The sequence below is a fragment of the Salvia splendens genome, chromosome 7 (assembly GCF_004379255.2).
Source record: "Salvia splendens isolate huo1 chromosome 7, SspV2, whole genome shotgun sequence".
Classification (NCBI taxonomy): domain Eukaryota; kingdom Viridiplantae; phylum Streptophyta; class Magnoliopsida; order Lamiales; family Lamiaceae; genus Salvia; species Salvia splendens.
In genome coordinates this window covers 1,551,748-1,673,643 of record NC_056038.1, presented here as the reverse complement: position 1 = coordinate 1,673,643, position 121,896 = coordinate 1,551,748, and the positions used below count along the sequence as shown (strand labels likewise).

Here is a 121,896-nt window from a genome sequence, read left to right as displayed (position 1 = left end):
AACCAAATTATTATAAATTCGTATCATCGTATGTACACGTTTTTATTACTGTGATCATAATCGATTGCATTATTTAGGAATTCATAATACTATTAAATGCACCTGCATGCATTAAGATAGAAATTTTATCAGGCATTTTTCTTTACTTAATTATTGTCATTTAGAAATCATAAAATTAATTAATAAATATCACCTGCAGTCTTAGTTTTGGCCTTTTGGGTATCTTAATAATTTCTTGCATTGATTAATGTCTTGAATACTTGCTATGATTTTCCTATGTGTTTTTTTTTACATTTTGAATAAGGATATATGCTTGAATTTAAATGGTTATTTTATTTTCCTATTCGGAAATTTATGTTGCTTCATTTACTCATTTTCTCTTTGTCCATTGCTATAACTCTTGCACTGTTGAAATTTTCATCTTTTTAATTTTCTTTTACCCTGTTATTTTCTAAATAAATAATCGACCAAGAAAGTTTATGTAAAAATATATTGTGTTGAAATGATTACATAAGCGAATTTTCACTTGGTTTAAAAATCAAGCCTTATATATGCTTTATTGCATTGATTTTCATTGAGAAAGGCGATGTTTGTCTTCAAAGCCAAGCAAATGTATAACCACAATAATCCCAAATATTTAGTCACCAAATATAACAACCTCAATTATGTTTAAATAATTTTATTTGGTGTGCTCCCACCCTTCTCGTTTCTCATTTCTCATTTCTCATTTTTTTCACTTGCATCTCATTCCCAATTCAACAAATGAATTATCTAATCTACGATTACAATATGACGTTTTATCATTGCCTAAAGTATGATGTCGTTTTGGACCGTTTAATTAATTATGCCAAAGCCAAAATCTTATAATAGTTGATAGTGAAATAAGAATAAATCAAAAAATTTAAATGCAAAACCAAAATAAATTAATTGTTAAATAATCTACATGCAAAATTAAAATTTGATGAAAGTAGGAATTTACAGGTAAATTAGTATGCTTTTCAAATAATGTAAATTATATACTCCAATAATCCATCTAAGATATATCCAGTACTCCACCATTAAGACACTGGTCAATTAATTAGTTGATTCATACTCCATCCTTTTCCCAGTACAATTGATGTAGTATTTCTTTTTAGACACTGGAATTTTGAAAATAATATTTATTGTGTACCATATTTATACTTACTAATTCTAAACAAAATGTTAAATGTTGATACAGCTTTTATTTACATTATTTGCTTCATACCATACTTACTAATTCTAGACAAGATATACTAGCTTGCATTTACTAAGTTAGGAGGTAACAAATGATATGATTGATAAAATATTGAGTAGCTTTTATTATTGACATATGTTAATAAGAATAAAGATAGGTAGTCATAACGTGACAAACCATAATAATACAAATTAGTAACAAAATAATATGATAATAAAATAAATAATCTTAATTGGTGTTCAAATCTATTGCTATGTTTTAATATTGTGGCATGCACGTCCCATTACATTTAAATTTAAATTTGAGTTTGAACGATTATATTTTAAATAAGAGGTATGTAAAGTTTGATAAAATTTTAAAGGCAAATTAACGTTTAAATCACGTCCGATTAGATATTTAGTAAGTGACTAAATTGTAGAAAGGTGTCACGCCCGATTAAATATTTGGTATTTATGGCAAGTGATTCTATATTCCAAATGGCAGGTTAATAATTACTACATTAACATATAATACTGTCGTTTTCGTTAGAGTACGCAACTAGAGATATGGAGCCTACAAAAAATCTTGATTCTTTGAAGCCATTGAAATTCAAGCTAGCATATGCCATGAAAAAGAGATAAAGTTTCACCATAAAATACATGAATTGGATATTCCATAACTCTACTATGTTTTCGACGAGGGTACAATTGCACAAGCCATTCAAATAGCAAACAGAGTACTGACCCATTATGATGAAAAACAATACTCCTACTATCAAAAAACAACAAAATTTATATATAAACAAGGTATTCATTTCCTTTTTATATCTTTTGTTCTTTGTTCTTTTTAATCTTAGCCCCACGATTTTGTCATCCGACGGTTAGATTGGTGCCACGTGTCATTTAATAATGCAGATTTTCCGTTGAATAATGCACACCGACTAATAATGCATCATTATAGTGTACTAATGCAGATTTTCAGTTGAATAATGCACACCGACTAATAATGCACCATTATAGTGTAATAATGCAGATCATCTGGACCGTTGATGAATGAGATCTAACGGCTCAAATTAAGAAAAATAAAGGATCTAAGGGATGAATAGGATAATAACGCTCCCCTAAACAAACGCAAACAAAATCTTACTAGATATAAACAAACTCAAATGCACTTTCTAAAACGTTACATATAAATTAGCAAAAAAATGAATTAAATCGAATTTGAAATTTTGGTTTCATTTCTTTGATTTTCGATTTAGTTCGGCTTAATTTTTACAACACACAAATTTTCAGCTAAATTAATTATAACACTCGAAAAAATGGTGATCTAGATTTATTTAATTGAATAATTTACCTACAAGGTAAAAGCCTAATGTTGAAAAGAAATCACAAGTAAATAATTGATAAGATTGGGGGAATCAAATCACAAGCAAATAATGGAGAAGATGTAGAATTAATTGTAAATTACCGAGAATATGATAATTAGAATTAGGGCGGATCATTCCTTATTTGTATAGTTTCTCCTTCTACATAGTCGGCTGTAAATCTTTGTGGAATGCAAGTTGAATAAAACTCGAACCATTTCAACATGGTATCAGAGCGGGTCGCCGACTGTGGGTCATATTTAACTGACCCAGCAGTATATCTGGGCTGAAACTGAAAAAAATGACTGACCCAGCAGTATAACTGAGCTGAAAATTTGGGCAGTGGTCCAACCGATCGAAAAAAAGATTGGGTCGATTGTCCGATCGATCATAAAAAAGTTCAACCCCTCCAAGATTCACCTTGAAGGGTTTGAGGGAGGGTGTTGGCAATTGAAACATAAAAATGAATATAATAATATCCCACATCGGTGTACATAAAAAGCTTAATCCACTATATAAGTCTCATGGGTCTCTACTCCTATAACCAATTGGTTTTAGAATGGAAACCATGGATTTCTATCTGTGTTCTCCTGCCTGCCGTGAGCGTCGGTAGCCTCCTGGTTGCCCGCTCCGGCCGTGGGAAACAGCCCTCCTCTGTTGTCGGTCATTCCGAAGGCTAGCTTCGCCTTGGCCTTTTGATTTTCGTCCCACCACTCTGGAAATCCGACGAGAAGGAAGCATGATTCCTTGGTGTGCTTGTGCTTTCCACAGTGTGAGCACCATAGCTTCGATTTATCCACCTTGAATGGCCGACAATTTTGGGGAGCTCCTGTCCCTGTTCGGTGTGGCGGTGGTCCACATCGCGGCTGATTCCGGGCCGCGAATCTAAGTTCGATCCCGCTGCCCGATGATGAGTTGATGTCGTTGGTTGCGCCGGCTGATTCGGTGGAGATTGCCGGCATGATCCTGAGTCGGGCGGTCTCCCTTTTTATCCAGCCGTACGCGACCTCGGCTGAGGGCCACGGTCGGTCTTTGAGGACTTCTCGCTTCATCTGATCATACCTCGGATGGAGTCCGGTTAGGAATTTGAACAGCCGTCGGGTTTCGACGTACTTTCGGAATTGTCTGATTCCTTTGTCACAACATGTGACGGGTTGTTCTTGGCACCGATCCACATCTATCCACGTTCCATGTAAGTGCCGACAATACGTTTCAAGGCTCTGTTCTCCTTGCTTAACGCTTTCTGCCTTTTCCTCCAGATCGAACAGTAGAAAAGGATCGGACATGCTTTCAAACGTCACGGCTAGGCTCTTCCATAAGGCCTCTGCCGTTTGGTGATGGGCAAAATCGATGACGATATCAGTTTCGATGTTGTCTAGAATCCACGAGAAAACGATTAAGTCAGTTTCCTCCCACTCCGTGTAACCAGCCGTTCCTTGTTCGGGCGGTGGCGGGTTGTCGTTGATGTGTCGGAGTGCCCTCCTACTCCCGATCTGAATTTTCATGAGTCGTGCCCATATCGAGTAATTGGTTCCATTGAGCTTCACGGCTACGGTAACATTCTTACTCACTCTCAGTTTGTGGTCGTCTGGGAGATTTGGTTTGGTTTCGGTTTCTTCGGCCATGACTTGATTTCTGCCTTAGGTCGGGAAAGGTTATTGGGCTATGATGATGTTTTTTCTGAGCCTTTGCTCGATGCCATGTTGAAATGGTTCGAGTTTTATTCAACTTGCATTCCACAAAGATTTACAGCAGACTATATAGAAGGAGAAGCTATACAAATAAGGAATGATCTGCCCTAATTCTAATTACCATATTCTCGGTAATTTACAATTAATTCCACACCTTCTCCATTATTTGCTTGTGATTTGATTCCCCTAATCTTATCAATTATTTACTTGTGATTTCTTTCCAACAACTACGGTGGCGAATAGCGTGATCGCGCCTCCAGAGGAGGTCTCCGCGAAGGAGTCCTTCACGTCGAACCACACCTCCGACTCCTTCAGCGCGTAGGAGGTGATGTTGTAGGTCTTCACGGCCATCGTGGCGTCGGGCTGCTTGAAGGCGATAAGCGCCTGGGAGCCGGCCATGCCGGTGGCGGTGGGGTTGAGGGCCCAGGATACCCAGCCGTCGGGCTTTGGAGGAGTGGCGGTGAAGGCGAGGGAGAGGGTGGATTGGCGGAATTGAAGTCCCAGTGGAGGAAGGAGTTGAGGGAGGGGAGGTCATTGCAGAAGGTGTAGCGCTTGTTGTTGGTGAAGGATTGCTTCGTGCACGTGGCGGATTGTGATTGGGAGGGCGGGATTAGGAGGAGGAGGAGGAGGAGAAGCGTGGTGAGGAGGGAAGGCGGAGGTGGCGACGCCATTTTAGTGAAGCTGAGACACAGAGAGAGAGATTTGGAGAGAAAAGATTGTGATTCTATTGTTTATTTAAATAGAATGAAAAGAGAAAATTTAATGTATACTAGTACTAATTAATGATTGTGAGTAGGAATCTATGTAATTTAAGTGAATGATTTGGTAAATTAAGAACTACTATAATTAGCCATGGATTTGGCTAGATTTTAACAATATTTATTAGTAATTATTTGTTGCGACTTTAATGGTGACAAATATTTAAGTTGTAAATTAGGTGATATAATGACATATTAAGCGTGCAATTTAGTGGAACATTATACTTTTTTAATCTTGGATGATTAGTGGAAAAAATCATTAATTGCAGTCAATTTCTGGCCATTTTCACAATTTTTGAAATTAACAGACTATATTTCATTTTGACATTTTCTAAAATTTGCAATTTGTACTGTATTAATTATGATTATTATTAATTATGATCCCAGGTTCCATTCCACCGAAAGTTTTTCTACATGTAGTAGAAAGTTGAAACTAACTTACTGCCCTTGTTGCTGGGCCGTAACAACACCATACAAATACCAATAGCTACCTGGAGTGCCTGCATAAAGCCTCCAGTTGTTGTTGGAGCATGGGATCAACCGAATCCACAGATGTAGAAGGTTGTTGGAGCTTGGAATCAACCGAATCAACAGATGTAGAAGCAACATCGGTGGAAGGCAACCTGGAAACAGGGGATATGGTGGAGGAGGGCCCAGGCGCATCAGTAGATCCCAGCAGAAAGGGTCGGCAGGCTTGAGGGACAGGGGAATATTGACTTATTAGAGGGCAGGGATCAGATTGGTTTACCTCTCTTCCTCCGGGAGTTAGTAGGTTTGGGGAAAATGGCGGTGTGGGGTGGAAATGCGGGCGAAGGAGAGGAAGCAAGCCGGGGCTTGACCGGGGATGAACAAGGTCCAGATACAGGCGGGGTAGCAACAACGGGACCGGAACAAGGCAGACAGTGATAGGAAAGTATGTCCGGCGCGGGAGCATACATCGGCGGGCGAGCAACTGTGTCGAACCTGCCTCCGAGGGGGAGCAACAGCACCGGTACCAGACTCCGGCGGGGGAGCGGCCAACGCCGAGGGAGCATCGGCACCAGAACCACCAGACGAAGAGTGCCGACGGGGATAATAAATTTTGAACCGTTCACGGACAACTGTCGTCGGGCAGGCAGGGCGGTCCTCGGCCGAAGATGGGGATTTCGCTGGAGGCGCGCATCCACCAGAGATGGAAAGGCAAGTACATACACCAGTAGTGGTACAGATCACACAGCCGGCCACGACAGAAGTGGTGCTGGAACCATGAACCGGTGGGGGAGCACACATCGGAACGTGAGCAACGGGACCTCCACCAGAGATCGAAAGGCAAGTACATACACCAGTAGTGGTGCAGGTCACACAACCGGACCCGACAGGAGTGGTGCCGGAACCATGAACCGGCGGGGGAGCACACATCGGAACGTGAGCAACGGGACCTCCACCAGAGATCGAAAGGCAAGTACATACACCAGTAGTGGTGCATGTCATACAACCGAACTCGACAGGAGTGGTGCTGGAACCATGAACCGACGGGGGAGCACACATTGGAACGTGAGCAACGGGACCTCCACCAGAGATCGAAAGGCAAGTACATACACCAGTAGTGGTGCAGGTCACACAACCGGACCCGACAGGAGTGGTGCCGGAACCATGAACCGGCGGAGGAGCACACATCGGAATGTGAGCAACGGGACCTCCACCAGAGATCGAAAGGCAAGTACATACACCAGTAGTGGTGCAGGTCATACAACCGGACCCGACAGGAGTGGTGCCGGAACCATGAACCGGCGGGGGAGCACACATCGGAACGTGAGCAACGGGACCTCCACCAGAGATCGAAAGGCAAGTACATACACCGGTAGTGGTGCAGGTCACACAACGGGACCCGACAGGAGTGGTGCCGGAACCATGAACCGGCGGGGGAGCACACATCGGAACTTGAGCAACGGGACCTCCAACAGAGATCGAAAGGCAAGTACATACACCGGTAGTGGTGCAGGTCACACAACCGGACCCGACAGGAGTGGTGCCGGAACCATGAACCGGCGGAGGAGCACACATCGGAACGTGAGCAACGGGACCTCCACCAGAGATCGAAAGGCAAGTACATACACCAGTAGTGGTGCAGGTCACACAACCGGACCCGACAGGAGTGGTTCCGGAACCAGGAACTGGCGAGGGAGAAGGGTTAGGAGGGTTGCCGGAACCAGGACCCGGTGAGGGAGCGGGCGACCGCCTTTTTCGGAAGATTGTCCGGCAACGCCATGACGGGAATCAAGAGAAGAATGCACAAAACGCGAAACATCTTCGCCATGGAAGAGAGCGAGAGAAATTTTGAAATTTGAAAGTTGAAAGTTGAAATTTGAAATTTTGAAATTTGAAAAGCCGGTTCAAATATTTAAATAAAAACAAAAATTGCTTTGTAACGTAAATTGGACAGCTCAGATTGTCAAAAGAAATTAAAAGAAACACAAATCCTACTGCTATTATTGATAATCCGGTAACACAAATCATACTGCTAAGATTGATAATCCGGTAAAAACAAGCGAAAAGAAACACATCCTACGGCTATTATTGATAATCCAGTACCACAAATCATACTGCTAAGATTGATAATCCAGTCAAAACAAGCGAAAAGAAACACATCCTACGGCTATTATTGATAATCCGGTAACACAAATCATACGGCTAAGATTGATAATCAGGTCAAAACAAGCGAAAAGAAACACATCCTACGGCTAAGATTGATAATCCGGTCAAAACAGCGAAAAGAAACACGATCATATCGGCCAATGGGAAATCATTAAGTCAACCAAAACAAAAATTAAAAAAAAAAATTCTTACCAATACAAATATTTTTAAAAATTCAAAAAAACAATATAATTACATTATAATTCAAAAAATGACCGTTAGATCTAACGGAAAAACTTTAAAAAAATTTAAAAATAATATTGATCTCCAATATCATCCTGGATGAAGAGACTGAATATCGGAGGCTGAATAGCATCCTAATTCAATATAGGATATGAAAGACTGAAAAGGTGGTTTAAGAAAAGAAGTACCGGCGGGGGAGCACACATCGGAACGTGAGCAACGGGACCTCCACCAGAGATCGAAAGGCAAGTACATACACCAGTAGTGGTGCAGGTCACACAACGGGACCCGACAGGAGTGGTGCCGGAACCATGAACCGGCGGGGGAGCACACATCGGAACTTGAGCAACGGGACCTCCACCAGAGATCGAAAGGCAGGTACATACACCGGTAGTGGTGCAGGTCACACAACCGGACCCGACAGGAGTGGTGCCGGAACCATGAACCGGCGGAGGAGCACACATCGGAACGTGAGCAACGGGACCTCCACCAGAGATCGAAAGGCAAGTACATACACCAGTAGTGGTGCAGGTCACACAACCGGACCCGACAGGAGTGGTTCCGGAACCAGGAACCGGCGAGGGAGAAGGGTTAGGAGGGTTGCCGGAACCAGGACCCGGCGAGGGAGCGGGCGGCCGCCTTTTTCGGAAGATTGTCCGGCAACGCCATGACGGGAATCAAGAGAAGAATGCACAAAACGCGAAACATCTTCGCCATGGAAGAGAGCGAGAGAAATTTTGAAATTTGAAAGTTGAAAGTTGAAATTTGAAATTTTGAAATTTGAAAAGCCGGTTCAAATATTTAAATAAAAACAAAAATTGCTTTGTAACATAAATTGGACAGCTCAGATTGTCAAAAGAAATTAAAAGAAACACAAATCCTACTGCTATTATTGATAATCCGGTAACACAAATCATACTGCTAAGATTGATAATCCGGTAAAAACAAGCGAAAAGAAACACATCCTACGGCTATTATTGATAATCCAGTACCACAAATCATACTGCTAAGATTGATAATCCGGTCAAAACAAGCGAAAAGAAACACATCCTACGGCTATTATTGATAATCCGGTAACACAAATCATACGGCTAAGATTGATAATCAGGTCAAAACAAGCGAAAAGAAACACATCCTACGGCTAAGATTGATAATCCGGTCAAAACAGCGAAAAGAAACACGATCATATCGGCCAATGGGAAATCATTAAGTCAACCAAAACAAAAATTAAAAAAAAAAATTCTTACCAATACAAATATTTTTAAAAATTCAAAAAAACAATATAATTACATTATAATTCAAAAAATGACCGTTAGATCTAACGGAAAAACTTTAAAAAAATTTAAAAATAATATTGATCTCCAATATCATCCTGGATGAGGAGACTGAATATCGGAGGCTGAATAGCATCCTAATTCAATATAGGATATGAAAGACTGAAAAGGTGGTTTAAGAAAAGAAGTACCGTTAGATCTAACGGAAAAACTTAAAAAAGGTTTAAAAATCATATTGATCTCCATTACCATTACCATCCTAATTCAGTATCGGATCCTGAATATTGGAGGATGAACAACATCCTAATTCAATAACGGAGTTTTGGGTATTAGAATTGTTGGTCCATGAGATGTACTTACTAATTTACATTGATCATTTGATGTTCATCCAACGGGCTTCAAGAAGGTAGTTAACTTATTTGCTTACAATGTTATTTATATACATGTTTTAATGAAATTAACTATCGTTTATAGGCTGGAGAGGAAAACGTTATTCCCCAAGAGATTTGAGGAAAATGACATCACACTGGATGATTCTGGATTGGACTTAGTTCTATATATTAGAATTGGAATTAAAATGTAATATTTCCCTATATCAACAGTGTATGAAATAGCTTTAGTGTCTGTTATTATAACTTTGGACTGTACAATACAATTTAGTTTTTTTAACGTAAAGTAAAGTTGTAGATATAAATTCATCATAATTTGACTACTCTTGCATATATATTAAATTAATAATACTTGGAATCTATAAAAAAATATATCTGTGAAGTTTATTTACACGTAAAAACATTTTTTTAAGTAAGTATTCAGAAATGAAAACAAGTTATTAATATGTTCAGTTTGTTTTAGGGAACATGTCTACCAAAATCTTCCCTGATCGTTCCTCGAATGGCCTAGGAGATATTAATGGACCCCCAAGTTGGTTGGTGCCACGATCAAGCAACTCCGAAGCGGAGCCAACAGAACAAGCTAGCGCCACCTCCGAGCAGGTCACGTCTGCTGTAGATCCTCCTCAGCCAACCACGCTTCAGTCCAATCCTCCTCTAGTGATATCTGAGGTAACTCCTGAACCAGAACCTGAAAGTACACCTATTATTTCTGACAATGCTGGCATAGATGAAGTCACTGCCATTGATGGAGACACTGGTCGATACATTATTCCCCAACGCAGCACTCGAGCAATTCCACCTAAAAGATACAGTCCGGAGAAGATCGGAGCTAAAAACAGGTACTCAATTGCAAATCTCGCTAAAGCTAATCTCACAGAAATGGCTAAGGCATTCACAACTGCCCTGTATGAAGAAGAAGAAGAGATACCTCAAACAGCAGAAGAGGCTATGCAGATAACTCATTGGAGGAAAGCAATGATGGTAGAAATGAATGCCCTGATGAAGAGCGAGACATGGGATGTATGTGCCAAGCCAGAAGGTGTGCGAGCGGTAGGATGCAGGTGGGTCTTTACCATCAAAAGGAGACCAGATGGATCAATTGAAAGATACAAGGCAAGATTGGTAGCAAATGGGTACACTCAAACTTATGGAGTCGATTATGCCGAAACATTCTCCCCAGTTGCAAAGATGAACACTATCCGAGTTCTATTCTCCATTGCAGCCAACAAGGAGTGGCCTCTACATCCGTTCGATGTTACTAACGCCTTCCTACATGGTGAACTCTCTAAACCAATCTATATGGAAGCCCCACCAAGTTTCTCTGAAGACTTCAAACGTGGACAAGTATGCAAACTCAAGAAGACGTTGTATGGATTGAAACAGTCACCTCGAGCATGGTTTGAGAGATTCACCGAAGTAATGAAGAAGTACGGGTATAAACAGAGTAACTCTGATCACACTCTGTTCTTGAAGAAGAAGGGAGAAAAGATCACCTGTCTGATCATTTATGTAGACGACATGATCCTCACCGGCGACGATGAGGAAGAAATCAAACAGTTGAGGCAGAACCTGTTTTCAGAATTTCAGATGAAAGATCTTGGACCACTGAAGTATTTTCTGGGAATAGAAGTACTAAGATCAAAAAAGGGAATTTTCATTAGCCAGAGAAAGTACGTCCTCGACTTGCTGGCTGAAACTGGAATGTTGGACTGTAAGCCAGCTGATACTCCTATGGTACAAAATCATGGGCTACAGATAGTAGAAGGAGCAGAGCCTACTTATCGCACAAGGTACCAACGCTTGGTTGGAAAGCTGATTTACTTGTCTCATACTAGACCTGACATCGCATATGAAGTGGGAGTAGTGAGTCAGTTTATGCACAAACCCCAAGAAGCTCATTGGGAAGCAACATTGCGGATTGTTCGATACCTGAAGGGAACTCCGGGACATGGAGTGATGTTTAAGTAGCATGGTCATATGGACATATATGGATTCACAGATGCTGATTGGGCTGGAAACCCAAATGATCGAAAGTCAACCGCATGATATTTCACATTTGTTGGAGGCAATTTAGTCACCTGGCGAAGTAAGAAACAAAAAGTGGTAGCCTTGTCGAGTGCTGAGGCAGAGTTTCGAGGAATCAAGAGTGGGTTGGCTGAGATCCTGTGGCTAAAAAAGCTAATGACCAAGTTGGAGTTGGTGCCCTCTGGACCCTGCAAACTATTTTGTGATATATTAGCATATCCGAGAACCCAGTACATCATGACCGGACAAAACATGTTGAAGTTGATCGACACTTCATCAAAGACAACATTGAAGCAAAGGTGGTGGAACTACCGTTTGTCAGATCAGAAGACCAGCTGGCTGATATTCTCACCAAAGTTGTGGACTCCAGAAGTTTCCATGAAGTACTGGGCAAGTTAAGTATGGACGACCTCCTTACTTAACTTGAGGGGGGGTGTTGGAAAGAAATCACAAGTAAATATATATAATAAGATTGGGGGAATCAAATCACAAGCAAATAATGGAGAAGATGTGGAATTAATTGTAAACTACCGAGAATATGGTAATTAGATTTAGGGCAGATCATTCCTTATTTGTATAGCTTCTCCTTCTATATAGCCGGCTGTAAATCTTTGTGGAATGCAAGTTGAATAAAACTCGAACCATTTCAACACCTAAAATAATTTAACAAGTGATAAATTATATAGCCGTATATTATTTTTTCGAATATTATTATGCAATTCTGAATTTTCTATTTTGATTTATCTTTTTGAATTTTCAAGTTTGGTTTTGTTCCAATTTTGACTTGGGTAGGCTCAACATTTTAGATAAAATAATTTTTTGATTTAGTTTGATTTTAAAATAAAAAATCGAACAAAAAACCGAATACTCACTCTCGTTATCAGTCTACTATAAATAAGTAGTACACAAACACATGCACACACAATCACTCATCTCTCCACACCAAAACTCTAATTCCCTCCACCATGTTCAACTTCGCCCCGGCCCCCTCCCCCGGCCCCGAACCATCGGACGCGGAAAAAGAGGCCAAGCTCAACAAACTCCGTCACCGGCGCCTGGCCACCACCCTCGGCCTCTTCCTCCTCCTCCTCTCCTTCGTCCTCGTCCTCTGGCTCCTCCTCCTCCCCTCCAAGCCCACCTTCACCCTCCAAGACGCAACCGTCTTCGCCTTCAACCTCTCGTCCGCCAACGCCCTAACCACCACCGCTCAGGTCACCCTCTCCGCCCGCAACTCCAACGGCCGCATCGGCATCTTCTACGACACCCTCGAGTTCTTCGCCGTCTACCGCGGCCAGCAGATCACCGCCCCCGCGCAACTCCCGCCGGCCTACCAGGGAAGAAAAGAGTCCGCCGTCTGGTCGCCGTTTCTGTACGGCGACGCCGTGGGGCTGGCGCCGGAGATCGGCGTGGCGCTCGGGCAGGACCTGGTTGCGGGGACGCCGACGGTTAATGTGATAGTTCGGAGCAAGATTAGGTGGAAGGTGGGGACGTTTGTTTCCGGCGGGTACCATTTGTATGTGAATTGCCCCGCGATTATGAACTCCGGCGGCCGGAGAAGCGGGATTGGCGGCGGTGAGGCGGCGATTACGTATCAGTTTTTTTTGGATTGTCGTGTTGATGTGTGAGGGTTTATGGACTCATTTTGTACTTTATTTTTAATTTAATTTCTTTTTTCGACGGCGGTTTTCATTTCTCGTCCCTTCCATCTCATACTTTCTTAATATAACTGCCTAAAAATGTGATGTCGTTTTGATTGATATCGATAGTTGTAAAATCATAACAAATAAATAGGTCTGATTGCAAAGTACGAAGAAATTAATAAGAAGCAGCAAAACACATCCATTTGTTACTTTGGCATAAAATGTAATGTTGTTTAATTTGATTGACATTAATTCGAAAGCGCAACGTAAATAAGTTACATTGTGTTATCACAAAAATCTTTGTTAGTTGTTAAAGCATAATAAACAAATAGTCTGGTTTGCAAAATAAAAATAAATTAATACTATTAACTTACAGGAGGATTTTCAAGCTACGATATAAAATCAAATTTTTTTAAAATTATGAAGTTTCAAACAAATTATCCTTTTGCCTTAAGTACTAGTATATAGTATGCTCTAGGAAATATTCAGTCCACCATTATGACATACCCATAAGAACTGCGTCAATTCATTGTTTGATTCATAACTTACTTACTAATTGTAGATAAAATGTAGTTATAGCTTTTATTTATTAAGTTAGGTAACGAATTGGTATGTATGATCATAGATAAAAAAATATATAGAAATAGCTTTTATTACCAGCCTATTAATAAGAAATTAAGAATATAGCTATATATGTAGTCTCAAGTCTGACTACATATATATGGTGTATATTGAAAGTGATTCCATATATCGAATGGCAGGTAACATTACTATATTAATATTGTTATTAGTTCACAACTAGAAATGGGCCCTACAAAAATTCTTGAATCTTGAAGCCTTTGAATTCAAGCATATGCCATGAAAAAGAGATAAAGTTTCACTATGAAATACTACATGAATTCGTATATTCCATATCCCACTTCATACTACTAATCCTAAATGCATTTAAGATGTATTCATCCAAAACCACAACTCTTGAGCCATGCAAATGGCTTACATACATAAGCAATTCACAACAAAAATACTTGGTTGTTTAGGTGTAATGAAAACAAGTTATTTTCTTTATAAGCAAACGCCATCTTTTAATTAACTTATCGGTAATGACGTTCACATGTGTTTTTCCAACTATCATATTTTATACAATTGCACGAAAAATCAAATATATTCAAATTTCATAATTATTCCAACTGAGTTCTAAAGTTTTAGTATAAAACATAATTTGATCAAATACCAAGCCTTTTCCAATAAGCACATAGTCTAAAAACACTTCAACTAACCTCAACTACCTCTAATAATTTGTAACCACAACGTCACTATAAATAACACATCTCATGCACATACAAATCTCTCATCTCCCCACTTTCAATCAAAACACATAAACCTCCAAACCAACTTCCACCACCACAACAACCGCCGCCGCCATGACGGCCAAGGACTGCGGCCATGAAGACGACGAGCGCAAGAAGCTCCACCGCCGCCTCCTCACCGCCTCCCTCGCCTTCCTCCTCCTCGTCCTCTTCCTCATCCTCCTCATCTTCCTCATCCTCCAGCCCTCCAAACCCGCCTTCCTCCTCCAAGACGCCACCGTCTTCGCCTTCAACCTCTCCACCGCCAACACCCTCACCACCACCATACAGGCATGGACCGATCTAACATATACTCCCTCCGTCCCGCACTACTCGCACTTATTTCCTTTTTGGGCGTCCCAAGTTACTTGCACTCTTTCCATTTTTAGTAAAAAATTTCACCTACAGCCGTCATTTTTGACTTTCCTATACACTCATTCCTTAATCTCCGAGCCAAAAAGGAAATGAGCGAGTAGCCCGGGACGGAGGGAGTACATAAATTATTTACTATATCAAATTTATTTATTTTAATTTCTTACTATTAATACTCTTAAATTTTCTTCACATATACATAAATTATTTACTACTATAAAATTTATTTGTTTAAATTTCATACTAATTTAAAACACTTCAAATTTTCCTATGCATACTTTTTGCCTCTCTCTCCGTATAAATTCTTGGCTCCGCCCCAGGTAACCCTTGCCGCCCGCAACTCCAACCAGCGGATCGGGATCTACTACGACCGCGTGGACGTCTACGCGGCCTACCACGGCCAGCAGATCACGCTCCCCACGCTCCTCCCGCCGACATACCAGGGCAACAAGGACTCCGCCGTGTGGTCGCCGTTTCTGTACGGCGACGCCGTGCCGGTGGCGCCGGAGCTCGGCGTGGCGCTCGGCCAGGACCAGATCGCCGGCACGCTCATGGTGAACATCAGAGTCCGAGGCAGGATTAGGTGGAAGGTGGGGACGTTTGTCTCCGGCGGGTACCATTTGTATGTGAATTGTCCGGCGTTTATAAACTCCGGCGGGCGGAGTGTCGGGATCGGCGGCGTCGGAGAGGTGGCGGTTAAGTATCAGTTGATTATGGGTTGCCATGTTGATGTGTGATACTAATTGTATCTTAATATTTTAATTTGAACTTGTTAAGAAAAATCATTAAATTTGAACTTGTTCGTAATTATTTCATAACATATTTTTTGGTGAAATTGTATACGAAACACGACAGTCGTAGAAACATCGTGGATATGATGTCCAATAATTTATCGATCGATTGTTATCAGATTATTTATCGAATGTTGATGTCCAATAATTTATCTATCTAGTCAATCAAGTAGATATGATGCATTTTTCAATCACTTTGATGATTAAATCTTCGATTAGAAGTATTCTATATATTGGTACGTAAAAAATAAAGTTAACCGTGGATAGTGTAAAGCCAAAGGAAAACAACGTTGAATGACTGATTGACATTTTTTATGTTTGTTGACATATCAAGAAAATATATCAATATTGAATATTTGATCCAAATTCCCTATTTCGATCTGTCCAAGAATTTTGTGGGGTAGAATGTGACACATTCGAAGCCTGAAAATATTAGAATGTGTGCAAATTGATGATTTCAATTTCGAGCATATTTTTAGGATCACGTTCAGAAAAAACATTGGAAATCGGAACTGTGAAGAGTATTGATCATATATGGTTATTAAATAAAGAGGATTAGTCATGATATGTGTGAGATTATTGCAAATTCAATTTAAGGATAGATGATAATTATCTATTTACAATTTAATCTTTTCAACTAAAATGTTTCTTGAGCTAATTATCATAAACAAAGAAAAGTTTGAAAAAACAAAATAATTTCAGAGTTTTCAGAACTCGAACTCCAAACCTATTTTTGTTAAAACTTGTGTGTCGGGATTATTTTTTAAGTAGAGAGTTTTTCAAACCAGATCTGAAATTACTCAAAAACTTGATCATCAAATTTTGGTTGCAAAAATATTGAATAAAAAAGTAAATAAATACTAGTACAATTATTTAATGTCAAATATCTCGAAATCGAGTTCATTCGAAAATTTCTGTTATTTAAAAAAAGTAGTGTGTTTTTCTTGAACTAAAATAATTTTGTCAAAAAGAAAATTTTGATCTAAAATAACTCCTCCACACGCCATAAAAATTTGCTAATGAGCTTCGGCAGAAAATTCAATTTCCTTAATCAATCGCAACACTCAAACTCGGAATTTCCGCCATTCTACTCTTGAATTTCGCCATCAAACTGAGCTCCTTCACCGCATCACCAATCTGTTCCACGCTGGAAATCGTATCGATCATCGCCGCGGCAACAGGTATTATTTGCAGAACATCGCTTTGATCTCCCCAAACACCCGATCTCAGCAGAGATTTTAGATTTCTCGACGCGATTTTTAGGTTTTCGATGTGTGGACTAGCTGATGATGGCTCCGTCATTGTTTCTATTGCCCATGCCAGCTCTTTCAATGCTTTTGTAGATTCTGTAAATGCCTCTTTGATTGTGCATTTGATTTCTTTTGGTGCCTGTAGTTGTGGCAAAAACAAAACAGTACAAGTATGTTATTTGAGTTAATTTGACGATCAATTTATGAATGAATGATGTACTGATTTGTGCATGTGCAGTTATGTGTTTATTGGTAACGGTAATTTTTGAGGTGTAGCATAGTAGAATGTAAAAAAAGAAATGTTTGAGATATACTTGAAATTTGGAGTTTAAGTAGCCGTTGATTGGTTCAAGTCGGGAGGCACACTGCCTTGTTAAGTTTCCAATTCTGAGGTATTGTTTCCATGGGTGGCGAAACATGAACTGACCATGCCCTGGCTCCCATCTGGCTAGATCGGCCTGCAAAGGGGACATCGCTATCAAAAAATGGAAGATTCGCAGTTAAAATGCGTGTAGTCTGAGAAGTTGTTTCATTCACCAAGGTTTCTTCCTTGACCTTTGAATCGACAATGATACTGTCTAGGTTGATGATAGATGGCTTTGTTATCTCTATCTCTGCATCACACGACGTTTTGAAACACTGATCCAGGTGTCCTGTGTTGAGAGTAATAACAGAGTGATCCTGTCAGGAATCAGTCCAAGAATGGACTATGATGGTGTCTGTATTGAGTGATGTAATATGGTGGAATACCTTCCAAGAAATTTCCAAGCTGGCTTATGTTTTGAGCCACGTATTTGTGAAGATCTTCACCGGCCCACATAGGGCGGAAGAGGATGCAGATGGCCAGGCTAGTTGATGCACCGATGACTGTGGTAACGAGCCTTGCTTGAGCCAAGTTTAGGACATTATTCATTCTAAGACCAGATATGGAAACCAGGATAAATGACAAGATGAATATAAGCACTCCATAGTCATATTTGGCCTTCACGTTGTGGAAGAATCGCACGAAAGTCATGGCTACAGCTGCAAAGGTACATGTTATATTAGTAATGGGATCAGGAACTTAAGGGGTTGTATCTTTCTTAATGAATTTTACCTTGTATGAATACAAATAGTCCAATCAGATACGGTTCGCTTCTCTTCCCAGTTAGGATGGCTAAGTGTTGAGCTCCAATAGCAAGAGCAGCAGCTGCTAAGGTTGCTAATCCTTGGTTCAAGCATTTTCCAATTGTTCCACCTGATACAACATATATGCATTAGCCGTTTAGGTTTTTTCCTAAGCCAAGTAGCATGTGACATTGCCTAATATTTTGGTCTGTGTTAGTATATTGGCTACGCTTTTGATATGTTTAATACATAGGGTTATGCTTTAGTTTAAGGAATATGCCAACATACCAACTGTGAATTCAAAGACAACCACCACGGTCATGACAGCCAAAATTGCAGATGCACCAAGGTTATCATACATAGGCTGGAGGTAGTACAACAATGATACTAATGTTACTGTAACTCCGACCTTGAGGGAATGAATCAATCTTCTTGGATCTTCCTCTGCTACCTTTATTGCTCGCCTAGCTACGTCACATAGTTTAGCTATGGGCTTAGATGGAATGTCTCTAAACCATAACCATCCCCTTTCGAGAATGCTCGGATTCTCTTGTTTTTCTGGCCCCGTCATTGTTGGCTAATGGATAATACTATAACTGGCTTTTCATGGAATGGAGATACGAAGCTGGCTCTGCAATGAGAGTGGTATGGATTGAATTACTTATATAGGAGCATAATGCATAAAGGAATATGACCATGTAAGAATTGGTTCATTTAGTGAAAAGATGAGGCTGCTTTAGCTAGATGATCGAAGTGGTGTTTCATAATTTTCCAATAAACAGCATCTGAAGGTTTCCATACTCATCAACCCTCCCATGTGGTGACTGGTGAGGTTTCCATACTCATCAACTCATCAGTCCTCCCCTTCCCCTGTGTCTCAAGATCAATACTAACTTCAGCATCTGAAGGTTTTTTCTGGCTTAACGCATCTAATTTTACTGAAAACTACACATCAAAAGTAGCGCATAGATGCTGATTTGTTATGAAAATGCTCCTTATCTGCTCAATCCCAAGTATAATCAGGACTCTGCCTTATGAGCCCTTGAAATAGAATATCTGCAGCTCCAACAGCAACACATCTTAAAAGTTTATCATGCATGTTGTTTTCAGTCATGCGTCATTCATTTCTCTTGCCCGATACATCTACTGTGTATCCTCTCCTCCAGATTACGTCTGAGTTTGAAATCAGTCTGCACCATTAGTTCCAGTTGTCATGCAGCAGCATCTAGCTCTTGTACTTGGAGAGATCATTTCAACTTTTCAAGAACCTGATTAGACCTTAAAGTTCAACATGCTTTATGTCTCTTGCCCTTCTCTAACCTTTATTATTTTTATGTTTTTTGTCATCTAGGACTGAGAAGAGCTCTGGAAAGTTGAAATGCGAAGAAATAAGAGCAGAAAACCATCTGTCTAACTTGTCAAGTAAGCACATAATTAAAGATGAATTTTGTGTTATTAGTGATAAGATATATGGTGGTGAACCTGATTCCTGCTTGGTCTATATTTGCCTTGCTGAAGTGCTAATAAACATATAAAATTCTTGCATAATGTCCAGTGTTTGAAATGATAAAAGAGCAGCTCTCCCTCCTCACTAGGGATGTCAATCGGGCCGGTCCACTAGGTTTCGGGCCAACCCTACTCGGGTTATGGGTCAATCGGGTGCGGGCTAATCGGGTTGAGATTTTTTCAGGTTATAAAAGTTCAACCCTAACCCTAAACGCTCGAGTTTCGGGCTGGCCCAGCGGGTTAATCAGGTTGCTACCGATAAAATTAACATGCGATCAATCCAATAAATAATGACGAAAATTAGTTATATTTATAAAATATAAATATTTAATTATGATAAATTTGAGATATATACTTAAACTCAAACACAAACATGATCAAATACTAATATTTGAGATTTGTGTAAAATAAAACATAAATTTAAATATTTTAAAGCATATTTTAAAACATGTTTTACAAATTTAAATATTTATTAATGAATTAGAAGTTTCTAATTTATTTATTTATTATTATATTAATAAAAAATTAATATATAATTTATATATTTAATATAAAATTGAATGTAATTTTTTTAGTTATCTATATTATAAAAATAATCAATGAAAGTGTCCAATTAGGAGTCAAACAAATAGAACAATAGAAATTTTATCGGGTTTTCGGGTCTGTCCCTAACGGGTTGCGGGTTAATCGGGTGCGGGCTAATCAGGTTGTAATTTTATTAGGCTAGAAATTTTCAACCCTAACCCTATAAATTTGGCGAGTTATTCAGGTCAGCCCACGGGTTGCGAGCTGCATTGATATCCCTACTTCTCACAATTTAAGGATTTAATGTCCTATAAATCATAAATGTCTGTCCCTTTCATGTATAATTAGACTGATCTTTAGGGTATTTGATGCAGTTAATTTCAGCAGATATAGTGCTCCTCTCACCCAATAACTTCTCTATATTGTGCATATTACTCCCTCCGTTCCCTCATAGTCGAGTTATTTTTCCATTTCGAGAAGTTCCCTCATAGTTGAGTCATTTCCAAATATAGTATTTTTTTCTCTTTTTTACTTTCCTCTCTCTTACTTTATTCTCTCTACTTTATTCACTTTTTACTTTATTCTCTCTTACTTTCCGCTTCAACTATGAAGGAACGGAAGGAGTATTTTATTTGATACGACGTTATGAAAACGTATTTATGACCCATCCAAGTCAAAATAAGCTGAGAGTAGAGAAATTAATTAGTAGTAATAAGCTGAGAGTACACTAAATTTGTTATTGTTGTTAGACAATTTATTAGTGCAAGGTTTCATTATGAGTGAATGTTATATCCTTGGTTTCTTCATTGATTTGAGCTCTTATTCTGGATCTGTTTATAAATCAATTTTTAGTAATTTTTCTATTTTATTGATAAAAGTAGTGCAAAAATCGAAACCTACCTAATGGTAACCCCTTAGAGCATCTCCAAGGAGGAGGGTATATAGAACATGTATCATATATTTACCTTCTTAAAAAGGAAATATACCCTTTTAAAAAGCAATAAACTCCAAAGGAAAAATGTGCTATATAGAAAGGAAAATTATTTTTCTAAATAAAAAAATAGTACAAAATGCCTTCCAAAACATAAAAGTATAATACCTTATCAAATACTTTTTCAATTGGAGAATGATTTTTTTTGAAAAGAAGACAAATATGACAGTTATAAGATTTTGCGTGTCTATCAATGGAGAGGTAAAAATACTTTTTCTAAAAGGTAAGTATAATACTTCTCAAATGTCTCTTTCCTTAGAGAATGATATTTAATTAAAAAATAAAGATAAATATGCTAATTATATGACTTTACCTCTCTATTTATCATCTCTATTTACCTCTTTCCTTAGAGATGCTTTTAGCTATGATTATCAATATATTTAAGTATGTGGATTTTTTCAATTTATTTTCCTTTTTTGCCGGGGTGGTCATGTGGAAAGCTCATGTTAGAGAAACGGCGGTTCTGGCTGCCATCCACGATCATGTTCAAAATAAATTTCAATTGTGTAAAATAGTACAAAATAAAAATTATGTAGGACAGGCTAATATTAGAACGCATTGGTGGAAATCGAATACAAATTCTACTACGAAACTCGCCAAGGGCGTTTGCCATGTCCAGCAGAAAATAACACCACCATGCAGCAGTTTACAACTGGCTAGGAGAAAACAAAGACATACTACTACTTTGTAAGCAAATGAATCCACAATTCTGACATAAACTAGAAAAGAAAAAAAAAAGTAAAGAAACACAGTTCCAGAATCCACACCTTGTCCCTAATCAACACAATCTCTCATGCTTAATACCAATATACACTAAGCAACAACCAAAAGCTCCAAACCAGTTTGATCTTTTCCCCCTCTCATCCATCCAATTAACTTAAAGCCAAGCCTCACGAAGTCTAGTAATCACCATTTTTGTATACACTACAATGCTACGAGTAGTTCTTGTTTCTTTGGAGCATCATTTTACCTACTGGTTTAGTCTTGGAAGAGAAAGCTAGCTCTGCTGCTGAGGTTTTTGTTTCTTTTGGAACATGTTAGTCATGGCGAAGCTTCTGGGTTGTCTGCTCGCTCTTAACACGTTCGGACCAGGTGTGGCCGTCACTGCAAGCTACGGGATCTAGCAGTCAAGGGAACTGGGGCTGCGTGGTGGAACTGCTGTGGTATTAGGGTGTTGTCGTTGTTGATGCCATTCGGTTGAGGTGTGCCTCCTTTTGAGCTTTGCTCCAAGAGACGGACTAATGAGATGAAGATTTCCATCCTCGTCACATCCCTATTCGCCTGTTAGAAAAGAGAAGTTGACAGGTTATTAAGGCGACTTCAAGAAAAACAGAATGGGCTTATATCCTTGGCTTGAAATACGAACCTCTACAGCAAATCGTGCCCAAATCTTGTCGTTCCGTGTCTCCATGACTCCCTTTAGGATGGTTAGGCCGAGTCCTCTGATGATGTCTGCTATTTCTAGAAACAGACCGCGTTCCTCACAGAGCATCTATTCGTGAGAAATGGAACAAATATATGAGTTCGTGATGTGTATAACTTCAAGCTTAGAACCAAGGACGGCTGTGTTACCTCAACTAGCATTTGTCGAGGCTGATTGAGATCCTCAACTATTATCGGGCAGACCATAGATTGTGAACCTACTTCATACGCCCACGTAGCTCCTCCTTCAAAGTTGTCTTTCAAAAGCAAACCTCCATCCTTGCTAATAATCTGAGACGTAAAAAGGCTGAAGAATGTAAATATTTTGCATACTCAATCCATGGGGGGAAAGAAATAGGTTGTCAACTTGAAAAGTTTGAAATAGCAGTTTGGACCTTAGACTCTCCAGTTTGCTTTAGCTTGTCTGCGTGTTTCGTGACACTTTGCAAGAAAAGCATGTGTTTGATGGTGCGTTCGAGTAAAGCATCAATGCTACACTGTTAGCAAAACAAAAGTGTTAATGCCACAAACACATCACAAAATCATTAAGATTTATACCCTCTACAGTGATAGTGTTTATTACCTTTGCCCCATTTGGCACGATTTCTCTAAGTTCCTTGACGCGATCTTGGATCATTTGGCGATCTTTTGGCCTAGGCCTCGGACTTTCTCCAGGTTTAAGACGCTTCCGGTTTGTTTTGCCCGTTTCATCCGGCTTCTTGGAATGTCCAGTGGACACACTGTTACTTGCCTTTGGTTTTTGATCCTTCTCCATCCATGAGCTTATCTGTGACCCGTAAATGGAACTTCCTTGGGAATATGATCTTGATTCTTCCTTGGAGTTGGAGGACCCATTTCTCAACGAGCAAGAACCCACTGCTCCTACCTTTGCCAGATATTTAGGGACACCAAACAATTCTCCCTTCAATTGGTCAGAGATCCCAAATCGGCCATAAGGAAGTGAACCACTGGGTGTGGAGGCACTGCTCATATTTGTTAACGTCGTTCTGCAGGAAACATTATCGTCCATGCTCTGCTTACTACAAGGTCGAGCCTTAGAAACCACGGCCTCCAAGAGATGGTCGGAGGGGAAAATCCCACTCTCTGAGTTTCCTTGGCTGGCAGAACATGCTTCTGAAGAAGCAAGGCTCTTCTTAGGTGGCAGATTACTTTTATTATCCCAATTTATGGCTGATGCATCACTCAAACTACTATTCCAGCAACTACTAAACAGTTTATTCTTGAAATCGGCCCCCAAAACATCGAACAAGTCATCCCCCCCTGATTCAGTTTGGACGCATACATCATTATAACTGGAGTTATTCACATAAGGAATCTGACCTCCAGAAATAAGCTCAGCCATATTTAGATGCTCAGCAAACTGAGGCAGAGGCATATCATGGCCGTGATTTGGATGCCGCGCCATCTCACCCTTGCAGTCGTTCAACTCACCCTGTCCGAACCCATTGTTCACGTGGTGAAGTCTGCTGTCGGAGCTATAAGCAAGCGAAGAATTAGATGTGAAACAGTCAACTGAATTAGAGTTGGAAGGCTCCACATTATGAAGCTTCTCATTCTTATGCAAACTGGCAACGGCTGATACTGGTTTACTGTTGCTCATGGCGCCATTGACTCCGACTGATGAGTGAATGACTGAACCATCAGAACAGTAAATCGAGCCCGAATTCGCAACTAGTGGCTGCAGGACCTCATTGGGGGCACTAAAATGGTCCTGGCTGCTGGTAGTGGACACCACCTTCTGCTCAGCGCCTCTTATTGTGCCGTAGTTAAAAGTAGGCAAGCTGCTCGAAAGCAAACCTAGAGCAGACCTCGGAGCGTGCAGAGGGGTATTTAGGTTCTTCCACATCTCGGGATTCGAAGGGATAACCTCAGCTTTTGCAACACCATTTGTGAATTGGTAGTTGTGGTGCCTAATCCCATCATGGTTTGAGTTTGAGGTTTCATGCGCGGTACCACTTGACTTGAGCCCGTATTGGATTTTTCCAGCCAAGGCGAACTGGTTCGGGTTCCCTGGGTAGTAGAAAGAGTCGAACGAGCATGCATTCGACTCGAGAGACAATCCTCCAGAAGTGAAATTCCCCACCGGAACCCCAATTCTTGGAGTGTCTTCTTTTGCTTCATAATTTGGTGATATTAGTGCACCAGATACATATCCTAGCTGAAGTATCAATGATTTTACATCATTGATAAACCCCAAATTCTCCATTATCTGATGAAAAAAGACTTTGATTTAGATCATATGATCCCTAATCGAAAACCATTGGAGCAATACGAGAATATGCAGCAGAACAACTTACAGCCATGGACGAACCAAACTGCACAACGCCATGGGGAAGAACCGGAATAACTGCTATTGTCTGATCAAGAAGAGAAACATGTATCAAGAACCCGATTTTGGTTATAAATTGGAAAAAGAAATCAAGAAACAGCTAAACATACTATTTTACCTGCATACCAGCTGAAAACCGTTGGCACACCTCTTTCACAACCTGCAAAAGGAGGTTCAAATATTCAGTATTTATTAACCTAAAACCCGCCGGAGCTTCAACAAGTGCTCGCCTTCTCCAATCAAATCAAGAAGGCGAGCACCATATCCCATATCATACCTCCGGTGGATGAGAGTCTCCGCAGTAATTCTCAGATAGGATCCACTGATGGCTTCCCGTAAACGCAACCCTTCCAACTAACCTGAGGTGAAAACCGCACAATGTTTAACTAAGGTTTAAAAGGAACTACTACATTTACACCATCAAGCACTAAATCAGGACTTTTACTAAGTATTTTTCAATGGCATTACCCTTCTCCTACAATATTAACATGGTTGTCCATCATCATCTTGTTCACAAGCAAATGCACCCTGTCCCCTGCTTCTGCAGAGATCCAAGAGGCGTTGTAGTCATCAAGAGCAGCAGCATCTGCATTCTCTTTCCCCGTCTGCCCGGAGCACGTTGCAGCCTCGTAGTAGCATTCTTCCCAAATCAAAAGCCTGTAAGAGCAAAGGTAAGTTCACTATCAACATTCTAACATTTTTACCACCAAAATATGTGAATTTGCTGCTTATGAAGAAGAGTACACAGATGCAGACAAGGGCAACATCAGAATCCAAGAAACTGGCTGTTGTTATAACATGAGAGAAGCTATCATCAACTAAAACAAAAACCTCTTTAATTTTTTACTGCAGTGAGATTCTACAAGACAATAGAACTAACCAACCAGAAAACTCCAAAATAACAGAAAATGAAAGTTATTGCACATCAGATCACACAGCAAGAAGAGAGAGGTGGAGGTGAGAGAGAGAGACACCCATATCTACTAAATCTGCTAAATGTCAAATCAAATCTTGATTACCAATTAACTAGCCAACTTTTACCAGACACAAAACAAATAATTGTGGATCAAACAAAACACAATCTTTTCAATTTAGTCAAGGGAAATGAAATCTTGTGGGAAAAAGGAGTTTATCTTGATGTACTCAGTTACTAGCATTTGGCTTATTCTTATTCAGGGAGAAAATGAAAGATCCATTATGTGAAAAAAAATAAAGATCTCTTTTTTTCTCTTCTTTTTTTCTCAATCCATTATCAGTAGTCCTCACAAAACTCCAAGAGGAAGAGAATCACAACACGCAACTGAACAAAAGCACAAATTAAGAATTCACTGAAAAATACATCAAAATTCCTCCATTTGGAATTTTTTTCATAAGAAAAATATAAAGAAACAACCGAAAAAAATGATTCACCAACTGTTGGAAAAAAGAACTCTTTATATTGATTATTAATCAAAAAGGGGGAAAAGGGGAAGAAAAAGATGTGATTTTTAACAAAACTTACTTGGGGTTTTGGCAGCCAATCTTCCAGAAAACAGCATAAGACCACTGATTAACTCCACAAAGAGTCTTCAAACCCTCTTTCAGCAAATACCCCATCGCAGCTGCTTTTAATTCCTTTAAATGGAGCAGTGCAAAAAGGTGCAGAAATTCTTCTTTTCCTTGTTTTTGTCTGTGTGTGTGTGTGTTTGGATGGAGATTCACTTAATGAATGTTGAGCTGTGTGTGAGGACAGAAGGTGTTTGTGATAATTCCTCACAGAAGGGGTGAAGAAAAAGGGATTCTTGATTTTTCAATCTCTCTACTTTAGCCTAACTTCCTCTGCAAGAGCCACGCCCAGCTTGTTTAGTTCTCAAACCACCACTCCTTTTCCTCTCTGGATCCAAGCTTTCAGCAATCACTCGCTCGCAGGCCATTTTAGAGAGAGAGGGAGGAGAGAAAGAGTAGAAGAATAAGAAGTATGAAGAGAGAGATAGAAGAAAAAGACTGTTCTTTTTCCCACTTCTAGACAAACAGAGAGAAACACTACACTATCCCACAAGCCTTAAGCTCACAGTTAACGGCAACGAAAACATTCTCCATTGCAAAATGCAGCTGAAAATGTTGATTTCTTGGATGGAATTTGGGTTTTAGGGAATAAAGATGGTGTTTCTTGAAGGAAAGGATGGATTTTTGCAGGAATGTTATGTCACTCTGAAGTGTGTGTGTTGAGTGTGTGAAAATTGGGAGCTTGAGTTTTTTTTGGTTATGTGATGGGGTCGAAGTGTGGAAGAATGATGGTTTTTATGTGATGCTTTTGCTTTCTCTCTCTCTCTTTCTTTTTCTATTTCTCTTTCCTTTTTGTCACAGCAGAGGAGGAGATGATGGGGGCAGTGTGCTAAAATGCGCCATTATGATTAACCAATGAGAGGTGGGTGATGGAAACAGGCCCTGAGTTTGGAGGGAATTGCCATGGTTGCCACTGGCTTTGGGGGGTGGGGATATTGGGGGTGGGTTTTTTGTCTGCTTTTTGTGTGTTTTTTTTTTCAACTAAATTCATGGGGAGGCAGTCAGAATTTTGTATCTGTATTTTGGAACTGTTGTGAAGAATCTTTGGAATTTTTGTTCAGTCAAAAATTGTCTTCTATTCAATATATTCGGTGATGCATTTGTGTGTTTTGGATTGTTTAAATGTGTTATAAAAAATAATTTAATTAGAGCTTTGTTTAATCCAGGAAACGAAATTTGAAGGACGGAAGTCGAAGGTAAATATATCTTGTGTGTTAAGATTTGTTATAGAGAAAATGAAATTAAATGACAAATAAATTTATGGATAAAGTCAAATAAATTGAACAAGAAAACGTGCACAAAATTTGAATCATGGCTCCACTCATATAAATGAAGCCAAGATGCTCTAAGCCCGAAGGTCAATTTCTTGAATTGGACAATTTTTTTAATAAGAAAAACACAGTTAAATTAAATCCAATAAATACAATGGCTGAGACAGTGAAATATTGTTTAAAAATTTAGGAATAAAATTTTAAGTAAAGCAATGAATTGGTTTTATATTGGTTTCTCGATTCAACGAGTTTTGGTATCGTACTTTTATAATTAGTTTCAATGTAAGAAAATAATTCAGCACCAGATAGTAAAACGTCAATTGGCAAATTGAGTCGCTATTTTTATAAGAACACTTAAATTTAGGTTTGAAACTAAGCTATAATAGATTTGATTACATTTTATTTGGAATGAAATTTAGCCAGCTTCACTAAATCATGGGATGGGGAAAAAGACCTTTTTCCCATAACTTGATTACATAGAATAATTAAACCATAAATCATAGTACGATAATTCCAACTCTGCCCCTTAGATTTAGATGTGAGGTCAGATTCAGAAGTAGAATTCAGAGATTCAGAAGTTGTACCCTCGAAAAAAGCTTTATTGCCCAATAGTGGAAGTTGCTGTCCCACCCCAAAATACCCAATATACCCTCCACTCTCTTTCTCTCTCTACAAAAAAAACACGAGTCTCTCTCCACCGCAGGATCTGTGTCGGGTCAGGACCACGGGCCCACTGGGCCCATGACGCTATTCTTTTGTCACTTCGTTTACTTTTTATTTTTTTATTTGGAAAATAATTATCTTTATTTTGCTTTTTTATTTTAATTATCAGGTTGGTAAACTAATTTTTAGAAAATTAAATAAATATGGGGAAGTCAACAGTCTTATGTTTTCTTAATTTTGATTCACACTTACTCTATTATTTTTGGTGATGGATTATTTTTAATTTTATGATTAGGTGTGTGTAAATTGACTTGCATGGTATATATAAGTAAATAGTTATAGTTGAACAAATCGTGCATTGATGCAGTTTATGTGTTCATTTAGTTGAGGGGATATGTATTCTTATTTAGTGAATTTATTGGAGGGTTTATATTAAAATTATTGTGTTTGGATTAGTTTAATCATGAGTAAGTAAATCATACTTACGTCATAACGACTGATTTGTTTTTATTAAAAAGGACTATTGAACTTTTGAGAAAATGAATTAATATTTTGAAGTATAAATAATTTACTTTTGCAATTTTTACGATGCGATGTGATTGTTGTTTTTTTAAAGGGGTTTTCAGTTCATGATAGAATTATGTATAAATGAAAGGCAATATGAATATTATATTTGATCAGTAAAAATATTCAAACTGCATAAACTATTTTTAAAATAGAATTTGCTTAAATGTTACTGAGTCATTGTAAAAACCGTAGCCAATTCAAAGTATAATAAAACCAATTCTGCTAGCAAATCAAGGGGGCATAAATAATTATAACTGGAATACTGTATATTGATAGAAACATGAAAATAAAATAACAAATCTGACTTGATTGTTTTTGTAATTGACAAAATTAATGATATCAATAATAATTATGAAGTGTTAGAATCAAAACTAAATGTGTAAAATAAAATGAAATAGATACTACTCTTAAATTATTAATCGTGGACTAGTTTAACATTTTTTTAATATTAAATCGTTTGAAAAAATCGTAATGAAATCAAAAACTGAATTAAAATTAAAAGTATGCAAACTATGATGAAATTAAATAAATTGATTAATTATACATATAATTTTTTTCACTGTATATATGTCGCTTTTTTATTTTATCATTATTAGGTTTCTCCACAATAATGATGGAGACTTCCAAGTGGCCCTTTTATGCCAAATGATTAGATGGGCCAAGAATTTTAATTCTTCATTTTAATAATTTTTATGCAATTTTTCCTTCTTTTTCTTTAAATGTTGAAGCACAAACAACTTCGTGCTCACTTAACTGATCCACAACATTATTTCTTGAAATTTAATGCTAAAAGGGTTTCTATTTTTGTTGCATAATTCACTTATAACCTATTTCCTAATCTTAATTAAGATGTAACTCTGTAAGTGGAAAAGATGCAACCTTTAGGAATTTTGAGGACTTTCCCTTCTTTTTCTATTTATGTTATTGTCAACTATGAAAAATCATCATATTTTTACAGATAGTTAGTTTGTTTTTATCTAGTTAAGTAGTGATATTATTTCATGATATTGATTTGTACAAGTGTAAAAAAAATCCATATACTATATACTATGACTATGTATATATGTGAGTGTGTGCTTACTATTGATAATGTCATGCTTACAACATGAATAAGCTAATTGCATGTGCTGACATGATTAATCGATTCTAGTAAAACTAATTTTTCATCAACAAAAAAATTGGGGACAACACTTAATTATTACTCACTTCCTTCTTTGTTTGGGCATAATTAAATTCCACAATAGTGACAAATTTTATAATGTCCCCTATTTTCTTGGGAGGTACAAAGCATATTTGCTTTGAGCCCCTAAACACCTATTTTCATCCTACTTATATTTCCAACCTAAATTCCCACACTTTATTGAGTCTTTGATATTTAATGTGCAAAACAATATTCTCTCTTTTTATATCTGGGAGTATGAATTATACTTTGTTCGTTAGAACTAGTTTTTTTTGCCATTTTAAAATCGTCCCAATTAACAGACTTTTTTTTATTTTTAGTGACAATAAGTTCATCCTCATTAATACAACTTATTTTCCAACAATAACCGAAATTCATGTCAGGTCAAAAATAACCGAAATTCATGTCAGATCAAAAAAAACCTATTAAGTTGCGACAAATGCATTATGTATCATCGATGAACACATTGTTATATTTTTCAAATAAATAAATTAAGTAGTGCTATTTAGTCATAACATATTCATTTTATGACTAAATATGGAGAAGATTATATATGTAAATTGCATTAGTGCACACTCATGTGGAGTATTATTTATGCAATTATATCAATATTAAATCACCAATATATCATCATTATGGTAGCATATTTTCATTTTATTTTTGTACATATGAATGGTCATAGGTGGTCCAATGACAATTCCATTTGTGTCCCCTTAAGGGTATGATATGTTTGCCTTTCCAAGGCTTTGTCATTGTGGCTTTTGGGCAACATTCATACAACGTTTTGTGTCTTTTCTCAATGCCCTATTTTTACATACTAAGACCAACCTAACTAGTAGAGTAGGCATCCCCACTACAAACACAAGAATATAATCTTAATTCATAAAATAATGAAGTAAAAGAGAACAAGAAATATGAAAGATTAAAAGAGTTTTTTTTTTGTCAATAAAATAAATGATTTACTTATCTTTAAATATCATAAAAAATATGCTACTATGACTTAATTATTATGGAACGAATTGAGAAACTACTTTGTAGACAATACTAAATTTTTAGTCTAGCTAAGTCGAGAACTAAAATCATTTGCTAATTATATGCATCTCTGCTAATATTGGTGCAACTATAAATATCTCTTCGGTTAATCTTATGCTATATTGTGAATATTTTTTCCATTATGATATGCATTACTTATGCTATGATAATTGATAAATATATGTGGGCGGTTGTAAAATGTTGAAATTTAAATATTACTCTTCTACTAACTTGTAGAGAGACAAATAGTAGATAGATAGTAGTACTCCAGTAAATTAAAATATCTGATGATAATGTTAATTATTTAAATCAATACTAACATCGAATTCTATAATTCTATTCTTTTGCTGTTCTTCATAGTACACCAGGTTAAATTACAGACTCTCTGACAGTGATTAGCTGACAAATCCAGTTTTTGTTTGCACTTTTTATTTCTTTTTCAATTGAAAGAATCTTAATATACATACGTAATAGTAAAATAAAATGTATTGTCATAGATAGGTGTGTCAAATAGTGATGCTTCTATTATACTTCTACTAAGACTGCATACAGGGAAGATATAACAATTTATTGTGAACAAAGATAGTAAAATATATTCCTATTGATAAATGATACGAATAAATGATAAGTAGTATATTCATATTTACAAACCTAAAAGTCACACTTTACTAGATTATTATGCCAATAAACTCTATTTTGGCCGATTCTACTGTGTATGCTGAGCACGTGTTGTGGTGGTGATTTAGGCTTCATTTAGTATTTTTCGTATAATTTAAGATAAATTAAATTTATTTATTTGCTTAATTTCTTTTTGGTTACTTATGTTTATTAGTTTCAAAACAATTAAATATATTTATTTGATTTTTGTATTTTTTATTTTAAATATACATTTTTATATATTTAATCATTAATTTTTTTGTTTAGAATTAAATTTGTATTTTATTTCTGATCTTTTAAATTCGAAAGATTTAAAAGATAATTAAACTTTTTAAGAGAAGACTCACTACGATTGATCTGTGTTGTCATGTGTGTGGTATGAGATAATGAATAGCAAAAATAGAATTCGATACGATTGTAGATGCTCTAAAACTTTGAACTCCCGGCTATGAATTTACATGCATATTCAATGGTTTATTTGAATATTCATGGAAAATAGTACATTCTCTCGATCAAAATAAAGAAAGTTTGGGGAGAAGGCATAAAAAGATGGAGCACTAGTTGGATGCACATGAGTTAGTGCACCTTTTTAAATTTCTTGCTATTTTTTATTTAACCTAACTGCAAAAATAAATCTATTTTTATTTACTTATTTTAATTTTGTATTCTTGGGAAGTCGTGTGAGTCTGTGAGATGCATATAATATAATATCCTATTATTCGACAGAGGTGATATATTTATCTATATTGTTTAATAAAACAAGATCAATTTTATGTTTGTTTTTTGTATATAATATTTCAAAACTTTTGAATTTATATGTAATGAAATAAACTCACATCCCACTCCCAGTCAACAGTGAAACAAGTTTTTCGTTAAATTTTGTTTATTTTATATTTTATTGACCCAAATCTAGAAAAAAGTACCATTTGATTTCTAACATGAATTAAATAAAAGAGGCTTTTTCTAACTGAAAAAAGTGAAGATTCTTGGTTGTTTCAAGTTTCTTCCTATTGGTGCAACAAAAGCTTCACACCATATTATATTTATATTTAGCTTATACTATTAATCACAACGTTTGTTAATGGTTTATTATTAAACTAATAACTAATTCAAACTTAATTACTTTTATATGTAACTCGTCATATAATTATTTAATAAAATATATGAATTACTCTAAGAAACCAAATAAAAATTAATTAGCGAGGTTAAACCATCTAATGTTCACAACTTCAAATGACGAATTTAAACTCCATTTATCATACCTACTACTCAATCATATATATAGTCACTGAAGATATCAACAATATTTATCTCTAAAAATATATCTATAGTAATTATATACTCCATCATAATTATCTTTAAAATTTATTTTAGTTCAAATTTATTTAAATTATTTAGGTAGTGGACCACCCAAAATATATTGCATTCACCTAAATTTCAAAAGAAAAAGATATGACGGAAAGGCATGAAAATATTTATTGGGTAACAATGAAGATTTGCCACAATGAGACAAAGGGCATGAGAATCTTGACTTAGGTGATACACACAATTTCATTTCAATTAATCCTCCAAAATCCGATTAGATTTTTGGTCACCTTTCCTTACCAATAGTTTTAACTTTTAAATTATATAATTCAAATTTTTTCTATGATATTTTATTATATGTAAATCGTATTTGGAGTTATTAATCTTATAAAAGATTCTCATAGACTTGAAGCATAGAAATAATGCTTGATTCTAAATTTGTTTTAAAATAATGATTGAAAATTTGGGAGGTGGAATGGTGAAAGAAGAAAAACCATGTGTGAATTCTAATTTTCCGGCTCATCTATTAAATTCATTCTTCTTTTAAAAGAGGGTTACTATTTGTAAATGATTGTTTGCAAAAAATAAATCCAACAAAATAATTATATTTTTGAGACATGAAAGGCCCACAAAAAAATGAGTAATGGAAATGGGCTTGGGGAGAGAGAGAGGATAATAAAGCCAGTAATTAATTTACATATGTAGTAATATAATATATTGATATGTTCAGATAAATAGTCATTTCGTATTTTTATTTTTTTGTGGAAGCTGATATCGTATAAATAGTCCTTGAAGTAATTTGTCTTCTTATAGAAGTCTTTTTCAATGAAGTTAGATTTTATGAAAGCTATTCAAGCGTTTCAAAAGAAAACATCAATTTAAAAGTTTATAAAAATAATATTATTCCAAAAACAGGAATGAAAACCGGCAAATATTTCTTTATCAAGAACCCCATTAGTCACTGATAAAATCTTTTAATTTGTTTATACTATAGTTTATTTTATTTTTTAAATGGAAACATCGTTCAATCTCAATGCAAAATTAACATGTCATAGTACTCTTACCATTCGAATCAGGGTTTGAGACCAAACATATTTCGATTCACTTGTGGGATCTGGGCAGACCGGGGGGAACCACAACGGCTCCTCTCTTCTCGAGAATCCGTACATCCCTTAGGCTATAATGTTGATTAGTTTTTCCATGTTGTGCTTTATTTGCCAAGAAAGGGCAATCACTAAATTCATGGTTGAGTTATAGGTGTACATAATAAAAGGGCAAAGTGTGGGAAAAAAGGGGTAAAATCTTCCATGATCATGAGACACTAAGATCTATGGCATTGACATTGCACAGTACTTTCTCTTCTTAAAAGAGAAGTTCATCTCTTTGTGTCACCTTTTTTCTCTTATATGAATAGATGTTTGGTTAGTGGGGTTACATTGTTTTATTGCTCAACAGCTGATAAAATGGCATCTCTAGATGCCAAATAATTATATATGTACTATTATGTATACATATCGAAAAAATGTATTATGTATATATAAAAATACTAACATTGACTTGTCACTTTGAGGACAATTAAGCAGTATAGGGAGTATTTCTTTTGTACAATGAATAAGACTATAATGTTAGAGATGGATGGTTAAACTACTCAGTTGTTTGCCCTAGAATCGGATCGTTGGCCATGGTTCCGAGTTTGATTCCAATTTTTTTGAACAGTAAATAGAGTGTTCGATTCAAAATTATTTTGAGCCTGTAATGGAACCACCGATTTTGGTTCTATTGCCGAAACCTTTCACGGGCCGATTTTGAGTCCACCTTTCTGTGGGATTAGAACTGACAATTTCCGGCCTGACGACATCACTATGTAATGTATTCCAATATATAAATTGAAATTCAGTTCGATGTTGGAATATCTTAAGAGCAACATAAAAGTTTTACTCATGTACAAAAGTATGTTCAACCATATTCTATAGTTAAACGAAGTAGTATTATTAAGATTCAGATTGGAATTTATATAAGTAATATAGTATTATTAAAATCGGATCTTTATCTTTTTCCTGATGAGACGATCTCATATGATTATTGTGGCATTGTTTTTTGTGAAGGTTTTAAATCTCGATACATGCATTTTTCATACATTCTTGAAATAGAATAATGTGTATAGTAATTTTTGTAGATAGTTATCCATATTGACCTAATATGGTTGAAGAATGATGGGAGTATGCCACCATGACTTGGGTAGGCCATGAGCCATAGCATGCCTTGGACCAAATCATGTAACATTACTTACCTTTGCCTTCTTTGCATCATACATGAGAGAGAAAGGGCAATCATAAATTATAGTATTCTTTTTTTACTTTGTTATCATATCATTATTTTCTTTTCTATTTTCCATTTTGTAAAAAAGTTGTTAAGTAGCTTTGGTAGGGTGCTTCTGCTAAACAACAAACATTCTATATTGGAAAGCACTCATTTTTCCTTATAACATTTCAATTTTGTTGTTATTACAAATAGTGTTTGATTTGGTATCAAATCCTACTTAAATAGATGCCACACATATATATCAATATATATCTAGATAATCAATAAATTTATGTACCAAATGCATAGACGACATGCACGTAGTTTGGATAAGATAGAATTAATTCTCTACGACTTGATGTCCAACAAGCTTCAATAATAGTAGTTCACATTTTTTTTCTTTATTTCCACGTGAATAATAAAGATGGCCTCATATTTTTTTGCATAAAATCTAAGTAAACATTGTACTTTTCGATAAGATTAAATTTATCCTCATTATTCTGTAAATCATATAATTCCATATGGTTTTTTTGAGCCTATTATCTTTGGACTCTTGCTCGCCTCTCGTGGCTCGATCATTTTCTTTCTTTCGTGGAATGTGCTATAGTTTCGGGGGATGAAATAGTATATTTTTTTCGCAATTAGGTCTTTCATGCCACTAATTAGACCATTCGATCGTCAGTTAATTCGTTCACTCCACCATCCAGACCATCCAATTAACGATTTTCTTGTTTGTTAGTAGTGGAAGATGTGAACATTTTGGTGGGCCAAAACAATCCGGTTAATGGGCCTTATCCAAATGAACAAGTGGATAAGGAATTTATGATTTTTGGTTGAAAAGTCTAGAATTGTAGGAAAATAATATATTGATGTGACAAATTTTGTTCATATCACATACATCATGTCCCTACTTCAATGGATCCTAGATAATTATTAGTGAAAATTGTAAACTTTTTTTGATCTCATACGTGCAATGAAAGACCGGTCCGTGCCATCAAAAGGTACTAAAAAAGTATAATTAGGGTAATGTTGAGACTTAGAAATCGTCTATCATTTTTTTTCTTCCATTTATGATGTAATAATTTAGAGTATATTTTAACCTAACTTTGTGTTCCATTTAGATAAGGCCCAATTTCTTAATAATTATGGGCCGTAGGCTTATTGAGCCCATTGCGCGCTTTTTCCCACCTTTGGCATTCAGCGCTCAAAAATTAGTAGTTTTATTTCGAAAATCTCATCACATTTCGATCCATTTTGCGATTGCAGCGGTGCAACTCTGAAGATCCGCCGTCTCCCTCCCCAAGGTGAATCATTACAATGAGCTTGCTTATTTGCATTTGGAAATTTTTATCTCTGTGTTTTTAGTTCGTTTTCCCACCTAATATACCTTTGTTTTAGGGATTTCAGTACTTATTTTACCCCCTTTTTAGGCGTTGTTGTCAAACTATAGCATTCATGTATTTTCCTTGCTGTAGATCTTGTTTTAGGCTTAACAAATTTGCTCAATTTAGCTTTGTCGAATTCGTTAGGGTTTTAATTTTTAAATTCAATTTTTTAATCTGAAGACTTTGTATACATGATTTGTACTTGATTTCTGCTAAATTTGTTATTAGCCACACCAAATTTACCAAATTAAAATAGGATTTGGAGACCTTAATTTTGATGCTGTGAATTACACTTTCAAGTGTGTTACTTTTGATCACATCAATATTTTGCTGCTGCTGCTCTGTATTCCTGTTTATTATGTTAATGATCAAGGGGTTATTACGTTGATCTAGGAAAACTGTTGAAATTCCAAAATGGGTGAAGGTATCGTCAAATATCTACCACCAGAAGTCATCGTAAATATCCTCTCAAGACTCCCCACTCGAGCAGCTGCGGTCTGCAAGTGTGTTTGTAAGCCATGGCTCGGTCTGCTCGCTACTCCTGAGTTTGTGAATCCCCATATGTCTAGATCAGTCCCGGGCCTTGCTGTTGAAACACACTCAAACTCGTTCGAAATCATTGAATTTGTGGATGAGCTTGGCCTCGACGTTGATGTGGAGCATCGCTGGGATGTGGCCTTCAACTTCGAACTCCCCTTTGATGAGCCAATCCATAGTTCAGCTACTGGTTTGATCTTTCTAAGAGGCATCGATCATGGTGATCTTATCCTGTGCAATCCGATCTCACGTGACTATATCAAGCTCCCTTCTCCTCGACAAACCACCTCAAATGATCAGCTTGTTTCTGAGAATTTTGGATTTGGAGTGAGCGGAATGACCAGCCAGTATAAGGTGGTTAGGGTTTTCGTTGAGAAACCACTACATGAGGAGTACGAAAATAATCCATTACCATTTGAGTGCCAATATGAGTGCCAAGTGTACACTGTTGGAACCGGATCTTGGAGAAAAATTCCTTCTGGTAGCCTGCACATGTTTTGTGAGGATCTTGGGGGGGTACTTCTGAACGGAAATCTCCATTGGATGGTAATAGATATAACCACAGGCTACTATGTTGAACGAATTTCTTGCCTTGATCTCGAAACAGAACTTTTTAGAACATTTTCTGTACCTCCTCCTTGTGGCATAGGTTCACGCGATTGTAAGACACCCTCTGTTTTGAGGGGCTGTCTCTGTGTAAGCCATATTACGGCTGATGGGGAGATTGTGATCTGGTTGATGAAGGAATATGGAGATGAGAAATCTTGGACGAAGGAAGTTTTTGTCGGCGAAGTTCTTAGAGGACTTAATGATGAACTTCATGTTGTCCGATCAGAGTTTTCGAAAATGGGGACATCTTGATGGAATGGGCAAGGGGCAGGACATTCTACTACTCGAACAAGACTCAAACTTTTGACTATGACGTCAAGTTTCGAGGGGATCATAGTTCTTACATCTCTACGACCATGTATGCCTCAAGCTTTGTCTCTCTCGAGAATTTTGGCATGGAGAATGTAAGCTCATTTTGAGCCGTGACTGTAGTTTGATGTCTGATGATGAAATGCATGAATGGTGAGGGAGGGATATGAAAGACAAACCTCTTCTTATATCATGCAATGGAACCTCTTTTGCAAAGACAACATTAGTATTTTCTTGGGTTTTATTTGTGATGAGGAGAGGAGTAGCTTTCTTGCTTTATTAGTTCTATTAAAGATTAACTGGTAATTGTGTATCTGATTTATCGTCCCTAGTTGTAGCCTTATAAATCAAAATTAATCGATCACTAAAATAACATCTTAAGGTTATTTTTAATTTATACCTTTTGCACCACTAACAACATATATTAGTCATTTTCTTTTTTTATTCCTTCTTATTTTATGTTTTGATAATTCTTGACAAAGAAACTCTTAGTTTATATCACAAACTAGATATTCACATAGATAAATCAATTTGATTATGTAATAAACTCCCATGCATCTACATTTCATTTAATAAAAGATTACAAACTTAAATGGGTTTGTTTCAATAGTCGTAATGTTTGAAACCGACCACCACACAACGATGCAACATTACTAATTTAACATAATTTTATACTCAATAACAATTTATAAAATAATATGAATCTTAACACAATCAAATAATACAAATTGGAGATAGAGATGCTACTATGAATTTAATGGAGACAATATAATTATATAAATAAGTATACCAAACATATGAATGGAAGTAATCAAGTAAATAAGGAAGAGCAATTTCATTTCTTTTCACATATGTTAAACTTATTATTTCTTCCATCCCAATTCAATTGTGAATCTTTAATGCAATCTATTTTATTTTATTTTATTTTCTCTTCTTCACTTAAATTATTAAATTTCATCGTCATAAAATTTCGAATCAATTTGTCTCAAGCACACAGACGACTGCAGCGGCGCCGCTCTCCAGTTCCGCCGTCTCCACCGCATTCCGAAATAAGGTGAATCATTACAATAAGCTTTCTTATTTCACATCTACAGTTTTCTATTTCTCTGTTTGTAGCTCTTAATATGCCTTTGTTATCGGGATTTCGCAGTAAATTGATGCTTATTTTACTCTTTTATCTACTTGTTGTAGATATTGCTTTATCGGTATCAAATTTGCTGAATATAGTCTTGTGAAATGCGTTAGGGCTTTAGACTTATATTCAATTTTGTTGTATTCCTGCATTTTGATGCTCTATAATATGGAGATTTTGTTGCTCAATTTTGTGTATATATAACCTAGAACCGTTTTTATATGGATTTGGGATTTGGCCTAATATCAGTTTTTGTGATATTATGATTTTGATGTTGTAAATAGCAGATTAATAATTTGATGTTGCTCTGTTTTACATTTTTTTTGTGTTAATGATCAAGGGGTTATTACACACCGAGAGAGGAAAACTACGGGTAATTCCAAAATGGGCGAAGATTTCTTCGAATATCTACCATCAGAAATCGTAGTAAATATCCTCTCAAGACTCCCCATTCAAGACGCTATGGCTTGCAAGTGTGTTTGTAAACCATGGCTTGTTCTTCTCGCTACCCCTGAGTTTGTGAATTCCCATCTTTCTATATCAGTCCCAGGCATTGCTGTTGAAACACACTCAAAGTCATTCTACGTCATGGAGATCGTGGATGAGCTATGCGATGAGGAGCATCGGTATACAGCCTTCAACTTCAAACTGCCCTTTGATGAGCCAATCCATAGTTCTGCTAATGGTTTGATCTTTCTAAGAGGCGTCGGTCGTGGTGATCTTATCCTGTGCAATCCAGTCACACGTGACTATATCAAGCTCCCTTCTCCTCGACAAACCACCTCAGAACATCAGCTTGTATATGAGAATATTGGATTTGGAGTGAGCAGAACGACTGGCCAATATAAGGTGGTCACTACATGAGGAGTACAAAAAACCACGACATGAGTACACAAATGAGTGCCAAGTATACACTGTTGGAACCGGAATGTGGAGAAATGTTCCCCTCGGTAGCCTACACCTTTTTCTTGACAAGCTTGGAGGGTTCCTTTTTAATGGAAATCTTCATTGGAGGGTAGTTGAGAAAATTGGAGATGACTTGATTGAATGGATTTTTTGCCTTGATCTTGAAACAGAACTTTTTAGCACCTTTGCTACAACACCCTATATCCATGGTGTAAGTCCCTACTATATTAAGACACCATGTGTTTTGAGGGATTGCCTCTGTTTGTGCTATAAAACTGGTACAAATGTTCGTGAGCTTGCAATTTGGTCGATGAAGGAATATGGGAATGAAAAATCTTGGACAATGGAAGTTTTGACCGGTCCAGCTTTCGGAGGATATTCTGTACTTCATGCTTGCCCGTTCAAAGTTTTCGAGAATGGTGACATCTTGCTGGAATGTGATAGGGAGAATCTATGCTGCTACTCCAACAAGACTAAAACTTACTATGACTTCTTTATTTGAGATTGTGATGAGTATATATCTACGACCATGTATACCCCAAGCTTTCTCACTCTGAAGAATTTTGTGATGGAGAATGTGAGCTCATTTTGAGCTGTGACTGCCATTTGATGTCTGCTGATGAAATACATGAATGGTGAGGGATGCTCTTACTAGTTAGTTTCTTTGGATTAGGCCTAAAAACCATTTAGTATTGTACTTTGCAGAAATTGTTGTTATGCATACCAAATTTACCAACTTACTTTTTGTGGAATGGATTAGGGATTAGGCCTAAATTCAAAATTGTAATATTAGGATTTGCATAATGAAGACTAACATTGATGTTGCTAGTTAGTATTTTCTTTCAGTTAAATAGTTTGGAGAAGGCAGTGGCGGAACTTACTGCTCGTCTGCTCTTTGGAAATGACTATTTGAGGAATTCTTTATTGAGTCATGGTTTTGATTTTAAAGAATTCCATAATTTTTTTAAAATAATAATATTGATTTATATATAAATTAAATTATTCAATTTAAATTTTAGGAGCATTCACTATAAAAAAAACTTTTAAAGTATTTTGAGGATGTAAATAACTGAGAAAAAATTACATATGTTGAAATTTTTTGAAAATATGTTTTTTTATAGTAGGAGACTAAGACTTCCATTTGTATCTTTGTGACACCAACGATGAAAACACTTTTTAAAGTTTGTGTGGTATTTTTAAAAAAATAAATTAACTTTTTTAATTGTATTAAAAATATCTTGGCCATTTTCTTATAGACATACAACTTATTTACACTTATTTTTATTCTTTTTAGATTTGAGTTCAACCTTAATACATGAAGTCATTTAATGGGAAAGCAATAGGCCTGCTTTTTCGGCCAGTTCCAGTTCTAACCCAACCGGTTGACCAATTAACCAGTTTCAAATTTTCATAAATCTTAGAATCGGAACTGGGACCGGAACTGACCTGTTCCGGTTCCGAATCGGAACCGATGTTTAATTTTAATCCGAATTTATTTATAATTTTAAATATTTCAATACTAATAAATAATAATCCAACATCGGGATATATAACAAATAATTCCTAAAAAATTCAAATAAATACACAAAAAATACAAACTAACAATACAACAATATTCATATATGGGTAAGAGTAATGCCAAGTGTAGTAGGTCGGACTAGGTTATGTTGGCAATTCTTTTATAAAAAAGGATTTCTAAAATTTAACAATTTTTTGAAAAGGAGTTTTAAAATTGAATTCCATTTTTCTTTTTTTTTTGCTAAATAAATATTCAATGGAATTTCTAATACTAATTGATCTTGTAGTGACCTTTTTGTTTAATATGGAACAATTAATGCAAACAGGTTAAAATTGTATATTAAATGAATTGTTACATAACTTTATTATAAATTTAAAATTCTATCATATGAAATGATATTGTATTTGTACATGTCTTCTGAAAATTAAAAACAAACTTATGATGTTCTACTCATAGTAGTTAGTTCATAAAAAATGGATTGGGGAAATAATTGTAGATTCAAAGCATCACGGTTTAAATATTTTAAATACTTCAGAAAACAGAGCTTGCAAATTTAACACTGTTTAAATCTTAAAATAAAACAATGTTTCAAATTATTTTATTTCAATTCAATATTAATTCAATTAAATTAGATTTATTAGTATATTTAATTATTAAAAAAATAAAATTGAAATGTAATTCAGTTCCCGATTAGGAACCGGTCGGTTCTGATTTTATATAAAAAGTTGGAGGTACCGGAACCGGTTTTCCGGTTCCCGGTTAACCGAGAACCCGGGAACCGTTGAAGCACCCCTAGAAAGCAATGTTGTTTGTCTTATCGAAATTTGCTTTAGCATTCATTTTTTGCAATCTTCTTCATTTCATTGAATTCCATAGGCAATTTTAAATTCGCATCAAAGTAAATAAATATTGGAGTATTCAAATGTGCATGACAATAAGTTGGAATACAATTTAACCACTAGTAATGTTGCAGACAAATTCTCGTTACTAATAGAAATACAATTCGATTAAAGCTACCACGAAACATATTTCTTCAAAGATGACTCAGAGTTATCGTGTGCCAAATAAATACCATCGCTCTTCACTGCAAACACATTTAAGGACCGAGTAATATTAGGATCTTCACTCTTGTAAACATCGAAAGCTAATTGCTTCGTACCCCACCAAAAGTGACAGAAGTATAGAGTAGAACCAAAAAAATTAGGGCAGAAGTTCCACTTAAAATCTTGACCTACAATAATATTGTGAAATCCTAAATCTTCATCGCCGGATGCACAGTGCAACCTCAAAGGTTTGGAATTTTTTGGGAGAAGATTCACGATACGAACCCAATTATCCTTACGTAGTTCCAAGTAGCATCCATGTGATGCAAATGGTTGCAAAATGATTGCTATTACAAAAACAAGTAAGTGAATCTTGAGCATGTTGAAATTGAGAGAGGGTGAGATAATTCAACAATTCACCTATTGATTTCATTATATAGACAAAAATAAATCATTTATTAATTTTTAACTATAATTTAAACACATATCTTAGATTCAGATAGTACAATTCTTGTTTCATATATATTCAATTAATTAATCAGATCAAGTATTAAATCTTAGAGGCAACGATCCATTAACGGTATAACCTTTTTGACCTTGAAATTATATTTTGGGTAGTCATACTACCTTTATATATTTTATTTTTCGTAATTATATATCAGGACTAATATGCCCTAATGTTATTTTTATGAACTTCTTTTCAAAATTCAGTTTCTTGCTTTTTGAATTGATTGTCATTGGATTTACTTGCTAATTTGTGGACTATGCAAATATTAAGTCAACTAATTTGTTTTTATTTTCTCTTTCCTTTTATCTTTATATTTTTATTTGTATACTCTGAAACTTTTTATATGCGTTCTTCTTAAGTTTCAAATTTTAAGAATTTTAAATAAAGTAAAATTTTAGAAAGTAAAAAAAAAATTAAGATCAAAATTATGAAAATTTTAAAATCAAAACCTTAAAAAAATGAATATCAAAATTGTGTTAGTAGTATTTTCAGTGATGAAGTAATAATATTGACTTAGTAACATCAAAATTTAATTTATTTTTCTTTAATACCTATTTTATGGCATTTTGCGCAAAAATTGTGACCATTTTTCGAATACGTCACATTTCGGCGACTGCGGCGGCGCCACTCTGAAGATCCGCCGTCTCCACTGCATTCCCCCCAAAAGGTGAATCATTACAGTCAGCTTTCTTATTTTAACACTCCATAGTTTTCAATCTCTCTGTTTCTAGCTACCATGCCTTTGTTTTTTGGATTTCGCAGTCAATTGATGCTTAATTTACCCATTTTTTTGGCGTTATTGTAAGAATGTAGTATTCATGTATTTTGATCTTGTAGATCTTGTTTTATACACAATTTTATATTCAATTTTGTAATCGTGTAATTAGGATTTGTAATTCTATACTCAATTTTTGCATATATATTAACCTAAAACCAATTTAGTAGTATAACATAGTATAACTTTGGTTTCTGCAAAATTTGTTATTAGCCTTAAGATTTTTTTTGCGAAATAGGGATTATGCCTAAAATTCAATTTTGTAATATTAGGATTTCGAAAATGGAGACATGCATTTTGATGCTGTAAATTACACTTGCAAGTGTGCTATTTTGATGTTGCTCTGTTTTCATTTTTTGGTAGTGATCAAGGGGTTATTACGCCTAGAGATGAAAACTGCTGATAATTCCAAAATGGATCAAGATTTCTTCGAATATCTACCATCAGAAATCGTAGTAAATATCCTCTCAAGACTCCCCACTCGAGCCGCTACAGTCTGCAAGTGTGTTTGTAAGCCATGGCTCGGTCTTCTCGCTACTCCTGAGTTTGTGAATTCCCATATTTCGAGATCAGTCCCCGGCATCGCTGTTGAAACACGCTCAAGGTCATACGACGTCATTGAGTTTGTGGATGAACTAGGCCTCAGCTTCGATGACGAGCATCGTACGAATGTAGCCTTCAACTTCGAACTCCCTTTTGATGAGCCAATGCATAGTTCAGCCAATGGTTTGATCTTTCTATATGGTGTCATTCATGAAGATCTTATCCTGTGCAATCCAATCACGCGTGACTATATCAAGCTCCCTTGTCCTCGACAAACCTCCCCAAAAGATCAGATTGACACAGAGACATTTGGATTTGGAGTGAGCAAGATGACTGGCCAATATAAGGTGGTTAGGCTTTTCAGTGAAAAACCACTCCATGAGGAGTACAAAATTGAGTGCCAAGTATACAATGTTGGAACCGGATCGTGGAGAAAAGTTCCCTCCGGTAGCATTGATAGCTCGCTAAGGTTATATGAAGACGTTCGAGGGGTACTTCTGAATGGAAATCTTCATTGGATGGTTGACAAAACAACAAATTTCTCTTGTAGATGGGTTCTTCGCTTTGATCTTGAAACATAAGTTTTTAGCGTCTTTTCTGCACCTCCTCCTATCGGTATAAATTTTGTCTTTGGTAAGTCACTCTGTGTTTTCAGGGATTGCCTCGGTTTAAGTGATTTTTCAACCGATGGGAGCATTTTAATCTGGTTTTTGGAGGAAGATAAGGGGCGTTGGCCAAAGGACTTTATCCGTGAGTTTGATAGACGCGATCATTTTAATCATGTTTGGCCAATAAGAGCTTTCGAAAATGGTGATGTCTTCATGGAATCGGATTTTGGAAATCTACTCTACTACTCCAACAAGTCGAAAACTTTTGACTATGACGTTGTGGTTCGAGAGGGTCGTGATACTTACACCCCTACGACCATGTATGCCTCAAGCTTTCTCTCACTAAAGAGTTTTGTGATGGAGAATGTTAGCTCATTTTGAGTTATGAATGTTGGCTCTTTTGTAGGATTGTCTTGGACCTCTCTGAACATTGTTTTCTTTAAGTTAAATTGCAGTTCTTGCCTTCCTTTTTTGCTTAGTTTGGAGAGGGCAGTTGTTTAATGTTTTGTTCATGAAAATCTATTAATATTAGGCAAAAACTAAATTCTGAGCATCGTCCCATCTAGAGCTTGAAAAACAACCTTTGACTTCTGAGCATAATAAATTATAGAGTTGTATGAATAATACTATAACTAAAAAGACCATAAATATTGATGTGGCATTATAAATCATAGAGTTGTATGAATAATATAACTATATGCTTGGTGGGATTAATCTTGCAATTATCTCAAGAATCTTGTAATCATTATCCCTTTCATTTATTTAAATCAATTTGTATTAATGATCTTGTTTTCTGGGGTAGAATGTGTATAGCCCAAAAAATGAGTGTGATTTAACACATTCCAAATAACAATGAGATAAAAACTGACTTCAAAAAATAAAATCTCATCTCATTTCACAAGCTCAGTGCAAATTTCAAGCCAATACGACACAATTGATGTTCCCGGCTGCGCCTATTAGAACTTCATCATTTTATATTTGATGATGTTTGTATTAATGAGCAAGCATTAGAAACAATGATATCAATGGAGCTTTTGCTATAAGCCTTTTTTTTTCCTTCTTTTTCTTTTTCTTCATATCTTTATCAAGAAGGCTATGCAAAGCCTCAAACAAAATACTCCCTTCGTCCCCAAATATTGTCTCACTTTGACCGGACACGGATTTTAAGAAATGTAATGAAAACAAGGTTGAAAAAGTTAATGGAATGCGAGTCCTACTTTTATATATTAGTTTTATAATAAAATGTGAGTATAAATGAGTTAGTGGAATATGAGGTTCACTATAAAAAATGATAAATAGTGAAATGTGACAAATTTCATGGGACGGACGGAAATAGAAAAATGGGAGAATAATTCATATTGGAGTATTCAAATGTGTTGAGCAAGAAACAAGATATACTGGAATACAGAGTAATACGACAAATAATGATAAATAAACTCTCGTTAATGAGTATTCAAATAAGCACTAAAAATCTAAGATGAATAATAGTATAAGATTTATTAGAATACAAATTAATCGCTAGTAAAGCTACCACGTGACATATTGCTTCAAAGACGATTGTGAAAGATCGTTTGCAAAGTAAATACCATCGCTCTTTGCCGCCCATACATTTAGTGATTTTCGAAGAGTTGACTGATCACCCTTATAAACATAGAGAGAAATTTGTTTTGGAGGCCATGAAAAATGACAATGAAAGAAAGTAGTACCCCAAATATTAGGGCAGAAACTCCAATGATAGTCTTGACCTTCAGTAATATTATGAAAGCCAAAATCGTCATCATGGGATGCACAATGCACCGTCAGAGGTCGGGAATTTTGCGGGAGAAGATTTAAGACATGAACGTTGCGCTTCTTAGTACGGAAGATGCAACCATGAACATCGAATGCCTGCAAAATGTTTGCTATTACAAACACAACAAAATAAATCTTCAACATGTTCAAATTCAGATAGGGTGAGATGATTCAATAATTCCACGCTATTGGCTTCATTATATAGGCGAAAATGAGTTATTTATTACTAAAACGTATCACAATTCGAAATATTTAGATGCTAAAAAATCTTATTTCACATTAATTCAATACAAATTTGGATATTGTATATTACTCCCATCATCTATCATTAATGTCCCAACTCAGCATAAGGTATCATATGAGAAAAAAAGGAAACTTGAGATAATTTTAGTTTGCTTGTTTTGTTAATTATTTAAATTTTGATTGTACAATTAATAATACTGATAGTTTTCTCAATTTGGCCCAACTGAGACCAACCGACGTGCTCGACCAATTTTATTTATTTTATATTTTCATCTATAAATACACATATTCTACATTATATTTTCCAATTATTTTTATTTTTTATTTAATATATAGTATAAATTTTAATAAAAAATGACTTTAGTAGTATGCCTTGATCCTAATAAATGGGCTTTACATGAATAAGGGTTGGTCCGGCCCAATGAGTATCATTGAGCCGCGATGGCCCAACATGAAATCGAATGTGTGAACAAAATTCCGGATTGGGCTTGCTTTTTCTCGGGTCAGCCCGACCGATACTTAGAATAAAATATTGTGCTAACTTATTTCGCAGTAAATTGATGCTTATTTTATCATTTTTTTGCATTGTTGTAAAACTATAGTATCCATGCATTTTGCTTCTTGTAGATCTTGTTTTAGTCCATAATGATTTTGATGAATTCAATCTTGTGGAATGCGTTAGGGTTTTAGGCTTACATTCGATTTTGTAATTCGTGTTTCTATATTTAGATAGTATAATGTATAGTAAATATTTTATTGCTGCAAAATTTTGTATATGTATAACCTAAAATGATTTAGTACTTTGCGAAAATTGTTATTAGCCATACCAAATTATATTTTGTGGAATGGATTGGGGATTAGAACTAAATTAATTACACCAATATGTGATGCAAAGAAATACTCATATGTGGAATGTATTATGATTATAACTATGTCATTATATACTTCTACCTAGCCCTATACTACTCCATCCACTAACTTTAATAATTATATTATGCGTATGACATTAACAATGCTATTAAAAACTAGTAAATTTGACTTAAATGGAAAATAACCTTAAATACTACTACTACAATAATTATTTTCCCAAAATATATAAATATTCATTCCTTAGTGGTATGGTTGGGGATCGAGATATATATATATATATATATATATATATAGGGAACTATATATAGGGAGATGATCAAAATAAGTATGTGTTTAAATCCAGAAATGCAGACCAAATCTTGGTCCTAGGATTAGATGATCTAATGGTCAATAATTAACCAAAAACACGGAAGGTCATAATTAAGCAATTTTAGGTCATATTATAATATTTGGGTTTAATGTCATGCTAAGATCGTTTTAGGTCATGCTTTGTTAGCATGACCTAAAAATTACCTAATTATGACCTAAAAGTGACCTAATTATGATATTGTTCTGCGTTTCTGTATTTAAATCTAGTTTTGCATAGATCAAAACTATATATATATATATATATATATATGCTTGCAACTCTTGTTCATTCTCCAATATGAGATATTGTTTACCCTCACAGGTATTGTAATTCCTTCTTTAAAAGTTCTGAGTGTATAGCTCACTGATCATAATGTCATCGAATTATATACCATTACTAAAATGACATATAATAAATCAGCAATAAGGAAATAGAAGTATGAGTAGATATCATTGGTGCATTTTAGGCTTAATTTCAGCATATTCGTGTATTTATTTCCATCTGATACGCTGCTGCAACTGAGTCATAATACTCCTTCACTAAAGCAAAATACATTTCTTATATTTTTCAAAGTGAGTAAAGTTTAACTACACAAACAATTGAAAATGACCTAAATAAAGTGTATAAGATATTATTCTGATAAATTATCCCCCACACACATACATGCGATGTGACACACACACAGCCCACTTCCTTATAAATTAGCATCAAATTATCATATTCCTAGATTCTAAAACCTTCTTTTATGATGATTTTAGTCACATGACCATATTTAATTTTCTTATCTTAATTTAATCATCACGCGTGCCATACACCATTACGTGTATCAATTGTAAATTCATAGTTGAATATTAATGCCTACTCAATTAATACTACTCAAATCACATTATAGGCTCATAGCTGCCAAATTTGAACTAATGAGTCCTCTCTTTTGAGAAATGCAACACTTTCATAGTACTAATCTTTTGAGGCCTTCCCTACGACCATATATGCCTCAAGTTTTCTCTCTCAAGAGTTTTGTGAAGGAAAATGTGACCTTATTTTGAGTTGTGACTTTGTAGTTTCATGTGTGATGAGGAACATGAGAGATTGTACCTCTTTTGCCAAGATATTTAAGTTTTTTATTAGAAATGGGTCACTCACCTCTTAAAAGGCCTCATAAGGGGGAGGGTTATCCACACTTATATAGATTAGATGAGATCTTCACCAAGTCGATGTGGGACAGGGGGAGGGTTATCCACACTTATATAGATTAGATGGGATCTTCACCAAGTCGATGTGGGACATAATTTAGAGGATTTAACACGCCCCCTCACGTGTGGACCGGAAAGGACATCGGTCTTCCATCACGTGGGTAGGCAATGCAAGAGAAACCATCATCGATGTGGGCCGGAAAGGACATTGGTCTTCCACTCGTGAGGTAGATAAGAGATAAAGAGAAAACCATCATCGACTTGGGCCCGCTCTGATACCATATTAGAAATGAGCCACTCACCCCTTAAAAGGCCTCATAAGGGGGAGGGTTATCCACACTTATATAGATTAGATGAGATCTTCACCAAGTCGATGTGGGACAGAATTTAGAGGATTTAACATTTTTCTTGCCAAGATAGTTACGTAGTTTCTTGGATAAACTGGAATACAATTTAATCACTAGTAAAGCTACCACAAATCAAATTGCTTCAAAGGCGACTCTAAGGGATCATTTGCAAAGTAAATACTATCACTCTTTGCCACCCACACATTTAATGATTTTTGAAGATGATACTGATCACCTTTAAAAACATAGAGAGAAAATTGCTTCGGAGCTCACCAAAAATCACAAAAAAAAGTAGTACCCCAATTTTCGACATGTTTAGATTTCATATAAGGTGAGATGATTCAATAATTCACCCTATTGGATTTGTTAAATAGGTTACTGATTAAAAATCATCACATTTTTAAATATTTAGATGGTAAAAAATCGCATCTCACATTAATACAGTACAAATTTGGATACTATATTACTCACATCATCTACCATCAAATTTCCCAACTCAGCACAGGCATCAGATAGGCGAAAAAGAAAACGTGGGATAAATTTAGTTTGCTTGTTTTGTTAACTATTAAATTTTGATTGTACGATTAATATTATTGATAAGCTAACATATTTAGCTACTTTTTTGGTCAATCAAAATTTGTTGTTCGCAAATTTTGGATTTGGCCCAGCAGAGACCAACCGACGTGCTTGACCAATTTTATTTATTTTATATTTTCATTTATAAATACACATATTCCACAATTTGTTTTTTCATTAATTTATTATTTTCTTTTTTATTTAATACATAAATATTTTAAGAAAATTTGAATTTGGTAGTGTGCCTTGATCCTAATAAATGGGCTTTACATGAACATGTTTTGGTCTGGCCCAATGAGTATAATTAGCCGACATGACCCAACTGATGCTCAGACAAAAATAAAACCAATTCATCGTGAGTTATCAGAATACTATATTGTGCTAAACTGGAATATATATTTTATTGCAACTTAGTTTCCAATCCCTAAGTATGTTGGGGTAATCCCAATAATTATGTAACTTTTCATATTGTTATAATAGGGGAATATTCAGGGTTCGGTTGGGTAGATGATATCTTGCCGGGTGCGTTAAAATTCTAACATTGTTTAAATTACTAACTTGCTAACTCATCAATGCAGTGTATTAAAAATGTCAATACGATCACATTAAAATGTCAACATATATTTGTGTTTACATTTAAATATTAATGTCAACATAATGCATTAAAATATCAACTTAAGTTTATATTGACATTTCAGTATTATTGTGTTGACATTTTTAATATATTGCGTTGATGGGTTAGCAAGTTAGCAATTTAAGAAAAGTTATCAACGGATCACACCCCTTACATTATAATTTAATATTTTATTAAAAATATCTTACTTTTAACTTTGTCTATCAAATAAAAAATAAAATAGAATATTAATTTATTGGTCTTTTATCTCAATTTTTTCACATCCTAATATTAATTTTAATCTATAAAAACTATTAAACCAATCCTCTACGCGGTGCTGATTTATGCATGAGAGTTTTTTGAGGGTTTAGAACCTGGAAGAAATAAGAAAAATGAAAATAAAAAAATAGAAGATGGCGCGAAAGAAGGCGGATGCGAAAGGGGTTAGTTAATGGCAGTTAATAGTAGCCGTGAAGTCCAGACCCACACCTGTCACGCTCTTCACCTCCCTCACCTATCAATTAATCTTTTAAATGCCGATATTAATTTTCTTGCCCCAATTTTGCCAAATTTTATTTTCGACGACCAAGGAGAAATGGCGAGTGAAGAAGCTAATCACCATAACGACGTCGTTCCTGCCGACCTCCCTGCTCCCTCCGGCTGGTCAAAGAAGGTCCCCTCGTGCTCCATTTCATTATCTATTTATTTTGTTTCGTCTGTAAATTTCTTAGTTGCATTTCTAATTTGTGTGAATTTGTGGAGCTGTCGGGGGTTTGTTTCGGTGATTAGTTCGAGAAACGGATTCTTCGGTTTTTCTCGTTGAATTTGCGTTGAATTTATTTATGGAAGGTTTCTAGGTTTTTGTTTGTTAATAATTTATTTTGGTTTAATTTCAGAATGCCGTTTCGAGTTTTCTGTAATTAAGTGCTAATTTGCGAGTTTACGGCGGATTAGGTTTTCGATTGTTTGAAATTAATTTTTAGATGAGTGAGTAATTAATTGACTTTTAAATTTTTATTGCTTGGGTTTCAGAGCTTCTGCATAATTGTGAGCATTTTAAGGTGAATTATTATGCGTATTAATTTTCTGCTATTGTTCTTGTTCATCTGGTTTTGGTGTTGGCTGAATATTCCTTTTGCAATTCAATTCGTTAGACTGAGATTCGATCTTAATTAGCTGATTGGTATGAGTTATCTATACATTTAGCTAATGTTTCAACAATCATAAAAAATAAAATAAATCTACGTTAATGGCCTTCATTCAGGGCTTGCTGTTTTTTTGTGTGTGTTTTCAGTGTTTTGGTGTGTCAATTTTCCATCCCTCTTTGTTGGTTATGAACTTTGATTACCATTTCGTTGTGTTTTTCCGTGTTTTGGGGTGTGAATTACCTATTCAATGCTGGCTGCTTTTTGTGTTTTCTGTGTTTTCTTCGTTGGTTATGAACTTTGATTTTCTACTGTTCTCATTATTGTTATGTAAAATTATCAGTTTGCTCCAAAGAAAAGCGGCACCCCTCAAAGGAATGAAGTTGTTTTTGTATCCCCGACTGGTGAGGAGATCAAGAGTAAGAGACAGCTGGAGCAGTACCTCAAGTCTCATCCAGGAGGACCGTCAACCTCTGAATTCGACTGGAGTAAAGGTATACTTTCTCTCTCTCAAGCATCTGAACAATCGATTGGAAATGTCTGACGTTGTTGGTTGTGCTAGAACTGATACATGAATCTCATGTATGTCTATTTGGTGACAAATGTGATGAACCATCTATGTTATGTGTTACACAGGTGATACTCCTAGGCGTTCTGCGAGATTGAGTGAGAAGTCTAAGGAAGTCACTGCCGCCCCTACAAGTCAATCTCCCAAGAAAAAGCAAAAGAGATCCGCCACAAAGGCGGCCGTAGAGAAGAGCAATGCTGACGCAGAAGAGGACGAAGCCACGGGTGAGAAAGATGCCACTGCTGAAGAAACTAAAGACCCTCTAGAAACCCCTACTGCCGGTGCCAAAGACGCCATGGATGAAGACCTCATTGCAGGAAGCGAAGATGCACAGAAGAAACCAGACACGGAGGAATCTCCAGCCGGTGCTGAGGATCCCAACAACGCATCTACCGTCGTGCAGGAGCCAAAGGCAGAGGAATATAAGGAGGCGCCCGATGCTGAGAACCAAGGAGCTGAGGACTCAGGAAGCGGTGGAAAGGACACTCTGGAAGAGGCAAAGGTGGATACGGAGGTGGGTCTTTCGGATACGAAGGAGAAAGAAGCAGACGAGAAGGAAGAGGCGGTGTTGAAAGAGCCCACAACAGGTAGTTGAGGCATGGGGTTGAAATTCTTTTTTTTGTGCCTGAGCTAGAGATGCTAACTGGTGATTGTAGATCTGCTCTAGAAAATAACCCTTAGGAATTCTTGTACCAAATGACTATTATGAATTCTCTTGTCTTCATATTCCTTTGGGTGATGGTCTGTGTGGGTATTAATGATTATGAGATTCTTAATTCAGGTTCAGATCTTATCTTCATTGTTTTGAACACAAAACGAAATTGTTTGGTGAATGAAAATTGTCCTAAATTCTTGTGTTTAGACAAAATACTCATATTTGTTTTTTTCCATACTCATAAGTGGATTGATTACACACACTATTAAAAGTATTATATGATACGCATGAAGTTTTTAAGTCTCACAAAAAATACGATCTTTACCATTTTTGTTATTAGTTATTGGTCGAAATTTGATCAAATGAATTATAAATCTCACATTTTTATGCCAAGATTTAAAACAATACTATAAATACAAGTGTTGACAACATTTGGCCGGGCATGAGTCATGTGGTTAAAATTTTTGAACTTTAATTTTTTTTTGCCCTTTTCGATTTCTATTTAAAATATAGTAGTAAATAACATTTCCACATTTGATCCCACTTGATACACTAAAATAGGGTGAAGGGACACAACAGTAACAACGTGAAATTCCGTCACTTATTTAACCGAAGAAACGGAAAAGATGGCTACTAACGACAAAGTGGAAACTTCCATCACTTATTTCACCGCAGCTCCAATTCTCAAAGCTCTGGATCCAATGATCCACTGTCGCAGCACTTAATTATTCTTGATTCTTCCCACCTCTCTCACTCCATCATTTTCCAATTACACGAAATTCAGAAACAAAATGGGCACCCACAATATGATTCTCAAGATCAAGCTGCTGCTTCTTACTCTGTTTCACCTCCGATCCCAACCCAGTCAGTCCACGTTTCTTCATTCTTCAGTTTACTGCATTTCAATTCTCGGGAATTTCTGGGTTTTTGTGTTCTTTTCATACCGTTTTCCAAGGAATTTGGAATTGAGCTTATAAAAAAATTGGAATTTAGCTAGTTTAGGGTCGGAATTTGGAATTGGGCTTATAAAAATTCAATCTTGAAAAGTGTATTGAGCTTAATTCTTGAATTCACTCCATTTTGTGTTCTTTATACAACATTTTCGAAGAAATTGATGTTGATGATTAGTTATGAGTTCAATCTGTCCGTATCAGCAGCAATTTAGCTAGTTTAGGGTGGATATTTGGATTTGAGCTAATAAAAATTCAATCTTGAAAAGTGTATTCAGCTTGATTCTTGAATTCACTCCTTTTTTGTTGCTTAATGTTGTGTTCTTTACAGACAACTTTCAAGAAATGGATGTTGATGATTAGTTACGAGTTCAACCAGTCGAAATCAGTAGCAATTTGGAATTGAGCTTATAAAAATTCAATCTTGATTTATTGAGCTAAGAATGAAGAAGAGCTAGGATCAAAGTGGGACAAATCTTTTAGTTATAATTTGTTAGTTTAGGTGTAAAAATGGTGATTTTAAGGTGGTTTTAAAGAATGCTTCATTATAATAAAGAAACTTGTAGCAAAATATGGTTTTTTGATCACTGATTTGAGCAATGAGTGATGAATTCATGTAATTTTGTCTAAGGTACGCCTGTCCTGCTGAAACGCTACTCGTATAGAGATATAAAGAAGGCCACAGACGGATTTAGGAGAGTTTTTGGTAACTCGCCTCATGAGGCGTCTTACAAGGCCAAGTTTCAGAATGGCCGTGTCGGGGTAGTGAGAGAGGTCAAGTTGTTGGATGAAGACGATGATTCCTTCTCAAAGGAAGTTCGCCTCTTGGGGCGTCTGCACCACCGCCACATAGTGGCGCTTTATGGCTTCTCGACTGGACCTAAGCGGTATTGATCTCCGTTACATTATTTCTTGCATTTTAAGATCTTAGTTTTTGGTTGGATATGTGTGGATGGAATGAGGTCTAGATTGTGAAGGTTCATAAAGCTAAAGGAGGGTTTAAACAAAGTTTCGACCCTTTTAGCATTGTCCCGTGTCGTTTTCAGGTTCCTAGTGTTCGAAAGCATGGAAAGAGGAAGCTTAAAGGAGCATCTTTCTGGTAATTATATTGTACTGATTGAAGAACTCTTCCTATTTCATTATGTCATGAATGCTGTCCTCTTCAGATCCATTGAAGACTCCCTTGAACTGGCGAACGAGGCTCAAGATAGCTGTTGGCATCGCTGCTGCACTGGTTAGTTAGTTCTCAAAATCATCATATACGCCTTGCAAAGACAACGTCATTCTTGACAAGAAAATCGTTCAAAATTATGTTGTTGCAATGCAGGAATATCTGCAGTTTTTCTGCGATCCACCAGTTTATCGCGTCTCTATAAGCTCAAGCACGATAATGCTGGACGAGAACTTCACCCCAAAGGTAAATACGCGTGCACTTTCTTGGTAGACGACTGCATGAGTTTGATTCTACTTCTTGCAGCAGATCTCAGACATTAGCCTATCTGCTTCTGCTGAAAATCCAACCTCATCCCGTTGTCAAGAAGGTACGAAACCTAGTCTCCCTACACGTTCAAAATCATCGTTTCTTGACATCCTTTCGACTGCAGAGTGCATCTTCCAGCTGGGACTGGTGATCTTGGAGCTGATCACAGGGCAGTCTTCGGACAAGGGTGGTGTCGACTTGGCACAGTGGGTTCAAGAGCCGCGTTTCTTGAGATCGATACACAAGATGATTGATCCTGATCTTGGCAATAGCTATGATCCAAGAGAGCTCAATGGCCTTCTCAATGTTGCAAGATTGTGCATAAGATCTGTAGATAAGACTAGAGTATACACACCTCAAATTTTGTGGTATTTGCAGAAAAAAATAGGGATCTCAAGAAAATGAAAAAAGTGATTTTAGAATGATATATATGTTTTTTTAAATTGTTAAAAATTTTCTTTTCGTTTTTTACTGGAGAGTTCTCTTTCTGCCCGACTCTTCGGTCTTAAGAACACCGGTTTTATGTTATTCATTCGCAACGTGCTTTTGAGGGAAGAGCTCTGATCGAGTCACATATTTTAATATATGATGATTTTTCACATGGTGGTGACTAAATGTATAACTTGTGCAAATCTTCTCATTTTTCATGTTGATATTTTCACTCAAATACTGATTGAAGGAGAAACGTCTTACCAACTAAGTTGTGTTTCATCGTCAAAGTTGTTTCATTTAGTTGAGTTTGTGGTCAAAATCCAACTGCCTATCTCTACAAATTCCTCTTTGATACTCTAATTTTGACTTGGATTTTGCACATGTGAATCACATGTTGATCTCATCAAGACTAGTTTTATTTGACGAATCAAACTATATATGTTCATGAACACATGTTTTGTATATTACTTGTAATCATCATTTTAATACTAGTATTTATATGATTGTGGATATGTCGATTTAAGTATGGACTTTTTAAAAATAACTTGTTCTATATATATGTAGTAGTAGTAGTAGTATAAACTCACGAAATTGTGTTTTTTATTTGAGGGATGAGATTTATTCATAGTGCTGTCTTATACAAATAGGAAACCTTATTTGATAGTATCTCCGAATAAATAAATGTATATAGAAGAAAACAGTATATTTAAGGGACAATTTGGTAGAAAAACAAACAAACATAAAAACACTTATTTTAAATTATTTTTTATCATATACTCTATTAAATCATAATCTATACTATAGCACAAAGCTGATTAACCAAAATGCAATATAAAAATGTTGAAGGACAGTTTTGTAATTAAATCAAACATAAACGAAAAAGGATTAGGTGTTAATCAGTATTCTAGTGTGGATTAGCTCACATTCATATAACTTCAAGAATCGGCCTACCAAAATTGATGCAATTTGACTCATTTTTTGGCGTATTAGTTAAATCATTAAATATAATAGTCGTTACCTCACAAATTTAAGAATATTTAAAGATTAGCATAATTGCTGAGGTGATTGACCACCAAATTTAGTTCATTCTTCTAGTATTAAATTATAATTGCGTCATCGTCTTCGATTCGTTATCCATTTAATTCGTATACTTTGCTTGTGGTCTTTAAATTAGTTGCCCCAACTTCCCCTCAAAATTAAATAATTCATTTTTGTGATTTCATGATGATGTATTCGTAATTTTGGCATTTTCTTTTTCTTGGTTTATACGAAATAGTAGTAGTAATAAAAAGGACGATTTAGTGGATTATATTTTTTCGAATAAATAAATACTTGCAACTCATAATCTTGATTACAAAGATGCTCGTGACACTCAAATTTGTCATCTTCTCATTATCAGAATGATATAAATTGAGAATCGTTATCTTTCGACACACACTAGAAGCTTTCTTTCTAGAAAAATAAAATTAAAAATGTGAAATGTTACTTCCATATCTAACATATGCATCCCAATTTCCAAGTAGTTGCACTTTCATACCTGCTTTTTTTCAATCTTTACGAGTGCTCATTCAAATTCACATTTCAAATCAAGAATTTGGTAGATGAGATGTCAAAGGAAAAAAGGGCAAGATCACTTTTTTTGTAATGAGAGAGGGAAATGAAATGGGCATTCATATAAGTCATTCATAGTAGTACATAACATATTTACAATATAAACAAAAGGGGCCAAAAATCACAATTCCACCCACTCCATCTTTTGTTGGATGTTTACAAAGCCATTTCAACCACCATTGATAAAAGCATCACACCACCAAATTACACCACAATAAACATAGTTTGCTTTCCTAGACATTAAAATGACACTTAAATCTGCTTGAGATGGAAACCATGGGGTTTACTTAGGTTTAGGGCATTTATTTTATCAGCCACTTGAAGAACCTAATCCCACTCCGGCTTCAACGTCCTTCCTTCGAAAAGACTTCCTTCGATGTTCCTTCTTCTGCAACAAGCCAACAACAAACAAAAGGGGTCTGATCAGATTGTGGATTCACATTTCTATCAAGACCAAGCTTAAGAGAACACATCTAACTATTTCAACAGTGGGGTATCTTTTGACAGCTCCAAGTTAAGTATAGTTCAAAAAGCTTGATAGAGCATATCAAAATGGAGGAAGGAATCATATAAAGTTCTCCGAAAAATCAACTAAAGTTTCTATAAACCTCCTCTACATGGAACCGTTCAAAGAAACGAATCTATATTCCATTCAGTTCAGTTCAAAACTTTGAAATGAAAACCAAACACATACTTGCATTGCATCCTACTTAAAACAAGATCAATATCACCTAATTCAGACTACTTTAATCTGAACTATCACCACATTATATCAAAAACAAACAACGATCGACTAAATAAGGTCAATAAACTATCACAATTCTCAACAATCAACACCAAAAACGACAATCAGAGACAGCTATATGCATCAGACCATATTATCAAAATACAGAGTTAAACCAACCAAGAACTAGCCAAATCAAACATGTTGAGATACTAACTCAAAGCAGAAAACAATTTCAGCAAATAGAGAATGCATCTAACTCACCGAAGGCAAAGTGATTAGTCCTTGAAGATAACCTCATCCGCCATATCCATCAGAGGCTCCAAGCAATCCGGCGAGAATTTCCTCGCGAACATATGTGAATAGCTCGAATTCGACTCCCTGAGAGTGTGAATTAGATCAGCCGACAACTCGGGAGGGTAATAAGTGTGGGGATGGCCATTGTGGCTATCCGTCCAATTAACCCTCGTCAGTGTATAGTGGCTGCAGCCATTTGGATCCTGCATTGACAAAAGCGTGGGAAAATAATGCTCTTCTGGATAACAACACTCCACATTCAAGCAAGGGAGCTTGAACTTCCGCCAGAGCTCCCTGTCCTTGATCACCATCAGCGCGTGCTTTCGTGTGAGCACGAAAAACTGCGATCCAACGCGGAATTGATTGAAATTGACCTCGGGGAGCATCACACTCCGTCCCCTAGCGTTGTACCGATCCCATAGATTCGATTCCTTGTCGAGTATCTCAATGTAGCTCGAGAACTCCAAGTTCCGCGACAACCTGCCTAAATCGAAGAGGAAATTGTAGAGGTAGTTGAACGAGTGGAGCGGGACGCAGTGCTGCGAGATCAGGGCGAAGTAGGCGTTGGACGGATCGTCGAGCATCGCCGTCGCGAGGAGACGGCGCGCGGCGGAGATGAGAGTCGGCGAGGATCGCTGGGTTCGCTTGGAGGGGATGAGCCTGTCCTTGAATACGCCTTCGAAGGGGGCGATTTTGACCAAGGGGTCGGCGTGGATGTAGATGTTGTAGTGCTTGCGAGTGGCATTGGAGAAGAATCGCTCCCAGAGTAGGGCGAAATGGAGGTCGGAGTTGGTGAGGAAGAGGAAGGCGATTTTAGGGCGGCGGAGGCCGGCGGAGAGGTGCGATCTGGCGGCGGGGAGGCGGCGGGAGAAATTGGCGGAGTCCATGGCGATGGCCTTGTGGAAGAGCGAGAGGTCGTCGAGCTCGTCCGGGGCGGAGATAGAGATTTGGCGCGGCGGCAGGATTCGAGGAGCGAGGAAGAAGAAGAGGACTGGTAGAGAGAGGAGGAGGCTTAGGGCGGGGACCAGCGGCGATGAAGTTGAAGAAATCGCCATTTGCTGCCGATGAATTTCCTCTCCTCTTCACTTTGAGTGTGTGTTTTGGAGGTTTGATTTGAGATTTAAGAGGTTTATCGGAGAGATAAGTGAGATTTCATGGCGATGGAGGTGGCGCGCTAGGGTTCCGATGCAGTGGCGATTGGTGGTTTTGGTTGGTTTTGAGATTTGTGAAGCGAACTGAAAGTTTTAGAGAGAGAGAGAGAGAGAGAGAGAGGGAGTGTGAATGGCTGCGGAAGTCGGATATGACGGAGAGAGTTAACGCCGTTATGTAGATATCGCTTTTTCTTTACGATTTTCTTTTCCTTTATTGATCTCTTTCAATTAATTTATTCATTTGTTTATATTTGACTGGTTGAAGTGGATTCAGAAATGAAGTGGTGCAGATTGAATGATATTTTGCATCTCAATACATTTACATATATACATATTTTTTCCGAATAATATTCAATACAAGTGGATATGTCACATGCATAGCGAAAAAATAATTTAGGATCAACTAAAATCACTTTATATCTACAATATTGTACAATACAAATAGTGTTGAAATGAAGCATTGGTTAGTTACAATTCATGTACTGTACAAAATAAGTGTTGAGTTCAGGCATTTCATTCTTAGCCCTCACAACTTCAACCATTGGAGACTTTAGCCACGGACGAACCCTTTTCGTGGCGGTTTGCACTCCAATAATGTGTGTTTTTGTGCCTGATGAAAGTGGATGTAGGAGTTAGGCTGGTTAGTCGACACGGGCTAGTGGCTGAGCTTTGAGGACTTGACATCGTTGCTTCTGGGGCCCCCGGGTTTCTGAGGAGTGCAAGGACTTTGAATCCGGGGGCTATGGATCCGAGGACTTTGAGCCCGGGGGCTGTTGACCGCAGTTTGCGCGAGAAGCCTAGCTCCATGCACTGGCCTTGTTTCAATAGATTGTGGATAAGCAAGTGTGTGACAAGTTCCTATCTCAAATTGAAGGAAACCAATATGAAGACGACCTTTACCAGGCAGAGACGATCACTTCTTCTTTTGAAAATCCGAAAAGGCTGGAACGCTCTCTAGCTAGGAGTACTGAAAGATCTAGAACCAAGACCTGGCCTCGAGGGAGCTGAGTTTTTTACAGGTGTTCTGGGACTCCTACTTGAAACAGGTGAGATGGGAGTTTCCAGCCCAGCGGCTAACCTCCTCGCTGAAGGACTTTTCGCAATGGTGATGTTGAAATGAGGCATGGGTTTTCCGTTCCCATTACTTGACAATGGCTTTCTCTCTGTCAATGGAGATGTTGGTGCATCCACTAGAGCAAACCGTTCGCTTGTAGGACTCTTCATTCCATCTCTAAGACTAGTGTCGTCTAAGAAGCCCATTTCCCATGGGCGAACAGACATCCACCTCTCCAACCATTTCCAGCCCCACTCAGTTTTCACTGTGGGGACACCAGTAGGTGTTGCCTCATGCTCCTTCTCGTGCTGTTGCTGTAGCTGTTGCTGCGGCTGCTGCCTTATCCCGGCCTGCCACTGCACGATAAAGATTTTTTTCATTTGAAACATATGCATCATATTCATCATCAGAAAATTGTTAAACTGTTTCTCATTCGAGGATAAAGTGGCGTTTACCTGACGAGCCAAAGCATATGCTCTTGCTTTTTCGCGCTTAGCAGCAGCCTCCTGCCTTTTCCGCCAACTTGCTCGGATTTCAGCAGGAGAGCCAGCCTTGTCACACCACCCATTCTGGGTGTACGGTAAAAACTAGAGCAGGCGAAAGCACATCATGTAAGATATTGTGTAACTCAGAAGATACCACAGCAAAGTAGTAAGGCTTACTCCAGGTTTTTTAGCTGGAGCCTCGACTTCAAGCTGTTGCATTAGCTTCTTTTGTACTGATTGATTCTCTAATGTAGAGCCGGCATGCTTTGCTCGGGAATGGGCCTGAACCTTTACTAAAGCTTGAATACAGCGTAGGGCAATGGAAGTTTGCCTTTTCAGAGTACGACCATTCACTAGAGCTTGAAGCCTCGTCAGTCCTTTTACAGCACGAAAGGCTCGCCTTGTCTGATGTATGACATGACATGAAAGCATTGTTTATTTTGCCCATTCTTGGTAAACAAACATCAGAAAATGCATCAGTTGTATACCCTGAATCCTCTATAAACAGCTTGGATGCATATGGCAGCCCATTCTTCATTCATACGCAGTCGAGTTTTAGTTTCGTTTTGCCCCTGAAATGAAGAAGAAAGCAGAACATGTATAACTAAGGATATCTCTCCAAAGGCCTTATGCTGCAATGTACAAAACAGTTTAACAAATTCAATGAAAACTATATACCACATAACCTCTAACAGCGTTTTGGATACATATGTTTGCCCATTCCTCCTGCATATTCTGGTCCTCCTCGAAATTAGATGCATCGAGACCTGACATGAAGTTTGCATCTTCCACTTCTGGTGAGCTGGAATGTGGACTAACTGGATCAGTATCTGGCTCGAACATGTCTCTCACATCCAGTGTTGCCCATCCTTCCGTTCCATCATCTTCAAGCTGATCAGCTGCAGTTTGCTCCTCGGGTGAGTTTGGTGAATCCGGAGCTGACGTGAAGTTGCCTTCCTTGGCATATGCACCCATCCATTCCTCTCTCCAATCCTCCTGAGGTTGCTGCTGAGCTGCATCTTGCTGCACCGGCCGATCCTCTGAGAGTCGAGCTGCGTTTTTCTCCTGATGTGAAGTGGAAGGCGGACCGGAATGCTCCATCTCCCACTGCCAGTTTGCATCTTCAAAATCTGTGTCCACATTGTCAACATTAATTTTTATGTTTCAATTGTCAACATGTCCACATTCTCTTTCAACTCATTCCCTAGTCTGCCTTTCTCAGGCTCAACATAGGGCTTGCTTTGGTTGATCTAGCCAGCATTTCCAGAAATCTACACATTGAAATGAATATAAGATTTGTGATATTCATCTCTATTTGGATCAACAACAAATCGAAGACAGTTCATAAAGCAACCTAGATCTGTGTATCAAACTTTCAAAGAAATCAGAATTGCAATACACAATACACGATACAACAAAAGGAGATTAGAAATCAGAAAATGTCACCAACATGTTCCTCCTCCGAAGATGCTATTTTCTCTGATTTCTTCAAACCAAGCAATTTATTGATCCATCTCCTTGGAGCACCCATCTTGCCAGAGCTGCAGCATACAAATTAGGAAAAGATGAATCATAATTTGGCACAATATTTCAACAATTCCTCTTCACAGATCATTGTAGCAGATTATGATGCAAGACCACAACATAAATTAAAAGCATTCTAACGATTAAGCATATGCCTCAACACGAAATGAAGGTTATATCTGTGCATAATCACCATCAAATTCGCAGAATTCTATCACATAATGTGATCTTCGCAGTGAATTTCAGCTCAATTAATCAATCAACGAGACGATTTACCAATGCAGCATGCAATTCCGCAACCGAGAACAAAAATTACTGTGAAAATACTCGTGATTCAAGTGTGGATTTCAGCTCAAGTTCAAATTGAAATTACTGGTGATATATTTTATTTTTAAATAAATTTCATACATGTAAAAATAAAAAAAAATTACCTGCAGTGAAAATTCGTGATTTAATCCATGCAACTTCGTCAGAATAATTTCTGGAGATATTGATACTTGTAAAAAACATTGAAATTTTTTATAAATTTGATGACAAACGCACACGTTAATTTCCCAGAAACAATGTGAAAAGGGAGAAGATTGTATGCGTATGCGAAATGAAGAGAGTAAAAGCAAAATTCAACATTAAAAAAATCCAATAGAAAAATGTGGTCTAGAGCATGTGTAGGTGCTTGTGCTTTTCAAATAACACGAATTTAAATTAGGTTGAAAATTGCCTCGTATTTTCAATATTGATTCATATTTTATAATGTGAGCATTATCATGAACGCTACTCTAGCTTAGTAGATATTTAGTTTGATTATTGCATTAAATTACTTAAAAATTGAGGCTTGTTAGTTCATTTATTTTATGTTATTAAGATAGAAAAAATTGTTTTTAGATAGTTAAATGTGTAGATCAAAACAAATAATAATACATTAACTAAACAATAAAGAGCATGAGCATAAACCACCCGATTATGCTAGCTACGGTCTACGGACTCCGCCTGCTTGCTTAACGCAAGGGTTTTTTAAACATCTATAACGACGAGGTAAGAGGGCGAGGATGATTGTTGTAGAGGTTCAGGATGTTCATTTATTTGGATGGGGAGGACCTTCTCATTGAAGAAAAAACTCATTTGATGACGAGGATTCGTGGTCGAAATTGATGGAAAAGGATAAGCCAAAACGAATGTACTACTTGATTGAACAACATCGGAATCAGATTAAGGTTAAATGTGTGAAAATTAGACAATGTTAAGTTTTTTATTTTTGAGTTATATATATATATATATATATATATATATATATTTTAAATTCGACTAACCTAAATTAAGTTGTCTAAGATACATCAATTGAATTAATATTCACAAATCAAAATTAAAATACCCGTAATAGAGGTCAAACTTTCATTTTTAGTTTGTTTCACAAAATATGTCACGTTTTCATTTTTAGAAAAAGTTCTCTCACATTAATATAAATATATTATTTCCTTTCTCTACCTAATACACAAAACAACATCTCTTAAAATCACGTGTCATTTTCCAACTATGTCATCTATTATGAAACCGAGGGAATCAAAGAATAGTCGACTACATCACAAATTTAAGGCACCACATCAACAATTTATACGAAATATTTCGCCATGAAACAATTACAAGCAATTTTAAACTTCATCTTTTAATTCTTTACATATGTTTACATGACCACGTTTTTATTGATAGAAGTTAGAACTTAAAAGCGTGTTCTCATTCAACATGCATAGAACAATCTAGAAGAGAAATCTGGACCCTCCTTTCCATAATCAACGGCCACTAATTAATCCAACAAAAATTGAAAATAGAAAAGAACAAGGTAGAGAATTCGAGATTCTTCACCTATCGAAGGAAACTACCTTTGCCTAGTCCAACGGCCAGGATCGCTCGATCGCTCCATCGCCACCGTCAGTGAATTCCCTATTAAATTCGGCCCTTGTTTCCCTCACATTCGCAATATAGACTGCTGTTTCTCTCGCTCCCTCTCTCTAAAAAGCTCTCGATCGCTTGTGATACTTAGTAATCGACCTCTCAATCGAGGAGTTAATTCTGAGTAATTGAATATGTTTGGGAGAGGCGCGCCGAAGAAGAGCGACAATTCGAGGTATTATGAGATTCTCGGGGTGCCTAAGACGGCGTCGCCGGAGGATTTGAAGAAGGCGTATAAGAAAGCTGCTATTAAAAACCATCCTGATAAGGGCGGTGACCCTGAGAAGGTATTGCTGATTGATTTTTTGTGTTTTTGGAGTGTGACGATTTACACCGAGTGTTATTTAGCTTGATCTGTGCTGATTCTTTTGTTTGAGTGGTTTATATTATTAATTGGATGGTGAAGCGATTGGCAATTGTTGATTGATGTGGTTTATTAGTGATCATGAGGAGGTATTGTTGATTTATTTTCTGTGTTTTGGGAGTGGGTGGTGAGTTCACCGAGTGGTTTTTAGCTCGATCTGTGGTAAATTCTTTCGTTAATTGGTTTATTTGAGAATTTTTGATTGATATGGCTGTCTCTGTTTGGTATGGGAGATCGTATGTGTTATGTTGTTGGACATCAATTTAGGGTTTTTGGATTATAATCGATGGATAATTGAATATGTTGTTGACTTTTTCTGATGAATCGAATTGAAGACTGATATTTTGGCCTTTAGGTGTAATGGTTTCTGGATTATATGAAATCTTTCAGAAGTTTCTTCTTCATTGACTAAAGTGTTGAACGTGAACTAGGTGTTGTGAAGACAAATATTCGGTTTTTAGAAGTTTGATCGACTTATTGATAGCTAAATGTAGTGAAACAAGCCGTTTACTGAATAGCGTGCATTGCTTGAGTGATCATGTATGAGATAACATCATTAATTGCTAATTACATGTTCATTGATGTGTATGCTAATAACTAAGAGCAAAGTAAATTATTGTGATATAGCAGTATGAAATTGTTGCATCATCAACAATAATAGGATGATAAATTTTAATCATGGGAAGTTTTCTAGCCTTGTTGATGCTTAGTTTGATTGGAGGACTGAAATGATGGTATGTGATGCAGTTCAAGGAGCTTGCTCATGCTTATGAGGTGCTAAGTGATCCTGAGAAACGTGAAATCTATGACCAGTATGGTGAGGATGCACTCAAGGAAGGAATGGGTGGGGGAGGCGGCATGCACGACCCATTTGATATATTCTCATCATTCTTTGGCGGGAACCCATTTGGAGGTAAGCAGCGTGGACAGAGTGCTTGTTTTCAAGTTTCATAGAGTAATCTTAACTGATTTGTCATGTCTCTGTAACCAGGTGGTGGTAGCAGTAGAGGAAGAAGGCAAAGAAGGGGAGAAGATGTAGTGCATCCATTGAAGGTGTCTCTTGAGGAGCTCTATCTTGGGACCAAGAAGAAGCTCTCTCTGTCACGCAATGTTATTTGTTCCAAGTGTAGTGGGTATGTTTTCGCCCGTATGGTGGTGTTCTTTTCGGGTGATCTGCTTTGCTTTATACTTGAATATTGTGGCTAACGTGGTTTGATGGGATCTTGTATGACAGTAAGGGATCGAAATCAGGAGCTTCCATGAAATGCACGGGCTGTCAAGGAAGTGGCATGAAGGTCTCCATTAGGCAACTTGGCCCTGGCATGATTCAGCAGATGCAGCACCCGTGCAATGACTGCAAAGGTACGGGAGAAACCATCAGTGATAAAGATCGGTGCAGCCAGTGCAAGGGTGAGAAGGTTGTTCAGGAGAAGAAAGTCTTGGAAGTCCATGTCGAGAAGGGAATGCAGAACGGACAGAAGATCACTTTCCCAGGAGAAGCTGATGAGGCGGTATGTATGATAGTTATATCCTGATTGATCTCGTGTTGTATTGTGTTGAGACGATTCTGATATGATATGATGTGTTTACTTATGCAGCCTGATACTGTGACCGGAGATATAGTCTTCGTGCTCCAACAGAAGGAGCATCCCAAGTTCAAGAGAAAGAGCGATGACCTCTTCACCGAGCACTCACTGTCCCTTACCGAGGCCCTCTGTGGGTTTCAGTTTATCCTGTCTCACCTAGACGGCAGACAGCTACTCATCAAGTCGCACCCGGGAGAAGTTGTGAAGCCTAGTAAGTGTTTACATCTGTTTTCTCGGTTTAATCTAGTTTTGCGATGATTATCCGATGTGTCAGAATTCACTAATACACTGACCCCTTACAGATTCATACAAGGCGATCAACGACGAAGGAATGCCAATGTACCAGAGGCCCTTCATGAAGGGCAAGCTCTACATCCATTTCAACGTCGATTTCCCAGAATCCCTCGTGCCAGACCAGGTCGCTGCCTTGGAGAAGATCCTCCCCGCAAGGCCGCAGTCCCAGCTGACCGACATGGAGATTGATGAGTGTGAGGAGACGACTCTCCACGATGTCAACATCGAGGAGGAAACCCGGAGGAGGGCCGCAGCCCAGCACCAGGAGGCTTACGATGAGGATGACGAGGACATGCACGGCGGGGGCCAGAGGGTTCAATGCGCCCAGCAGTGATGGGGGGCCTGAAACAAGAGAAGTTGTTTGGGTTGTGAAAGTTACTGTTTTTTTTGTTAAAACTTCTGTCATAAATGCAACACATTATTCCTTCAATGAAGACTGCTGCTGCTGCTAGTTTTGTCTGTATGTGAACTATTATTGGTGTGGTTGCTATTATTGCAGAATGACATGGTGATGTTTGTTTGGACCGTTTTCTTTCACTCTATTAAAATGTTCAGTTGTCGGATACTCTATTTTTAGAAATATTAATTTTTGGAACTAAATCTAATTTAAAATTGTTTATTTATAATGTATAGCCTTGATGTTGTTAGGGAATGATATAGTACTCCTACTTAAAAGTTCATAAGCACGCCAAGATACCTTTTTTCCTTTCTGTGAGAGGTTAATAAGCACAACGTAATAATAAATATGACTGCTATAGACACATGTCAAACATGAACGAGCAAGTAAATGCGAACCACCATATTTACCAACCTAATCTAGTACCCACCTTACACTTCCGAGAAGTATGAACAATTGGTTCAGAGCTTTAATACATAATTAATAAAATATGAGAAAGATAACAAGAAAAGAAATTTTAAAGTATATTTAGTGGAGAATTTCATACTTACGTGAGAGAATGAGGGAGTATAACTGAGTCAAGATTAATCTAATATTCATGGCAATCACACCCCATATATTATTTGAGGAATGGTGGAGAGTATAGTGGTAATATAATTATATTTGAATGTTTTAATTTCATAATAGATGGTAATAATATTAAGAGAGAGACAATAAAAGGTGAAGCCAGCTCCCTCCCTTGTGGTTATGTCAGGCCACGTCAGTTCGCTCGTCCGCACGCGCCTCACTGTGACGTCTCTTTCACGCAATCCCCAACATTTCACCTCCGTTAAAATGGGAACAGCCGTCGTCACCTTTCCAAAATTCGAAGATTTCCTTTTCCCAAATATTTACTGCGGTAATTAACGGAATCTTAAAAAGCGTTAATTCAATCTCTCTGTAAAGAGCTAGATTTATTTGTAGAGAAAGAAAGAGAGAAACAGTTGTGTTGGAGAGAGAGAGATAGAGCGTGTTTAGATTAGCCGTCCCGTTTGTATTCCTCGTCACCTCTTCAAAGATAAAGCGACGAAATAAAGCGAAACTTTGAACAAAAAGGGGAATTCGTCTCTGTTTGTGTTTGTGAAATCTCTCAATCGATCGGAGCTAGGGCTTTCTCCAAAATGAAGATGCGAAATGCCCATTTTTGAGGATTCCAGCTCCGGTGCCATTGCGAAGCTTTGGAATTAGGGCTTTTTCGAATTAATGGACGTTGATTCCGCTATGGCCGGCGAGACCGATCGAGATCCGTCGCCAGACTCCGCCTCGGCCGCTAATTCGGTCGCGCTGCTGTCCGGCGAATCTCAATCCTCGTCGCCGCAGCTGCAGCAGGAGCAGAGCAATATCAATAATAGTAATAGCGGAGGGGCGGCGGTGGGCGGGCCACGCTGCGCGCCGATGTATACTGTGGTGAACGCGATAATTGAGAAGAAGGAGGATGGTCCAGGTCCGCGATGTGGCCACACGCTGACTGCGGTGCCGGCGGTTGGGGAGGAGGGGAGTCCTGGATACATAGGGCCGAGATTGATTCTATTTGGAGGGGCGACGGCGCTCGAAGGCAATTCAGCTGCATCGGGAACTCCTTCTTCTGCGGGAAGCGCAGGAATCCGTATGTTCTCATATATCTCTAGATACTTGTAATGCGTCAAAAGTTGATTTCTCCTCTCTTGATGATTTAGTCACCTTAAGTTGATTACGATAATGATTTGAAGCATGGGAACTATGTCTTGATTTTCTTGAGTAAATTTGTGGTATAGATTGAAATGAGAATGATTTTTGGTGCTATTAATATTGGAATCTGAATTACTCAAAAGATGAGTTTATTGGTGATTGAGAGGGTTCTGTGGAGACTGATTTATCTTGTGCAGCTGTGATGAATTTTGTTAGAGGGTCTTAAGCATTTAGCTTGTAGAAGAATTTGGTAATTAAGATTTAAAACAAGTTTTCGATAGTATAACATTTTTATAACATGGACGTTGAAGGCTATTTATAAAATTTTTATCCAGTGCTTAACTGCTTGTTTCTGTTAATGATAGATAGTCATACTGAAAATGGGAATTATATCACTAGCTGATCATATCACAGATTCTAATTTCGGAAACATGTTATTGCAGGTTTGGCTGGTGCTACTGCAGATGTGCATTGCTATGATGTATTGGCAAATAAGTGGTCATGGTAAGTTAAGATGATCTTTTTGTTCTGGTCTGGTTGTTGGTTCATTCAGTTTGTACTTTTGTTAATCAAGCTGGGGACTTTTATATATTTTCAGTGTAACCCCGATTGGGGAGCCACCCACACCTAGGGCGGCTCATGTTGCAACTGCTGTAGGCACCATGGTTGTTATTCAGGTTTGTTGACAGATGAAATTATCGCTATAGAAGTTACATATCTATCCTTTTTAAGTTTGGATAAACAAGTTGTGGCTCTTATCTGTCATAGGGTGGGATTGGTCCGGCTGGTTTATCGGCTGAAGATCTTCATGTTCTGGATCTTACACAGCAACGGCCAAGATGGCATAGGTAAGTTTTTATGTTAAATGCATCTTTGTATTGTTTGCTCCATAACCTGGAGTGATCATGCTCTGTACAACCCATTTACTTCATTGTATATAATCACTGAGCTAGCATCTGAATTTCATTAGGGTTGTGGTGCATGGTCCTGGCCCCGGCCCACGGTATGGGCATGTAATGGCTTTGGTGGGACAGCGGTATTTAATGGCAATTGGGGGAAATGATGGTTTGTCTTCTTAAATTATGCATCCCTCTGTATATTATGTGATGCCTGTTGGTAAACAAATTGATCATTCTTTTTTATAGGGAAACGGCCTTTAGCTGATGTATGGGCATTGGACACTGCTGCAAAGCCATATGAATGGAGGAAACTAGAGCCGGAGGGTGAAGGCCCCCCTCCATGCATGTGAGTTTGTGCAACTTTCTTCATAATCTTATTATTTTTGGATGAGTCACTTTGGCCAAAAATATTTACTTTGTTCTCTTCAACTGAGAAACCATAATTTATTTTGGAGTTTACTTTCCTATTCAATATTTGCAGAAATATTGGAACTCAGTTATTATGTAAATAACTTGCAATAATGTAAAATAATCAGCAATGAACATAAATTAGAGAAAGTATGAATTACCATAATCGAAAATAAATTTTATTTAATCGAATTATTGTATTTCTTATTTACGTAGTTGAATAATTAATAAGTACATAATTAAATTTATTTAAGAAAATAATATTGCTTTAAGTGTTTAAATCCTACCACCTCATTTTATAATTGGAGTACCTTATATTTTCTATCAAATTTTGGAATATTTTGTATTAATCTTAAATAAGTCTCAAAAGTGTTTAATATTATTAAATAAATAGATAAAACATAAAGGACTGTATTTTCTTGTCTTTGCGAAGCAAGGTATTAACAAGAAGAAATGAAAAGTATGAAAAGATTAGAGTTGATGGGAAATTTGACGCTTTCATTTTGTTTATCAAATAAAGTTAAGATCTTAGGCTGTGCTAACATGGCCACCTGCCCAGGTATGCAACTGCAAGTGCGCGATCCGATGGTCTTCTTCTGCTTTGTGGTGGAAGGGATGCAAATAGTGTTGTAAGTCTTTGTCATGCACAAAACTATAATGTTGATGTTTCTTCAATCCTTTGCGGGCATTCTCTTCAATAGTCATGGGTGCAACTTCCATCAACTCTCTCTGTTTGACTGATTTTCTTCAAATGACATAATACACAGCCACTAGCTAGTGCATACGGGCTTGCTAAGCACAGAGATGGTAGGTGGGAATGGGCCATTGCACCTGGTGTCTCACCGTCACCAAGGTATCAACATGCAGCGGTAAGTTATTTCTTCAGTATCCTCTCGTTAATTGTTGTAATAATTATTCATGTAGTTGCAAAAATAAAGACAGCTATGTGAAACATAATGGTTTATGCCACTTTTCCAGGTTTTTGTTAATGCACGTCTTCATGTCTCCGGAGGGGCACTTGGTGGTGGACGCATGGTGGAGGACTCCTCAAGTGTTGCCGGTAATCATTTGGTTATCTATTACACTACTATATATGTTTCCATATGTAACTGCATGTATATGATTTGTGATTATCTTGAATTTGTATTTGTGCAGTTTTGGATACAGCAGCTGGAGTTTGGTGTGATACAAAGTCTGTTGTCACAACTCCGAGAACAGGTCGATACAGTGCTGATGCTGCTGGAGGAGATGCAGCAGTTGAATTAACAAGGCAATGTAGGCATGCTGCCGCTGCTGTTGGTGACTTGATATTCATTTATGGTGGTCTACGTGGTGGTGAGACATGATACATTTAACTGATAATAATCTATTGGAGTATTGGTCCTAGGTTTAAATTTACAGTGGTACTAAGATCTTAATCCATTTCTCTGATGACGTCACATATCCCGGTTTTTGAATTCTATATTGAGGCATATAGCTCATACTTCTCAAAAGAATAGGTTTTATCACTTTTGCCCTTATATTTTGATGTTTTGTTGCATTGGAACAATCTCTGCTATTACCAGACATATACCCAGTCACAGAGGTTGTATTAACTATTGAAAAACAATGCTGTAGGGGTTCTTCTTGATGATTTGCTTGTCGCTGAAGATCTGGCTGCTTCTGAAACGACTAGTGCAGCTTCTCATGCTGCAGCTGCGGCTGCAGCATCCAATTTGCAGCAAGGGAGGCCACAAGGAAGATATGGATTTAATGATGATAGACCAAGGGTACCTCTTACTGATTCTGGCTCTGATGGTTCTGTTGTTGTTGGAAGTCCTGTTGCCCCTCCTGCAAATGGTGATATCTATACAGATATAAGCACAGAGAATGCGATTTCTCGGTATATTTCTATTACCTTTAATCATGCTGTCTTGCTGATTGGTTTGCTATGCCAGTTGACTCAAATTTGATTTTTTTGTGCACAGACAATCAAGTAAAGGTGTCGACTATTTAGTTGAAGCTGCTGCAGCTGAAGCTGAGGCGATTAGTGCCACATTAAAAGCTGCTAAAGCTCGACAAGTAAATGGAGAAATTGAGCTGCCAGACAGAGATCGTGGGGCTGAGGCAACGCCAAGTGGAAAACAATCTACATTGATCAAACCCGACTCTGCAATGTCAATGAATTCTATCCCAGCTGGAGTTCGACTTCATCATCGTGCTGTCAGTATCAAGACAAGATATGTAGTACATAACCACTCCGAGTTAAATGCTCTATTGACACTGAGTACATGTGCAGGTGGTTGTAGCTGCAGAGACCGGTGGTGCCTTAGGTGGTATGGTTAGACAGTTGTCAATCGATCAGTTTGAAAATGAAGGCAGACGGGTCAGCTATGGAACTCCAGAAAGTGCAACAGCAGCTAGGAAACTCTTAGATCGACAAATGTCAATTAACAGTGTACCTAAGAAGGTAACTCGGTAATAGAATCATACAATCAAATTTTTTGGTTTAGTAAGTAGCTGACATGGGAAATACCTTGTTATGAGCCCCCCCCCCCCCCCAATTTTCCGAAATTTTCATCACAGCCTGTCAATGTCTCAGGTTATTACTCATCTTTTGAAACCTCGCGGGTGGAAGCCTCCAGTTCGAAGACAATTTTTCTTGGACTGTAATGAGATTGCTGATCTTTGTGATAGTGCTGAGAGAATATTTTCGAGTGAACCAAGTGTGCTACAGCTTAAGGCTCCTATTAAGATATTTGGTGATTTGCACGGTCAATTTGGAGATCTTATGAGGCTTTTTGATGAATATGGATCTCCTTCAACTGCAGGAGACATTGCGTGAGTTTTTTAATCAACTTTTTGCCATTAAAGTTTGTTGCTATGACATTAAACAGATATGTGGAATGCTTGTCAGATATATTGATTATCTCTTCTTGGGAGACTATGTTGACCGTGGCCAGCATAGCTTGGAAACCATTACTCTTCTCCTTGCTTTGAAGGTATTTGCTTATCTTTAGTAATGTCTACTTTTTCTCCTATTTGTTTGTAAAAACCATAATTTGCTGCCTCGTTCTGAAATTATCTGGCCATGATTGATTATTGATTATCTCAATTGTTTCCCTAATGAATTTGCAGGTTGAGTATCAACATCAAGTACATCTAATCCGCGGCAATCATGAGGCTGCTGATATCAATGCTCTTTTTGGCTTTCGGATTGAGTGCATTGAGCGTATGGTAAATACATAAATTTTCTAAATATCTTCATTGACCTGTTATTTGGATGAAGCATACGACTTATACAGCTTCTGTATAGGGTGAGAGAGATGGAATATGGACATGGCATCGGATAAATAGATTGTTCAACTGGCTTCCTCTAGCTGCATTAATTGAGAAAAAGATTATCTGTATGCATGGTGGTATTGGGAGATCTATAAACCATGTCGAACAGATTGAGAATATCCAACGGCCAATTCCTATGGAAGCAGGATCAATTGTTCTTATGGACTTATTGTGGTTAGTTCAAGTTGGTTTTTTCCCCATCTCTTTGGGGGCATTTACTTTGAGTGATAGGATAGATTGATAAAACATAGGATTAAGTATTAGAAGGATATGATGATCAAACAGGCTCAAAATATTCAATCCATCCAAGTAAATCGTGGATTATCTCGGATTATTTTTATCAATCAATCCTATCACACAAAGTAAACTCCCCCTAGTAGTTTCAATTGTTGTGATATTGATTTGAATCTTTTCGTTTTAGGTCCGATCCCACTGAAAATGACAGTGTAGAAGGGCTGCGGCCAAATGCAAGAGGTCCTGGATTAGTAACCTTCGGGGTTGGTTTCCTCTCATATTCTTCTTAATATGTATCTTTACATGATACAAAACCTCACGAGGCAACTTAAGTATATACTTTGTGGAATATAGATATCGGTCATAAATTATGAAACACTAAATATAGCTATAGAACCATGCTTCTTTCACCTTGAATTGTTATGAGTCTGGCTATCATTTTATTCACAAACATAGCTATGTGGGATTTTGGCTCCGTAAAACATTATACTCACAGAAGGAGAATAATTTTTGCCTCCTATGCTTGTGCTTGATAATTTATTTTATCTGATGCAGCCTGATCGTGTCATGGAATTCTGTAACAACAATGACCTTCAGTTGATAGTCCGAGCACATGAATGTGTAATGGACGGCTTTGAAAGATTTGCTCAGGGACACTTAATTACTCTTTTTTCTGCCACAAACTACTGTGGTATGTCCTGGTTTTTTAGATTAACGATCCTTAGTTAATATTTCCAGCGTCATGTTACTTGTTTATCATTCGAAGGTTGACTGTAGTATGTTATTCTAATTTCTACAGGTACTGCAAATAATGCTGGGGCTATCTTGGTTTTGGGTAGAGATTTAGTAGTTGTGCCTAAACTCATTCATCCGTTGCCCCCTGCGATTTCATCTCCCGAAACATCTCCAGATCACCACACAGAAGACACTTGGATGCAGGTGCTACTTTTGTCTCCAACCATACATACAATCAATCTCTTATTATCTTATCATGTGGTCGTGTTTCTTATCTTATGTCATTCATTTCGGATTCAATCCAGGAACTCAATGCTAACCGGCCACCCACGCCTACTAGAGGCCGACCTCAAGTCAATAATAGTAATGATCGAGGCTCTCTTGCTTGGATTTAGATTATGGTCACAGATGATTTTCTACCACATCTTCCGGGCTTATGCTGACATCCGGGGCATTCCAGCCATTTGTACATAGCACGATACCACCTGGAGAATTACCTCTTGGTGGCTTCAAGGCCTTGAGATCCCGATATGTTTCATACGGTTGAGGAGCTCTCCGAGGAAGAGGCGACAAGTTCAAACGAGAAATGTGTATACTTTTGTGTTTCTGTACATGAGAAATCAGGTAGTCAGCATTGTCATTTCTTCGTTGGGTGGGCAGGCGCCGGTATTCATCGTTAGTTCTTACGTTCCTCTCTTCTTTTGTTTCTTAGTTTAGGTGTATCATTTTAATCTTCTTCTATTTTAAGAGGTTTGTATACGAGGTTGGTTGGTGAGATATTTTCATGTATAATAGAGAGAGAGAGAGAGAGAGAGAGAGAGAGAGAGAGAGAGAGAGAGAGAGAGAGAGGGTGTTGCCTTGTGTAATTTGTGTCTACTTTAGCTACAATTGTGTGATGATAATAGGTTTTTCTTTGCAATTGTTGTTTGGAATAACGATACAATTATGTCCTTTTCACAGATGCAGTTCAATTTATTGGGTTTTCGTGTATTGATAGGCATTCAAAAATACGATATGAAATATTCTTTTTTATTTATATGGATATTCAATTTCTCTGTTTTATTTTACAAACTCTATTGACCAATTTTTTCAGTGCTTGATTTATTACTGTTTGATGTTTATTTTAAGGTTTACAATCTTAATCAGTAGTAGCATATTTATGGCGTTCTTTAATTTAGTAGGTCATAATTTGAAATTTTGGGAGATACTACTAAGTTAAGCTTTTTATAAGCTTTTAAAATATTCGATAAGCTCTAAATTAAGCTTAGCTAAGTGGGTACTTCCTCTTTCTCATGAATTTAGTGTTTTATTTATTCTCTAAAATTGTTGTCCATATTCCTAATTGGAAGTATATTAAAACATTAAACGACTAATACTATAATTTTAAAAATCAGATAATTTCTTAATATGTGTTGGAGAAATCAAGAGCTTAATTTGATAGCACTTACGTAACAAGAGAATTGTAGCTTAAGTTTAATCTTCTTCTTTTTTCTCATATAAGTAGACCTAAAAATAACAAGGAAATTATCTACTCACCACCTTGGTGGTTTTCTCTCTCATTTACTAAAATAATGGAATCTTGGATTATTAAATGGGGAATATGGCAAATTTCTGTCACACTCATTCCCACTCAATAAAGGCTACTTCAACGTACAAAGCATATTTCATGTAATAATTCGTTTGTGCTAGAGCTGAATGTCCATCTATAGCTGCCTCACTAGTGTTGTAATAAAACACAATCCAAGAGGACAATAACAAATCTAGAATATTGATCACATTGTCTCCAACTTCAAAGATCTTCAAACCACCAAATTCTGACAAACCGAAAAGATTTACTCCCATAACTGAAATCGAAATTTTAAATTATTAAGTTTTAATTTTTTTTTCAATTGTCTCATCAATGTATATACGTTTATTTTGTGATAGTTAAAAACGCCTTGATGTTATTATGTTAAAATATAAAAAAAAAAGGAATGAAAAATATGCATATTTTAATGTAACATGTAGATTTGAACATCACACAAACATTTTGCAAATGAATGAGACAATTGCAAAAAAAATGAAACTTCACGATTTAATGTCTCGATTTCAAACGTTATAGAATTAACCATAATTTAATCAAATTTTGTGATTTAAATGAACACATACTAACTAACTTCATAATTTTGTTATAGAACTTCATAATTTAATATCCCAATTTCAAACATTATAGAATCCACTAAGACACACTAAATTTTGTTTTATTGTTTTGATCAAACATGATAACTAAGTGAATGATGGAACTCATGTGATGGAAAAAAGAGCAAGTTTTTGTGCTCACTCCCATTAATTCTTATTTCTGGCTACACAGATCTCTTGGGAACAACAGGGGCAATGGGAAGAGGAAGATCAACAATATTAACCAGTTAAAAATTAAAATCAACATTTTTCTTCATCTTTTTTTTTTTTGCAATTCTTGAGGTGAATTAAAAATCATTACTTTCCTTCAACAATTATAATAATCAAGAAGTGGCTATGCAATATGGCTCCCAAATAAGAGACCTCCTCCCCTCTTTGCATCCCCACATGTATAGCACCAAATCTTGATTCGTCTTCTTGCTGCTCATCATGAACCCCGGCTTGCTCCGCCAGAAATACTCGTACGCGTTGAGCGACGAAGCAGCCGGCGGGGTAGGCGGCCGAGGCGGGAGCGACTGCCGCGTCTCGGTCGGAAAAACGTCGGCGACTTTTCCGACGTCGGTAAATCGTCGGTAAGGGACGACCGTCTCTGTTCCGTCGGTAAATCCGTCGATAAATCCCAGGTTTTTCGCAGTGGCCCCACATGTATTAGGGGTAATATTGTAATTCCCTACTGTCATGAGCTTTCTCATTGATTTATGCACACTTATCATTCCAGTTGGCATGCATAGATTCTGTTCCACCACCAAAGATTCCTCTTTTCCAACACCCTTTTCCCTCGTTGCCTCCTCCGGCGGCGGCGCCGCCGCGTCCTCCGCCGGAGCATGATTCTTTAAGGTGAGGAGGAGGCGGCCGTCTTCGCGGTTGGCGTGGAAGTAGTTTCTTGGAGCGACCGAGACAGCTTCGAGAACCAGCCTCCCGTTCTCGCGGCGAGAGTGCATTTGCACGGAGGCGCCACCGTCGATGGAGGGCAGCGGAGGAGGGAAAGTCCGCGGCGGCGGAGACTTCTTGAACTTGACAACTACATTCAAATTTTCATCAGCAAAAGGGAAAACTACTTGTTGTTGTTCTCTTTTCTTGATCAGCTCCTCTTCATCTCCGAGCTCGGGGTCGGAGAAGCAATCCGACCCCGTCTCGGACCCGAGGCTCTCGGTGCAGACCTCGAGGCTCTTCTCGCTCATGCTGCTCTTGCTCCGCTTCACCATGGGATGAACATACGGCGGCTGCACCACGGAATCATCGCTCCTCTGGGTGAGAATTTGCCCCCAAACTCCGGTTTTTTGGGGCGGATTCTTGGCGTTCTCAGCTTGGATTGATCGCCACACTTCATCTTGATTTGGGGATTGGTTGAATTCTTCATCCTTCTTGATGGAGAAGAAGCCGTTTTGATTGAGCCATTTCTTGGAGGACATGTCGGCGGAGAGAGTGCGGCGGATTGATGCGGCTTTGGCGGCGGTGTGGGAATCGGCGGCGAGGATGGTGACGATGCCCTGCTCGAGGTCGTCGGAGGGAATGTGGTTGGAGGCTCTTCTCAGAGGCATTTCGTCGAACACAATCAACGCAGACCGATTAAATCTGCTGGAGATGTGTGGGAAGTGAGGATTAGTGGTGATGGGTTGAATGCAAATGGAAGGGGAGAGAATGGAGAGGTATTTGTAGGAGCGCAAAATGCAGAATCGAATGGATTCATTGTGCCCCACAGCCTACGCCACCATCTCTCTCACTCTGTTATAAAATTAAGTCTTTCAATTTTGTTAGAGCATCCACAGTAGGAATAGCCCACCAATAGCCTAACCACTGCCACATCATCAGCACTAAAAATCCTCCTGCCACATCATAAATAGCCCAGCCATAGCCTAGCCACATCATAAATAGCCCAGTCACATCAATAGCCACATCACTAATAACAATTACATAAAATGACATAATTAACAATCACATAATATACGGAATTTAATTTACGAGACATATACAGGAAACATTAATAATACTATTAAAAATTTAAAAAGTACAATAATTTAAAAATATTACAATAATTTAAAAATGAAAATGACAGGCAAGTCGCGTATATATAGTGGTGCGAATGAAAATGACAAGCAAGTCGCGTATATATAGTGGTGCGAATGAAAATGAAAATGACATAATTAACAATCACACAATACTCGTTAATACAAGTGGTGCGAATGAAAAAGAAAGGCAAGTCGCGTATATATAGTGTTTCGGAAAAAAAAAATAAAAATAAAAATTCGCGCTAGGCGGTGCGCTAGGCGATCCGGACGCTGCAATAGCGCCTAGCGGATCGCCTAGCGCACCGCCTAGCGCCGCGGAACCGCCGAGCGCTAGGCGGTTTTTTATCGCGAAATCCGCAAGGCGGTTGCAATAGATCGCCTAGCGCCGGCGCTCGGCTAGGCGGTGCGCTAGGCGCTATTGTGGATGCTCTTAATAATGAATTTCATTCTATGTTAGGAAAATATGGAGTGTTATTGACTTTCTTGTTTTGGAATTTGCTTTTAAAAACTAGCATTATTTATTTATTACTCCATTATTTAAAGATATAATTTATAAAATTGATGCGTTCAATTCAATGACAAAGTATTATTTTGATTTTTTTTTTGTTCCAAGGTCTATTTATTTCGAATTTATTTTTTCAGTTTTTCCTTCTTGGATTATCTTTAATTTTAAATTTGTAATGTTGGGTATGCTTTTATTTAATTTCTTGTTTTGTTAAAGTTATAAAATTGAGATAGCGATAAATTATAGAAATAAGGAAACAATGATTGAATCTCATACTCATTGGGATAATAGGTGGACGGTGTTATATGGCTTCATGCTAAAATGGAGCTTTTTAACCTTTTTAATGCGAAGAAGATTCATTATTTTATTAAAATTACAAGACAAATTTTGTTGTTTCCTCACATAATTTTGTCGTCATTGTTATCCTTGTCGTCATTGTTATCCTTGTTCTTGCTTGTGTTGTTATCATAGCCTTCTTCAATGGCTTGTTTGAGGAGATTATGATTTATGTTGTGTGTGCGCTATTTAGATATGTTATGTGCTACAAGATCAATAAGTGCATTTGTTAAAGGAGTCGTGCGAGCCTGATACTGTCGTGTGTTTTTGTTATTTGTTAGTTGGTTATTGTCTTTTGATAGCTTATCATGTGTTGTTCTTTTTTGGTATACTATGTTGATTTTATCCTATCTAAATTATCGTAATTCTTGATAGACTGTCGGCCAAATTACCGTCTGAGCATTTTTACGGTCCTCGAAAAATGGGGATGGGTTTTGGTACATTTCAATGGATGATTAAGACCGATAATGAAAAGGTGAAAGTTGATAACTCGTGAATGATAATTTATGAGTTCGAATTCCATCAATAAGTAGCAAAGTGAACATATATAAAAGACTATGATTCACAAGAAAACTGAAGTCTACATGATTGATGGGCTACTGTCCTATGAAAGGTCGATTAAGTCTTGAACTATACATTACGAGTTCGAATTCCATCTATACATTTCTAGGTTAAGGAATTTAGGGATTTCAAGTAGATATTTATGAAAAAAAGAAGAGACCAGATAAGATTAACATGGGAAGAATATTATGAGGTAGAGCAATTTACAATTAGGTAAAGCATAAAAGAGTGGATGATTGGATGAAAATGGCTTAAGAAGGAAGCAAAGGAATAACTTTGAAAGAGGCACCACCATTGGGCGGCCATAAATTCGTTAATTAAAATTTTTAAATAAAAAAGAATCACCATACATTTGTAACTATTTTATTCATTTATATATATACTATGGGAATCATATATGTACATATGTATACAGGGGCAGACGCAGAAAATATCATAGTAACGGCTGAATATATACTCCCTCTATTCCGTAGTAATGAAGCCATTTTTTACAAGCAATTTAAAAAAAATGTGTTAAGTGAGTTAAATAAATGATGAATAAAGTAGGAAATGAAAAAAGTAGAGAGATGAAAAGACAATAAAATAAGAGAGTAAACTAAATGAGAGAAATGTGTTGACTTTTACTAAAAAGAAAAATGATTTCGTCTCACTCTAAGTGGAACATTTCTAATTCGGCATGAGATTTTATGTATTGTTGGTTTATGAGTAAAGTGAAGAGAACAAGATAAGAGTGGAAAAGGTTGAGAGAGTGATTTTTCATATTTAGAAATGTAGTAGTATCATTTAGAATGGAATATCTCAAAAAGCAAAATGTGTCACTTTTAATGTGACAGAGAGAATAGTATATATTCCCCCCCCCCCCCCCCCCGATAAAAATGTCTCTTTTGATTACCGTCGATAGATTTATACTTCGATAATACACAATTTATTGAAAATAAGTTATGAATTTGGAAGGAAAATTAATACGCAATTCGTGATTTAATCAGTTGGTTATTTGTAAGGAATAATAAGTACTAGCAGTATTATGTTTAAACAATAAATGAATAATCACAAATTTTGAGATAAACTATTAATACTAAACTTTAAAACAATAAATAAATTGACACAATTTTTTAGAAACCTTTTTAGTGGTGGTTTTTAGAAATAGTAGTATTATATTATTATTGAATCATCTTCTCACAATCATTCGGAAGCCATTCGTTCTCCATTTTTGTCCCGAATTTAGTTCAGCCCTTTCTGTCGTAATATTTTGATGATTTAGTCTTCAACGGCATTTATTTAGTAAGGAGGGCTATGGATGATTTTTCAAAAATTTAAGAGAATTTAGAATTTAAAAAATAAAAAATTATATTTTGGATAAGGGCTTAAGCCCCACCCTTTTCCAAGTGTGTCCGCCCCTGTATGTATACTAGTAATAATGCCTATGATTTTTTGCGAAATATTAATTTTTTATTGTGATCAAAACAAAATTTCCAATCTCCAATCAGATCAAAGATCTGCGTCTTTTTGAATAAATTTTAAGAAATTCAGCTTCTATCAATCTTTTTACTGCGTCAATATTGATGTTTTTCATTATCCAACAGTTGTAATTGTTCTATCATATCTCAACCAAGATTCTATTGCTATATATAACTTTTATGTGTTTTACTATTCATAGATAAATAAAAATCAAAATAATAAAGGGAATAATATATGTGGAAACCATGCTTTGAGTCATGTTCCATATAGGGACCCAAGATTTTGATGGTATTTTTGTTTGTGTATATAAATAAAATATTATATATGTGCATAATGCATATATTGTGTATAGTACATGTTAATACGTGTGAGGTGTACTATATATCTATAAAAAGTTTGTGATGTTGATCATTTTCAATAACTTTTTTTTTAACTTTAGCATTTTGGGTGGGTTAACTATTTCATGTATTACAATTCATTATTATTGTTATATACATACAAGTAAAATGACATAAAACATGTGTGTGTTCATGTGTACATGTTGTGGTAGGTTAAAGTCATTTATATTCTTGTCATTTGTCAATTACTCATAATTTAAAATTCATTATTCACTAATTCAAGTCATCACTTAAATATCATAACCATGTCACTAACTAATCATTTAATTTGCATTATTCACAAGATGGTAGGAGTATTTATTTTTTTTAAATCGTTTAAATTATTTACTAGTAGGATAATTTATGTTTATTAATTGATTTATATTCATCTAATTTCAAAGTGAATGAAATTTTAAAAAAAATAAAATACCGTTAAATTGTGAAAAATTATAAGTGTGATTTAAATAAAGGAAATTATACCTCAATTGAATGTTCATCAAAATTCAAAGAAAATGGATAATTTTAAAAAATAATTATTTAATATTCATAATCTCACATCACTAATCGTGTGCATGAAACACACACAATATTTTGTATACAACAAAGTATTCCCCATATTTATCCTAATTTGACATGTAAGATAGCTTTCTTCAAATATGAGCTAGTTTAAATCCACTACGTGCGACATCAATTTAGCAAAATCGAATATAATCTACAGTATTTGTAATGGTATCAGATACGCGACTCAATCTTGTTATCACAACGAGATCGATTCCGGAACGAGAAGAACGAATACTTGATATGAAAATGAATAAGCAAAAAAAACAATTCTTGGAGAGTCAATGGAAATCTTGTGTTTTATTTGTGTGGAAGATTACAAAACTCTTGGATGAAAAATTCTCTCTTCTTTTTTCCACAGCTCGGCTCTATTTAACTAACACTTATCTAACAACTAGTTCAAACCTAACGGCTTTCATTTAAAGCTAACTAACTAGTCGCATCCGACGACGTGCATCAGTTAATAACAACTGTCAACTCCGAACTCGTTTAAGTTCGGCCAACACCGAACACGTTTAAGTTCGGCCAACACCGAACACCAACACCGAGCACTGAGCACCAACACCGAACATTGAGCAGCACCGAGCTCAACACCGAACATTGAGCTCGGTTAATCCCTGAGCACGACTACAAACTCGACCAATCACCGAGCATGATTGCAGTTCGTCAGATCACCGAACAGCATATCGGTCCCTAATCGCCGAACAGCATATCGGTCCCTAATCGCCGAACAGTATATTGGTAACCGAACTGAACTGATTGTGCAGTTTTGCCCCAATCCTCATAACAAATCTCCACCTTGGGACATAACTGGACAATCCATAGATTTCATCCATCTTCCACAATCACTCCAGCTGAATCAGATTCACCAAATCCATGCAATACTTCAACTTAAGTCCGGGCAACACCTTTGTTAGCATATCAGCTGCATTGTGCTCAGTAGCTACCTTTTCAATCTTCACTGAGCCCATTTCAACTTCATCCCTCACAAAATGAAGCTTAACATCCACATGCTTGCTCCTCTCATGGAATGTCTGATGTTTTGACAAACATATGGCACTATTTGAATCACATAATACAGTCACAGCTCCTTGATCAACCCCAAAATCCGAGCAGATTCCTTTCAGCCACATGCTCTCCTTTACGGCCTCAGCCATGGAAATATATTCTGCCTCAGTTGTTGAGAGTGCCACCACAGATTGCAAACTCGACTTCCAACTTACAGCAGCTCCATACATGCAGAAAACATAGCCGGATTGGGACTTCCTTGTGTCAATGTTAGTAGCAAAATCAGAATCACAATATCCCAATAGAGGCTGTGCATCAAAATTCTTACTTCCATCAAACAGTATGCCATAATCCTGAGTACCATTCAGATACCTTAGTATCCATTTTAAAGCATGCCAATGCTCCATACCTGGATCTGCCATGTATCTGCTCACAACACTTATGGCTTGGCTGATGTCTGGCCTTGTACACACCATGGTGTACATGATGCTTCCCACTATGTTTGCATATGGGATTTTATCCATCTCTCTTCTCTGACTATCATCTTTAGGGCACTGATTTACACTGAGCTTAAACTGCTGGCTCAGGGGCACACTCACTGGTTTGCTTTTATCCATCTGAAATTTCTTGATCACATTCCTGATGTAATCTTTCTGAGTTAGCCATATCCTTTTCTTGTCTCTATCCCTTATGATCTCCATTCCAAGGATCTTCTTTGCATCTCCAAGATCCTTCATATCAAATTCAGATTTCAGATCACCTTTCACTAACTCCACCTCTTCCTTATGCTCTGCAGAGATCAGCATATCATCTACATACAATAGTAGATATGCCACAGCAACTCCACCTCTTCTCTTGATGAAGACACAATGATCATACAAAGACTTCTCAAAACCGATCTTATGCATGAACTCATTGAACCTGAGATACCACTGTCTTGAACTTTGTTTTAGACCATACAAGCTTCTTTTCAGCAAACACACCTTTCCTTCATTTCCTGGTTGGACAAAACCAGGAGGCTGCTCCATGTAAATTTTCTCTTCGAGCTCTCCATGAAGAAAGGCTGTTTTGACATCGAGTTGCTGCAATTCCCAATTTCTCTGAGCAACAATGGCAAGTAGAATCCTGATGGAGCTATGCTTTACCACAGGGGAGAATATTTCATTATAATCTACTCCCTCCTTTTGTGTAAAGCCTTTGGCCACCAACCTGGCTTTAAATCTGATTTGATTGTTGTTGAAGGCCTCAATTTTCTTCTTAAAAATCCATTTACAACCAACTGTTTTCTGATCAGTTGGCCTCAACACCAAAATCCATGTGTGATTTTTGTACAAGCTATCAATCTCCTCCTGCATGGCTAATAGCCACTGATCCTTCTCCGGACTCCTTATTGCTTCCTTGTAATTTGAAGGCTCATGATAGTCCATCTCCTCAGCTATGGCCAGTGCATAGTGCATCATATCAAAATCCTGAAATCTGGAAGGGAGCTTGATCCTTCTTCTGGTTCTGTCTCTTGCAACCAGTCTCTGTGGAGTCTTGATGTTACTTTCATGTTCAGAGGATCCACCAACACTGGTTTCTTGTGAATTTCTCACAGTATCTGGTGGACTTCTTACAGCATCAGATGAGGATTCCCTCTGACCCTCCACCTCAAACTCAACAGTCTGAACTTTCTTGATGAAGAAAGGCATTTCAGATTCCCTGAAAATAACATCCCTACTGATGACAACCTTCTTATTCCCTTCCTCACAGCACCATAATCTGTAACCTTTAACTCCAACCTGATAGCCTATCATCACACATCTGAGAGCCCTTGGTTCCAGCTTTCCTTGTTTGATGTGAGCATATGCTCTACACCCAAATGGTCTTAATTTTGAATAGTCTCCATAAGATCCATACCATCTACTATCCGGAGTCTGATTTTCAATGGCAGCAGAGGGGCATTTGTTGATTAAAACAACAGCTGTGGAGGCTGCTTCTGCCCAAAATGGTTTTGACATTCCAGATGCTATCAACATGCATCTTACCCTTTCAAGAATGGTTCTATTTATTCTCTCGGCGACCCCATTTTGTTGTGGGTTGTGAGGCACCGTTCTATGCCTTTTAATTCCTTTTCTCTTGCAAAACTCATCAAACTCATGGGACAAAAATTCCAGCCCATTGTCAGTTCTTAGGCATCTCAAAGGCTTCCCCTTTTCTAGCTCAACTGCAGTACACCACTCCTGAAATTTCTTGAAGGTCTCTGACTTTTCTTTCATGATCATTATCCAAACCTTTCTTGAAAAATCATCAACAAATGATAAGAAATACCTGCCTCCTCCAATGCTATTTACTGGTGCAGGGCCCCATATGTCACTGTGAACATATTGGAGAGGTTGTGTTGAGTTATGTTTGCCCACTCCATATGGCAGCTTCTTGTTTTTGCCAAGAATACATTCTTCACACGATCCAATGGCTCTTTGTATCTCTGAATCAGCCATCTGAATAATGCCTTGCTTTACCAGCTGCATCAGCCCAGTGTCCCCCACATGGCCCAGCCTAGCATGCCAATTGATGGTCTTTTGTGTGTTGTTAGCTGTTCCAGCAACTGCCTCAGCTTTCAGATAATAGAGCACATTGTTTCTGACAGCCTTCATGATCATTTGGCCATCCTTTTTGACAAGCATCTCTCCACCAAAGAGAGTCCATTCGTAGCCATTCTTCTCAAGAAGACCCAAGGATATAAGATTCCTTTTAATGGATGGGATGTATCTCACATCAGTGAGAGTTCTGAAAATTCCATTGTCCATCCTCAAACATATGCTCCCAACACCCCTTACATCACACACATGGTCATCTCCCAGCAACACCGAGCCTTCAGATTCCTTTAAATCTTGGAACCAGTCGAGATTGGAGGACATATGGAAACTGCAGCCTGAGTCCATGATCCATAGCCTTGATAATGGGCTATCCTCCACCACATTGAGAGCTCTTGCCTCTTCAATTTCCTCAGTGATAGCTGCTGTACCATCTCCTTTGTGATTTTCAGATTGCTTTTTCTTCCAAGCAAAACAATTTTGCTTGATGTGTCCTGGTTTCTTACACCAGAAGCAGCTTCTAGATTCCTTTTGATCTCCTTCCTTAGATGATCTTGGCTTCCACTTGTCAGATGGGGGTTTCTTGAATTTGAATTGTTTCTTTGAAGTTGCCTTCACATTGAGGCTTTCAGCAGCTTGATCGATTGGCTTGCTGACACATTTCTGCATTGCCTTCAGCTTTAATGCAGAAAATACCTCCTCCAAAGTCACTTTCGAATCCCTTCCAAGAAGTATTGAGTCTTTGAATTGCTCAAAACTCTGAGGCAGAGCATTCAATAACATCAAAGCTTTATCCTCATCTTTCATGGGATCATCCACACCCTCAAGATCATCTATATACTTTCGAAAATCTTCCAGCTGATCCGCCAGATTCTTGGAGTCAGAAAATCTAAAGTTGAACAATCTTTGCTTGAGATGCAACCTATTGGAGATTGACTTCTCCATATATATTTTCTCCAATTTCTCCCACACTCCCGCGGCATCATCCTCTTTCTGAACCTCCCTCAAGACTCTATCGCTGAGGCACAAGACAATCGAGCTATACGCCTTGTATTCCAGTTCTTGACATTTCGCCGCATCCATCCCTTGAATCTCTTTCTTGTCCGTCTTGGATTTCACATAATCCCAGACGCCTTGCTGCATCAGAACAGCTCTCATCTTCAATCTCCACAGGCCGAAATCATTTTCGCCGGTGAATTTCTCAACGTCGAACTTTGCGGTAGACATTGTTGAATTCGTCGTCCTTCTTCGATTCCCACAGACGGCGCCAATTTGTAATGGTATCAGATACGCGACTCAATCTTGTTATCACAACGAGATCGATTCCGGAACGAGAAGAACGAATACTTGATATGAAAATGAATAAGCAAAAAACAATTCTTGGAGAGTCAATGGAAATCTTGTGTTTTATTTGTGTGGAAGATTACAAAACTCTTGGATGAAAAATTCTCTCTTCTTTTTTCCACAGCTCGGCTCTATTTAACTAACACTTATCTAACAACTAGTTCAAACCTAACGGCTTTCATTTAAAGCTAACTAACTAGTCGCATCCGACGACGTGCATCAGTTAATAACAACTGTCAACTCCGAACTCGTTTAAGTTCGGCCAACACCGAACACGTTTAAGTTCGGCCAACACCGAACACCAACACCGAGCACTGAGCACCAACACCGAACATTGAGCAGCACCGAGCTCAACACCGAACATTGAGCTCGGTTAATCCCTGAGCACGACTACAAACTCGACCAATCACCGAGCATGATTGCAGTTCGTCAGATCACCGAACAGCATATCGGTCCCTAATCGCCGAACAGCATATCGGTCCCTAATCGCCGAACAGTATATTGGTAACCGAACTGAACTGATTGTGCAGTTTTGCCCCAATCCTCATAACAGTATTTGACAGAATAAATATTGATAATGGGTGACATAAAAAAAATTAAATCTTTTTTTAAAGGTTTTGCCACAAACCATGGAAGGCTAAGAAAAGGCTGGATGCTCTTTGTCTCCCTATAAAGCAATACCACTAAAATTCCTCACCTTATCTATTTAATTTTCACATTTATTTTATTTATTTATTTATTTATTTTCTAATTTGCATGGATGGTCACATTCTAGAGTCGTAGGACTAGGCCGACCTAAAGTGGGAGCCTATGAAGAACAATATGGCTTTTCCCAAAAATGACTAACGTCATGCTCAATTGGAAATTAACAACTTAATTAATAAATAAATATAGAGAATAAATTACTTTTTTAAGTATATTAACATAATAAAGAATGGAAATTATGATCCCACCATAAGTTAATTGAGCCGATTGCTTTCCTTTTTCTTTATTTTGATTTGTATTAATGAAATTGATCAAGAAAGTGATAAAATTTTAAGTAAATTAAAATATTTCTTCCGTTTCCATATAGTTGATGCAAAACTTTTTAGCACAGAGCTTAAGAAATGAATATTTAGTGTGTTAAATAAATAGGTAAAAAAGTATGAGAGAAAAAAAAAAGAGAGAATTGAATAGAAAGTGAATAAAATAGAGAGATTAAAGTAAGCGTGAGAAAAAAAGTTACATCATATACTATAAAAATGACTCAAATATGAGAGAACTTCCAAAATGGAAAAATGACTCAAGTACAAGTAAACATAGTGAATACTAATTGACTTTTGATAAAACACTAATAGTGATTGATTAGCACTTATTAATAATTAACACATGAGTATTTGAGAAGTAAGTTTCACTAATAGGTTTACTAACTAGTATATATAGTTGTTTTTTTCTCTTTCTTTTCAACATCACCATTTTGATTAATTTATATATTTAGAGAAATATTTTGTCTCTATATAGGAGTATTATATATTCGTATTTTTACGAATCCTTTAGTGATGAAAAACTTTTCGAAAATTCGAATTCAACCATCGCCATCAAAACTAACAAAAAACTCATCTTAATAAGCTATGGTGACCATTAATCAAGGTTTAATTGGTTCAATAAATCTCAAGTTTAAACGCCGATTATTACGTAGCTAGATGCTGCACTACCTTGATTTCATACATTATTTTACTCTTTTAATTAATTTAAGTCAACCCAAGAAATGATTGGGTACATAACAATTAATGATAATACAATACTTACTTACTAATAAAATAATTAACTAATTAATTATGTTAAAGAACCGAAAGTATTAACGCATTTATACGAAACCGATGGATAGATTCATAGTTTGACTAAATTAATTTCTTTTAATCTGCGGAATCTGACTGCTATACTTAATTAATCGTAAAGACTAATTAGCGATAATTAATCGTGTCATGACTTAGTGCCTTGACTATTGTTTTTCGAATTTAATTAATTAATTAAATGATAATTATATACTAATTTAACAAGTGTTGTTAAGTCAAAAGAGTACGGCCAATTAGGGAGAACATTGAAGTTCATTAGTTCATCAAATAGAGTAAACTAAAGTGGGATTACTTTCTTAATTATGATACTTAGTTGATTAATATAATATCCAGAAATGATACCTAAAGAGATATTCGCCACCTCATCAACTATGTGTAAATTTATTCAGTTTTAAGTATTTTATTCTTGTGGGAGCAGTAAAATTCCATGTGACTGAATATTTAATTTCTATCATGAAAAAATTAATCTCGTTTTAGGTCATATTTTATGATCTCATCACTTGCTTATTTAATTTTTTTAGTAAAATCTCAAATTTAATATATTAATTTAATATGCAATAGTTTTAAAGTTAAAATAAATATTAAAATGTACTAATAAATTAAAATTACATAATTATAATTGTTTTAGTTGTAATTTATAATTTCTTTTATGCTAATTAAAAATTATGAAATAACAATATGATTTTTTTTCATGAAAAATAAATTTGTGAAGGGCGTTAGGTCTCGACCAAAAATTCGGTGTGTTGTGAGTGCCTTACTTGAAATTGAAATTTTCAATACTGTCGTCCTCTCTGACTAACGAACGAAAAGGGAAATGTGACAATCAAGCATAACCAATTGACAAATAATAGTGAAAAATCATATAAACACAAGAAATTTGTTATTTTTTCACATTTATAACAAAGAAAAAGCCTTATGATTTTTTATGGAAATATACTTGTATTTTAAATGTGGTTCATCTGAAAAATCATGTATAGGAAATCCAATGGAATAAATTCATTGGAATTGCATCATGGTTAGTAAATTAAATGGATAATGGTCGCACATCGTATGCAAAGAGAGTGACTCATAGAATAAGAATAAATCTTTTATTTTATTTTAATCTAAAAAGATTTTAATTTTATCACATGAAATTAAAATAAATAGAATCCTTCAATATCGAACCGGACGAACAATATCCGAAAAGAGCTGCCCTGTATATATAATGGGACAAGAGCTAGAAATTAGCATCAATAAATTTTGAGGTGTGGTGGAGAGAAAAAACAAAATCACTTTATTAATTCCACTAAGAATAAATAAATTTTATTCAAAATAAAATAATAAATACGGATTAAAAAGATGTAGGTTGAGGTGAAAATATAATAAAATAAAATAAGTCTAAAGGGAAAATATTATTGAAAAAAGCATACGGTTCTACCGTCTACAAAGCTCGATTTATTCATTTTCTCTATAATTTCAAATAAATGAATAAAAGAATAAATCAAACTTGAATTTCTATGTGAATTAAAATTAATTGTGTCAATAATTTTTTTGAAATAATAAATATAAAAAAATATAACTTGAACTGAACTAGAGTGGTGTTCCCGAACGATGTTCACGTAAGGAATGTAGCATAACATCAGACCCGTCCCTTGGCCCGTGGGGCCTGTGCGACCGCACAGGGCCCCCAATTTTCAGGGGCCTCTGAAATATTTCAGCCCATATACATGTATTCCTATTTTTTCAGCCCAACAAAACTATTTCTCTTGTATAGCAATGCCCAGGCCTTTTTCTAGCACCGTGACTCCAATTCTGATCGGTTTCTTTTCCCGATCGTAGACCTGGGAGCCGCCTGTTCGTGTTCGGTGTTCCTCATCGACAAACGCTGCAACAGGGACCAGCTCACCAGAGCCATCGTTGATCGCTTCTGCAGCGCCTGCCATCGTCGGCCATTGCGATTGGGAGCAGCGCAAACGCATCAATTTGTCTTTTTTCTATAGTATATTTCTTTAAAATGCATTATCTTTTTTTCTTTAATTATCATATAGCTTTAAAATGCATTGTCTTTTTTTCTATAGTGGTAGGCCTCATTTTAGATTTTTGCACAGGGCCTCTGATTTTGTCGGGACGGCCCTGCATAACATTTATCAATATATTAGATATATATTCCCACTTGCAATTGAGAGTGACACCCATTTATCCATGACTACTAATTGAATATAACCCCTATACAAATTAATTGTATATTAAATCATTTTAAGATTTATATATGAGAGAAACTTCATCTTCACGGCAGCGTAATGTAAATTCCTTCTCTAAAATTGTTTTTATTTTTTGATAAATTAATGTGATTGGACGAACAAAAATGTGCATGTGCATGTGTGTGCGTGTATATGTGTGTATATTTAAGTGAAATTATTTGAATATATGCAAAAGTAAAAAAGTACTAACATGCACATGAAATCAGCTAGAGATGTTACTTCATTCCTTTTTCTTTTATTTTTCAAGTAGGACCAAGGATGATGTATGTGTCTCTTTTCAACTTGGTGTAGTTGGCTCAATTTCACTCCTTTTTTCTTTATGGTATGATTAATTTTAGATTGCTTTGGAGGGAAGTTAATAGTTTGTACCTTTTTCAAATGACGTACGTACAAACAATCGAGCCATTTATAAATGACGAGCAGTAGAGTCGCAGTATGGATATAATTCAGAACAGAAACAACAACAACAAAAAAACAACAAATTATTTTATAAATTTAAGCAAATGTTTTATTCAGAAATATTACATAAAACATGCAAAACAATAGGCGAACACAAAACATAAATAAAAAAATAACGAATATTATAACAATATTTGTCAATCTCCATTAGAAAAGAGTGATCGTATAGAAGTTCCAAGCCGAATGAGATTTCTACATACTAATATATTACTTATAAAATTATTATAGAAAATCAGATTCAAAATTGACGTCTTTATTTATACTCATAGTCATAAGAGCATGAATAACGCGACGAGATAAGGGGGAGGAGGAGGAGGAGGCGTCACGGCCCAGGCCGGTCACGGGGCCGCGTTCCCGGCCTGGTGACCGTCCCGCGGCCCGGCCTGGGCGCGCGCTGGAGCTTCCGGGGCGACGAGCCGGGCCGCTACTGTTCATTAATTTTAAATTTTTTTTTGCATTTTTAAGTAGAAGAAGAAGAAGGGGGAGAGGGGGAAGAAGGAGGAAGAGGAAGAAGAAGGAGATAGAGAGGGGCGACGTTTTTTTCATCGATTTTAATTTTTTTTATTTTTTTTTGCATTTTTAAGAAGAAGAAGAAGGGGGAGAGGGGGAAGGAAGAGGAAGAAGAAGGAGATGGAGAGGGGGAACGTGTTTTGTAGAATTTTAATATTTTTTTTATTTTTTTTTGCATTTTTTTTAATACTCTAAATTTTTTATATTTTTTAGTTTATAATTTATTATTTTTGTATTAAAAATAAATTTCTCGTGTTATAATTGCTCAACGTATTCTATTGTACGAAGAAAATAAGTTGGAGTTGTGAATAATGTCATTTATTAGTTGCGGCCTGCAGGGTTAGAGCAGTTATGGCCTGCGCCGTAACTGTAAGGGAATGATGACGTGGAGGGGCCTTTGGGCTAGAAATGGGGACGGGGTTATTGATGCTCTAACACACGTTACAAATTAGTGATAAAGTTCCAATAATTATAGGAAATATTTAAAGAAAAGATCTTGGTTGAAATCCCGAGGGATGAGGTAGGCACACGTGTATGTTGCCCATAAATGGAAATAAAGGGTTTCCAATAATTCATCTATTTTAATTGTGACTTGCATGAAAATATTTTAACCACTTTAACATGTTGTCGAAAGTTTAATCTATCTACATATCAAATATTATAGAATCCCAATAAATTTTATAGATTTGAGTATAATTAATCATGTACAAACTATTGGTCAAAAGTAATTAAGTCGAAATGCCATATTAATTAAAAAGAAGGTAATCTTTGATTGTGCTAAAAAGAATAAATTTTTTTTAGAAAGAGTTCAAATTGTGGGCAATAGAGCTCCACTTATATAAAGTAGAACAAATTAGAAAAGCATGCAATCGTTGGCCCAATTTGTTATAAATCAATCTATTTTAGTACGGAAAAGAAACAATTTATATTACCACTCATCAAAAGTTCTTCAAATCGTAGGGCTAGTTTTTGACTGACAATTGATAATGCAACACATGCATATGTCAATATAAATATCTTAATTACTATCCAGGTCATTGTTAACATAAATTTTATTGTTTTATACCTTCATTTTGATTCTAACATCTTAAATATTGCTATAAACATTACTTATAACTTGATAAATTACATAAAAATAAAATATCAATTACTATGGAATAAAGATTGGATAATCCATATTTTGGGCTTGATACTAAATTTAGTATTAGTAATATAGTACTCTATTTTATTGTGTAGTGTCCGAGTCATTGAATTAATGGATCAGGTTGTTTTCGATAATTATGTAACTAATAACCAAATGTAATGAGAAGTGATGCACAATCAACTAAAATGCTGCAAAAATATTTAATAAAAATTAAGACTCCACCTATCTCATTCTAACTGATACATTTTCTTTTTTAAAAGTCATATTCTAAATGATAGTACTGCACTTATAAATATAGAAGTATAAAATCTCGTATTGAATTATAAATGATCCACTTAGAGTGAGACTGGAGAGTAATAATAATAATAATAATAATAATAATAATAATAATAATAATAATAATAATAATAATAATTTGTTGGGTCATACTAGCTTTTACATAAAGTTTTGACTAGTCAAAATTGAATAAATTGTACAAGCACCATGTTTTAAAAATATTTTAAGACAACATGTATCAAACAGCTTTTATCAGGCTATCATACCTTTTGCTTTGCTAAAAGTTTTCTTTTAGACTCTTTGCACAATTTTATTAGTACATATTTTTTCAACAAAGGCTAGCCTATACTGGATTTTAGATTATAGGTTCGAAGTATGGTGATGAATTTCATTTACATTTTACTATCTTAATAGATGACAAAATTATTTGAATTTATATAGCTTGAATATTTTATGATTAGTAATCAACATATAACTTCCGAATCCCAATTGTATAAGATTGATAACCAATTGAGATTTTATATCGTGGTATTTGTTTCGAAGAATAAAAAGTACTCCCATTTAAACATAAAGATATGATATTGCATAACATTGAACTAATTAATACTGAATTATAGCCATTTCATAAAATTCTCATATCCTCACTATTGGGGAATCAATTTGAGTTGTAGCTTACATCAATTTCACTAGTTTTGTCTAGTGGCATATTCGTAGTTGGCCCAAAATTCACTACTCATAAATTCAAATGGATATAATCTTTAATAATGGACAATAGATGAAACACTAAAGTGAACCATAACACCAAAAATTAGAGATAGTTGTAGCATCATAGGATCAACATCTTCAAAAGCCAAATTTAATTGAGTTCTCGCTATCACATACTGACGATAAGATCGGTCAATCAACTCCCAACCCCACATGAACACGCTATTATCCTGGCTCTAGGCCGCAACTCGCACTGATGCGGAGGTTCCAATCAATGCACATAAGGAGATATGTTGCTTCCAGACCGTACATTGCACCGCACTGGACTGCATCGATAGGTGGGATTGGGGTGGGTTTAGGGGAGGGGGGGAGGGTTCAATTTCCATTTTTTAAGAAGGTCAGCTCAGCGATGCACAAGAGATCACATTTTTTTCATTCTGCGACAGTTATTTGAGAAGGCCGACAATGCACGACTATCAAGTCAGGTGCATCGCCTCAATCTTGAAAAGCCGAAAGTAGACATGCTTCTCTACACAAAAGATAACAAACTCATGACCTCCTTTAATAAGATCTTATTGGAGAAATTCGATCACACACCAACAAAAATATTGAAGAATTACAATGTATTTGATGTATTTAACTAACTTATTATGCAGCTCCTAGTTAAAAAGTGTTACATATATACGTCATGGTATATAACACAATGGACACTTGTGATTTTAGAAATAAAAAAGGCAAAACTTTAGGATTGTGGATCTTTTTTTAAGAAGCTTTTGAGGAAAGCTCCTTTGTCATTCACTCAAATACCATTTCCATTAATGGACATTCGCATTTCTCTCTCCACTTTCTCTCTCTTCATTGGCTATAAAGAAAGACAGCGAAAGTGAAAGCACGATTTGAGTGTCATCCCCTCTCCTTTTCCACAAAATCGTTGCCCAATCACAGCCATCCAGACCGCGAATGAGGTTCCGCCACATGGTCCAATCACATTGCAGCAGACGTGTCTCTGTTTTTGTCCTTATGTCGTCTAATTATTTCATATGCACATGTAATAACTTTACGACAATATATATTTAACCATATTTTGTTTGTTTATTAGTATGGTTTAGTGTTATAATGACGAAAATGGAAGACACGTGGAATGTTAATAATAAGAGTATTTGTCGATTCCTTTGTCTATAATTTTGACGTGTTTTTTGAAGTTCTCTTTTAATATTAGTCTTTTTTATTCTGTCTTATTTAGTTCATTTTTCTTGATACGATTATTATGAATTAGTAAAATTGCACTATATCAAATCAATTAAGGCAATTCGAAAAGGAATTCAGACCATGCCAATCGGAACGAAGTGAGTGTTATATTTGGACGTTAATTTATATCGGAGTGTGCACAAAAATTTAATAATGGAAGTGTCGTTGCATCTTCTTCCATCTCGACTATGTGATTTTTTCTTCTTTATCAATTTAAAACTATTTAACTTTTCAGTGCAATTCACTACTTGTATTTGAATTGCAATGACACGTGGGACAGATTTTCTGTGACGTCCCGGAATTTCGATATCCGTTTTATTTGGATAAGCCGAATTTATTAGCCTAATCCTCTTTGTAAGGACGTGTGAGTCAATTGTAATCGCCGACGTTGAATCGAATTAAGTATTCTGTTGAGGAGGAAAGTTTAAGTGCAACAAGGATTCCTTTTTCGATGGCAAGAATTGAAATAAAAGATTATAGGAATTTTAATTGGAGATAAGCATACCAGGTGGGCTTTCTTTTAATATCCAGCACTATAGTGTGGATATAAAGCAAATGTTTTGAAGTTATGAAATATCATCTTTTCTCAAAATGGAACTGCAATTATTTCAAGATGTTGTCATGCCATAAATGTTTGTTTTGGTGAAGCTTGTCTGTGAGGCTAAGTGCCTCTTTTGTTTTGGTAACCCCAAAACGTAAATCGAATTCGGGTCTGAGAGTGGGTAAAATCCCAACACAGACTTGTGTACACGTTGAAGAGTCGTGAGCCATCCTAGAGAGGTTGGCCGGCGAGGGTGCTTGTTGAAGGTGGCCACCTTCACGGCACACTAGATTAGCAGACATGGTTGGATACATCAAAGAGCTTAGACTGCAGTCGGACTTTTAAGATCACAAAAGAATTTAGTATGCTCGGGCCTTTTAAGAAACACCCCCGTGTGATACTGTTGATGGATGACAACTTATATTTGTATGTTTTGTTTTCGGCACGTGTCCACTGAGTACTCATGTACTCAGCCCTGCATGTATTTATAAATGTGTAGGTTGAACGTCAAGATGGAGAAGAATTGATCAGAGTCGATGCTATTAAACAATCGTGTGGATTTCTCGACGATTCGTGTCTTCATACACGAAGTCGTTCAGTAGGGACCTATTCCGCTGTGTTTTGTTAAATGAGAATAGTAATGTCTCATCATTAAACTCTGATTCAGTTGACATGTCAAATTATTCTATTCTGAGATTGTATCAAATACTTGGCTTCTAATTTGTGGTATCAATTGATTGGCCTTTCGGCAAGTCCCTTGAGTTCTTTCCTCGTTTTGTTAATTCCGCTTATTAGTCACGGATTTCCCGCTTTTGCTATCATTAGCAAAGTGCGGTCGTGACATTTTCCTACTCAGACAAATGTCGATTCTTCAAAACATTATGATCTAGGTAGAACTGAAACCCTATCATTTTCACCTTTGAAATTAATATTATGAATGTTTATCATAATTTACATTAGAAATTTAAGGTCATTGCTATGACTTAAGTTCGTAACTTGAAATCTCGATCGAACATTCACGATTCAGACTTTCTCTTATTATAACTGTGAATCAAAGTAAAATTATGATCTAATTCAAAGGGATGGGGAAAGTTATGAGATTGAGACGAATACAATCAAATATAATGATTTAAATAATAATTTATCCTATTAATTATTGTCCAAACAAACATTGTAGGTCAAGACTAAGAAGTATCCAAACAACTTTATGGTCAATGGTCTGGTTTTAAACTGGACCCATTTGTTGATGGTTCAAACCGTGATGGGTCGGACTCGGAGCGACCCACCCACCCACTTTCCTTTTTCCTAATCTATTGAACCAAGTGTTCATCTTCTACCCGTTAAATCCTACCAAATTAATTTACTTCAAATCTTTATAGGAGTACAAATTTAAATAAATATCTATCCAATCAATCAATTTTTTATATTAAAAAAATTTAAATTAATATTTACGAACGTGGATATTTGTAGACTTATCTTTATTTAAATGATTGTTTGATTCTTGCAAATTGGCAACCAGCCCAACGGAATCTAATTAGAGGATATTCCTAATCTAAGCCTCGAATAGGCCACGTACGTGCCTTGATTTCATGCATTTTGAATTTATTCCAACTTTTTCTTTTTAATTTTTTTTATACTTTTGTCTACAGTTTCATGAGCATTATCTTGTCTCAATATGTTTGGAATTTTCTCGTTGCTCTAAAATTATTTCTTTATTTTTATATAAATTTCCCAGCCTCTCTTTTTCCCATTTCCATGTTCGATTCGACTTCTGGAAAATTGTTCTTCCCATCCAGAATATTTATTTTGATATATAAAAACAATTGGTGAATATTTTAAAGTTTTGAATTGAATTCTTGAATCCGTACGTTATCATCTTGATTCATTTGTCATAGTCATTAAATGTCCGCCGCTAGCTCTTTAATTAAAATGAGTTTTATATAACTTATTTTAGTGTAAATTGATGGTAAAATCATGGTAAAATTATGACAAATGGATCATTTCTGGTTTGTCGAATACATTTCAAAAATAACAAATAAGGGTTAAAAAGTTCTAAATGGTTCTATTATTTTAGTTTGTAGGCTTAAAAAGATATTGATTAGTTGTCTGATACAGACCAAACAGGAGAACTCATCCCAAAAGACTAGCCTGTTAGGAGAGAGAGCTCATTTAGTCTATATACCCCACATCAGTTGTTCTCTCACAACCGATGTGGGAATTGAGTCCGTAACATTCGACCCTCCTTTAATGGCCAACGTCCTCGTTGGTCACGACCACGTTGGTCACGGCTGGTTCTTTGCCACGCCACCACTCCGTGGGCCACCACTCCGAGTTCTCGTTGGTCACGGCGGATTCTTTGCCCGGCCACCACTCCGTGGGTCACCACTCCGAGCGGTCCCAAACGCACTCGTTGGTCACGGCGAGTTCGTTGCCCGGCCACTACTCCGAACCGTTTGGGCTCTCAATGAAAGCACCAATTGATACAGACCAAACATGAGAACTCATCCCAAAAGACTAGCTTGTTAGGAGAGAGAGTCCATTTAGTCTATATACCCCACATCAGTTGTTCTCTCACAACCGATGTGGGAATTGAGTACGTAACATCGTCTATGTCGTCATTTAATATACGTATGCATTACTATTCATCGATATCACCGTACCAAAGCTTACACGTGCACTGCATTAGCTCGAAAAAAATAGTTGAGGTAATTGCGATTTTTATTTTTATTTTTGTGATTTGTCTTCGAATTTTGAAGTGCTGAGACAAACTACAATTTGATAAACTTCGTGATTTATGGTAATTATTCGCCCTCTATTTCACGAAATCATAAGTACTATAGAAATTACTACCACATTTGAAAAAAAATCATTTCTACCTTTTCTAGACTACGCTATTTAATTAGTAAATAAGTGAATATATAGTTGATTCCAACAAAAATAATTAATTTGTTAATCCGTAGCAAACCTAGCTGGCCATACCACTAATCCCAGAAAGGGAATGACATATTCGAAAAGTATACAAAATTGAGTATAAACAGAATATTTTTGTGAAAAATGGGGTAAAAAAGATACTTACTATTACTAGTGATGGGCATATTTGAAAAGGGAATACTTGATAAAATATCAAGTTTTTCACCATAATTAAAATTATCTAGAGCAGCAGAAGCTCCAGTTAATACGTAAATACAGGCTCCACCATAAAGTTAAATACTTCAATAAAATTCCAGACAAAAGTTAGCATACAAGAATTAGTATATATGTCTACTTCGCTATAACTAATTAATAATAAATTTTAATCGAGGGTTCGGGTTGTCATTTCGTGTGATCAATTTTATTGACGAACGTCACAATTGTAGCTTAACAGGAAAACTGAACTATGTTGCGCCAACACAGGGTGCAATCACTCTTAGTTATAACACAAAAATTATGAGCATAATCATCATATTTTCAAAATTAATAAATTGAGCTTTGATTTTTATTTTTATGTAACTATGTTTAACGGTCATGATTGTAATTTCTAACTTATATGATGTGCGACATATAAATTCTGTTATATTTATTATACACTATGAATGCACTCACAAACATATACATAATGATTTATAATAGTACTAAACATTTTTTGTTATGTTATGTCGTAAATTGATACCTTATTGTTTGGTTCCCTAATCCAATAGAGAAAAAAAAATAGAATTTCCAAATTGAGTGCTAAACATCTGCAAAAGAAAAAGTGGCAACTAGTACATGAGTGCTATTTTTGGAACGACATTTGTGTGCCAAGGAAAAGGCATAAAGCTAGCTAGGGTTTGAGTTGTGAGATGCTCTCTTTGATGGAACTTAGAAAGGATAAGAGGAACTAAATTTGTGACCAATATTCACATTAAGGAAATTATTAATTTATTGGGTGTCCGTACAAATTTTAACTTGATTTAGGTTTGATTATCCTTTTTGATATAACATAAATGTTTAGAGCTCAAATGGGTGAATATCATAGTAGCATACTAGCAGTAGATAAGCAATTCGAAATAGAAACAACATTATCAGTATATAGACAAAAAAACATTACATAAAAACTACTATAGGATAGAACACGATAACTAATAGGCCCACAAAACAGACACAAGGTAGCCACAAATTATCATCACAAATACTATTAGTAAGTTTTAATTTGGAAATAGTTGTTACAGTTGTTTAATTAAACGTTAATGCTTGTTTTTTTCCCAAGTATTTACTGTTTATTTATAGAAATAGAGTGCACTTTATTTTTCACGTTCAATATTTTTTTCAAAGTTTAACACTTCACGTATGTAGCATATCATTCCTCTCATTGTTATATCAATGTGTTACATATGATATATGTCGAATATAATGATAATTGTTTATTTTAAGCAATTATTATAAAATTATTGTCTACCTATGAACACCCACAAAATTAAGATCATGGGTACACAAGGCTTTCCACTTACCCTAATTTGCGTATCAAATCTTCATCTCTTTATTATTGCCATCATTGCCAAGTATAGCAAGACAAGATTATTTGTTACCTACGAGATTTTGTTGTCAGCCTATAGTATTTTGTTCCGATTGCAATCTAATCACAGCATTTTGAAAAGTAATGTACACGGTACGGATCCAAGTGGAGTCGGAGATAGTCGATCGAGTCCACGATGAGGGCTGGTAGACGCCATTAAATTCAGTCTTCAAATTTAGAGCTGCCGTCGACCCCATTGTGATGTATCTTCACCCTAATCCTTCGACTTTGAGGATGAGGTTCACTTCTGTCTTTGTCTACCATCAATTGTCGGTGACGGCTGTCGCACCGCCGCTGACTTCTAATGTTGCAACCTTTTTCCTGCTAAATTGACGTTGTTGCACTCGAATTTTAAAGATATACATGATAAAACGATTTAGTTTTGAGCATCAGCAATAGTTGTGATCGTGAACAATTTTTTTTTAATCTATAGGATTGACTGAAATTCAATAAAACACTTTTTAAAATTATAAAATGTACCGTGAGACAAAGCACATATTTGGGATGTAATACAAAAAAAATGTTCAAGAATTGGGATTTGATTAATTAGCTAATAGGTTTATATGTCTACATAGGATGAGACACCACTTATAGATTTAGTTGTCGGGTTTGTGGAAGAAAATTTGAAGCTAAATTGATTTTTTGTTGGCTACATATTTTCCTTTTTCCATTTTCCAATAATTTGATAGAAGTATGTCAATATTTGCTTTATGATTATATTTTCTTTGAAATGCCACTAGCTTGAAGTTTTCTTATTTTCTTAAAAATATTCTTAAAGATTTATTTGTTTTTAAATAATAGTATCTATTTTGGAATATTTTTGTGTTGGATCGCGAAATTTAATTACTCTTGATATACATTTATAAAAATATCATCGCATATTATATAAATTTTACTCATAAATAGCCGATTATATTTTTATATTTATTTTATTAGGGGTGAGCAAAATATCCATAATCAAATCAAAGTGATGTTATAAAATTATGTTCCCATTATTGGTTAAGAATGATTTTTTTTAATTTCAAACTATTTTTACAACATTTTATTTAAAATCATATTTAAATAGATGCTTTATTGAAATATTATTTTATTTAAATATTGTTTACTTAATATATAGTGTTCCGTAAATAGTGTGCACTCCATGATAAAACCGAGCCCTAAATAGTGGTGTCTTTGTTTTCTACCGCAGTTTTTGATTAATAATATTATTTACGTTTTCAAGAAACTAGGATTTCTCTAATTACATACCAATTCAACTCATTCACAAACTCAATGATATCGTAGAACTTTGAGTGTGTTTCAACAGCATCGAGCCATGGCTCACAAACACACTTGCATGTCATAGCGTCTCGAGTGGGCTGTCTTGAGACATTATTAAAAATCATAGGAGTAATAACTAATTTTTTACTATTGGTTTTTTAGTAAAAAATAATTCATAGAATTTCAAGTGTCAAATTAATGGATATTTCGAACCTGTTTGAATTTATACATTCTCAAAATTCAAAATTTCAAATCGATTTGAATTTTGCAAAAATTAAATCCGAAATATGAATATCCACACCTATTCACCTAACTATTGCTTTATAGACATGTACTAGTAGTATTCATAGAGTCAAATCAATGGGCTTCTAGTAGACTTTGGGTTGGGCCTAAATAGTGAAGATCCATATTAAAACTCGAGGCCTAATTCACTAGTACTTTTTTTCCCTCAAATAATAAAAATAAAACAAAATTATCTGCAAAATCAAACATGTTGAATTAGACGAAATGGATATGAAATAGCCCCATTCACGATTGATTATAGAGCGAAAGGGCTTCGAATCGAGCTGGAACCAGACAAATTCCACAATAATTAGGGTAAAATTGCTCATAATTTAATCCACGGAGACGATGCGGCGGCAGGGCGGGCACTACGGCGGCGAGTCCGGCGGCGGAGGAGGAGGATACGGTAGCGGCGGCTCTCAATCGCATCAGAACAGCAAGTCAGGGTATTACCAGGGGCGACACGAAGAGCAGCAGCAGCAGCAACAGCAGTCTGGGGACAAGGAAGGAGCTCAGCATAACAATCAATGGCGGTGGGAAAGAGATGGCCCCGAAGCTAAATTGCCGCAAGCTTCTATGTCTCCCACTGCGCCTTTCTCCGAAGGCGAGTTTTCTTTTTAATTGATTGTTCGTTTGAGTTTGTTAGTAGTTTTCTGGCGATTGAGCTGGTGATTTTGTTGTAGTGTTTTTACGTTAGTGTGAATGCTGCTTTTGCACAATTTATTCAATTGTCTCGATTGAAGCTGTTATGTGAATTGGTTGTGTAATGTGGTTAATTTATGAGAATTGATAGTTGAAATGAGGTTAATTAATCGATGGTTAATTTGTTTCATCGATTTATTTATGGAAAGTAGAGGTTTTGCAAAGATTGAACAAACCCGCTTGCTTGCTTAAACATCAGAATCTAGGAGCTAGCTTAATCTTAAGCTTAAGATTATATTACTGTTGTTTGGCTTAAGATTTAGGATGCTGCTTGTAGAGAGGTTCGTTTCTATTTTAAGAGGGCAATCTGTATTACCTGCCAACTGTTTGATAAAAGATTCCTACCACGAAAAGGAAAAGAGATTAACTTCAAACAAGACTCCGAACAAGATAATAATACTCCAGATAAAATAACTACTAGTAATAGATAACAGATAACTATGAATCCTTCAACTCTATCTTCTTTGCCAGCCTCAAACTGCCTCCACCTTGGATGCCAGAAAACTACATTCAAGAGATAAAAATTGAATCTTTTTGCTTGATTACAATAAAGCCATCCGAAAACACACATCCGAAAACCGGATTTTTCAAAAGGTTACTTCTTTCCTTAACCCTATTGCTTACGAGCTTGAAGTACTGAAATTTGATTTCTTGATGAAGTTTTAATTAGCTAACTACATGCAAATTAAGTGGAATAAATCGAAAGAAAAAGATACCTCCAAAATGGTGTTGCAGTAGTTGCAGTTAACATAACAAACAGGTTCAGCAGTCCTCTGCTGCATTTGTTGCCAAATCAACCACCTTTCTTGGGCCTGTTTGTATACCTGCCATGTTCGAGCATTCGTTGTTTCGTATCATACTTAGGTTTAATTGGAGATTGGCTGGGTTTAATTCAATAGTTCTTGGCTTTTGCAATTTTCCAAAGTAACTAGTAGTACTCCTATTTATTGAAAGAAATCAGTGAAATGTTTTTAGCTACCCCTATAACACTCAGAACCAGGTATGTCATTGCCTAGTGCAGGCTCTAGTAAAATCTTTGCTAAGTGGTGTCTTCGATCATAAATTGCTTTGTTTTTCCTTATAGGTCAAGGGCGTGATGCTCCCCGATCCTATTACCAGAACCAGAGGATGGATCCCCGCATGCCAGTGGAGAGACAGGGTGGAGGAGATCCTAGATCTCAGTCCCATGAAGAGGATATGGATATAGGCTATGAAGATAATCGTATGCCGCCGACTTTGGAAGGCCTTGAACAGAGATTTGTGGATGATATCATGAAACTGAGCAAAGAACAAACTGATGCAGAGGATGCTGAAAATGCTAGGCATAGGGAGGTATGTTCCGGCTCTGTTTTTTATGTGAAGTATTTTGGAAATATTGATGAAACTTATCAATTCTTCTTTTACGGGTCACTGTGAGACACCGGGAATAGCAGGAAACTTTAATTCTTATGTTTGCAGATTGTTATGGTCAATGTTTTCGGGAGGATAGCTTATTCTCTCTTTAAACCGAACAATCTAATTTCGTTGGCTGTATACGAATACATCCTCAGTTATATCGAAACATGGTTTTCCTGCCCAACAGTGGATTCCTTCGTCACATAATATAATGTTCGCCTAAGCTTTTCTAGTAAATGGTCGAAAATTGTCTCTTGAAATCAGCCTAACCATAATCCTTTCTGTGTAATTGTGTTGCAGAGAATAAACGCAATCAATGTCAAATACGAAGAGCAGTTATTCGCCCTCCGAGCCAAGCACGTCGGCTGGAGAGACGAGTTTCTCCGGAGAGAATCTCAAGCAAGGCACCAGCAATACCAACAAATCGTCATGGATCAGTATCCCGCCAGTGGAGCTGGTGGCCCTAGTACCGACCCTCGAGGTGCCAACGCAGGATCGGGTGGCGAATCACACCGCTCTTACAACTCAGACTCGTACGACTCTTACAGAGAACGGGGGCCCCGATACCCTGCCAATGCTAGGGATCACGGATACGAGGCTAAAGCTCCGTACCCAAGGGGGCGCGCCTACGAGTCTGCCTCCCGTTATTACTGAGTAGGTGTTTCCCGAACCGGCATAGCTTTGTATTGGTAGTTGAGCTACTGAAATCTGGAATGACTTGCCACTTTCATATTTTGGTGGATCTGATCATTTTACACTATGTGGCTCTGTGTTAGACTTTTGTGTTCATACTTTTTTTCTTCTTTTAGTACCAGAATACACACAATATATTTCCTATTTTTCGGGAAAAGTAAATAAGTATTAATCAAATTGTTTGAATATTTATTGGTTGGGTTAACTGGTAAAATAAGAAATAAAAAACAAAATCGTTATTTCAGTTAACCTAAAAATTGATTGGTCAAAAGTTTTATTGAGAATTTAATGAAAGAATGATTTTTGACATACTTGGAAAATATTTGCAATCTGAATAATTCAATAAAATTTAAATACTATTAATTCAGTTTGAAATTTTCGAATATTCAGATTTGGTTAGGCATTTTTTTTTCTTCCAAAATTGAATTTTCAGTTTTGTTCAAATTGATTTTTTTAAATAAAAAAATTCCAAAAGTCAAATTATATACGTTATTGAAATAATTATAACTTGAAATTATATACTCCCTATCCCTATGTCTCATTCAAGATGGTCATCTTTCCTTTTATGTTTGTCCCAATCAAGATGACCCCTTTCCAATTTTGGAAATAACCTTCTCCTTCCTCTCTCCTTATTAAAATATTCAACTACATTTTTCATCTGTACTTTATTTCATTTAACAACACCTCCTAAAATCTCGTGCCACTCAAGAATGTGGCAATCTTGAGTAAGACAGAGAGAGTAATAATTAAAATTTTGACCCCCACCACCATCCCATCCATTCCCCAACTACATGATTTGACGTTACAGATTCTCACTTTAATTATAACTTAATTTCAAGAAAGTTTCTTTATCAAAAGATGATTGAAAAAAAGGCCAAAGAAGGGGAGAGGACTTACTTTATTCAGGCAGATTTTAATTCTTTCTACTATACTCTGTTAGACAAGTTTTTCAAATACTCCATTCGTTCCACAGTAGTAGAGTTATTTTGTCATTTTAGTACGTTCCATAATAGTAGAGTCATTTCTCTTGTTAATAAAAGTCAACGCATTTCTTCTCACTTACTTTACTCTCTCTTACTTTATTCTCTATTTATCTTTCTACCTTTTTTTTCATTTTTTACTTTATTCTTCCTTACGTATTCGCTGCTATGGAACAAAGGGAGTACATATTTACAAATCTTGGGTTATAAAATTAAATTAAGTAACAAAATCATTAATTAAGATTCGTTAGAATTTGATTTGCACTTCAAGGGATAAACAAGGTGTTTTGCTTCTTTATTTGGCAATTTGGTGATCTTAACTAATTCGACGTGACAAGAAATCTAATCTTTCAACATAGAGAATACATTGGGATTTGTTGATGGAGAGAGAGCCTTCGAGTTAGTTTGCCCTAACAATGCATCAATCTTCTACATCGCTATGATAAAAATAAGTAATTATTTTAAAATTTTATAGGTGTTGCCCATTAGACCCACATAACACACTTAAATTTTGGCAAACTATCCACTAATATTGTTTAGGGCTTTGATTTAACATTTCTTTATTGGGTAAATAAATATAAATTTTGAAAGCCACCACGGAGGATTCGAACTTGACACTTCATTGATTTAATTTTTATTTGTCTTTGTGGAGTTTCTGTTTCTTGTCATTTGTGGTTAAATTCTTGAAAATTACCACTTATTCCAACCACCATTGTCACCTTAAATTTGTGAAGTTGTTGATTGACGCAGTGTAGGGATTTGGTTTAATTTTTATTTTTCTGTCTGTTTTTTCTTAAGCTTTTGTGGTTATAGTATCATTTTCAAGAAAATAGTGTATTAATTGCGGAGATATATATACAAAGGACCAAAAGATGGAATTAAAACATTCCTTATTATATAATGTAAACTAATTAAATAGTGGGGTATAAATAAGAAGTACCATTTTGTCCAAAACCAACAATAAAATTACTGAATAAAGAAAGCCTCAAAAGCAAAGGAATTAATTCCGTTCTCTTTGCAGAAGCCCAAAATCCTCTATGATTAAAGTTAGAAATGTTTCTTTTTGTTCAAAATCCTTTAGTTATAATTAAGTTGGCTCATCTTTTTATTTTTCTTTTTTCTTTCAAATGAAAGACTGACAATGAATTGATACATCATGGATGCATTGATTTTACCAGCAGCAATTATTAACCTGTGGAAGTGGTTGTTGCATTTCCCACTATCTATTTTTGTTTCAATAATTTTCTCTCACATTATATGTATAGATAAAATAAAATACTGACAAGTAAGGTATATACAAACAATTATTACTCTCCAAAATAGTATGGCTGATAATTTTCGACACAGCACGATAATCTGACACGAATTCGCACGAAATTATTGGGTTGAGATCAAGTCTTATTGGATCCGTGTCCTTATCGGGTTGACCCATTAAGAACACGATAATTTCGGGTCGGATGCGAGTCGGATACGAGTAACCCATTAAGAAATAATATTATTATTTAAAAATATATATATTATTTTAATTTTTTAATTTCTTATAAATTAGGTTTAAATAGTATAAAACGAATTTTAATTGTGTAAATTAGGTTAAAAATTAAGGTTTAATCGTGTAATATCAGGTTCGGGTTGTTATCGTGTCGTGTCAACTCATATTATATCGTGTCGATAACGGGTTCGTGTCGGGTGCGGGTCGTGTTCGGATTTGAAGGTAGCAGGTCGGGTTCGTGTTAGGATTTATAGTTTCTTTAACAGGTCGGATTCAGGTTAGGCCTTATTGGGTTGAGTCATTATCAGGTTGACCCGATAACGACCCAATCCGCACGATTTTCCAGCCCTACAAAATAGTAATATTATTTGTAATTAAAATGCATGTTCATGTATGGAAAGGTGGCATCAAATTGGGGCCTCAATATCTTGAATTGATATGTAGCCTCATCATTGAATGTGACTAATCGAACACTTGAATTGTTCCCATCATTACACACACCACACACACTACTCCTACACGATTATGCTTGTTTAAATGTGTAATGAATTTGCACTATGAATGTGTTACTCCCTCCATCCGGCGAATAGGAGTCCCGTTTTTCCATTTTAATCCGTCCACGAATAGGAGTTCCGATTCACTTTTACTATAAAAGATAATAGGGTCTCACCTTCTACTAACTCATTCCACTCACTTTTCATTTAAAACTAATATATATAAGTGGAACTCCTATTCCACTAACTTTACTCCACCCACTTTTCTTAACATTTCTTAAAACTCGTGCCGCCCACAAATGAGACTCCTAATGGCGGACGGATGGAGTAGTTCAAAATTAATTTGTTCTGAAATTGTTCAAAATTAAATTAATTTGGAATTAATTTTGTTATAGAGAATATGACACTAATTATACGTAACATTGTCCCGCAATTGAAATGGATATCACTCGCCTATTAGATTAAGATAGGTCTGATGCTGGCCTTTTCTGTCTGGTTCTTGGTTGTTGTTGTTATTAACCTTGAATTTATGTCGTTTGAGTCCAGCTTGTTCTCATAGATAGGTTTTGTAGAAAGAAAGAATACACAAAAAAGACGCAAGAGATGGCTAGACAAAAACTTCCCCCAACATACTAAAATAGACGTCATATTAACAAAAAGACCACAAATCAAATACCAAGCGAAGACAAGACTAGAAACTGCCAGCAACACAAAACAACGACACAATCAAAGCCCCACATGCCAAAGCCAAACCAAACAAACACTATTATAAAAAAAATGTGTATCGATGCCAACAAAAAAACTCACAAATACCACATGGACCATTGTTGAGAAAATTATAATTATTGAAGTGAAAGAGTCCGAGACTAATGAGAGACACATGTGTTGTATGTTGGTCACATCCCTTAAATATAGGGCATATGCCTTCATACGTGTGTGTATGTGTGTTTGTTGTCATCATTTTGACATGTATTTGTGTGTGTGTGTGTTTTCTTGGGCATGTGGTCCTAACTCCTCAACTTTAAATGAGTTTATATGTATATCAATTGGACCAATTGCTTGACTTTGTCCTAATTGGTCCAAACTTCATGTATAGTAAGTGAGGCTTCAATTTTGGCAACGACCAAATTGTGACCATCTCTTCTCTTCCAAAGTGGAGTTTTCACCTAATTCATGCATATAAAAGATCATATTTAGGTCCTTCTAACAACATTTTCACTAATTTTCTTGTGCAACAACATGGTTTTTAAATGAAGGGAATAACAAAACATGACTTTGCGTGACTTTTGGGGTTTATAAAATCATCGTAATTTCGATCAAATTAAAACAGACATGGTTGTCAAAAAGATATAAACTGTGCATCATTTAAGGTAGTCAGCCAAGTATATAATATATGCAACTTTTTTGTAACTTTTCCCACAATTAATATGTAAATTACGCAAATTGTACTACGTGCTATCTTTTATACCAAAAGTGTAAAAATGGGTGAAGTAAACATACCAAAGGTGCAATGTCTCATAACTTTCTTTATGATTTGTGACAATTATTATGGTCATGCATGCGTCATTTCCTTATTAAATGTGACAAACAAAATACTCTATACTAAATAAATTAATTTATGCGTAATGTGTATGTCTACAATTAAATTATTGTTCCTTGATCTGGTTTTTTTATATTATAAACATTAATTTTTTGTTTCTTTTTATTCATTGTATAATGTGATTGCCTTCAAGAATTTTTTTAAGTGGCCAAGCATAGGAACAGTATTTAACTTTTATCGGTGTATATGCTGTTCATGTATTGTGATTGGATTTATAATTAATAAAATAATCGTATTAAAGAAGATGCATATCTCTAACTAAAAATTCAGAATGAAAAAAAGAATTTAGATTAATCAATATTTATATCTCCTATTTTATTGTTTGTTGTATAAATAGTATTCAAAGTAAATATACGTATTCTCTGAAATTAAATATGTATATAAATTTTACTCGTACTATATATGCAAGGAAAATAACGAGATCAAAATGCTGTGTCTATATAGACACTGATACACATACAACAAATGAACATATATATATAAATTCAAGAATTCAATCTCATATATCAAAAACAGTTAACAACGGCAATAATGACTTAGACTTAGACATATACATATATATTATCATGTTTGGCTTCAAATATTTGGAATTCTCCTACTAAATTATTTTCATGGGAAAATAAAAAATTGCATCTTTGCAACCCTCGAGTTGAAGATATTATGGTGTAGAACCCCTCATAATATTTCAGTTATTTTATGAATTATAACAATTCTTATGACTTATAGTGTATATATAGAGGGATCAAACGACCACGATCTTCATACTTTTTGGGATGGAAATATGCATTTTTTAAAACCTTATTTTGCAAAATTAACCATTCTAAACACCAAGAGATTGTTGAGCTGTGGCTTCTCCTGCTGCAACAGGATGATCCATCTTTGCTTGTTTGTTGCTTTCCATCTTTAACCCGAAATGAATATGAGGAAAATGTGCCCACTGCATATGTGACAATACGAAAGTCGACATTACCTCTAGTATTTTTATTTATTCGTGTTTCGATGATGCAACAAAATTCATGTTCATTACTATACTAATCAGTAGTAAACTGTATCAAAAAAGACTATCAAGAACTATTAACAAAATATCCATATTAGGACATATATATACTTCAAAATTTACATGTATTTATTTATTTTGGTTGACTATAATATAAGGCATATTCTACTGCATGGATATCTTTACAACATTTATTTAACTACACATTTTGTAAGTTTTTAAACTTCCATCCATTTTCTTTAACAATTTGCCACCTAAATTTATTTTTATCCTTCTTCTAAATTCCCGCTTGGAACTGTTTTTCTTAGGACAATTTATTTATATCACCTCCTAAATTTTATTAATGTACGACTTTTATCTCTTGAATGTAAAGCAATTGTGAAACATGACTATATTTTTATTTAACTTACGTTCTTTGCAGCTGTGCTAAAGGCTTCACGGTGGCTAATCTCAGGATTGCTTGCTTTAATCCTCTGAATTTCCTCTCTGTTAGCACAATTATAAATAATTGTTTATCACTTATTAATATGTATATATATATATATATATATTAATATATATACTAGTATGAATTATCACTTACTTTATGAAACGATTGTATGCTGATGGAACACGTTGTCTTTTCTCCGGTGCTGTAACACAACAAAATTATAAACAAATGAGATTAAGATTTGAACTTGATTTAATTCAACTATACCAAGATGTCACACACATACATATATATAGAGAAAGATATAATGAACCAAAAATGACTAGTAGATTAATAGTATTTCACCAATGTCATCTCTATTAATGAACATATATATCAAAATCAATGTGGAAAAAATCAAAGAAAATTTATAATGCTTCATTTACTAGTAGTCTTATGAATAAAGAGGTAATGACTGATTCATAAAAGTACCATGCCTATGTATATGTTTGAGCCTGATGCTCTTTGCAGATCATGAGTTGTATGTAATTGTTATGTCACTATCACAACAGGTCATATATGAATCAAGATTATATATATGTCCTCTCTCTCATCAAATTTACTTTAGGACAAAGTGCCCCTAAAAGGATACTACAACAATTTGTACACCACTCAACAAACTATATATGTTGGCTCTTTAAGCAGATCAAGTTACATAAACAAGAAGTTAAATTATGTGTGTTTATTGATATGAATTTATAATTAATTGGACTTACGGCGTATTGGAGCCATCTTAGGTTGTTCGATGTCGAGGGGGCTGTATGATCTGTTGTACTTGGAAGAGGAGCCGTTGTCTCTGGTGGCGACGTCTTCTAAGGCGGCTGCAGCTGAGGCGGCCAAGGATTGCTGTTTCTGTAGCTTCAGTTAAAACAAAAGGAATCAAAGTAGAACTAGTGGTAATATGCATAAGATCATACTACTATACTCTTAAATATCCACTAAAGTGGGTAGTTATGTCAATTTAGTTTTGAATGAAGTTTCTTTTGTACTTCCAAATTCTTGGTGACAGAAACTGAAAAAGGAGACTAGTCCAGTCTTCAAAACACACACACACACACACACACACGCACATACTTGAATGAAAATTCTGGATTTTTGGATCATCAGATTCAGTAGTACTATCTATCTAGCTAGAACACAATGTACTTCCAAATTCTTGGTGATGGAAATTGAAAAAAAGAAAAGAATGGTCTCTCTCTCTCTCTCTCTCTCTCTCTCTCTCACAGTCACACACACACACACACACCTGGAAATCTTGGAGGTGAACAGACTGAAGCAAAGCTCCCATGTTGACTGAGAGCAAATTTGAGCAATGCCCGCATCTCACAGTAACAATAGTAAACATGCTCCCAAATGGAACATTAACCTGCACACACAATGTTTTATCAGATTAAATTAAAACCCATCAATAAAAATCCAATCTTGATGTCACCAAACCCTAGTCACACCAAAATGTGCCCTTCCACTGCGTGTTGTGTGTTTTTCTCATAAGAAAATCTCATTCTTGAAGGGCAAATGTGCAGAAAATATCATAAGTAGGAGAAGAAGTGGATTTTTATACACATATAAATAAGGACATGTAAGCATCTTTCTTTTTGGCTGAATTTGATGATATATGCTTGGATAACGAAGGTTTGTTAACGTAGCTAAAATTGAGGGGGAATTCTTGAAATTAAGGGCCTGCAAATTGCAAAAGAATCACAGCACCACTCATATATGGACAATAACCAAGAGATGTGCAATAATTAAAGAAGCCCTTATCATAAATCTCTCTCTCTCCTTTCAGTGCTTCTGACTTTTTCTGAAACAATGACAACATCAGTGATCACTGTGTGTGTGTGATTTAGAGAGAGTGGGACGAATTGGAAGCATCATCAATTAAATCGTATACATTTGTTGCTTCTTTTTTACAGACTGTAAAATGAAGCTAAAGTCATTTCCAATCACATAAAAGAGCAATCTTGTTAGTAAAATACCTCAATTTGATGGAATATAAAATATAAAGAAACACACATTCTCCCCCACACAGTAACACACAGTAGAAATTAGATGAGTCATAAATTGAGGTGTTTAAAAGGACAAACTGCATCAGTAGTAATTAATTTCCATGTTTGAACGCAGAGATGAAGAACCCTAATAACCACAAGATCATAGGGTTCCACATTGATTATCAAAAATAAAAAAACAGCATTCAAAATAGGGTTCTTTATTGTGAAAAAAAGTAGGTTTCTTTCTGGGTTTTTGTGATTGCAAATTCTTGCTTCTTAGAACCCAAAAATAAAGAAAATTAAAATGTGAAAATCAAATCTTTGGGTAAAACATCATTCATGATGCATAAAATATCAGCTAGTAGTACTAATTTGTTAGCTTTCTTGTCACCAAAATTTATCCGACAGTTTTTATTGACAAAATTATTTTTTTATTTTTTGCAAGGATCAACATAAAATACCATACCATATATAGCTAAAAAGACAACAGCCAACAAATTCACTGAACCCACAATTCTCTACCTGCATTTTTTCTGAGAGTGCTTCAAAAATTAAATCTCTTTGCTTGATTACACTAAAACCATCCAAAAACTGGGTTTTTCAAACGATTTCTTTTTTCCACAACCCTATTGTTCTTGAGCTTGAAGTAGTGAAAATTTGATTTCTTGATGAAGTTTTAATTAGGTAATTACATGCAAATTAAGTGAAAGAAAAATATACCGCCAAAATGGTGTTGCAGTAGTTGCAGTTAACATAACAAACAGGCTCAGCGGTCAATTCCATTGACATCTTAGCCGGATCGAATCGCCGGAGAAGATGAGGCTTTCTTTCTTTGTTTTTTCCTCTCTAGAAAAATAAGAAGGAAAGAAAATTAAACAGAAGGGCTCTGAGCAATTAAGCTGGATTGCACCTATCTGAAGGATCAAGAATTGAGGGAGAGAGAGGAAGGGAGAGGGTGTGTGTATTTATATATGTGTGTGTATTTTTGTAAGATACATATATATAATTAATGTGTTATTTGTATGGTAGTAGAGAGGTGAAGAAATGAGTGTAGAAAACTCAATGGAAATTAGATGAGGAGAGAGATAGATTGGTGTGTGTGTGTGTAGGAGAGAGGGAAAGAGAAATGGGAGTATGATATTTAGTGGTATTTTGTAATGGGTTTTGTGAAAAAGAAAAGGATGGTTTTTTATTTATTTATTGAGAGAGAGAGGGGGGAGAGATTTTAGTGGTATTTTGTAAGGGAAATGCTACGTGGCCATATTATGGCTGGCCATAATAGGATATTTTGGTTAATATACATACCAAACAATTAATAAATTAATAAAATCATAAAGGTATTCATATATTCTGATTTAAAAGTATTAAACAATTAAATTATAAAATATAAAATAATAAATTAAAGTTTAAAAAAACTGAGTGGATATCTAACATAAGAAACGAAAATGAGCTACATATTCAAAGTTCCAAGATGATTTGACGACTTAGTCTTTTATGTGTATTATTTTGGGACAAAGGGTAAATTAGTCTTAGATAATTGTTATTTTTAAGATGAACTAAATCCAAGTAAATAACCATTAAAGGTAATAATATTTTATTTTTATGGCCAACCACATTATGACCATTTAGCACTACTCATTTTGTAATGGGGTTTGTGAAAAGAAAATGATGGTTTTTATTTTTATTTTTATTTTTAATTTTATTTTTGGAAGATGTTTTGGAGAGAGAGAGAGAGAGGGTATTATGATTGAGGGAATGAGTGGGTGGGATTGGTGTGGTTTTTGGTATTTATATTGCAGAATTTTGTGCAGCGGACGAGGGGGGCGAGATATTAACATATCGAATGTTTAGGGATTTGAGTTTGTAACATTTCACTCAATTTTTTGTCAACAACAAATAGGAAACACTTATTTTTAGCTTGGGATTCTATGTTGATACTTTGATTGATTGATATACATATTTACTATGTTTGTATGGCTAATTATGGTTAGGAAAAGCATAATGAGAATTTATCATGTTCAATCAAAATGTTGTTAATTAGTCTTGTTAAATCAACAATATATTACCATCATTTACATTTTTGACAAGGACAAGACACATAAATTTATGGTTCCAACCTTTTCTTTGTTTACTATGCAATATTAATTTGAGAAAGGGATCAAAAGATCCACTCTGTAAATATAAAGTTTTTGCTGAGATACGAGTATTATCTTATCTATGAATCGTCCTAAAAAGTAATCAACATTTTGGTCGGTTCAAGGTGTATTGATGTGGAATAAGCCGTTGACGCATGTGTATTCGATGAAAGATAAAGTGAATATAGTTGTTGGCACAAATCATAAATGCATGATTATCTTGTCAAACTCGGAATAGCCAAGATATTTCAATAAGCAGAACGAAGAGATAAATAAGACTAAGACATAGGATGGGTTTTTGAGTCTAACTCTATTGTTAAAGACTTTTGTCAATCCTACTATGTTTTTGCTTTATAGCATATTAATTTATTATTGGATCTTGATTCCTTTCTTAAGTGGGATAGTTGTAAATTCTTATTTTATGTACTTTGTGATTCCATTTTTCACATTGTACTCAATGTATAAATAGCATTCAATGTCAATACTATTCCATTATACACTCCTTACATTATTGCAAAATATAAATGCACAGCTCAAATAAAAGAAACTACAACTCACCAAATGAAAATTTTCCCAAAGTAGCTAAATTTGAGATTTTGACATTAACTTAAAAAAGAATTAACTGAAACTCACAATATGAATGTCTTTTGTCCCATCATTTTTCTTATAGTCGGTGATAATGATCGATCGCCAAGTAAAAAAACAACATTAAATTAAATTTTGAAAGGGAAAGAAAAAACATAAATAGTTGATAAAATTAATATACTACGTAACACTGATTTCCTAATTAAAATACTAAAAAATGAAAGTGGAATTAATTTATGAGGTATTGACTTTTAATAACAAAAGACGTTATCAACTTTATGAAAATCTGCATATAATTGTACCATAATGTGTCAAATAACATACAAATGTGCAGACATGATAGATAAGACGCAATTGCAAATATTCGTTAGATTTGACAGCACAATCTTAACGTGTAATGTCTTCGACTTAAATTACATAAAATACTTGGAATAATTAAGATTTATTTATTAAATCGGATTTATTAATCATATAAACGTTAGTTTAATGAGATTATATCTATTATTTTTACCGCCCGACACGGACCTTGTGGGTTATACTTTTTTAAATTTGATAACTGCAAAATTTTCGACTATAATAATTTATAGAATAATTCATAAACCTTTTAATGAAATAGAAAAGTTGCGATGAATAACAAAGACATATATTCAAATTTAGACAGGATAAAAACAGTATGTGTCAATTAAATTAGAAATTCATATTTTTTATTAATTCACAAAATAGTTGTACCATTTGTATGTGACCCTCTATGAAACATAGATTTTGTTGTTGAAATTCTGTTTCTTGATCCAAAATAAATAAATAATTAATTGATACTAGAAACTACTATAATGATTAAGTGGAAAACATGAATTTCGTGTGATTGGAGGTGAAGTTGATATGGGTTGTCAGGCCGATTAATGGAATTTTACGACGACATTCTTGGGCTAACGGCCATACTTTAACTCCAAATGTCCTTGCTTAATTATATATTTATGTATATTATGTTAATTGTAAAATTATGAACATGGCATAAACATATCAGAATATAATCATCGTCTCATGTTTATGCGATGAGATGATTTGAAAAAAATAATACTATATTTAAGTAGCAAATCGAATAATATAAGTTCCGCATAAGAGGCTAAAAATAAAATGAACGAAACGTTTTATGAGTTATTATGAAATTTATAATTCAAGACATAATTTAAGTACTAGTAATTTTCTATTCTAAAAAATAATTTACCTTTTCATTTTAGTCGTAAAATTCATCATTTAACCAAACTGGAAAGACAGTGACAACACATGATCAGTAAAACTCAGAAACAAAATGATGCAATATAATTAATGCAACTAAGAAATTTAATGCAAGGTTTTGAGTGCCACTTAAGTCTCTTCCACCATATATTGACCATATTTATTCCCCGATTTAAATTTATTATTTTATTCGTTATATTAATGTAACTAATAAATAAAATTAATGTATTTATATAAGTTTATTATTCTTGTCAAATATCTCTATTAAATTATGAATAAATCCTCATTATGGTTGACCATTTTATTTTCGGATGATTTAAAATGTCCATATTTGTGAATTTTCTTTTAGTTAGAAAAATAAATATGAAATGAGAATATTTATGAATTTTCTTTTACTTAAAAAAAATTAAATGTGAAATTAGATGTGATGAAAGATTCCTCAAAATGGGAATCTCACAACTCTAAGGGCCCGTTTGATTCGAGGTTGGGTTAAGTCATGTCATGACTCATTTGCCTTCGCTAGATTAAATATTGCATGTTAGTATTTTATAATCGAGGATTTGATTATGTTGTTTGTCATAAATTTTAAAATTTGTCACATGTTTGATTTTGTATGCTTTTGACGGGGACAAAATGGCATATTGACCTCATTACGTTTACACTGTTATAGTAATTTTTTGTATGTACCGTTATTTGAACCTAAACATGACACCCTCATTTATGTGCCATTCCAAACGCTTTTTGAGTTCACACTCGTATTTGAGCTTTGACGAAGAAGACATCGAGCATTTGCTAGCATTTTCATTACTGTATCTCGAACCAATACTAGCCTTGACAAGTCTAGGTATTCGTCTTCATGTTAGCAGTGAATAGTCAAAGATCTTCGGCAAATCTCAACCATGGATGGAAACTCAATCGACGATGATATGAAAATGTGTGCGGATTGATGTATCATTTAGAAATGCAAAATAAGAGGTTGAATGGCAGATCATGCAACATGACACAGTTGTTGTGTCCAATAACTGATGCAAGTTAGCCAAATTGATCGTAGAAATTTGGATCATAAACCACACAAAACTTAAATGAATAATGCAAACTACAATATTTAACCGTGCATGCCTCATTAAAACATACCCCTCAACTAAACACCATACTAATTTAAACCCAATAACAAACCATAGCCGAGCGAATCCACGAAATCAAATAGGTCTAAGTGTTGGAAGAGATAACAAAGTTGGTCAAGCCGCTGCATACTAAGTTGATCAAGCTGTTGGTCAAGCCGCTGCATGCCAAGTTGATCAAGCTGTTGGTCAAGCCGCTGCATGCCAAGTTGATCAAGCTGTCGATCAAGCCGCTGCATGGCGAGTTGATCAAGTTGTTGCTTGCAATGCTGAGATTACGCGTGATAAACAATTCATCAACTCCAGAGTTTATTAAAGTAGACTAGTACAATGTTCAGAGTTTGTTAAACTAGATTAGTACAATGTCCTAGAATGAATATATGTATTGTAACTTGTTACATTCGGTGCAATGAAAAATGTTGATTTGAGAGTTCTCTCCAAACATAACTCTAGCATGTGTATCTTCATAGCTTCCGCAGCTTCTTTTCACTAAGTTTATAACCTTGGTACTTAGTGATGAGATTTTACTTTTAAATTTTTTGAATTCACTATTGCTAGATTCAATTATATATATGAACTAACACAAATATCATCTCATAATTAATGGGGCCCCTGTATAATTCCACAACATTTTTGGGCCACTTTTATAAAACATGAAAAAATAGAAGTCCTTGAAGTAAAAAAGTAAAGCCCTCGGTATATAACGCGCCTCCTCTTTTCAAAATTTCCGAAGGGCCGCTTTTGGTCTGTTTTCCGGCGAGAAATCCGAAGAGGAAAAGAGCTCGAAGCGGCGAATTTGATGGAAGATATGTGGAGAAGCGAAAAAAACTGATTCGATTAATTCCGTTGGGTTTTGGAAAATCTTCGGAATATGATGTTTTAATAGTTTTCAATCTGAATTTCTATTCTCTTCGCTGCTCGCTCTTTCCTTATCTCGTTTCTCTCTCGGCTCTCGGCTATCCAAACGCAGCCCTCCGCCCCTGATGATGATGTTGCTCTGAAGGTTAATCAATTTCAATTTCTCCGTTTTTTTTATCCATTTGTTGAATTTCTTAGCTTTACTTGGTATCTGTGTTTCTAAATCTGTTTAGGGTTTATGATTTTTTGTTTGTGACTTTTTTGCTCTTTGATACTTCTTATCTGTTGCATTTTAGTTTGATCCTTTAAGTTTTGAAAATGATTTTGTTTTTGGTGATTTTGAGCTGAAGTAATGTGATATTGTGTAGTTTTAGTTTAGAATTGGTATAGTAGAAGGCTAGAAGCTAGGGAGGAATGATCTTCGAAGTTCTGTACTTTGTTTGCGTTGCTTAGCATTAGTCCTCAATACTTTGATTAGCTTACGGTTTCTTGCATAGACTGTGATTGAGGAATTATTGGTGAAAATTTAGCTACATATTTAAGTGAAATTCTAGGTAAAATGATGACTTGGTGTGCCACTCGAGCTCGGCTTTGGAGTCTTCCAGCATACGATTTACTTGTTTGAATTGGTGATGGATATGCCACGGATCATATAACCATTGTTTATGCATCTATGATTTTCCAGCTCATTATCTTGCCATGTTCATTATCTGAAGTATTTAGCTCTGTTCGTTTTCCTCGATTCTACGGGTGAACAAAACTTTCTTGCTAGAATAGTTTCTCGACTTTGTTGTCTTCCTACATACGATTTACTTGTTTGAATTGGTGATGGATATACCACAGATCATATAATACACTGTTTATGCATCTCTGGCTTTTCTTGTTCATTATCTTGACTCGTTCATTCTCTCGAGGGATATTTAGCTCTGTTCATTTTCCTCGATTCGAAGAGTGAACAAAACTTTCTTGCTAGAATAGTTTCTCTGATTCTCTCGTGGGGTCATTTAGCTCTGTTTATTTTCCTCAATTCTAAGACTTGACAAAACTTTGTTGCTAGAATAGTTTCTTTACTTGGAATTCTGTGAAATACTCTGGATATAGAGAGAGAAGTGACCGTGCTTGTTTGTCTTAAACTAGATTACATCTAACTTGTGGATTTCTCCATGTATATAGCCTATGTGTTCGAATAACATTTCTCGTTCTAGAATGAGGGACTCAAGAGGCTTTCTTGATGCATACATAGAACAGGCAGAGAAAAACCGCCAGTCATTGGAATTTTTGCTCTCAAAGAGTAATTTGATGGAGTATGTTTGTATTTATCTGTTGCCTTTATATTCAAGATAACTAAGTCTATGGTTTTCTCTATTTGACTATTCATTCCAAACTGCAGTAGGTGTATGTATACATCTGATCAGGCATCGAACATGGCCGAATGTAAGATGATGTTGAAGAGAAGCAGATTCTTGGCTATGTCAAAGGATCAGATAAATGTTCATATTTGAGTTATACACTGGTCCTCTGTAATTAACTGTTTTGCCTAGCTGAAATCAATAAAATATAAATACATTTTGAAACAGGAAAATCGATTTTCTTATTTGCTTTTTGTGATTAGTTTTTGATGAAGCAATTAATGGGTTCTTGTCCTATGCCTAATTGTGTTTGGTCAAATATATACTAGTAGTAATAATGAGGTATCAATTGTTTCAACCGTGCAAATCTAGCTAAATCAAAGGTGATGTAGCAGCTGGGATTGACCCAACCATGCCCAATTCTCACCTCGTCATCACCATCGATTTTGTAGGCTATTTTGGCAGCTGCATCACCATCGATTTTACCAGAATCTGCAAAGATGGAATAATTGAGAAAATTTTGAACTTCAATTTAATACTATTCTGTTTTCAAACTTCATCAATTTTTTAGCCCATATAACCATCAAAGATTGTCCACTTCTTCAAAGTTTATTTTCATATCTATTGTAATAGATAAAAATTCATACTTTAGTCCAAATCACTATTAC

At 35.9% G+C, this 121,896-nt stretch overlaps 16 protein-coding genes and 1 long non-coding RNA gene across 28 annotated transcripts; 11 read left to right on the top strand and 6 right to left on the bottom strand.

Moving 5' to 3' along the window:
• The first annotated feature begins 12,515 nt into the window (after positions 1-12,515).
• Positions 12,516-13,179, top strand: LOC121741448 (NDR1/HIN1-like protein 1). Its single transcript, XM_042134205.1, has one exon. It carries the CDS (start codon positions 12,520-12,522, stop codon positions 13,177-13,179), a length of 660 nt encoding a protein of 219 aa, XP_041990139.1. The 5' UTR covers positions 12,516-12,519.
• Positions 13,180-14,555: 1,376 nt separating this feature from the next.
• Positions 14,556-15,821, top strand: LOC121811664 (NDR1/HIN1-like protein 1). The gene is made up of 2 exons (XM_042212559.1): positions 14,556-14,831; positions 15,233-15,821. Exons 1-2 carry the CDS (start codon positions 14,616-14,618, stop codon positions 15,647-15,649), a joined length of 633 nt encoding a protein of 210 aa, XP_042068493.1. The 5' UTR covers positions 14,556-14,615; the 3' UTR covers positions 15,650-15,821.
• Positions 15,822-16,632: 811 nt separating this feature from the next.
• Positions 16,633-18,707, bottom strand: LOC121741426 (aluminum-activated malate transporter 2-like). 2 transcript variants are annotated; one of them, XM_042134158.1, is made up of 6 exons: positions 18,349-18,707; positions 18,050-18,190; positions 17,704-17,976; positions 17,491-17,606; positions 17,268-17,411; positions 16,633-17,092 (listed from the first exon to the last, which is right to left on the bottom strand). In XM_042134158.1, exons 1-6 carry the CDS (start codon positions 18,629-18,631, stop codon positions 16,751-16,753), a joined length of 1,299 nt encoding a protein of 432 aa, XP_041990092.1. In that variant the 5' UTR covers positions 18,632-18,707; the 3' UTR covers positions 16,633-16,750. The 2 variants fall into 2 exon arrangements, with proteins under 2 accessions (XP_041990092.1, XP_041990093.1); XM_042134159.1 differs by having other exon boundaries at positions 17,509-17,606.
• A 2,937-nt stretch (positions 18,708-21,644) lies between these two features.
• On the bottom strand, positions 21,645-27,241 carry LOC121741425 (transcription factor LHW-like). The gene is made up of 10 exons (XM_042134157.1): positions 26,356-27,241; positions 25,323-25,511; positions 25,132-25,213; positions 24,973-25,014; positions 24,823-24,882; positions 23,088-24,734; positions 22,900-23,001; positions 22,655-22,795; positions 22,449-22,574; positions 21,645-22,363 (listed from the first exon to the last, which is right to left on the bottom strand). The coding sequence occupies exons 1-10, from the start codon at positions 26,448-26,450 to the stop codon at positions 22,184-22,186; spliced, it is 2,664 nt and encodes an 887-aa protein (XP_041990091.1). The 5' UTR covers positions 26,451-27,241; the 3' UTR covers positions 21,645-22,183.
• A 9,360-nt stretch (positions 27,242-36,601) lies between these two features.
• Positions 36,602-38,610, top strand: LOC121742621 (F-box protein At3g07870-like). The gene is made up of 2 exons (XM_042135819.1): positions 36,602-36,679; positions 37,154-38,610. The coding sequence occupies exon 2, from the start codon at positions 37,175-37,177 to the stop codon at positions 38,156-38,158; it is 984 nt and encodes a 327-aa protein (XP_041991753.1). The 5' UTR covers positions 36,602-36,679; positions 37,154-37,174; the 3' UTR covers positions 38,159-38,610.
• Positions 38,611-39,120: 510 nt separating this feature from the next.
• On the top strand, positions 39,121-41,085 carry LOC121811140 (F-box protein At5g62510-like). The gene has a single exon (XM_042211936.1). The coding sequence runs from the start codon at positions 39,732-39,734 to the stop codon at positions 40,209-40,211; it is 480 nt and encodes a 159-aa protein (XP_042067870.1). The 5' UTR covers positions 39,121-39,731; the 3' UTR covers positions 40,212-41,085.
• A 2,809-nt stretch (positions 41,086-43,894) lies between these two features.
• Positions 43,895-45,788, top strand: LOC121811327 (F-box protein CPR1-like). The gene is made up of 2 exons (XM_042212163.1): positions 43,895-43,990; positions 44,462-45,788. The coding sequence occupies exon 2, from the start codon at positions 44,488-44,490 to the stop codon at positions 45,220-45,222; it is 735 nt and encodes a 244-aa protein (XP_042068097.1). The 5' UTR covers positions 43,895-43,990; positions 44,462-44,487; the 3' UTR covers positions 45,223-45,788.
• Positions 45,789-51,755: 5,967 nt separating this feature from the next.
• Positions 51,756-53,730, top strand: LOC121742554 (methyl-CpG-binding domain-containing protein 11-like). The gene is made up of 3 exons (XM_042135720.1): positions 51,756-51,904; positions 52,720-52,870; positions 53,013-53,730. The coding sequence occupies exons 1-3, from the start codon at positions 51,827-51,829 to the stop codon at positions 53,537-53,539; spliced, it is 756 nt and encodes a 251-aa protein (XP_041991654.1). The 5' UTR covers positions 51,756-51,826; the 3' UTR covers positions 53,540-53,730.
• A 496-nt stretch (positions 53,731-54,226) lies between these two features.
• LOC121742406 (probable receptor-like protein kinase At1g49730) lies at positions 54,227-56,561 on the top strand. The gene is made up of 7 exons (XM_042135531.1): positions 54,227-54,463; positions 55,181-55,436; positions 55,596-55,648; positions 55,716-55,783; positions 55,877-55,966; positions 56,030-56,090; positions 56,154-56,561. The coding sequence occupies exons 1-7, from the start codon at positions 54,391-54,393 to the stop codon at positions 56,432-56,434; spliced, it is 882 nt and encodes a 293-aa protein (XP_041991465.1). The 5' UTR covers positions 54,227-54,390; the 3' UTR covers positions 56,435-56,561.
• Positions 56,562-58,173: 1,612 nt separating this feature from the next.
• On the bottom strand, positions 58,174-60,401 carry LOC121741782 (glycosyltransferase BC10-like). Its single transcript, XM_042134688.1, has 2 exons — positions 59,061-60,401; positions 58,174-58,460 (listed from the first exon to the last, which is right to left on the bottom strand). Exon 1 carries the CDS (start codon positions 60,146-60,148, stop codon positions 59,075-59,077), a length of 1,074 nt encoding a protein of 357 aa, XP_041990622.1. The 5' UTR covers positions 60,149-60,401; the 3' UTR covers positions 58,174-58,460; positions 59,061-59,074.
• A 217-nt stretch (positions 60,402-60,618) lies between these two features.
• On the bottom strand, positions 60,619-63,961 carry LOC121741781 (protein IQ-DOMAIN 5-like). 6 transcript variants are annotated; one of them, XR_006037922.1, is made up of 8 exons: positions 63,739-63,961; positions 63,234-63,324; positions 62,462-63,054; positions 62,272-62,355; positions 61,961-62,188; positions 61,754-61,885; positions 61,145-61,654; positions 60,619-61,059 (listed from the first exon to the last, which is right to left on the bottom strand). XR_006037922.1 is itself a non-coding variant. In XM_042134683.1 (7 exons), exons 3-7 carry the CDS (start codon positions 62,882-62,884, stop codon positions 61,199-61,201), a joined length of 1,323 nt encoding a protein of 440 aa, XP_041990617.1. In that variant the 5' UTR covers positions 62,885-63,054; positions 63,234-63,324; positions 63,739-63,961; the 3' UTR covers positions 60,619-61,198. The 6 variants fall into 6 exon arrangements, 4 of the variants coding, with proteins under 4 accessions (XP_041990617.1, XP_041990619.1, XP_041990618.1 ...); XR_006037923.1 differs by having other exon boundaries at positions 60,619-61,054; XM_042134683.1 differs by having other exon boundaries at positions 60,619-61,654.
• A 1,311-nt stretch (positions 63,962-65,272) lies between these two features.
• Positions 65,273-68,019, top strand: LOC121742179 (dnaJ protein homolog). Its single transcript, XM_042135242.1, has 6 exons — positions 65,273-65,538; positions 66,363-66,528; positions 66,607-66,748; positions 66,850-67,126; positions 67,214-67,412; positions 67,504-68,019. The coding sequence occupies exons 1-6, from the start codon at positions 65,386-65,388 to the stop codon at positions 67,827-67,829; spliced, it is 1,263 nt and encodes a 420-aa protein (XP_041991176.1). The 5' UTR covers positions 65,273-65,385; the 3' UTR covers positions 67,830-68,019.
• An 834-nt stretch (positions 68,020-68,853) lies between these two features.
• Positions 68,854-76,232, top strand: LOC121741578 (serine/threonine-protein phosphatase BSL3-like). Its single transcript, XM_042134410.1, has 21 exons — positions 68,854-69,537; positions 70,043-70,103; positions 70,198-70,276; positions 70,368-70,447; positions 70,570-70,664; positions 70,745-70,844; positions 71,466-71,535; positions 71,674-71,775; positions 71,885-71,966; positions 72,062-72,241; positions 72,524-72,788; positions 72,874-73,108; positions 73,185-73,355; positions 73,488-73,726; positions 73,803-73,887; positions 74,024-74,122; positions 74,202-74,401; positions 74,649-74,724; positions 75,017-75,152; positions 75,261-75,400; positions 75,502-76,232. Exons 1-21 carry the CDS (start codon positions 69,135-69,137, stop codon positions 75,589-75,591), a joined length of 2,988 nt encoding a protein of 995 aa, XP_041990344.1. The 5' UTR covers positions 68,854-69,134; the 3' UTR covers positions 75,592-76,232.
• A 1,252-nt stretch (positions 76,233-77,484) lies between these two features.
• On the bottom strand, positions 77,485-79,061 carry LOC121742226 (protein FAF-like, chloroplastic). The gene has a single exon (XM_042135308.1). The coding sequence runs from the start codon at positions 78,913-78,915 to the stop codon at positions 77,698-77,700; it is 1,218 nt and encodes a 405-aa protein (XP_041991242.1). The 5' UTR covers positions 78,916-79,061; the 3' UTR covers positions 77,485-77,697.
• A 24,279-nt stretch (positions 79,062-103,340) lies between these two features.
• On the top strand, positions 103,341-106,115 carry LOC121741985 (ATP-dependent DNA/RNA helicase DHX36-like). The gene is made up of 3 exons (XM_042134981.1): positions 103,341-103,741; positions 104,924-105,171; positions 105,535-106,115. Exons 1-3 carry the CDS (start codon positions 103,486-103,488, stop codon positions 105,886-105,888), a joined length of 858 nt encoding a protein of 285 aa, XP_041990915.1. The 5' UTR covers positions 103,341-103,485; the 3' UTR covers positions 105,889-106,115.
• A 4,832-nt stretch (positions 106,116-110,947) lies between these two features.
• Positions 110,948-115,088, bottom strand: LOC121741986 (axial regulator YABBY 5-like). Of its 6 annotated transcripts, none has more exons than XM_042134983.1 (6): positions 114,665-115,088; positions 113,203-113,322; positions 112,673-112,808; positions 112,071-112,119; positions 111,898-111,973; positions 110,948-111,427 (listed from the first exon to the last, which is right to left on the bottom strand). In XM_042134983.1, exons 1-6 carry the CDS (start codon positions 114,731-114,733, stop codon positions 111,311-111,313), a joined length of 567 nt encoding a protein of 188 aa, XP_041990917.1. In that variant the 5' UTR covers positions 114,734-115,088; the 3' UTR covers positions 110,948-111,310. The 6 variants fall into 6 exon arrangements, with proteins under 6 accessions (XP_041990917.1, XP_041990916.1, XP_041990921.1 ...); XM_042134982.1 differs by having other exon boundaries at positions 112,673-112,814; positions 114,665-115,086; XM_042134987.1 differs by lacking the exon at positions 114,665-115,088 and adding an exon at positions 113,518-114,591.
• A 4,643-nt stretch (positions 115,089-119,731) lies between these two features.
• LOC121810292 lies at positions 119,732-121,461 on the top strand. Its single transcript, XR_006052435.1, has 3 exons — positions 119,732-120,024; positions 121,053-121,183; positions 121,270-121,461. It is a non-coding gene; the product is annotated as an uncharacterized LOC121810292 (long non-coding RNA).
• Positions 121,462-121,896: the final 435 nt, after the last annotated feature.

Bases quoted from the DNA above. Each gene is read 5' to 3' on its own strand.
- LOC121741426 (XM_042134158.1), bottom strand. From the start codon at position 18,631: ATGACGGGGCCAGAAAAACAAGAGAATCCGAGCATTCTCGAAAGGGGA. The intron at 17,607-17,703 runs GTATTCCACCAT...CTCTCAACACAG, and splicing joins GCTTGGAAATTTCTTGGAAG to GACACCTGGATCAGTGTTTC. The intron at 17,093-17,267 runs GTATATCTCAAA...CCACAACTACAG, and splicing joins ACTTAAACTCCAAATTTCAA to GCACCAAAAGAAATCAAATG.
- LOC121741781 (XM_042134683.1), bottom strand. From the start codon at position 62,884: ATGGAGCATTCCGGTCCGCCTTCCACTTCACATCAGGAGAAAAACGCA. The intron at 62,356-62,461 runs GTATATAGTTTT...TCTTCATTTCAG, and splicing joins ACGCTGTTAGAGGTTATGTG to GGGCAAAACGAAACTAAAAC. The intron at 62,189-62,271 runs GTATACAACTGA...GTCATACATCAG, and splicing joins CTGTTTATAGAGGATTCAGG to ACAAGGCGAGCCTTTCGTGC.
- LOC121741578 (XM_042134410.1), top strand. From the start codon at position 69,135: ATGGACGTTGATTCCGCTATGGCCGGCGAGACCGATCGAGATCCGTCG. The intron at 70,104-70,197 runs GTAAGTTAAGAT...ATATATTTTCAG, and splicing joins TTGGCAAATAAGTGGTCATG to TGTAACCCCGATTGGGGAGC. The intron at 71,967-72,061 runs GTAATCATTTGG...GTATTTGTGCAG, and splicing joins GGACTCCTCAAGTGTTGCCG to TTTTGGATACAGCAGCTGGA.
- LOC121742179 (XM_042135242.1), top strand. From the start codon at position 65,386: ATGTTTGGGAGAGGCGCGCCGAAGAAGAGCGACAATTCGAGGTATTAT. The intron at 65,539-66,362 runs GTATTGCTGATT...TATGTGATGCAG, and splicing joins AGGGCGGTGACCCTGAGAAG to TTCAAGGAGCTTGCTCATGC. The intron at 67,413-67,503 runs GTAAGTGTTTAC...GACCCCTTACAG, and splicing joins GGGAGAAGTTGTGAAGCCTA to ATTCATACAAGGCGATCAAC.
- LOC121741985 (XM_042134981.1), top strand. From the start codon at position 103,486: ATGCGGCGGCAGGGCGGGCACTACGGCGGCGAGTCCGGCGGCGGAGGA. The intron at 103,742-104,923 runs GCGAGTTTTCTT...TTTTCCTTATAG, and splicing joins CACTGCGCCTTTCTCCGAAG to GTCAAGGGCGTGATGCTCCC. The intron at 105,172-105,534 runs GTATGTTCCGGC...ATTGTGTTGCAG, and splicing joins AAAATGCTAGGCATAGGGAG to AGAATAAACGCAATCAATGT.
- LOC121742554 (XM_042135720.1), top strand. From the start codon at position 51,827: ATGGCGAGTGAAGAAGCTAATCACCATAACGACGTCGTTCCTGCCGAC. The intron at 51,905-52,719 runs GTCCCCTCGTGC...TAAAATTATCAG, and splicing joins CCTCCGGCTGGTCAAAGAAG to TTTGCTCCAAAGAAAAGCGG. The intron at 52,871-53,012 runs GTATACTTTCTC...TGTGTTACACAG, and splicing joins TGAATTCGACTGGAGTAAAG to GTGATACTCCTAGGCGTTCT.
- LOC121741425 (XM_042134157.1), bottom strand. From the start codon at position 26,450: ATGGGGTATTTGCTGAAAGAGGGTTTGAAGACTCTTTGTGGAGTTAAT. The intron at 24,735-24,822 runs GTAAGTTGTTCT...TTTTTTCATCAG, and splicing joins AGTTTGGTTCGTCCATGGCT to ATAATGGAGAATTTGGGGTT. The intron at 22,796-22,899 runs GTCCAAACTGCT...TTTACGTCTCAG, and splicing joins AGCAAACTGGAGAGTCTAAG to ATTATTAGCAAGGATGGAGG.
- LOC121742406 (XM_042135531.1), top strand. From the start codon at position 54,391: ATGGGCACCCACAATATGATTCTCAAGATCAAGCTGCTGCTTCTTACT. The intron at 54,464-55,180 runs GTCAGTCCACGT...ATTTTGTCTAAG, and splicing joins TCACCTCCGATCCCAACCCA to GTACGCCTGTCCTGCTGAAA. The intron at 55,784-55,876 runs GTTAGTTAGTTC...GTTGCAATGCAG, and splicing joins TTGGCATCGCTGCTGCACTG to GAATATCTGCAGTTTTTCTG.
- LOC121811327 (XM_042212163.1), top strand. From the start codon at position 44,488: ATGAAAACTGCTGATAATTCCAAAATGGATCAAGATTTCTTCGAATAT.
- LOC121811664 (XM_042212559.1), top strand. From the start codon at position 14,616: ATGACGGCCAAGGACTGCGGCCATGAAGACGACGAGCGCAAGAAGCTC. The intron at 14,832-15,232 runs GCATGGACCGAT...GCTCCGCCCCAG, and splicing joins CCCTCACCACCACCATACAG to GTAACCCTTGCCGCCCGCAA.
- LOC121742226 (XM_042135308.1), bottom strand. From the start codon at position 78,915: ATGCCTCTGAGAAGAGCCTCCAACCACATTCCCTCCGACGACCTCGAG.
- LOC121741782 (XM_042134688.1), bottom strand. From the start codon at position 60,148: ATGGCGATTTCTTCAACTTCATCGCCGCTGGTCCCCGCCCTAAGCCTC.
- LOC121811140 (XM_042211936.1), top strand. From the start codon at position 39,732: ATGGGCGAAGATTTCTTCGAATATCTACCATCAGAAATCGTAGTAAAT.
- LOC121742621 (XM_042135819.1), top strand. From the start codon at position 37,175: ATGGGTGAAGGTATCGTCAAATATCTACCACCAGAAGTCATCGTAAAT.
- LOC121741448 (XM_042134205.1), top strand. From the start codon at position 12,520: ATGTTCAACTTCGCCCCGGCCCCCTCCCCCGGCCCCGAACCATCGGAC.
- LOC121741986 (XM_042134982.1), bottom strand. From the start codon at position 114,733: ATGTCAATGGAATTGACCGCTGAGCCTGTTTGTTATGTTAACTGCAAC. The intron at 113,323-114,664 runs GTATATTTTTCT...TTGTGTGTGCAG, and splicing joins ACTGCAACACCATTTTGGCG to GTTAATGTTCCATTTGGGAG. The intron at 111,428-111,897 runs GTAAGTTAAATA...TCACATATGCAG, and splicing joins TTAGCACAGCTGCAAAGAAC to TGGGCACATTTTCCTCATAT.